Source organism: Lissotriton helveticus, chromosome 4_1 (genome assembly GCF_964261635.1).
Source record: "Lissotriton helveticus chromosome 4_1, aLisHel1.1, whole genome shotgun sequence".
In the NCBI taxonomy this organism is placed as follows: domain Eukaryota; kingdom Metazoa; phylum Chordata; class Amphibia; order Caudata; family Salamandridae; genus Lissotriton; species Lissotriton helveticus.
In genome coordinates, this window is record NC_136063.1 from 51,167,373 (window position 1) to 51,311,551 (window position 144,179).

The following is a 144,179-nucleotide window of genomic DNA, read 5'->3' on the forward strand; positions in this document are numbered from 1 at the left end:
TCATATAACAAGGATTTGCAGACATGGATTCAAAACGGTTACAAAGATGACACAGATGCAACAATAAAGCAGAAACTGCTCTGGGAACAAATAGTTCTGTTACAAAGAGAACTACCAAAGACTCACGTGATACACTCACTGAGTCATCAGCGTGATGGCGTTCACGTTGCAGGGAATTCATTGGCTGAAACAGCCACAGCGGTAGCAACTAAATCGGCTCCCGTAGTTTGAAAAAAGCGTACAGTGAAGTATATTGACGGTGAAACAGTGCTGGCGGTGAAAACGTCATCAAAAGGCGACTGCTCAGCGCTAACGATCAATTATCCACTCAATTATACATACATAATCGATGCAAACTCCGTCCCTTTTGCTCGAATCCCTGGAGTGGGGGATAGAGTGATTCCAAACATGGACAGGAGAAACTTGTTAATCGCAGACGCACATATGGGCGAGGGTCTCAGACACCTCAAACTAAAAGATTCACTGGAAGAATTACAATCAAGGTACTGGTGGCCAGGCATGAGCCTGCATCATACCCTGTTTGTAAAAAACTGCCCAAACTGCAACAGGAATCGCAGTGGTGAAAGAAACGGTGTAATACCGTGTCGTTCCACTCCAGAGAAAATCAACAGTGTCGCAGGGTTTCTGTTCTCACACAGAACTGTGCACAGAGGAGTGGAACCTCGGCGAATTAGGGTGACCCAAAACACACCTTAGTACCCAACTCACCCCTTACCGAGCTAGCTACAGTGTCTCATTGGACATATCAAACTCCCAATGTTTAGACAAACCAGAACATGAACTTACTGTACCTCAGGGTACGTGGAACTCATGAACACTCTTTCGTTATATTATCATTACAAACCAGAACATGGAGTAAAGAAGACACATGTGCATTTGAAATGTTTATTTACTAATGCCGTCTTCTCAGGCGCAGTATCTTAGATAATACAAGTATACTTATTATCAGTAGCAAAATTACCAGCATAGTTACTAAGACATAAAAAGCGAATGGTGAAAGCATGTCAACATACTGTAATGAATAAGAGTTAACAACACTTATATCTCACCCTCCCTAACACATATATTATATTATTAGCTAAGAAGGTCTCTTTGGGTTGTTTTAGGGCGGGCCCATACCTTAGTGTCCTAGCATGAAGGAATCACATCAGCATACACCAGCTCTCTCTGCATGTGCACCGCATCAAGTGTGTTCTATGTGCCTCGTGCAAAGCAATATCAATCCCGCCTGAAGCCAGAGTTGGCAAAGGCTGCACTTGTGTTATGACTATGAAGGCGTGGAGATCAGACCTCATAACAATTCCATATCGTGTTGTTACTGAAACTTCAGCACTCTTCGTGCAGACATAGTTTATTAAGCAAAGCTGATATCAGAGCAATAACATATTATTCTCACATACACCACGGCAAACTACTAGGTTGAAAGCTAAGTCAACAATTAAGTGTCGTGTGCAGAAGTTGCAAGAAAGAAAAATGGCGTTTAAACCTCAAATGTACCTATGCTAACTTAACACGATATAAGGATATACAGGAGCTATATGACAACAGTAAAAAGCAAGGCTTGCGATTAACATAAACAGGCTAGTTTCCACTTATAATGTAGATCACCAGCACTCGGCTGACGTTTGGACTGTTATACAAAGATTTGCAAGTCTAAATGGCATATACGCTAAGAGCATGCTACGTTTGACCATTGTTTTCACTCTAGCCCTCCAGCCTGATGGGAAACATGGCCAAATGAGCATAGCACAGCGGGAATCTTCTCACTTCCTTCCTGAGGGATACGGGATGGTGTAAAGAAAAAACCAAGGCATAAAGCAATCTATAACGGAAAGGATATTAGGTTCGGGAGCTGGGTGGGTCAAACATCTAATAAGTGTCCAACGTAGTCTAAATAACTTGCCAAGAAATTCTCTGAAGGGATTCAGTCCGTACGAACTATTATTTGGAACTAGGATGTTAATCTCTGACCTTGACAGTCAAACTTCAGTGGTGAAGGAAAAAAGCTTTGATATCAAAGACCGTTTGGCTATTTTACAGGACTTAAACGAAACAAGAAAAGACCTGAGCAACATAAAATTGAAACAGCAGCCAACAACCACTGAAGAACCACCACCTGTCCCAGCAAGACCTGTCTGGATTCCAAAAGTCGGGGATCTAGTCAGAGAAAAGATCGCGGTAAAGAAGGAATTTGGGCCTTCTTACAGAAAAGCAGTTCCTGTCTTGTCTATCAACGGGACAAGATCAGTTGTACTACCGCCGCTTGCTGGTAAAAAGGAGAACCGAGTTTTATCCATCGACCTGGTAAAACCACAATCATGTGGCCGATAACAAACAGTAGGCCAAGTGGACTCCCAATAAGTAGCAGAACACCAAGGTTTGCTACCAGTACAGAGGTCCTAACAAAGAGGCTAATCACATTCGAAACGCCTACAGAAGAACAACAAGGACTATGCAACAATGCAATGGAACTTAGACCTCTGAAAACCCAAATAAAAACATTTAGCAGAGACACACCAATCTATAATGAAGTACCAAATGATAATGCAAGAAACAGTAATCCTGAAGCAATTGGAACAATTGACAGAACTGCATCCGGCTACTTCATAAACTTCGATGATTCCTCTGAAGGCTTCAGTGAATCAAAGACACAGCCATCATCAAAAACCTTTAAAGATAAAGCTAAAGAACTTTTGAAAAAACTGAAAGAAACATATCTAATTTCTCCATGGATCGAATTTTGGGTGGGTTTTGGTGCATTTATCCTCATACTTTGGCTCATCATGATACTAACTTTGGGACGCTTCATTGAGGGAAAATATGCTAAAATGGACACAGCAAGTCAGAAAATCAACTTGATCCTCAAACCACATACATCTTCACACGTCGAGAAAAGAGAACTTTCTTCAGTCAACTTCACAGCCAATCCTATACCGGGTGGGGTAGCATGGGACAACACTGACTACGAAATCTATGGTCCGGTTGTAATCCTGAAATATCCACACCAAATTAAGATCTCATTGAGTGACTTTGTAAAACCAAGCTCATTTGCTGATGATTGGGACTTCGAAAGCATTAATAATATGATGTCTGACTTAGTAATGTCTGCTAAATTTACCAAACATGATTATTTGCAGGGTTCTACAAATTATGATAGTATGTATTGCTATAACCACTATGGTAACCATTTTTTACATAAATCTGCACAACCTAGAAATGTTTTAAATTATAATCAATGGGAACATTGTGCAACCCCTCCAAAAGGAAGCTCAAGAACCGTTTACGACAAATATTCATATTTTTCAGGTTTTAACATAAGTAATGCTGAAACATTTTATTTCAAATTGTCAAATAAGACAGGGACAACAAACATGATAACAAACACGAAATTGATATATTCAGACTCATTCTTTGAAAAAATGAATACTTTTGGTTTTGATTATTGGGACAAAAATGTTGAAGTAAAAAGTGTTTGGGGTACAAAAGAATGGCAAGTACAGGGTATAGAATCTGTGTTTAGAGCCTGCATGATCCCAGAACAAATTATATTTTTAAATGACACTGTTCAACAAACTACCTGTCTTGGCCTAGCCAAAATCAAAGACTTAAATAAACCGTCTATTCCAAAACCAACAATGAACAGCAATAGCTCTACAGAGGAAGAGATAGACGTAAATTATGTATTAAACCAAAACAGAACACATCCAGATTGGAAACAGTGGTTGATCTGGCCCACAGATACTAATAACTGTCAAGACAGATTCCTGAACAAAACACAGGGGTTCAAATTGACCAGGCCAGACCCTAGATATCCCCAAAGACAACACCCAGGGATAATAACCACCTACAGTGTGGGCAAATTATGCCTTCAATGGCTACAAACTTCCACACTGGCAGAAATTAAGCAACACCTAACTTTACTGACTGATGGTGCTGACTTGCGTGATTTCATTATGGGACCGCGCAAACAGCGTCAAAAACGTTTCATAGCAGCCTCTGTATATGCAGCATACAATGAGGCCTGGAAGGTGACTCAAATTGAGACAGCAGAAAGGATGCGGGAAATTGACCGTATTAATTTGGAAAAATCACTTTCTGTAGTGGACAATGGGTTAATGACTCTGTCCTCCAGAATTTTTTCTTTGGACAGCATTGTGTCTTCAGCAATCGACATATTATCGCAAGACTTACTGTTATTACAACACGGTCAGTCTCAATTGCGTTCTATTGTACAGCTTGGCTGGACGTTACAAAATCTGCGTTCAGGCTATGTGCCTTGGCGTTTAATCAACACAACGTCACTATTTAATATCTTTAACCTTACTGATAAACAAATCAGTATGGCCCAGAAGGGTGCTGATTATACAATCCTGAGCATTGAGAAACTTGAGAGATTACCAGTGACAATGTCAGAACGACCTGTCAGTGAATGGATAATACATGGGATAATTAATATTCCAATATCAACCTTCAGGTTTCAATACTGCCAAAAATATATACAGGCTGGCATGTACGAAAAATTGGGAAAAGGGTACATTAAAACAACATGGAACTTGCCCTATTCACATGCATGTGTCAGTAATAAAGGACAGAAAGTGTTTCTTAGTGGCAATAATTGTGCAATGTCACTAAGCGGTACACTTCTGTGCAATGGAATTAGTTTGCACGGAGCCTGTGAAGGGAACTCAAATAACCTTTCATGTCACCAGCAAGGCGCACCTGCAACTGAGATAGAACCATTCTTTCAAAGACTCTACAATGGGAGTTACATTCTAATTGTAGATCGCAGATGTTGTAGTCTTATGCCCGGGACTCCTTATCTCGTAACTACGACTGCGAAGGTCAAGTGCTGTGGACACTCATTGTTCCCCATCTCCTTTCCAGACAGGGAGGCAAGGGCATGGCCCAACTTGAAAATTACTTCTATTCGAATAGATACTTTAAGCAGAATGAAAACAGTGCTTCTTCAGACGCCGACCAGGCTCACGTCATCAAAAGAAACGTATGATCTCCAAGTCGCAAGGACGACTGCAGAGATACATTCATTGTTAATAACTAATTCCCCCATACATTTCGCAGAAATCCTGAATGAAATCTTAAATATTTCTGATACCAGTGGAGTCTCAAAAGTATTTAAGACAGTATTTTCGATGGCATTAACACCATTCAAAGCCATACTGGGTATTTTTCCAGATTTCGTCCATTCGATTTTTGGCGGACTTCCCCTCATTTTGGGACTAATTGCAGGAATCCTATTCCTAGTCCTTATATTTCGTTATGGCAAACCGTGTCACAGACAAAACACCTGCGACAAGGGAAGAAACAATCCGAGCCATTGGATACCGGGACCGGATATCAAAAATCCTGGGACTATCCCGGCTTAGAGACCTGAACATGACTTGGTTTCTATCATTTCGACCAATGTGGCATCGATGTGTTTTACCTGTATTAAGGTGCCTGCTATGCGGAGAAGAATGCGTGTTAGACACCTGTCTGACGCTACAATCGGATGCGCCAATGGATGCAGAAACATTGTTGAGTCCGATAAAGGCTCATGCTTTGTGCTGCCCTCAACGGCTACCAATCCTGATGACGGCATTCGTGGAAGCTTCACCATCACGATTAAGGGGTAGTGAAGTTCAAGATGAAAGCAGCATCGATCAGGTACGACCTTCTGTCATCATTCCAAATCAAAACGCCAGTGGAGACAATCATGCGACCGAATGCATGGTTACACCTTTTTCCGAGTTAGTGGAACTCTCCCAGGAAGCTGTTGACAGCTTTTTCGAAACCCTAAATGATATGATGTTCTCACCAGAGCAGAAATAGAAACTTTTGAGCAAGCTCGTACACGGCGTTCCCTGAATTTGGCCTTCAACTTTAATAACAGAATACCATGAACAATTTTCCCTCCAGTTCACGGACAGCAATTTTTTCAGCAGCCCCATAATATTTTGCATATTTTTCGGGACACTTATCTTCTGCTTAAAGTAAGAACTATTCTTAGAGAACTAAAATTTCTAAAATTTAGATAGCTTATTGACATTAGCTGCCCGCTGGTATGTTCATAATCATTCTTATTCTGTGATGAAATGGTCTCGAACCTTTTTTCTGTATTAAGAGCCATTTCATGTGTAAATTCTCATATTCCAAATAGCAATAATGTATACAAATGCGTAATTACTTTAGCGTTATTCTACAGCTTGAGTGCATACAATACATGTAACTGCATTTTTCCGTATATTTGATAATTTCAAAATGCATTTATGTATTTTGGGGTGGTAGGGTATACACAATACTCTATAGTATGTTGTACTATGTTTTACTATGCATAGATTAGTAAATATGTCCATAGTTAGCGTGGAGTGGGTGTGATGTATTCCTATAGGTTCTGTATCGATCCCCCTATTCCTGACCCTATTCTGGTTAACAAACTAACAAGTTAACTAAGCAGCCATCCCATGAGGCAGAAAACCCCCATGATGCAGGAACCGTTATCTGATAAAGCCACATTACGGCACAGGAACGTGTTATCTGATTAGGTCATAACGCTTGCCATCTAATTAGACGAGCGATATTCCTCCAGCCCCTGATAAGGCATACGGAGTTCTCAAAACAAATCAAACCTATGTCAACCTGGAAAAACCCTGCGGCCATTGTTTTGATTTCACCGAGAACTTCAGCAAAAGAATGTGCTAACGACCAAGTCGTATGACATCCTTATTGACGTATCTATGTCCATCCTTACGTCAATCTCGGCACCTTAAAGGTATAAATATTACCGATATTGCCCTATGCAAACACACGCGGTGGTGACGAGATCGGAGCAGCCAGACTTGCCGAAGCCCAGAGCAGAGCAGACCCCGCTGGCGCAGCCCCGCCTTCTTGACGCGCTGAGAACGAGACGCTGTTTTCTCCTGCCGAGAAATCCAGCTCCGGCGCATCCGGGTAGCCCTCGCAGGCAGCCTGGAATATCGAGACCAGAGACGAGAGATACCATCCCTCATTCATCCTAGATTCCAGGTACAGAACTGAATAACCCCTCGCAGAGAATTCTTTAGTCAGTCACTTGGCAAAACAAACTTAACTTAAACTGCTACTTTCTATTCCCGCCCACGTATTAGGCTTAGGTCAGGTACATTGGGGTAGACGCAGTTAGAAACACCAGTTGAGTACGATTAGTCAAATGTATATGTGTATGTATCTATTTTATTCATTTTAAACCTTCATATGGCTTAGAAACCATATCAATGTTTTTACAGTATTATTTTATACTTCTGCTTTTATTGTATGCACTTTACTTAACCATAAGTATTGCAATAATATCGATCCATTTCTCTTGTATGAGAAAAGAGACTGATCAATAAATACCATCTTTTTATTGAACACGCCCGTCTCTTCCTTTTCTCTACAATCTGGTGAGACTAAGAATGCACGTACTGACTGAGTAAAATAAGTCGTCTTTTGTTTTCACACGACTCTAGAGATACACTCTTGATTAGGGGAGAGCAAAGTTGTCATGTTCTATGGTTGTCAGAAACTAAATCCCTTCTTGTCTATCCAGGGAGGTTCAACTCCTCCTTGCCTATTCGAGAAAGTTTCTAGTGAACTCTGAGCTAAGCTGGCAAACCCAAAACTTTAAGTCTAATATCGACAGTAGTAGACCTAGTTAACGTCTGGTCTAGGCCTATACTATTGAAGGTATTATTCCAATGCGCAGAGCCTATTGGGATAATAGGAACACACTACAAAATGAGTAAATAAATAAATAAATACATTTTAGCAGAGGAGCCCATTGTGCAACAACTTAAACAACCTTGTCAAGCCACTGAGACTTCTGTAAATAATCACAGGCATAACAAGCATAACAAGCCTGTCAACAAACCCAGTAAACCTACTCTTGTGAAGGGCAGAAAGAAAAAGAAAAAACAAGTCCTCTCAAAAGTGACTCCCTCACTTAGGTCGTACTTCATGGCTAATATCCAGGGCATTATTGAACGAGTAAAACAGGCTACGTCAGTGTCAGTGTCAGGCAAATCCCTGGAATTATATCCCGCCATTTCTCTTTCTAACTGATTTTCTCCACTAAGTGAGATAGTTACTATGGTAGTGGAGGGCTGGCAATATGAACAAGATGAGGTAGGGTATACGCCGCCGGTCGTAGCGGCATAGAACCCAGACACATTACATGGGATGTTAAGACAGCTTTCGGTAGAGATTGGAGTTCATTTTTTAACCTCCGAAAAGACTAAGAAGAAGATTCAAGATACCTGCACAAGCTTAGAGTAAAATCTATTGGCATTGACACATCGGAGGGACGCCCTTGAAAATAAAGTGGGGGAATTGGGTCTAGAGGTTAAAGACAATACCCAGGAAGTGATTAGACTGAAAGAACGAGAGCGGGGGCGCTTGGCGGTGAGATTGGAGAGGCATAACAATATCTTGAGAAGGAATAACATCAGGATTTTGCATTTAAAAGAAGAATTGGAAGGTGATAATTTAACATATTATGTTATAAACATTTTGGCCAAAGTCTTTACCCAGGTCGCTGCAGCCCCTGTATGGGAAACTGAAATTCAGCTAGTCCACAGGGACCCCTTTAAGTTGAACCCCGCTCGGAAAAAGCCTAGGAAAATACTAGTATGTAAACAATCATATCTTCTAAAGGAGAAACTATAGGGGGCGGCCCTTAAACATAAGACTATACAGGTTTATGACGCCTTCTTAAGAATACGGTCTGATACTTCCCAGGTCACAGAAGACAGGAAATGGGAATTAGGTAAGCAGATGGATGCATTAAGGGACCAGGGAGCTCAAGTTTAATTGCGATTTCCTGCCTTTTTAAAAGTTGTATGGGCTAACAAGATGTATAAGTTTAGGTTTCCGGAGGAAGTAGACAGCTTCTTGGCACAAACCAAATCTAGCTTATAGCTTATAGTCTAAGGGAATTCAGCGGCTATTAATATTTTGTTTTTTCAACAAAAAAAAATTGCTGGAGGCTGGAAGGCTCTAGCGGGAAAGGCAATAGTCTATTGCCAATGGGTAGACAGGGACGGTTCCCATGGGAGTGTTGCTAGCTGTGCAGGAGTTTAAGAGTTTTGTGGGTTTTCACGTTTGTTGGATTGGGTGCATTGGAAAAAAAAAGAAAAAAAAAGAAGACGCAACAACAATCTCATGTGACATAACAACCTCCAATAGTTATAGTAGAGGGTGGAGTCAGGACAATGATGGGTGATAGGCCTGTTCGAGGAGGGAAGCAGCATCTTGAATTTTTAAGTTGGAACATCAATGGTTTAAGAGTAGGAGGAAGACAGCGCCTGATTCTCCAGTACCTAAAAAAATAGTCCAGCTATGATCCTTATGATCCATGAAACCCATCTTCTACAATCAGAATGTAAAGCAATATTTGGTAAACTAAGTTGGGTTGATAAGATTATATGAGAAATCAATGTGAGAGCAAGGGTATAAGTGGCGCGTCCTGTTCCCCAGAAGAGTACTATGTTTAACAATGTGGATGGGCCAACTATGTGTGTGTAGTTACTTTAGTCACTTTTTGTGGCCTGAGTTTTGACCCATTAGGTGCTATTAAAAGACACCTCACTGTGGTGTCCTCGTGTGTCCTCGTGTCCTACGCTCTCGTCTAGAACTCGGAACACTCGGAGTGAAGGGTGTTCCGAGTGCTCCAGTTGTAGCGGTTGGCTCAGGCTCATTTAGATGCAACTTGTACTTCCTCAAATAAACAACGAAGATAAATATATAATTTGGCTTCTTACATGTTTATTGAGAGATCTCTTCACTGGCGACGATCGGGTGATGAACCGGCGGAAGCTCAGAGCCTGGAGCCCTGCATCCTGCAGATCACGAATACCGTTAAAATTGGCTCTGTGTCCATTACGTCTGTGTGCTGTCGGTCGACGGTGAGTACATAATGCTCAATCTTCATGAAAATCCCGCATTTGTGAAGTAAGCGGTGAGACTTTTATTCAATTTAAACCTATTTGGGGTTCCGTCTTAAAGCGTTTCCAGCACCCTACGTCACAACGCCAGCTCACGCATGCGCACTCTCGCGCACATCGCATTTTAACGCATGCGCAACCAACTCTGCGTGTCATTGGCACTAACGCATGCGCACAAGCTCTAAGTGGTCGATTCTCTGTGAGAGTGTATTTCTGTCACCTAGCAACCAAGTCTTTATGATGTATTTAGCTTCAGACTTTGTTTTTTCTGCCAAAGACTGAACAATGACTGTGACTCACAATTGAATTCAATCGTCTGGGAAGCTATGATCTCACAATAGCTTACCTGGACTACACAGTGTGTGCAATTTATACACTCTATTCATAAGCATAAAATTACTGTAAAATCTTGTAAATTCTGTGCTTTACCATGCTCCACCTCCATTTTTAGATTCTCCAGGAGAACCTCCTTTGGAATGGAAACAGTGGAGAGAAGGTTTTGAGGCTTACCTTGAAGTAATAGGAGGTGAAAATTACACTGATAAACGCAAATTGGCAATTTTAAAGCACTCGCTTGGTGCGGAAGGCAGACAAGTCCTTAGTCATCTACCTCCTCTGGCAATGGATAAAGAAGAAGAAGAAGAAGAAGGTGACGTCTATGAGAATGCCATAATGCAACTTGGCAAACAATACATTAAAAAGATTAATGCGGTTGTCGCACGTCACACATTTTTGAGTAGACTTCAGGTGGCTAATGAACCCATCGACTCTTTTGTAAAAGACCTAAGAATTTTGGCCGCTAAATGCATTTACCAAGAATTTCATGATCAGATGTTAAGAGACCAATTGGTGCACAATGTTACCAATGTCAAGTTACAAGAAAAGTTATTAGATGCAAAAGACTTATCTCTTACCAAAGCCCTCGACATAGCACATCGTTTTGAGGACATGAAATTGGGAATGAAGGAGTTATCTGACAAAAAAAAGGAAAGAATCTTCTGAAAAAAAAATATCGACATCAGAAGTTCAAGTGGTTAAGAGGAAATCTGCGGAAAGCAACTACAATAAATCTTCTCCTTCAGTAAACTACAATTTCAAAAAAGACGTAACCTGTTTCAAATGTGGTTTTCCAGGTCATGTTGCAACCGCTATAGGTCAAGTATGCAATTATTGTAGATCCAAGGGGCATTTTGCTAGAATGTGCAAGAGCAGGAATAAGTTTAGATACAATTCTACAGACATAAGAAGTGCCAAACCTGGTGATGTTCATGAGGTTAATAGTGATACTGATGATTATAATGATTTATTAACGGTGTGTGAAATTGGTGAGGAGAAGAAAGATGCTCCATTCTGCATGTTACAGATTGATTCTAAATTTATAAGGGTTATGGCTGACTCAGGTGCTAGACACACTTTAATTGGTGATGAATGGTTAAAAGAATTTCCTCATTTGTCATTACTTCCTTCAGACATTAGGTTAGTCGGATATGGGAAAAAACCTATAGATGTTTTAGGTTATTTTATCACAGATCTTTCATTTAAAGGCAAAACAATAAATTCTAAAGTCCATGTTGCTAAAGAAGGTTCATGTTTGTTGGGGTGTCCTCAACAACGTGACTTAATGATTAAATTAGATCCCAATCACCCTCAACAAGTTTTGGGTTATTCAGACATCATCAGTCAAGTTGGTTTGGTCACGGATAATAAATAAGAAACACTATTTCCTAATGTATTTTCACCTAAATTAGGGTTACTAAAGAAATTTGAACACAAAATCATATTAAAACATAATGCTACACCAAAGGTGCATAAGGTTCGAAATATTCCATTATCTTTGAGGGAGTCTGTAAAGAAAGAATTGGAAAGACACTGTAAACTAGATGTCATAGATGAGATCGAATCTTCTGAATGGCTTTCACCTGTTGTCGTCGCACACACACCTAACGGCAAGATAAGATTGTGTGTCGACATGAGAGACCTTAATTCCAATGTGTGGGTTGACAGACATCCCCTTCCCAATATTGGCGAAATGTTTTCAAAACTTAAAGATGCTTCTGTTTTCACTACGTTAGATCTATCTAACGCATATCACCAAATTGCACTGCATGAAGAGAGCAAACATTTAACATCTTTTATTACTACAGAAGGTGCGTATAGATACAAAAGGATGCCCTTCGGGCTTGTTTCAGCCTCTTCAGTCTTTCAACGTGTCATGCACAAATTGTTTAAGAATCTATCTAATGTGCTTTACTTTCAGGATGACATATTAGTCTTCGGGAAAGATGAGAAAGAACACTCAGAAATCCTGTATCAAGTCTTATCTATTTTGCAAGATAGTGGGTTGACACTAACTAAAGAAAAGTGTAAATTTGGCATAGAATCAGTTAACTATTTAGGTCATTCCATTAGTAACAAAGGTGTATCACCTAAGCAAATCTTGGTAAAAGCTATTGGATATGCCCAGGAACCCACAAATAAGGATCATCTCAGGTCCTTTCTAGGATTAGCTGAGTACTATGCCAAATTTATCCCAATGTTTGCCGACAAAACAAAACATTTAAGAAACTTGATGAAAAATCATCAGTTATTTGTTTGGGATTCTAATTGTAAGGAACAATTTTCTTATCTTAAGAAATGCATTGCTTCTGCACCTTCTCTATCTCCTTTTGATACATCTTGTGAATCATTAATTGTTTCAGATGCTAGCAATGTTGGTATAGGTGCAGTACTTATGCAAAAGCAAAAATAAGGTCTTGTTACTATAGCCTTTGCTTCTAGGCCATTGCAGGGTGCAGAGCACAAATATTCCACTTTGGAAAAAGAAGCCCTTGCTTGTTGGTGGGGAATTGAGTATTTTCGTAAATATGTTTATGGTTCAAGGTTTGTCGTCAGAACAGATCATCGCCCACTCGTTGACTTGTTCACAACAAAGGGATGTAACAAAGCAACTGCCAGAATAGCTAATGGCAATATAAATTACAAGATTTTCATTTCCATGTGAACTATATTCCAGGTGCGAAAAATGTTTTAGCTGACTGTCTTTCGAGACTACCCATTGATGATGATAATGTTGTTGCTTGTGATGAAGATCCTGATAGGGTAGTTTCTATATGCGAAGTCTCTAATGGTTGCATAAAGGAGGAGGATTGGAGGGTTGCGGGCAGTAACGATGAGGACTACAAATGTGTCATGTCTTTTGTCAAGAATGGTTGGCCCAACAAAGCAAATTTATCTCAAGATATGTTACCTTACTTTCAGATAGCTCAAGAGTTGACTATTCATAATGATATTTTATTGAGAGGATTGCAACTAGTTGTACCACAAGATCTTAGGGAAAATTTGCTTGAAATGGCACATGAAGGTCACCCCGGCATGACAAGTATGAAAAGGAGAATCAGGCGTGAGTTTTGGTGGCCTGGAATTGACAGGTTCATAGAAAGAAAGGTCAGATCATGCTTGGAGTGCACAGTCAGTGACAAGTCACAGAAAGTTGTAAAATATCACCATGATAGTGTTACTCGTCCTACTAGGCCATGGGAATGTGTTTCGATTGACATTGCTGGTCCTATGAGTTATGGACAGAATCTGATCTACGCCATTGTTTTGATTGATCAATTTTCTCAATGGCCAGAGGTGAAATTTGTTCCTCATGTATCCTCAAAAACTGTCATTGATTTTCTTAACTGTATTTTTGAAAAAGAAGGATTTCCTGTTTCCATATTGTCTGACAACGGTACACAGTTCACGTCTGGTGAAATGAAACTGTTTTGCAACAATCATGGTATTATTCATAAACGGTCATCTGTTTATTATCCTCAGGGAAATGGTATGGTTGAAAGGTGGATCAGGGTTTTGAAGGAAGGCGTACAACTGGCTTTATGCAATGGTCAAAATTGTTATGATGCTGTTAGAAAACATTTGTGGAATTATAGGAACACTCCCAGAAGTGATGGTGATTTATCCCCATTTGAAAAAATGCGTGGCAGAAAGGGTATTTGCAACATGAGCCAACAATGGATGAGAGATCTGATCAGTGGGAAGGTTAAGGGATCTGAGTCCATGGTGAAGTCTCCCACAACTAGTGTTGTAACATTGGAGATTGGGTGCGAGTAAGAAAATCTGGTTTTATTAGGTCTGGAGAATCTCGTTTTTCTGATCCCATGGTTGTTGTTAGAGTAGGCAAACAGGTGGTGGAATTGTCGGATGGTAATGTATGGAGTCTTTCGAAGGTTGTGAAGGTTCCTAGGTTTGACGATGTTACATGTTCACACCAGAATGGGAAGGATAATGTTTCTTCACCTGTTTCTTCACGAGAAAATGTGCCACAATGTAGTACGTCTTTTCATGGGAACATGAATAGATGGAAGAATCAACTTAGATTAAGTCAGAGGCAAAGAAATACACCGGCATGGTGTAAAGACTACGTTATGAAATTATAGTCTGAAGACTTGCTGAGAACAATTATTGATTTTGTTAAGATGCCTGTTTTTGTTTATATTTATGATTACGCTGTTATGTTATTGTGTAATATTTTGGAAAGTATTTAATTCGGTTTGCGTTTTGTTGTCATGTTTTTGTTTCTTTTAAGGGGGGAGATGTGTGGTGTCCTCGTGTGTCCTTGTGTCCTACGCTCTCGTCTGGAACTCGGAACACTTGGAGTGAAGGGTGTTCCGAGTGCTCCAGTTGTAGCGTTTGGCTCAGGCTCATTTAGATGCAACTTGTACTTCCTCAAATAAACAACAAAGATAAATATATAATTTGGCTTCTTACATGTTTATTGAGAGATCTCTTCACTCACACACCATCCTGGTTGGTGTCATTCTTCATCAATGGGGTCCAACCAGGCGGCCGAGTGCCACCCGGTTGTCCTACGACGCCTGATTACAGCGGAGCTGGTGTGGGTGCAAAAATGTGATGTGATATAATATAGTTAAAAATACCTCTGGGAATCCTTACCTTTTTATTTTAATATTGGCGGCCCAGGGTATCGTTAAAAATATGTGTGGTGCAACTACTAAAGGAGTAATTTACTTATGAGTTGGCTTATGTGTGGTGGTCTACATGTTTCAGCCCCCGCTGTGTGATTAACGGGGCTTTCTTCAGGACCAGGGCAGTGAAAAAGTGAGTGGCGAAAGGTGAAGCCACGTGAAAAACCAGTGTTATACCTACACACTTGCTAAGATGTGTGGTTCTGAAAAATGTCGGCATACTCACAGACATTTTAAAATAGCAAAAAAATTCCTGTTTGGGGAAAAAGATGCAACACAACATATAGGTTTTTGCAACATAAAAAGCAATCTTAAACATTTATATCAGCGTAATGCATTTGTTCTCGTGGAAGGCCACTGCGGTGACTAATGTCTGGCTCATACAGTAGGCATGCGTAGATACTGTGATGCATGCTCTATTCGAACTCAGCACTGGATAGTGACAAAGCTCTGTCTGCGCTATATTTGCAGTATTAAGGCAATGGCGCGCTGTGTGCAGATTTTTACAATGATGCCAGTGGCACAGGTGCCTGCTGGTGGGCCACTGGGGGAGAACCCTTCAGTCCGTGGCGCGCTGCGTGCAGTTTGGTGAGGTCATGCATTTGAGTGGTTGGATTAAAACACCCAAACATTACCCAGACTTGGTGGCAAAAAAAGCAGAGGGTGCAGTATGCTCTACATGGCTAATGAAAGTATTAAAAACATGCATCAATATTTACAATGCTAAAAGTACTAAGGCAGAAATTGGGGCTCGGGTAAGAGGCTCATCCTGGATCCAATCTGGAATTAAAAGAGAAAGCTCTGCCGTGAGCTGTATCGGAACGATAAGTTCGCTGAGGGTGCAGCGTCAGGTATTTCACTAGTCCTCAAATGGTAGTGATGCGTCCTCTGCTGCAAACCTATATGTGGTCCCCCGTGGTCCCGCTGGTGCATCGGTGCCGGAGTCTGTGGCTTGAGTAGTAATGCCATAGCTCCGGTACGTGTGCCGAGGCATGTCCGGGTATTACCATGACTAAGGGATAGTAGTAGTAGTAGTAGGGATCAGTGTCGGGGCGCATGCACGAGCATGTGCGGTGGCCTAGATCCTGTTGTCTGTTCTGGTGGCCATATTGGAAAAGGTTTATTTTCTACAAAACGGCACTGGTGTTGACAGAGCAGGTGCAAGAAGACTCAATAGTGTTATCTTGACCTGTGATACCGAGTGAAAGTCACAATTTTATGCTGACCTTGATGGAGGGTTTGGCAGATATTGGGACTTGATCTGTACCCCTTTAAAAGGTACAATCTCAAATTCCAGCACCAACAGTCCAGGTTGTGGTAGAGGGGAGTGTGAGTGGCAAGGACAGTGTCATGGATGGTTGTGTCTGTATCACAAAGAGCAGGATGGGAGTCACAGATGGTAGTCACTGTGGACAACCGGTCCAGTTAGCCATCACTGACGGCAGAGGCCATAGCTTTACATTGGTGCTCACTGCAGGCTTTCCATGCTTTTGCACTAAGTGCAAATTTTGGATTGCCGGTCAGTGCTGGTGGTTGCTGTACCACAAACATCCGGTTCAGCGAACGTTCTTGTTAGTGGTGTGGCACAAGGTTGTAGTCCGAAGAGCCCAAAACCTCAGGAAGAGCTCCATTGATGCCAACCAAGGGCCCAGGCTCAAAGGAGGCACCTGTTGGGGATCAGGAGCTCACTCAAGCACAGCTTAAACAGACCAAGACAGGTCAAGTGTAGCAGGTCAGCTGAGCAAATGCATGAAGGCATCTAAAGCATGTTGTGTCCCTGTGTTTCTGAACAGGAGGTCAATAACCTGACCCATTGAGTCACTTTGGTTATCCTGGGATGAAGGGAGCGAGTCCAGTCCTCTGGCAGTAGGACAGCCCTTCTTCTGTAGTATCTAAATGTCCAGGAGTATACTGAAGAGTAGGCCTAAGGTTCCTATATTTGTACGTCCTGTAAGTTTTGAAGAGGTACACATTTCTGGTGCTTCTACCCCCACAGATAGTGTTGAAATGTCCTGCCTCCGTGGCCAGACTCCAATTCGTCTGAGATCACAAAATGCTAATGTAAAGTTATTTCTGTGAGTGCTGAGGGAGTTGTTTGAAGGGTAAGTGGGGCTCTGCACAACTCCACCTACAAAAGGCCAACACTACCTAGTCATGTGACCCAGGAGACAGGCTGCAGGCACCAAATGGTCAGGACAAGAAAATAGCAACTTTCAAAAAGTTTCAGAATTGTGACATAACATCAGACATTACCATTAAAATGGATCTTAAAATGCAATTTCATTAAACTAAACATGATATATCTGCCTGTGTCCAAATAAAAGTTATCATATATTAAATGTAGTAAAGTAACTACCTGCGTGTCCACACTTGTGAGTAGTTGTTATGATATTGATATGTCCATTCCAATGTGTTCTTGTATATCGTATTCGGTGCTAATGTAAAGCGCTCGCATATGATCAGGTTGAGTTTGCTCTATATCAAATATATATAAATAAAAACACACACAACAGCAAATTGCTTCACAGCACTTCAGAGGCCGCTCACTACTGGGGAGGGTGGGGGAGGGTTGCGAGCCCTGCAACCACACACTCCTTATTGTCTGTGAAAGGAACACAGTAGGGGCGTGTGCCTTTGTGTGTGCGTACCAGCCTGTGTGTACACACTTGTGAGTAGTCGTTAACATAACAATATGTCCATGCCAATGTGTTCTTGTATATTGTTATCGGTGCTAATGTAAAGCGATCGCATATATTCGGGTTGAGTTCACACTATATAAAATATATATAAATACACACACAGCAGCAAAGTGCTTCACAGCACTTCAGAGGCCGCTAACAGCTGAGAGGGGTTGGGTGGAGGGGTGCGAGCCCTGCAACCACCACTCCTTATTGTCTGTGAAAGGAACACAGTAGGGGCATGTGCATGTGTGTGCGTACCAGCCTGCATGTACACACTTGTGAGTAGTCGTTAACATAACGATATGTGCATGACAATGTGTTCTTGTATATCGCAATCAGTGCTAATGTAAAGCGCTCGGTATATTCAGGTAGAGTTTGCGCTATATAAATATATATATAAATACACACACATAGCAACAAAGTGCTTCACAGCACTTCAGAGGCCGCTCACTGCTGGGGGGAGTGGGGGGAGGGGTGCGAGCCCTGCAACCACACACTCCTTATTGTCTGTGAAAGGAACACAGTAGGGGTGTGTGCATGTATGTGCGTACCCGCCTGAATGTACACACTTGTGAGTATTCAGTAATGTCGAGAAAAAATCCTTTAAGCAGTCCAAATATTTAATCACCACATCTGCAACAAAACGGAGTACAAAAAGGTCTATTGTACATGCCAGGCTAATTCAGCTGGGAAAGAGATGTGCTATGAGCGAAGCACAATTAATTCTCAACTAACATACACTACAAGTCTACTTCTTATAATTCAAATTTTGGGCTAGATCCATATTTAATACAATGTTCACAATAGAAAAAGCTTCCGGCTTTGCGTTATGTCCGACCCAGATTACATCAATTTATTTAAAGAACAGCTCTTTCCTGCTGTTTGTGACTTCTTATGCCAAACAGACTACAATGGAAAACATTCTTGCTGCTCTGAATTTCCTGTTAAATATCCTAGGCAGGACGTTCTCAGCTCAAATACAATCAAGAGGAAAAAAACACTTAAACCAGACGGCATTTAGTCTTTTTTTTTTAAAGCAAGCTGTATTTCCAGATACAATTGTGCAACTTTAACATGCACGTTTAAACAGCATCATACAGTTTTTCAGTGCTAATGTAAAGGGGAAACATCCATTAGTACACAGACATTTCTTTGCGTACCATTACTACGCATGCGTTAGTAAGCATGCGATGTAACAATGCGTGCTGTTACATCGCATGCGTACTAACAACGCATGCGTAGGGGGCGGGCGCCGCTTTTTTATGTTGTCCTGGTGGTCATTTGCTCCCAGGGTCTGCTGCTGCTGCTGAGGACGTAGGAAGCCCACAACGGAAGATTGAACCATGCGTGGAAAGAGGTAAGTGGGTCTGTGTAGAGTCGTGCAGGGTTGTGTACTTGTGTACTTGTGTAGGGTTGTACTGTTTTAGGGTAGTGTCATGCAGGGTAGGGTTTGAGAGTAGGGACGGTTGTGTAGGTGTAGTGTAGAGTAGTGTATTTGGGTGTAGGGTAGTGTAGGGGGTCGTGAAGGTAGTGTTGTGGGGTTAGTGTAGCATAGGGTAGATGTTTAGGGTAGTGTTGGGATGTCGTGCAGGGTGGTGTTTCAGTGTGGGGACAAGACTGGGGGTAGGGGCACTGTCATGCTGGGGTAGTTTTCTAGGGTTTAAGGTAGTGTTGTGGGGTTACTGTAGTGTAGGGTAGTGTTTTAGGGTTTAGGGTAGTGTCGGGGGTTGTGCAGAGAAGTGTAGTGTGGGGGGGTCATGAAGGGTAGTGTTTGGGAGTAGGGACAGGACTGGGGTACGGGCAGGGTTGTGCTGGGGTAGTGTTTTAGGGTTTAGGGTTGTGTTGTGGGGTTAGTGTAGTGTAGGGTTTAAGGGTTTAGGGTAGTGTTGTGGGGTTAGTGTTGTGTAGGTTTAAGGGTAGTGTCTGGGTTTCTTCAGGGTAGTGATTGGGGGAAGGGACAGGACTGGGGCTAGGGGCAGGGTCGTGCTGGGGCTATTGTTTTAGGTTTTGAGTACTGTTGTAGTGTTAGTGTAGTGTAATTCACTGTTTTAGTGTTTAGGGTAGTGTCGGGGGGTTGTGATGGATAGTAAATGAGTGTAAGGGAGCGGAGTAGGAGAATGTGTATGTTAGTGCAGGGGGTAATGATTGACGGTTTAGGATAGTGTAGTGGTGTTTCAGTAGTGTAGGGTAGTGCATTTTCTATAGTGTTGTGTTTTACACTTTTTTTAAAAAAAGCATACCATTTTTATTACTAGGCATGCATTTACTTAGGATACATTAACACTTTCAAAGTAATGGTATGTGAAGTAAAAACTTGCGTAGTAACGGTTATTGCTAAGTAATAACTAGGCCTGGGTGGTAAATTCTGTTCCAATTACAGAAATTGCGGAATTTGGGTAATTTTGCATTTCGCGGAGAACGCAAATTTGCCCAAAATCCTGCGTTCCGCAACTTCGCGAAATTTTTTGCTTGTTCGTGTTCTCAAATGCGTGTTCGTGAGATATTTCCCCGAGAGCACGCAAACAGCGATTGTGAACAGTAAAAAAGCATTGCGGACAAGCAATTCAGCGTGTTCGCGGAATTTCTGCGTGTTCGTGGATATTTTTTATCATTTCGCGGAGATTTGCGTAACGCGATTAGGCAAATTCCCCCAGTCCTAGTAATAACCGTGTAATAATAGCATGCGAAGTAATGGCATGCGAAATAACATCACATATTCATGTAAAGCGCTCGCATATATTCGGTTCGAGTTCGCGCTGTATAAAATATATATAAGGAAACACACACAGCAGCAAAGTGCTTCACAGCAATTCAGAGGCCGCTCACTGATGGGAGTGAGGGCAAGGTGCGAGCCCTGCAACCACACACTCCCTATTGCCTGTGAAAGGAACACAGTAGGGGCGTGTGCATGTGTCTGCATGTAGACACTTGTGAGTAGTCGTTAACATAACGATATGTCCATGCCAATGTGTTCTTGTATATCATAATCGGTGCTAATGTAAAGCGTTCGCATATATTCGGGTTGAGTTTGCACTATATAAAATATATATAAACATACACACAGCAGTAAAGTGCTTTACAGCAGTTCAGAGGCCGCTCACTGCTGGGAGGGGTGCGAGCCCTGCAACCAAACAGTCCTTATTGTCTGTGAAATGAACACAGTAGAGGCGTGTGCATTTGTGTGCGTACCAGCCTGCGTGTACACACTTGTCAGTAGTCGTTAACATAACGACATGTTGATGCCAATGTGTTCTTGTATATCGTAATTGGTGCTGATGTAAAGCGATTCCATATATTCGGGTCCATTAGGATTGTAATTAATAATAGTAATAAAAAGTCATTAGTTCCCCAACTTAAAACGCACCACAGGGCGTGTTTGCAGACATGTCATCTGAGACCCCCGCCTCCTTCCTTTACCATTGTGCAAACGCGCCCCCTGGCCAGTTGTATGTTGGCAAACGCAAAGAACCTGGGGGTCTAGTGAGAAAGTCACCAGAGTACTCTCAGCTCCTAAGACTTTGAGCCCTAAAGGTGCTCGGTAAAAAACCTAAAAAGTCCTATGCCAAATATACTACCCAACGCATTTTACTCCCAGCAAAAGTAGGTGAGACCCAAGGTCCAGAGATGGATTCCCATCAATGTCTTGTAAGTGATCTTATAATCTTATCATTTGGTCATCCAAAAGGTTGGGATGGGGTGTCTCTAGATAATTGAGACACCTTACAAACCACCTTCTAGGACAGGGAACAAACCCGCAGTCGCTCGGTAGACCATGCGTGGGATCACTCAATGGGAGTAAGTGCAGTGAAACAAATGTGAAAATGTGTAAGATTAAAATTAGAATAGAAAGCGTACAGTGAAAAACTTTAATAGCTGTAGGCCTCATTCTCATTAAAAACAGGAACAGTGCAAAAATGCAGTTTAAACAAATAGCTGCGTATGGGCCGACATGTTTCTGCCAAAAAGGGGAAAACACCTCCTAAGGCTTCATCAGGGCCTCTGTTCTAAAGAGATATTATTGTCACTGCTTGTACGTGCTACAAACTAAACCAACCATAAATACAGTGATTAAATTAAACCATAAAGGATATATGTTTCTCTATTCCTCCATGTCAGATGGTGTAATTCTCACCTACAATACAAAATATAGCAGGAAGGTATAAACACATTGGGTAGTAATTATTTTGTAAATAAAAATGTACCATTTCGTCAAGGACAACAGAGGTTCCTTACTCACCCTTCGTGACAGGGGATATTACCTCACCTCGCCTGGACCAAGCTCAGGATAAGGGAGGCCACGCTCTATGAAGGTAAGTAAAGAGAGGGGTTTCTCACTATGAGTAAAAAAGTGCGAAGTTGCCCTTATTCACAACACCAGAGTCCTCATAACCTCTTAACTTCAGAGCCACTACTTGTATTCAACTCACTATTAGGCTCACCCACTAATCAATAAACTAAAACACCCCAGTATTCATATCAATCAAGTAAGAGTACCAGTCATTAGGTTACTTAATTACTCATATATCTGTTCTGACATCTCTAACCACATGTCACAGCCATTCCTTACCTCTCCGTTGTTGCCTCAGACTGCGCCTGAGATTAGGGGAGGCAACGCGTGGGAGGATTAGGGAAATATTTCTGACCCATGTGCTCTCATTCCTCAGCCTATCAGACTGGCTGATGTAGATATGTCTGTATATTGACAAATCCCAGCGCAGTTCAATGTTGGGGAATTAATTCCCCTTCAATACTGAGGGTCCCTGAGGGCAAAAAAGCCAACAAGGTACATCCAGTATACGCCAGGGAGATTCGTTGCAGAGAGGTGTTCAGAGGCCACGCCCGTTTTTACACCTCTCTGCAACGCAGCTCTGTGGCTCTTACTGGAGGTACCTAGTGGGCTAGTTTGACCCTAGGGACCCTCAAGATTCAACGGGACTTAATTTCCTAACTTAAAACTGACACAGGGCGCATTTACACAGTGGTAAAGTGATGGGACAGGGCCTGGGTTGACTTGTGCAAAAACGCCCTGTGGTGTGTTTTAAGTTGGGGACATGATTCCCCTTCAATCCTGAGGGCCCCTGGGGGCCAACTAGCCCACCAGGTACCTCCAGTAAGCGCCACTACGCTGCGTTGCAAAGAGGTGGTCCAGGTCGTGCCACTTTTGATACCTCTCTGCAACGGCGCTTACTGGAGGTACCTAGTGGGCTACTTTGACTCTAGGGACTCTCAGGATTCAATGGGACTAAATTTCCCAACTTAGAATGGCCACAGGGTGTGTTTACACAGTGGGGAAGGGAAGGGAAGGGGCCTGAGGTGACGTGCGAAAACATGCCCTGGGGCGCATGTTAAGTTGGGGAAATAATTCCCCTTCAATCCTGAGAGCCCCTGGGAGCCAATTAGCCCACCAGGTGCTTCCAGTAAGTGCCATTGCTCTGCGTTGCAGAGAGGTGGTCCAGGCTGTTCCCCTTTTTACACCTCACTGCAACATCACTTACTGGAGGTACCAAGTGGGCTAATTTGACCTTAGGTACTCTTTGGATTCAAGAGGACTTTATTCCCCAAATTAAAACGGCCACAAGGCATATTTGCACACATGCCACCTCTGGAACCCCTCCCTTCTTCCGTGTGCAAATGCACCCCGTGGCGCATTTTAGGAGGTATTTTTATTCCCCCTGCCCTATTATATACTAGGGGCTTACAGAGGAGGTCATGCTAATCACAGGGGGACCCCAACGCATAGTGTTCTCTAGTGCATGTAGGTGTTTTAACTGTATTCTAAGTGTCTTTTAACATAGCACTAGCTCTAGGACTGGTTAGTCAGACACAGTTACCACCAGTACCCATCTGAAAAAGTTGAAGGTACAGGATGATTATGCAACAAGGCTTCTTTCTGCTCCCCTGTTTGTTCTTTCTGCACGTTTTCCTTCTTCCTGAAATTTTCTTTGCCTTTGAGGACTTCTGTTGCTTCTTTCAAAAAAAATGTTTTTTCTTTCTGTGCGTTTTTTCTTCTTTCTTCACATGTCCTACCTCTGTAGGCATAGTTAGAAACTAGCATTTATAAAACCTTTGAAATTCACTTAAAAAACCATAGGTTTCAGTCATGTTAAAGTTAGAAATTATCATTTAAAAAACCTTAGAAATTCACTGAAAAATCCATTGGTTTCAGGGGTGTTATAGTTAGCTGGACATTTCACTCATACAAAACCATAGAAATTCCCCCGTTATAGTTAGTTCAGCTAACTATAACTCACACACCCGCAATGCTCTGCTGATGACATCACATATTACGTCATACATGACATGGTCAGTGACAATGCTAATTTCTAACTATAACTTGCCTGAAACCTATGGTTTTTCAGTGAATATATATACATTTATATTACCTACTGGCGGTCACCAGTAGGTAGTTATAGTTAGGACCTAGTTACCATAGGAAAATCACAACATTCTATTCCCAATAACTTTGGCGAATCGTCACAACATGTTCAGAACGTATGGCCCGCTTCGGTTCGCTCCTTTCTTGAAAGTTTCAGCAAGCGGGGGCCAAGAAAAAAGGGGAGTCCCAAAACGTGTTTTCTCCATGCAATTTTCTGTAGGAAACTTTAGACATGGCCACAGCCCGAACTTCAAAATGGAATGACACCAAATTTGGCAAAAAGGTAGCCCTTGGTTCAGAAAGAGCCATTTTCGTTAAAGGGTGTAACTCCGTTCAGTAGTTTTTAAAATATTAATAGAAAAGAAATATATATATCTTGGCGAAGCCTAACCACACATCTCATTGTGAGATCTGATTGGCTGTCGGCACTTCATCCAAGAAGTGTTGGCAGCCATCTTGGGACCAATATACAAGATAGCACCTCATTAAAAAGCATTTCAGTTAATAGAAGGTTTTAAGACTTTAGTTACATTATAAATCATTTGTTGGTGAAACCATACTCATTTTAGGAATTGTGGTGTGTTCTAAGGTGATTTTAGGATGTGAAAAAGCCTTCTGCTGGGATATCAGGAATTATGTTTGGGAGAAAACTATGCTCATGCTTTTCCCACAGAGGTTTGGAAGGTAAACTATAAGCTAAACTGAGAGCATATTTTCTGTAAATTCACATTATCTTTCTCAATCATTTGAGAATGAAGTCTGACATTCTCAGTAAAACATGAACATCCAAGGGCAGAGACTGTCAGTTTGTCAGTTGATTCCTTTGTGTTCTACTGCAGCTTCCCAGAGTGTTCTAAAGAACAATTAGAGTGCTACAGTCCTACTTATGACAAACATATTGCACACCTGAAGCCATCTTGATTGGAATAAAGTTGTAAAACTTAAAACATTTAATTTAAAAAGGAACACAATGAGGGGGTTCATGTTGCCATAGAAAGTATGATTAGTGCTACAGAAAGACGAATTAGGGCACATCTCTTCTATTTCATTAACACATTCCGACATGCAGACTGAACTATGCACTTTCAATACCAGCAGCAGGCTTCCCTGGTGAGCAGTAGCTGTACTGCACTGATCAACTAGATTGCTAACATTCAGAATTCATGGCAAATGTGTGACACATCTGAATGCTTTCTTGATGGAATCAAAGTGAAAAACTGAAATTATTTCCTACTGAGGAGACTGTGGAAAATGAGGAAATTAGGAAACTTCATAACGAATAAGTCTCCCAAAATGGTCACCAGAGAATAAAGAGCGCAAATATAGCACAAATATCACCCATATGTAGTCCAAGTATAGCCCAATGACAGAATGTCCCAGAGTGTTCTAAAGAACAACTAGAGCGCTAACAGTCTTACTTATTACAAAAGTATGGCTCACCTGAAGCCATCTTGATTGGAATAAAGTGGTAACATTTAATTTGCAAAGGAACAAAATGAGGGGGTTCATTTTGCCATAGAAATTATGTTTAGAGCTGCAGAAAGAAAAATGAGGGCACATTTTGACTTCTCAAATCCTCTTTATATATCATTAAAAAATTCAGACTTGCATGAAGACTAAAACATGCACTTTGAATACCAGCAGCAGACTTCCCTGGTGAACAGTAGCTTTACTACAGTGATCTAATGAGCAGCTGGAGTGCTAATTTATGGCAAATGTGTGACACATCTGACTGCCTTCTTGATGGAATCAATGTAAAAAACTGAATGTATTTCCCACTGAGGAGACTGCAGTAAATGAGGAAAGTAGGAAACTCCATAGCAAATAAATCTCCCAAGATGACCACCAGAGACAAAAGAGCCCAAATGTAGCACAAATATCACCCAGATGTAGCCCACATGTAGAAGAATGACAGAAGTGTGCAAAGCACTTATTATTTTTTGTGTTTTTGCAGTTTTATATAGTGCAGACTTGTCAGGAATTGGAGTGCTTTAACTGAGCATTGGTTACATTACACAAGAACAACTTCATTATGGTTTTAGACATGGGGAGATTAAGTGATTTGACCAGAATCACAGAATGTCGAGCTGAAGCAGTAACTCCAACCTGGTTCCACAGTTGCAAAGTCTGCAGCTCTGGAAGTAACTCCACATCCTCTCCCCTAAGTGCAACTTTTTATCATGTGCTCAACTTGATAAAAAAAATAAAGATAACAAATAATTTAAAAGTGCTTAGTCGCTATTTGAAAACTGAGAAAATATGTCCTCATTTTAGTTTTTTAGAGAACTAACCATAATATTTATGCAAATAATACCCTCTCATATATGTAATTTCTAAACGAAATGCTCCAGGTATTACAGTTTTGATTACATCAAGATGACGTCAGGCATTCCATACTTCAGCAATACATATAGAATGTTAGCAATCTAGTTGTTCATTAGGGTACTGTTCAGAGGCAGAGGCCAGGGGCACGGAATTGAAGGCAGGTAGGAGGGTGTAGAAGCAACAATTTGACCACACTGGGCAGGCAGGAAGGGCAGTGGCAGCACAACAGACTTTTGAGGGCAGTGGAAAGGGGGGCCAGGGCAACAATCCAACAATACAGGACTGGCAAGAGAGGCTGTGGCAATATAATAGACCATTGTGGGCAGAAGGAAGAGGCAGTGGTAGTACAACCATTCATTCCAACAGAACCCTTTCAACTAGGAAACATCCAATGTTTTTAAGTTCAAACGGGCTTTATTTGATGTGTCTCTTGTCTACAATCTCCTCTTTTTCAATGTAAGTTAAAGTGGAAAATCAATACCCCAGTATTTTTCAAACTCTCCCTCTTACCAAGTTCAAAATGTTAGCAAGTATGGTACATTGGATCATGGAAGACAGGAGGAATTGGGTTAGGGGCATGGACTTGGATAACAGAGGACAGGAGGGACATGGAGAGGTGCACCAAACTGACCCTACTGGGCAGGCATCAGGGTTTGCAGCAGCACAATACACCACACAGGGCATGCGGGACAGGAGTGCATCACAAAAATTCATAGAAAGCAATAGGGAGGGGACAGGACCATGCACATGGGCAACAGATAACAGAGGGGAAAGAGGCAATGGTAGCTAGCTGACCATAATGGACAGACAGGAGAGAAAGCTGCAGCATAACGGACCATTAAGGGCAGGAGGGAGGGATCAGGGGTATTACAATGAAACAGACAGGCCAGGAAGGAGGGAATAGGGGTCTGCACATGGAAACCAAAGGTTGGGGCAAGGGGCAGGGCAGAAGCAGCATGTTGACCATGGATGTCAGGCAGGATGTGCACTAGAAGCAAGCCACACCATGGAGAGCAACAGTGGGACTATAATGGCATACATACAGACCATGGAGGGAAGGTGGGGGGTCAGGGGCAGTTATCTGACCACACAGGGAAAATGGGAGGGGCCGTGGCTGCACAGAAGACCGTGCATGGCAAGTGGGTGGGTTAGTGGCAGCACAATGGCTATGATGGGCAAGAAGGACGGTTCAGGGGCATGCACAAAGGACCATGTAGGATAGAAGGGAGGGTCAGGACCTGGGCAAAGACAAGAGAGTTCAGTGGAAGGGGCCTCACAACAGACCACACGGGGTAGGCAGGAGGAGCAGTTGCAGCACAACAGACCAGGGAGGGAAGAATAGTGTGGCAGTAAAATGGACCATGGGGGACAGGAGGAAGGGGATAGGGGCATGGAATATGGACAGGCAGGGTGGAGGTGGCAGGGACAGGTTACAGTCATCTGACAATGCTAGGCAGGTAGGTGGGGAGTGGTAGCTCAACATAACACTCAGAGTAGATAGGAGTGGCAGGTCCATGGACCATGGTGGGCAAATAAGATGGAGCAGGGGCATGCACACATAAATCAGAGGGCAGGGGGAAGGAGAATAGGGGCAGCAAGCTAAGCACATAGGCTAAGCAAGAGGTCAATGATGGGGCATAGAATTGGGCAATGGAGGGCCAGAAGAATGGACTTGTACATCATGCTAAATGGAGGGCAGTGGCAGCACATAAGACCATGCAGGCAGGAGGGAGGAGGCTAGTGCACGGATTCAGACAGCAGAGGATAGGGATGAGGTGAATGGGTCAGCAAGCTAACTGTTCAGGCAAGGCAGGAAGGCCAGTGGCAGAACAACGGTCACACATGACTGTAATAAGGGAGCAGGGACATGGACTTGGACAATGGATGGCTAGGGGGAGGGAAGGCAGGAGCAGCAAGCTTGGGTGGGGGCAGCACAATGCCAGGCCCTGCTTCCAACCCCCCACCATCTATTGTGATATGCATCTTACTTAACGTTAAAAAAAACCGAGAAATTTTCTGAAAAAAAGTTTACAGGGACGGTATAGTTAGACTCAGATTTCACTCATACACAACCAGTGAAATTCAGCAGTTATAGTTACCTGAGCTAACTATAACTTACGCCCCGCAATGTACTGCTAATGAAATCAGACATTACATCATTCATGACATGGTCAGTTACATCACTCATGACATCACTCATGACATCTCAAATGAGCTGTGAATGGAATGGAACTATAATCGCTAGAACTTTATTTAGGGATAGTGGGTGTATATTAACACCCCTTTTTTCTTTTGTTTTGTGTAAGAACCATTATAATGCGCAACGTGCGAAGAATAATATGGCCGATAGCCTTTCACTTTAAAGTAATGTGTCGTCCATTGTTTATGTTGATGTTTGCAATCCTAAGTATGTTTATTATGAATAAGTCACGTTGACGAACATACAGGTATGGGGGTCACGGGGCAAGAAATGCTGAAATGACATTGAGTGCATATTAACACTTGTTTTCCTTTCTTTATTGTATAATTTCCTGAATTTTCACATCGTGCCCAGGCCAATATTGCTGCCAGCTTTTTGGATTAAAGTAATATTTAGCCCTTTGTTAATGTTGGCAACTTTAGGCATTTGTTCATTTAAATAAGGATGCTACAATGACGTCTTGTATCGTTATCAAGGTTCGGACGAAACGAAAACCATGGATCACATCATCCTTTGCTGATTAAATACTTCCAAACTATAACTTGAGTGCTGATTCCTTCCTTGTAACAGTCAGAGGAAATTAAGTGCATATATATAAAATTCACTGAAAAAACCATACGTTTCAGGGACATTATAGTTAGAAAATAGCATTTAAAAAACCTCAGAAATTCACTGGAAAAAACACAGGCTTCATGGACGTCATACTTAGTTGGATATTTCACTCATACAAAAAAAGAAAATTGGTTGTTATAGTTAGTTGTGCTAACTATAACTTGCGCCCCCGCAATGCACTGCTGATGACATCACATTTTGCATCACTCATGACATTGTCAGTGACATCACTGATGACATCACTGATGGCATCTCAAGTGACATCACTGATGACGTCATCCTCATGATGCACCTCCTCACACCCTAAAATACAGACTACCATTCTCAAAACCAAACACACCAATACCAGTACAGCTACAATATTCTGTGCACTATGCTTCAGACCTCTAACCAGCTACCTACTATTGATTCACTCTTCTAAATACCCAGTTAGCACCTATGCAGTCTAGGAATCCTTCTGTCTGTCCCATGCACTTTTCCATTCACCCATCCAGCACTATCTACTTACCCTATTACTCCACCAATACCTAAATACTTATAAATTCACTATACACTCTGTTTGTAATACTGTAATTATTCTAGTTACTAGTCATGAACTTATGGAATGGCCTAGCTACTAACACAAGTACAGCTACAATATTTTACAAACTATCCAAGCATACCTCTAACTAGCTACATACTATTGATACACTCTTCTAAATATCCAGTTAGTACTCATGCAGTGTAGGAATCATCCAGTCTGTCCCATGCACTTCTTTAATCACTTATCTACCACGATCTGCTTATCCTATCACTCCACCAATACCTAGGCACTTATAAATTAAGTGTACTGTTTGCAGCACTGTCATCATTCCAGTTACTAGTGATATTCTTATAAATTTACCTAGGCACCAACACAAGTACACATAAAATATTTTGCGCATAATCCCTACAAATCTCTAAGCACTGAAGTAGTACCCATGCAGCATAGAATACCTCCTGTCAGTCTCATGCAATTCTTCAATCACCCATTAAGCACTATCTTCTTATTGTATCAGTCTGCCAATACCTAAGCACTTATGGGGCAGATTTACAAGCACCCTGCGCCACCAGTACGTCACATTTTGAAACCTAGTGATGGCGCCAGGCACTCCTTCATATTTACAAGGAGCGGAAAAGCCACCCTGCATGGTTTTTCCTCTCCTTTTAAATAGGACCCCTTCATACACAGAACTTTGCATTGAAGGGGAATAGAACGTCCAGAAAGAATGACAGGAAAGCAATCCACCACAACTTACAACATATTCAGGTAACTACAACCGACACTGAAAATGGAAACCCCGTTAACTCACAGAAAGCCCTGAAATGCCTAGTTCTTAACTGTCGTTCGGCAACTAAACATGCGTCAGATATAGCCGCCCTCATCATCAACAAGGAAATTGACTTGGCCATCCTCACGGAAACATGGCTTAGTGAATCATCATCTCCTACCATTGATCTCCTAGTACCACCTCAATATAACATTGTCAGGTTAGACAGACCAAGGAAAGTGGGAGGAGGTATAGCGTGCATTCACCGTTCCGAGATTAAGGTCAACCAATTCCAATCTGACCCCATAGAATCCTGTGAATACCTTGGTCTCAACATAAGATCACTAAATAATCAAAGCTATAACCTGCACGCGTTCTACCACCCACCGGGAGAGAACACAAAGTTCACAGAGCAACTAATAGAGATCATAACTGCCAATTCTAACTCAGAAGTCAACAACATATTCCTAGGTGACTTTAACCTCCACTGGGACGACGGCAATGACAAAATGGTTAACTCGATTAAAGACTTCCTCAATGAGCTAAAGCTTACGCAAGCATGCACCCAGCCCACTCACTCACAAGGAGCGATTCCAGACTGGAATATTTCAAGAAACAAAGAGACTTCAATCCTTGCTATAGACCCGTGTGATTGGTCTGACCATCATGCCATAACATTCGCGATACCCACAATGAAAAAGGGCAGAACCGTGCAACCCCGCAAGTGCAAAAAACTGATTCGAGATACAAAAGAAGCCAATATTGAATTACTGGTGGAAAGATGTGAGAAAGACCTGAAGCCTCGTAACAACAGGCAGAATGTCAACGTCAATGAGCTGACGGATCACTACATAACCTCGATCGGTAATATAGTCAATGACACCCTGCCTCAAAAACTGAAAAATGTCTCAGAAAAGCCAAAAAATCCTTGGTTTAATGAGGCATTGAACGAAGACAGGCGAAAACTGAGAATGGCTGAAAGGAAATGGAGACAACATCCCTCCTCCCCTGAGCTGAAAGACCTCAGAAAAACTAGAAAACAATATAACAAAAAGATAATCAACACCAAAAAAGAATTTATAAGGGCTGAACTCGACAATGCCACAAACAGACCAAGAAAACTCTTCGAGATCTTAAAACAACAGTCAAATAAACTAGCCAAAACGACTCAAGAGAGCTCAAAAACTCCCATAAGCTGCGAGGCATTCTCTTCATTTTTCACGGAAAAAAACAAACTACTAGAAGTTGAGCTCACAAGTGCAGCAGCTAACCTCATGACCCTTCCCTCGCCTATAAATGAGGCTAAGGCGACAACTGAAGGTCTTCAAACAAAAAATAAGGCAAATTGGGACACATTTGAATTATATGACCAGGGAAAGATCGCCAAAACGCTAGCAGAACTCAGACCGAACAACCACTATCAAGACCCTCTACCGGCAAAGTGTGTAAGAGAAATCAGCCACACCCTAATTCCTATCTGGACTGAGATAATAAATGCTTCACTTGCACAAGGGATCCTCCCTGACTGCCTAAAAACTGGGCAGGTAGTTACCATCATCAAAAAACCGACAGCGGATGCAACAGACCCGAAGAACTATCGACCAGTGACCAACATCCCTCTACTTGCCAAACCTATTGAGAAATGCGTGCAGGGCCAACTGAGTCAGCACATTGCTAAGTTAACTTTACTAGATGACTGCCAATCAGGCCTCAGAACTGGACATAGTACTGAAACGGCGATCCTGCATATTGTTGATGATCCCTTACAAGCCCTAGACCAAAATCATGCGTGCCTACTGATCCTACTTGACTTGTCATCAGCATTTGACACTGTAAATCACGAATTATTGTTGACCAGGCTACGAGACAGGATGGGTTTATCTGGAAACGTACTGAAATGGTTTAACTCCTTCCTACAGAACAGGACACAACTATTCCTGGTCAACCAAGTAATCTCCTCCCCGTGCCCTAACGCATTAGGGGTCCCACAAGGCTCAACGTTATCCCCAGATCTATTCAACTTGTATGTAGAACCCCTCACGGAGATTCTTCGAAAATCACAGATCTCCTATCACATGTACGCAGACGACACGCAAATATATATGAAGATCGCCTGTCGGGATGACATTGACCTAATGAATGAAACATTAAAGCGAGCGCTACAATGGCTAACAGCCAATCATCTAAAACTTAATGCCGACAAAACAGAATTCCTACTAATATCACCAGCAAGGAGTCAACCAGAGGTAAAAGAATGGACTAAATTGGTGACTGCGCTAAACTGTACTCCGACCCTAATTAACTCAGCTAAATCACTAGGAATTACGTTAGATGAGAACCTCGACATGAAAGACCACATCAACACAATGGCCAAGAGCGCCCGTTTCCACCTGAACTATCTAAGAAAACTGAAACCCTTTATCTCAGAAGCAGATCTAAAACTGGCTATCCAATCACTAGTGATCTCGAGAATTGAATATGGCTGCACCACGTTAGCTGGCCTACCGAAAACATCCACTGCACCACTAAAAGCCTGTCTCAACGCTGCGGCAAGACTCATCACGGGAACGAGGAAATTCGACCACATATCTCCCCACCTAAAGGCACTAAACTGGCTACCCTACGAAGCTAGAATTAAAATGAAGATGGCCTGTATTACCCACAAAGCGATTCACTACAACACGCCTATATATCTAGCCAGGAAAATTAAGCTATCGGGAGGTAACAGACCAACTAGAAGCGCTAAGGAGTTGCTATTACGACCGGCCTTCTTCCGGAAGAAAAAGACCTATGACCGAGCATTCTCCGGAGCCGCCCCCAGAGTCTGGAATTCACTCCCTCCTAACATCAGGGTGATTCAAAACACTGTAAAATTCAAACGGGAACTGAAGAACCACTTGATGAGTAAATACCCTACATAGAGATACCTACCGACCATCAGTATGAACACTCAAGACAAAGAAGATCAGACTCATCATGAATAATTTGAAGATCAATTAGACAATGACTGATTCCTGATCAAACAGCGGCTATACACTTCAAGGCTACCTCATATATATGTGATCTCTACACTGTATCTCACACCCATAATGATATAATTCTCTACCCTACTTGGTTTATCTATTTAATCCTTGCCACAAGCTAAACCTATCCAACTCTTATTGCTAATTACTCATGGAATTGCACTGATAATACTATGTAACCCTACCTCACCGAGCCTGACGATATGACTATGACACAAGCCAAGCCTATGCACCTCCTAAGGCTAATGTCACAGGCGTTAGGAATATATTTATCCAATCACCCCTGATAGCATATCGCCTACTACCTCATATATGTTTGTTGTTATAATTGCTACTTTAATGTCAATCTGTAATTTGTAATCTTTTTATGTTAAGCGCTCTGATACCCACGGGTCTTGTACGCGCTATATAAACACTATAAATAAATAAATAAATAAATAAATAAAGGGGCGTTCCTTAGGTGTTGCTGTGGGTGTTCCCCCGCAATGCCCATAGAACAAGACACATCTCCAGAATTATGAGAAATCGTAAATCTGGAGATTTGTGTGAATGCTGCGCTATCCTAGAGTTGGTGTAGCAAGGCGCAACAAGGAGAAATGTTTTCATTTCTCCTCATTTTTTCCTCTTTCAATGCATGCTGCATTCCACAGCATACATTGAAAGAGGAAAATGCCTTTACTGATTGTTTTTGTGCAGGAAGGTGTCCCTTCCTGCACAAAAACAATCTCTGCACGACACAGACATCCTTGCACCATGGTGCAAGGGTGCCTGTGTCACCGCATGGCTGCAGTTTGTGCTGCAGTGCAGAGGTAAGCACAGAGTTGCTAAATATTCATGTACATATGTCACATCCCTGTGCTTCGGAAGTGACACAGTGCAGTGCAGCTAAAGAGCTTGCAGTGTCACGATGCAGTACTTCCTCATAAATCTTCACCTATAAATTCACCACTACTTATGCATTCTTTCAGTCAATCATGCTGTATACATATATTCAACCCAACTTTCACACATTACCTTGCAATTATAGTTCTTTCTTTAACCAGATAAAAGAGAGTTATGATAGGAACTTTTTTTTTTCTGTTGTCTTTTTTTATTTTATTGAACAATTTTGTATTTTTTGGGGTGTTTTTAAAAAAAAAACAAAAAAAAAACGAATCAAACAGGAAACTTTTAAAATTCCCAAAAAAACAAAAAAAAGATAACAACGATGGTTACGTTGCGCAGCACAAACTATATCTACCGACTGCTCCCCGAAGCATATAAGTTTCTTATCCTTCACGCAGTGTTGCTCGAAAAAGACGAATTCTGGCCTAATGTCCATTGCAGGTGTTCCTGAGGACGATCCAGACATACTTGTCACAGCAGGTGAGGGGTTTAAAGGAGCTCACCCCATTTCCTCTCGAGCAAGATTGAGAAGATGTGTGGTATGAAGATGCTTGTACATAGAAGCAGTGCCACAAGAGTATTTTTCTTCACTGTCTCTTGACAGGACTCGGTCACAAATTGTGCACGCCACCTTTCTCACATTTACTTCCTTCTCTCCAGGTGGAAAAGTGAAGAATTTACACCCAACAGATTCCGGCCTCTGTGGACGTGGTGCCTCCTGCAAGAATTTTTCTTCAGAAGATACTTCCTCCTGCTGCTGCTGCTGTCCAGATGCCATTTTGTTTGATATTTTTTGAAAAACACCAAAAAAACAAGCAAAAAGGATTCTTGTAGGAAAAGACATGTCTCTCTAAAGATGCTCCAACAAGAATGATTAAAATGGGTGGGGTCCTTCAATAGTTACAGTGGAAAATGTTATGTTCCATGAAATCTTTTTTTTTAGGTCACATGGGATCAACGCACTCTGCGCTCATGAAGCATGCACCCGACGCGACTTTGCGAAAATATATTAACAAATAATTTAAGTTTATAATAAGTATAAATACATTATTTTTATGAATATCTTGCCATAATATGTATATTAAAGACACATACATATCATTTTAGAACATTAAAAAAAATTGCGGTAGTCGTGCACCCAGCGGTCCCCAGCGCGTTTATGACGTCACGCGGGACTCGCCAGCATCGCGTACAGTAATGCGCATGTGTCGCGAATGCGCAGGACCAGGAGTCGCACACACCACGTAATATTAAATGTATATGATGTAACTGAAAAGCACGCAGCCGCCGCACACCGTATGCGGATCCTTCACAACTTTTTTAAAATGGCGGCTACAATCTGCACACCCACCGTGATGTGTTCGCTTTCAATTAAAAAATGGACAATATTCCAGTTTGAATTTAAAAAAAATTTGTTTTTGCAATTTTCTGAAAAATATATAATGTTATTTAATGATTTTTTTTATAAATAAACAGTTAAAAAACTGTAGAAAATCAGTACAAAAAAATAGGTATAACTACTATTTCACTTAAAGATTAGCATTTAAAAACCTTTGAAATTCACAGAAAAAAACATAGGTTTCAGAGACATTATAGTTAGAAATTAGCATTTTTAAAAGCTTTGAAATTCACTGAAAAAACCATAGGTTTCAGAGATGTTATAGTTAGAAATTAGCATTTAAAAAAACTTGGAAATTCAACGAAAAAACATAGGTTTCAGGGGTGTTTTAGTTAGCTGGACATTTCACTCGGACAAAACCAGTTTTACTTGCCTGGATCTATTTCCTGTGCTACGGGAGCCCTGGGCCTGCTTTAGCGTCTTCTGGTGTGGAGTCTGCATCGTCACTGCCACAATGGTGAGTGGGGGCTAGAGTCCTGCTCCCAGGCTCACTTACTTGTATCTGCGCTGCAAGAGCCCTAAGTGTGCTTTAGCGCCTCCTCGTGCGCATCGGCGGCATCACTGTCACAATGGTGAGTGCGGGCTGGAGTCCTGCTTCCCCAGTCTAGCTTGCCTGGATCTGTTTCCTGCAAAGTGATTCATATTTTAGACATAAAACGAAGAACATCAGTCATCAGCATCATCATTCAGGCCTTGTGTCGTGTAACCATGACGTGTCCACTCTAGACTTGGAGTACATTTTTATGGCTCGAGGATTTTGTAAGTTACTAATAGCTCCCCATTGCTGAAGTTTTTACTATTGCTATTTATTGTTATGTTATCACGATCAGGAATTCATGCTTTGTCATCATGTTGCAGCTTGGTCTCAATTGTTTTTAAAGCTTTGATATTATATAACCCACTAACTCAGAGTTTTAATTGCCAATTAGTTACCTGCAATGGATAATCCTTATAAATAATTCTACAGTTGAAGCACACCTAGGTGGAACTGGGACCTAGCTTGTGATGTTGTGATGCTTTCCCTTTTTGCTTCATGTATACTCATGTAGGAAAACTATAGTGTGAAGTGAACTAGTTAAGTCACCCTGGAAAAGTGGGAAAATATCCCATGGTTACTTTACGTTCATAACTTTCTCAGAGATGTAAACATGGAAACAGCCTTTCTAATCCCTGAGACCATAACTGAAGTTTCACGTAAAAAGCTGAAAAATGTGTGTTTATCTCATCTTCGTGAGCTTCGCTCGGCATCTGAGATCTTAAAACCTACAAATCTCCATCTACTCTCGGTGCAAGTCTCACATGGGATTCAGCCATATTTACTAACCAGTGTCAATGCGTGTGATAAATATCTTTTGACGCGATTCCGGTTTAATACCTTTCATCGGCAGTTAACTTTTCCTAAGATAAAAGACTGGTCTAGCACCTTGTCCCCTTGCCCATGTGATGGGCAGTCAGAGCAATCGTTATTGCACATAGTCTTTTTTTGTACCTATCATGAATTTCCACGTAAGCGGTGGATTATCCCTTTGGTGAAATTCATGGGCTTGCGAAATTGCCGTCCGGCCCTTCTTGCCCTACAATGCTTGGACATTGAGTATAACATCGTCCCAATAGCCCGATTTTTAAAAGTGGATGTTAAATATCGCGCAAACTATGACTCTGTGTAAAATGATAGACTGTGTTTTGGGGTCGTAATAGAAACTAATGGCCCTATAAGCTTGCTGTTGTCTCTGTTTATGTCTCTTTTATATGAATTTTTGCTGCTAATGATTGGTTATGGGTCTTTTTACTATAAAATGTGTAATACCCGTGTTATATTGTGTACTAAATATTTTAACGATTTTAAACATTGCTTTTTTAATTATCTGTATACTTTTATGGACACAAAATTGTATTTGAATAAAGTTTTTAATTGAAAAAAAAATTGAAGTAAGTAAGAAACTGTTACTGAAAATAATCATTTATCTAGGCTGCTGCACACAAAATAGGTCACGCAGCATCCCCACTAATAGTACACACTTGCAAGCATAGGCTGCATAAAACTAAAGGCAGCAGTGCAAAGTACAAGTAAAACAAACTTCTTCAGGCATACATTTCGATAAACTATAATAGGTTTCCACTTTATTTTTTACAAACAAGTCCACCATCTCCACCCTCAACTGGTTTAACCCTCCTCCCAAACAACCAATTTCCAAAAATATGAACTGTTCAACAAATACAAAAAATTGTCCCACCTCTCTTCCCAACCTTTCTTTTTTTTTTTTTTTTTTTTTAAAAACCTTTATTTGAGCAAGCAGAAACGTACAAGGATGGGCCTACAACCACACGGGCCAGCCGCTAAAAAGGAATAGACACATATCACATAAGCCCGCAGAGGTAACCGTCAATCAACAATGCAATACTCCACATTAAATACAGGACCAAAACAGGTTTTATATATATGAGAGAACAAACATACAAAAAGGCGAGAGTGTATCACTGAAGGTCAGCCCAAGGGACGCAAGGGGGGGACAGCAGCGAAGGTGCAGTAATAATATCCTAAGCACTAAGGAGTATGGAGCGGGGGGGGGGAGGGGGGCAGATATCAGGAAGAAGAAGGGGGGGAAGAGCCGGTGACACCAGCTCAGTCCCTATACGAAGATTCCGGGAACGCTAGCCTAGGGAGATAGGGTAATCTCGATAGTGTCCACAAGGGGAGGAGTACAAATGTCGCCACGGTATTCGTTCCATTGACCCCACACCTTCACCCATGCCCTGGGTCTACCCCTGGCCACAAAAACAGTTTTCTCACGGAACATGGACCAGTCCATATTATCCTCCCATTGCGCGAGGGCAGGGGGCCTGGAGGCCCCCCAGAGTTGCGCAATATCTCGCTTCGCAATCATATAGCCCAGGGTGGCCCATCTAGTCTGTGCCACCGAATAGTCCGTGGGCTCCCAAACATTCAAAAGACAGCGACGAGGTTCCGGTCGCAAGGATATCCCCGTCACCACAGTCATCAGATCAAGCACGGCCACCCAATAAGCAGCCACCATCGGGCACTCCCAAAGAATATGCAGGAAAGTAGCACGCAAACCACATCCACGCTTACACAGTCCATCAGAGGAAAAGCCCATCACCATCAGTCGCGGTCCCGTCACGTACACCCGATGAAGGATCTTCAATTGGACCAGACGGAGTCGAGCCGGTATAGCCACCTCCTTCGGAGAGGAGAGGGCCGATTGCCAATCCTCATCATCAAGTTCCAACCCATCTCCCATCCACTGTTCCCGAAGTCGGGCCAATAAATCAGTCCGATTGTTGATCAACTTTTTATAGATCAGGGAGATAGTGCTATCAGGAAGATGTCCGTCAAGGATACGGTCTTCAAGTGGGGAAGAGTCAGGCGGAATCTCACCAGGAGCAAACACCGAAACCAAAGCGTGCCTGATCTGTAAATAACGAAAGAATTCCCGACTACTCAGGCCATAGTCAGCCTGGAGGGCCTGAAACGGGCGCACAGAACCCTTAGAATATACATCCCCCACTTTAGAGATCCCAATCAAGTCCCAACGGTCAAAACCCTTGGAAGACCAAAGACCGCCCAGACGTTCCGAAGCATAAAGAGGCGTCGCCAACGTCAAGCGATCCTCCCAGCCCAAGCTCACATTCGCAGCACGCCACACTGTCAAAGCAATCAAAGTAGGTCCCACAAGATGGCGCCCAGCGGAGCGAGAATAGAGTACTCTATTAAAGTCACCTCCCGGAAGCTGAAGTTTATCCATCTCAAACGCCGGATTACGACCCGGAGAGAACATAGCGTGATTAATAGCGGACAGATGGGAAGCCCAGTAGTATCTCTTAATATCGGGGAGCGCCATGCCCCCATCGTACCACGGGATAGAAAGTTTCGCGAGAGCAATGCGCGGTCGCCCATCCCAAATAAGTTGCCTCTGAAGGCTCTCAATCTCCCGAAAATAGGTCTTGGGGACAGGATCATAATAATTCTGGAGAGCGTAGAGAAACCGCGGTAGTGACATCATCTTAAACAGGGCCGCCCGACCCAGTGGAGACAGGGGAAGCTTGCGCCAGCGGGCAACGTCCAAACGGAGCCTAAGCAACGGGGGAAGGAGATTACGATCAAAACGAAGGGACGGATCCAGGGTAACGAAAACCCCCAAGTATTTGAAACCATCCCGGACCACCTGAAGAGGAAGTCTACTCGGCAACGGAGGCAAGACACCAGATAAAACGTATACACAGGATTTAGACCAGTTGATGACGAGGCCTGAGTTAGCACCAAAGGACGCAAGAACGTCAAATAAAACAGATAAAGACTTGCGAGGGGAAGTAAGATACAAGAGGATGTCGTCCGCATAAAGCGAGACGCGGTCTTCGAAGTCCGGGGCCCATCGAATACCTTTAAGGGACGGTTCCCAACGGAGCCAGGCCGCCAACGGCTCAAGAGCGAGCGCGAACAACAGAGGGGACAAGGGGCAACCCTGACGGGTACCCCTGCCCAAGGAGAAGGGGGTCGACACTCTACCGTTCACTACAACTTGCGCCAGAGGTTCCGCGTACAACAGTCTAACCCAACTAATAAACTCGCACCCGAATCCAAATTTCTCAAGTGTCGCCCATAAATAGGGCCACTCCACAGTATCAAAGGCCATGGAGGCATCCAGGGACGCCAGAATGGCCGGTTCAGTCAAAAGCCCCGCCCTCGCCAGCGCGCCGTGGAGGCGACGTAAATTCAGAGCAGTGTTGCGATGCGGGATAAAGCCAGACTGATCCGGATGGACCAACTCCCCAAGAACCGAAAGGAGACGGGTCGCCAAAAGTTTAGCCAACACCTTAGGTTCAACATTTAATAGGGATATGGGCCTATACGAGGAACAGAGGTCACGCGGTTTACCCTCTTTGGGAATGACGACGATTGTCGCCAGACGCTGATCATAGGGAAGCATGTTCCGCTCACGAGATTCTAGAAACATGGCGCGGAGATACGGCGCCACCTTATCGGGGCATAATTTGTACAACTCAATAGGCAAACCGTTCGGGCCCAGTGCTTTGCCCGAACGGAGCGATCGAACTGCATTGGCTATCTCATCATTCGTAAAAGGGGAGTCCAAAGCAATACGGTCCAAGTCGGTGACACAGGGCAAAGTGATATCGCGCAGAAGAAGGCGGGAGTCGGCAACATCCCTCACAGACACGGGAGCATATACCACACGGAAATATTCTGCAAAACGATCAACGATGGCGGTCGGATCAATCACATTCTCACCACTAGCAGACTGAATCACGGGCACCACACGATTAACTCTTTCTTTCTTGTCCAACCATGCTAGGAGTTTGCCCGCCTTGTCACCCACATCGTACAATCTGCCCTGCTGCTCACGAAACATCACCTTTGCAGCGTCAGTGACCAGAGATTTATATGCAAACTGTTTTAGACCCAGGGCATGAAGGTTGTCAGGCGTGACACCAGATTCCAACTCGTCCTCCAAAGCAGAGATCTCCCCCTCAAGGTCCACCACCTCCTTCCTCCCTGCCCTCTTAGCTTCAACAATCAAGGAAAGGGCCTGTCCACGAATCACAGTTTTAAAAGCTTCCCACAGGGACACAGCCGAAGAGACCGACCCCTCATTTTCCAGGAAATATGCATCCATGGACTTGAGCAAGAGGGTACGAGTCTCAGGGGAGGAAAGATACCAAGGGTTAATGGGAGCCACTCGGCCCGCCGCCTCTACCCCAACCTCGAAACGGAGCCAGAGCGGCGAGTGATCAGAAATACCCCTCGGCAAGTGTAAAATCTCACGAACCGCCGATGATTGGGCTGCGGGCATCAGGAAATAATCCAGCCGGGACAGACTGCCATGGGCCCCAGAATGAAAGGTGTATTGGAGCTGAGTAGGATGCAACAGTCGCCAGCAGTCCACAAGGCCAAAGGTATCTAAAAACCCACCCAACCACTGCTGAGCCTGCGGGGTATCTCTAGGGGGATGGCGATCGTGAAGGCCGGAAAGCACCGAATTAAAATCACCGGCAAGAAAGAGAGTGCTATCAGGGAGATCCAACAGAACACGGCCCAAGTCAGTAAAAGTAGAGGCCTGCAAACCCGGGGGAACATAAACATTGAAAAGAGATAGGGTGCGGCCTTCATATCTACCCACCAGGACAGTATATCTCCCACGGTCATCATGAATCACCTCATCGATAGTCAGGGGGAGGGAGGTTCGAACAAGAATACCCACACCCCTAGATCCGGAGGTAAACCCTGAGTGCGCCACACGGCGGTAGCCCCATCTATTCATCGCATAACAAACATTACCAATCAAATGGGTTTCTTGCATGAAAACAATGTCCGGTGACAAACGTCGTATACATTTTAAGACCACACTGCGCTTAATACGATCTCCCAGGCCATTAACGTTCCAGGAAAGAAATTTCAACCCTCTACCCCCCATCCCAACCACCCGAGCCAAGACCCCTCGTCCATGAGCTAGACATCAGAAACAGCAGCAAACACAGGAGCAACTCGCCTTGAAAACAACACACAGAAAAGAAAAAACTTCCCGACCCCCCTCCCCCAAACTGAAGAGAAACACCCCCCACCCTGCACCCCTGCAAAAAGCTAAAGAGCCACCCCAACCTGCAGTGTGCCTGTCGCCCAAGAACCCCTATTCTACACAAAGACCCCGGAGGAGGAAAGGTCTCCGTTCCATCCACCCCCCGACCTCAGCAAGAACAAAAATAACAAACGAAAAGACAGAATGATCACAATGTAGAGGGACGCCGGCCAACACTCCTGAGAATGTATTCAAAATAAGACAGAAGAGCCGAACAGTTAGATCTCCACACCACCTTCGGCACCGCCAGGGTGAGCGGCGGAGTCTGTCTCAGGAGGACAGTCAGGCAATGAGTCCAGCCAGTCATTAACAGCATCTGGCCGAGCAAAGAAAAGGGTACGTTCATTGTATTCAACCCGGAGTCTAGTGGGAAAGAGCATGGCGTAACGTAGGCCCCGATCCCGGAGACGTTTCTTGGCACCACGAAACTCCATACGTTGTCTCTGAACCTGTTGGGAAAAGTCCGGGTAAAAGTTCACCGTAGCATTCTCAAAGGCCACCGGGCCCTTCACCCGCGAGGCCTGCAGGATAGCGTCCCGGTCTCTATAATGAAAAAGCTTCGCCACAATGGGTCTCGGCGGGGCTCCCGGCTTGACTTTGCCCCCTGGAACACGATGTGCACGTTCCACCGTGAAAAATTTTGTGAGACCAGAAGGGGCCAAATGGTTCAAGACCAGATCCTCAACCAGGAGATCCACCGAGTGGGGTTCAGGGTTTTCCGGTACACCAACCAGGCGAACATTGCAGCGACGCGCCCTATTTTCAAAGTCCTCCAGGCGACGGGTCATGAAGTCGTTCCCCCGACGGAGATTTCCAATCTCTGTTTGGAGCTCCGAGACGTCATTCGTAAGGCTAGAGGATTTAATATCCAGTGATTGTACCCTCTCATTCGTCTTGCCGAGGTCAGCACGAATCAGATTCACCTCGATAGCCACGGTATCAAGTTTGTGGGCCAAGGCCTCGTACTGTAGGCCGATGGATTCCCTCACACCCGAGATGGCGCCCATGATATCCTGTAAGGAGGGCTCCGCCGACTCTTCCAAAATTCGTTCAGACGCAATACTAGAACCAGGCAGGGCAGCTCCGGGGGACCCCTTAGAATGGGTATAACGGTCCATGACATTTGATTGAACTGGAGCTCCGCGCAGAGGTGTTTTCGTCTTGCGCGTCTCTCTGTCCCCTCTGCCCGCCATTTTGAAGATGCGTCACAGGACAAGCCACCGGGTCCGACGGGCCCGACACCCAAAGTACAGGATCAAAAGTACAGAAAAAGGGGGCACAACTCGGGTAGAGGTCGCCAAACCAGTAAATAGGTCACATGAAAGCCCAACAGCCGATCTGCCTCCAAGTCTCAGTCGCAACACGACATCCACAGCCGTGGCCCAAGTCGGAACGGAATCGAAACCGAAACTTAGGAAGGGGGGACCCACAAGGCCAGATCTCCTGCCGTTGTTGTTCAATTGCAGGACGGCTACAGTACCGCACTCTGTCCCGGGCGCACCTCAAGGGCGGAGCCCAAAAGTTCAGAGCACCATATCTCAGGAATACGAGATCCAAATCGATTTCTGAAAAGTGCCAGGGTAATCAGCCAAACGTCCCCTACACGAATTCTTGCAAGAAATCAGGATTCAGCCAGGATAAAATGTCGGGAGCGGCGAGGGTCCGGAGAGCGCTGTGCTCAAGCGGCCATCTCGGATGCCCGCCAAGCTCCTCCCCCTCTTCCCAACCTTTCAACCAGCAACAAGTCCCTCCCACTGAAATAAAATATTAAAAAAGGACTAGAAGAGAGCATCCTGTATTTGGGTCCAGAGCTAGTCCAGGAGTCACTCCATCAGGGCAAGCTGGTACTCTATGGTGTCCTCTTGCTGCAGGATGCGCCGCAGTAATGGCCTGCTGTTGTCAGTGTGAAAGGTGGCAGCAGCAGTTGTAGACAGGTGGTGACAGTGCTGGGGAAGGGATTACCGGGAGGCTAAGGGGTACTGGTTGCACTGGGCCCAGCTATTTCTGCCTCTTCCTCCTCCAGGACCACCAGCTGCTAATATTCCTGCTGGACAATATCCAGCTGCTCTTGCTGCAGAGGGGCCACTACTTCCTGCCTGGTGGACCAGCAGGAGTAGCTATATTGAGAAAAACAAAAACATCTGATTGCAAATAATGCTCTGTGTGAACAAATGTTTTAACTTAGTGGGTGGCACAGTAGCAGTACATTGATGTCACCCTAGGGCCACTGAAATTCTATATGAGTAGGATTAGGAGAGTCACAAGACCAATTTATTGCTGTACCCATATATGCATCACATTAAATATACTGACTGTGGCAGAAAGGTATTAGGAAGAATCAAATCAATCAAATCAAAACCATCTTTATTCGATTTTCATAATTCATAGAAAACCATAAAAGCACAAGTAAAACATATTTTCAATAAAATTATTTAAAAGTTTCATAATTTGACACAGAATTCGATAAAAGATACCAGTTAGTCAGAATTAAGAGAGGGACGGTGGTTAACACAAAATTTTTAAAAACGAACAATAGATTTGGCATACAATTAATTTTCCAACATTTGCAGGGCTAAAAAGGCTGGACAATAGGTTCGAAGCCCCATTGTTCTCACTATTGGAATTATCCAACGCCTGCGTGCTATTGCATAGAACTTGCAAAACAGTACTATATGAATTGTAGATTGGCTAGAGTTAGAATCACAGGGGCAGGATGGCAGAATCCTCGTCCAGTCATTCTGTTTTGGGAACGAGATCAACCAGAAAAAATTATCCAATCTGAATTGTCTAAGTAGGAATATTTCATATTGATTCAGAATATATTTTAAATATGGTTGTAGCGAGAAAGTGGTTTGGATGGCCAGGAGATATTGAACTGATCTTTTTCCAGCTTCATGAACCAGTCGAAGATCTCCCAAATGGAGGAGACACAGCTTTTTTAGCTCCCTTCTTGGAACTTTAGAGATAATACCTGGGTGGGTGTAATAACTCAAAAGACCCAGGTCAGTAAAAAAGGATTTTAAGTACTCGAGCCATCTTATTTTATGGGTATTATCTAATGCCATACAGTCCTCAATAAGGACGCGGGTTAGTATACACTGCTCATTGGTCCAAATACGTCTCCACAACATTAATGGTTGGATCTTTAAGATGTCCGAAATATGATCCAAACCTAATTCTAAGTGACACCCATATGTATTGGTACTTTTGGGGACTGAGAGGAGATAGCGAAGAAAATAATTCTCTACTCTTTGTAAATCGTCTGTATTTGAATACCCCCATAAACCTGAACCATAGCTAGCAACACTGATGCATTTTGCTTGAAAGATCTTTAACATTTCCTCAGGTGGTCTCTTTCCTAGTTTTTGTGCAAACGCCGTCAGTGCTGATGTGGCCCTTAGAAAAGATAACTTCCTAGCGTGGATAGCTTTCGACCAATTTAACTTATTATCTACCAAAATCCCTAAATAGAGGTAAGATGTTGTGGTCGCTAAGCTAGAGTTGTTAACATATATGTCCTTGTTTTTTCTTTTTTGTCTCGGACCAGCATACATAGTAAAAATCTTTTTTATATTGACTTTTAAGTTCAGAGAGGTCATATAGTTACAGTATCTATTTAACGAGTGCTGAAGTTGGACCGGAGTTCTTGCCAGAATAACGGTGTTGTCGGCATACAATAATGCCAGTATTGGTCGACGACGAATTGCTGGCAGATCTTGGCTGTCTTTAGCCATTTCTGATTCAAGCCCATTGGTGTATAGAGTGAATAGGAAGGGGGCCAGAACACACCCCTGTCTGACCCCCCTTTCTATCTATCTTAAAGGGCTTGGTGAGCTCCCCATCAACCCCATATCTCACCCTCGCTGATGCATTTGAATAAAGTTCTCGCAAAAAGTTTACCAGCGAAGGTTCGACTCCCATATCTAAAACTATTCCCCAGAGTTTAGAATGACTTACGCAGTCGAACGCTGCTGTCAAGTCAACATAGACCATATACAGTGACCCTCCCTTTGCTGAGACATATTTCTCCATTAACAGGGAGAGATTTAGAACTTGGTCAACTGTACCCAACCCTTCTCGAAAGCCGTATTGTAAGTGTAATACTATGCTGTTTTCTACGGCCCAGCCTTGAAGGCGGTCCAGAAGAATACGGCCGGCAACTTTGCCGAGAGAATCCAGAAGCGAAATGGGCCGATAACAGGTCGGACTGTTGTGGTCACCTTTTTTCAAAATCGGCACCAAAATTGACGTAGACCTGGACTCGACGAGACCGGTCCTGGTAGTCGCTTCCAGAACTCTCGTCAGGATAGGGGACCATAGATCTAAATTATGTTTAAATAGGTCCACTGGAACCCCGTCTGGGACAGGGGCTTTGCCAGATTTTGACATTTTAAGGGTCGTAATAACTTCTTTGTGGGCAAAGTTTATCTGTATGGGGTAATTTGTTTGCTTGGGAGTCTCAACTAAGCCCAAGGTTATTTCTTCGTATTGTCTAAAAATGGTTGAGAAGTGATCGACCCAGGCATCAGCATCTACAGCTACTTCTAGTTTTGGAAGATTTCTCTCTACACAAAGGAACGGTGCTTTGACTATTCTCCAAAAAGTAATGGAATCTCTCATGGAGCAGCTTTGATGTGATTGCTTCCACAGGGAGTCTTTAATCTGGGTTTTGCGGTTTTTTTGTGCTAGGTTGTAAGCTTTCCTTAATTCGGCCACCTCGTATCCGTCCCATATTTCCTTAGTTAATGCTACCTTTAATCTAGTGTATGCTTTGGTGCATTCAGTGTTAAACCACCCCCTCATGTTGGGCCTTTTCTGTTTCTTAATACAAAATAGCTCTTCTCTGATTATTTTAGTAATGGCGTCGTAGCTGGAGAGTACTTGCTTGGGGCTGGCATTCAGATCTAGGCAGGTGTACAAAGCGGACAGGGGTTTCTTTAATACATTGCCCAATACTATTTCTTGATCTACCTTGCCCCATTTTAGTGTGAAGCCATTGGGCCTTTCTAAGTTAAGGGATTGCTAGTCCAAAAGGCTCCAATAGACTTTCTCTATCATGGAAGAGGGGGTACTTATTTGGACACTATTGTGAAAGTGGTCACTGAGTGCATTTACAGTTGTTTCAAATGTACGTATTCTTGATGTAATGCACTGGGAGACTAGTATGTAATCAATTATACTATTTACACCTCACCCGTTAAAGGTACTTGAAAAAGGGACTGGGGGCTGACCAATTCATTCGCAAATCCCAGATCTGTAACGATCATTATTTCGTTCATGCGTCCTCCCGTAGCCGTATGTACAAAGTGTGTTTGGTTATTCTCATGCTCGTCATGTATGCCACAATAATTAAGACTACTGTTTTTGAACTAATACAAGTTAAAATCACCGACCCATATTAACATTACAGACTTGTTAATTTGCCTTGCAAGTAGATCTTAAAAAAGTCCAGAAATATTATTTAAAACGACAATTAAATCAACTGTGTCCAAATTGTTATAAAAATTAATCACTATGTAAATAAATGCCTTGTTACAGGTTATCATAAGTGCCTGATAGTTAGGTTCTAATCTCAGAACTTCAATTTTGTCAAGTGAGAGGACAATAGATATATACAGTATAAGGCCTCCTTTTGGTCTTCCCGAGGGTGAAGGAACTGCTTCTGAAAAGAAGGTTTTATATCCCAGAAGATGGAATGGGGTGCGAAGCCATGTTTCCTGAAGGCCTATAATATTGTATGTAGTTACTAATGCTTTCCAATTATTGTCTGTGATTTTGGTTTGTAGCCCTGCCACGTTCCAAAAAATGATATCTAGCGTTAGAGGGTTACTACCTGTTTTAAATGTTAAGTTGGTGTTCTGTGGGGAATGTTCTATCTGGCGTTCTGATCCTCGGTTGGGCTGTTCTACTTCTGTATTCTTACGATTAGGCCCCAAATCAGCTGCGGATGTTACATTGGTTATGTCTAATACATTAAGAAGGGGCTGAAATAATTAAGCTTGAGTATCATCATTCCCTTCTATTATTGGTTCTATTGGAGCATTACTTTGGCTCTCTGGTGGTGTAACTACTAGCACTGTAGTCAGTCCTTCGTTATCATCTAAGGCAGACAGTGCGCTAAATCTGTTATAGGTGGGAACTATTTGCAGTGGCCAGGATGAGTTATGGGGCTTTTGCCGGAGCATGGGGCAGTAGTTCATATTTTTCGGGGGATAAAAATAGCCTAGTGGAAGTATGGTTATCCCATCCATGGTTGAAATGTGGGTTCGCTCGATATTTAGGATTTCCCTTACTAGGCGTGGTGTTCTAAATATAATAACTATACAATCCCCAATTAAATCCTTCTCCCTTGCTCCTACCCATTGCACTTGACTGACCATCTTGAATTCATCAAATAGTTGACTATGAAGCCCTGTCCTATTGCTTAGCCAGTGTAGCGACTTATTCTTTAGGGCTGTCCAAGATTCTTCTCTAGGAAGAAGATTAGATGAACGTTTCCAAGTATTATTACATAAGGGGTAGCCTCTGGTGGCAGGTGTAAGTGTGAGTCTACGGCCGTTTGTTCCACAGATAAAGGGACAGTACTGTGTCCTTGGCTGTAATCCTGCGGGGGCAATGGCATTTGTGAGGCTCTTCCCTGTAAAATCAGATTTAAAATGTTTATTAGTGTGTCTTAATGGCATGTGTAATGCCATTTTTCCGGAATGATTGAAGTGAATCGTGCCATATTTGCTGAGGAAGTGGTTACAGGAATTGCTGGGGCTGGTTTTCTTATCTCATGCCTAAAATTTTCCGGTGCATTTAGACTTGTCGGTTGGGTATTTGTAGCCGTGTTTAGACACGTATCACCAATTGCAACTAAATTTGATGAGTTAGGTTTAGTCAATAGAAGGGTTTCTATACTAGCCACTCTGGAGGTTAGTTGGTCCAGCCTGAGTCTTAGATACGAGTCGAGTCTTTCCACTAATGCTGTTAATTTCTGGGTATCAGGATGTGACTGACTAATTCTGTTATCTTGACTAGTTAGTTTTTAGTTTGTTGTTTAAAAGGTTTGACGTGTTTCCTTTTAAGTGGTACATTTGATTGATTTATTGGCTCATCTGGGAACGAGTGGACTGTGACTAGCTCAGATTCTTTTTGAGAGTTACGAGCACCAGGGGCTCTTAATCTAGAAGTTTTGTAGCTTTTTCTGGGGGGTTGGGTTGGTGACTCACTGCCGATGGACTGAATGTCGTCAATAGATGCTTGAATACATCCATTTGCTGAGGTGATATTGTCCCCCCCTGGGTTTGATTTAACTGAGTCATCGCTCAAGAGTGGTGGCTGACTCGTCCCAGAAGAGGAGCCCGCAATGGATTTGTAGTAAGTAAGAATGGAGATCTTACACGTAGATAGAAGGTAATAAGCAGGTTTAATGCAGCACAGAAGAAAACAGGTCTGTCACCTATCTGGCCAAAGCTCTAACTGCCACAGCATAGAATACAGACAAGCATCACAGATAGAATTCATAAACAATCTAGAAGGCTAACACTGAAGCAAAGCTAAGCAGATTACAACATATCTCCCCCCCTTAGATAACAAAAGAAATTAATAGAAAACAAAAGAAATTAAAGAACAAAAGAACCATCAATGAATGTAATCTTCCAAGTAAGCTGGAGGATGGCGGGAACGTGGACTCCTCAGACCGATACCTAAGGGAGCTAAGCGAACAGGAATAGAATCAACAGTAGAACTGGTAGCAAGGGTAGAACCAGCATCATCACACAATGAAGTAGAAGCATCACCACTACCCACCTCCCCCCGTACAGCAGCCGGAGAAGAAACATTAGAGTTACTATGAAAAGATAACATATAGCCATTGCAGTTCTTATCACACACATTTGAAGAATCCTCCTTAGAAACAGTTCCACGTTTTTGGTAGAGTGCCACCCTCCTGTAATTCCATTTTTCACCATTGTCAAGAAGGACAAAGTGAGAAAAAACCTTCCTAACAGAAAAAGGACCTCTAAACTTAGTAAAACCTTTAGAACAACGGCCAGGCTTAACCTTGACAAGATCACCAACTGAGATTGGTGAAGAAGTCAAGCCAGGTGGAGAAGGTTTATCAAAACTTCTCAACCAAGAAGGAGTCAGCTTCGAAACAGGAGGACGACCACGCATCAACTCAAAAGGAGACTTTTCTCCATGTTTGTGAGGAGTTGAGCGATAGGCCCACACAAGTTCCTGAACACGCTCACTTGAGAAGCATCCACTCGCAACAAACATCTGAATCACACCTTTCACCAAACGGTTTACCCTCTCACACAAACCATTACTTTCGGGATTGTACAGACAGGTACGATGATGCTCAATACCACACTCACGAACAAAAGAAGTCATTTTGGCAGACGTCAATTGAGTACCGTTGTCAGTAATCAGCACTGAGGGAAAACCCTCATCAATAAAGACACTCTTTAGAAAAGCAATAGTGGAGTCAGTAGTAATCTCCCTCATAAAATGAACAGCCAACGATTTAGAAAAGCAATCAATTACGACAACAGCAAAACGCTGATTAGAAGGTAACTCATTCATTGGATCAATGAAATCAAGGCAGATACTGTGCCAAGGTAGATCCTTAAAGGAAATGCTACCAATAGAACGAGAGCCTACAACCTTAAGGCGTTTCTCACCTTCTTTACAAAAACTACACTTAATTACACAATCCACAGCATCGGAATCAATCAAGGGCCACCAGAAATTTTCTTTCACACGTCTTTGGGTGAGGGTCTGCTCCAAATGACCCTCGTGAGCCATATCAAGAATCTTACTCCTCAGAGAACTAGGAGGAATAAAACGATCACCCCTCATCAAAACATTCTCACCAGACAGAGATAATTCATTCAATACTCTAAGAAAGGGCCTAACTGGAGGCTCAACGGTACTCTCTCTTCTCGACCCTTTGACAACAAGATCCACCACTGCTTTTAAAACGAGAATCCTCCTCCATGCCTTTTGACCACTCCTCAGCAGAAAAGGAACCTTCCCCCAAGAACAAGACATCTTGTAAGGAAGCAACAGCAGCATCATCCGGCACAACATCTAAAGAGTTTTGCATTTTGATAGACTGCACAGGAAGACGAGATAAGCAGTCACCCTGGATGTTCTTCCAACCATGTACAAACTCCACATCAAATTGATAATCCTGTAGACGAGAAGCTAATCTGGCCAACCTGGGTGAGCCCTTCCCAGTACCCCCAGGGGCTAAAACATTAAGCAGGGGCTTGTGATCGGTACGAAGAACAAATCTAGAACTCCACAAGTAAGTCCTAAAGTAACTTGCACCCCAAGCAGCCGCAAGTGCCTCTCGTTCTATTACAGAGTAATTTAATTCAGATGCAGTCAATGGTCTGGATGCAAAAGCAATGTTTTTTTCCACCCCACCATGTTTTTGAAGAAGAACAGCACCCAGACCAATCCCACTCGCATCCACCATCAGAATAGAAGAACGACTGGTATCAAACGGAGTAAGTACATTGGCAGATTTGAGTTCGGCTTTGATCTCATTAAAGCAAGAATCCTGCTCACCAGACCAAGAAAACTTGACTCCCTTTTGTAACAAACATCTCATAGGAGCAGTTATGGTTGAGAAATCCCTAACAAACTTAGCATAGAACTCGGTTAACCCCATGAAAGATCTGAGTTGCTCCTTATCAGCTGGGGGAGGAGCTAATTCAATGGCTTCCAACAGGTTTTTCTTTGGCCTAACGCCTTCAGCAGACAAGGAAAAGCCTAAGTATTCCACCTCTTTGACCAAGAACGCACATTTCTCTCTCCGCAAAGTGAAACCAGCTTTAGCCACTCTGCGCAAAACATTTTGTAAAACACTATTGTGCTCCTCTAACGAATCACCAAAAATCAGGATATCGTCCTGAAAGTATATTACTTTATCTAAACCCTTAAACACCTCAGTAACCATGCGCTGGAAAACACTTGCAGCAGAAATTAGCCCAAAGGGTACACGAGTGAATTGAAAAGTCCCTTCTCCAGTAACAAAGGCTGTCAGGTGTTTAGAAGCTTCTTCAAGACGAATCTGGTGATATGCATGTTTCAGATCTAACTTACTGAAAAATTTAGCTCCTTTGAGAGTGGAAATCAATTCCCCAATATTAGGCAACGGAAACACGTCAGCCACTACACACTTATTCAATGAGCGCAAATCCACACAGAACCTAATTTTGTTGTCAGGTTTCTGAGAAATCACAACAGGGGAAATCCATGGAGAAGCTTCCACAGGCTCTATAATCCCCCCTTGCAACATTTCCTCCAGAACAGATTTTACCTCATTACGCAAAGCAAAAGGCACCCGTCGAGCTTTGTGTTGAACAGGAATACTGCCCTCTTTCAACACAATTCTATGAGAGTACCCCTGCAATTCACCTAATTGTTCTCTAAAAACATTGTTATAACTGGTGAGAATATCATCAACAGTGAGATTGTCTAGAACCATAACAGGTTCCTCAGCCCTTGGATTTACCACAATGTGTAAGTCATATTGATGAGAACGTCCCAAAATGGCAGGGCCATCTACAGATACATACACTTTACCCCAAGTGAATTTGTCTTTGAAAACAATCTTCCCGTCAAAGTAACCAAGAAGGTTAATTTTCTCTCCCTGGTAACCTGAAGGAAAGATGTCACAATCATGGAGACACTTGTTACCCCACACAACTTTTAACAAAGACGCAGGAATGATGGTCCACTTTGAACCAGTGTCCACCATTAGATTGATACACTTGTCATCAATCATAAAATCAGCTTTTGGAATTCGCTCTCTTTTCTCAAGACAGGAACATACTGAATCACACAAAACAAGAATTTTGTTTACATCTCGCTTTAGCTCACCAAACTCATCCACTACAGTTACCCTTGAATTAGACTTGTTTTTGCACATCTTGGCAAAATGACCTAGCTTACCACACTGTAAGCATTCCTTGTTATTCGCAAAACAAAACTTTGCTTCAGATGAATGTGAATAACTACCACACCTTGAACACATTTTGGGATGAGGCCTATTAGAGGGTTGATGAGAAACATTTTTCTTTTGAAGAACATAACCTTTTTTCCTCACAATAGCAATAGCTGCCGCTTCACTGTCACTGTTATCACTATTAACCACTTTGTGTGAAACTTCAGCAACTTTTGTTTCCAAACCACTCTTCTGAAGTTCCTTCATGCATTTTTCACTCTCTTCAACTATTTTGGCTAATTCAATCGCTACTTTCAAAGTAGGGTTTTTAGCTGCCCATAAACGCTCTTGTATTTTACGATTATTAGCTTGTACTATAAGTTGATCCCTAATGAGCTCATCTGCCATTTGTCCAAAGTTACACTTAACAGACAAGTCACGCAAGCGCGCAACAAAATCATCAATACTCTCATCTTCAAGTTGTTTGTTCTTATAAAATTTGTATCTCTGTAGGACTAAATTTTCTTCTTTTCCAAATCTCGTCTCCAACCTTGTAACCCCTTCTTTAAACTCGTCCAGAGGTGAGGATGAACCAGAGGGTAAAACTTGTGGCAAAAATTTAAATATACGTTGTCCCTCCTTCCCCAAAGTTGTCATGAGAAGAGCCTTTTTCCTTTTAGGCGAAAAATCATCTCCATCTAATGCCTCTATATAATTGTTAAACATAGCAATCCAATCTTCCCAAGAAGTGGATGGGTTTCCAGGCTCGCTAAGGAATTGAGGAGGAAGAGCAACATTGACTGGCTGTGCCATTATCAGTACACTTATATGTAAATAGAGAACCACAAAATAAAATTGTAAAGTGGTTTGAGCAAAGTGTTGAATAAATGTTCAAAATAAGCACAACTGTTGCAACTGTCACAGTACAAGTTGTTTTGAATAAGTCATTAAAATAAGTTAATTCCAATAGCAAAGTTACCAACTTGTTGTAAACAACTTTAAAAGAAATAGCGCAAAAAGAAATACGCGCTTACTGTTGATCCAGTGAAGCAAGTTTAATGAGAGGAGAAGTCCGATGAATGGCCGATGAAGCAAGAGAAAATGCACATTAAATTAAAAATACTGACGCGGTATTTTACGAGACCATCGAAAGCCGATGTGCTTTCCGAAAGATGGCCGACAGCGTCAGGCGTCACACCCGCGTCAAACGTCACGCGTTTGGCCTTTCACACTGGCGTCAAACGTCACGCGTTTGACTTTACGCTAGTGACGTGTCTTGTTAACTTGTTGCCAGGTTACTAGTTGCTAGGTGACAAGAAGAATGCCGTGCGTCAAATGCAATAGCTTGTGAGTTGCCGTGGTAACAAAAGGAAGTGTAACTCACCGCTAAGCAGTTGCTAAGACGACGCAGAGAGGTGACGTCAGTAGATTGAAACAACGGCAATGCCGATAGAGACAACACTAAAATTAGTAGTTCCGCTTCATTTTTCTCTGCACTGCTCGACGTCGGAAGTAAGAGAACGTCCTTTTCTCTCACCGCTTGTCACGTAGGGTTCACTGGGAAACAGAGCGCTGTTCTTCTGTATAATTCAACTCCACTGCAATTCCTGGATATCGAAAAATGGCCAGAAGCATCCACAAGCCAAGTCGCCAAATGTAGTAAGTAAGAATGGAGATCTTACACGTAGATAGAAGGTAATAAGCAGGTTTAATGCAGCACAGAACAAAACAGGTCTGTCACCTATCTGGCCAAAGCTCTAACTGCCACAGCATAAAATACAGACAAGCATCACAGATAGAATTCATAAACAATCTAGAAGGCTAACACTGAAGCAAAGCTAAGCAGATTACAACAGGATTCCTCCACTGAGTGAATCTGTTTAACCAAGAACATCCACCGCCCCAGTTAAATAGCTCAATAATGTTTGCTGTTGTTCAATCATTGGTCTATTTCCCTTGGGGATAGGTAGTTTTCTTTTTCCCATTCTTCACGGTGGGAACTATCTATACGGTCGTACCAGAGAAGACTTAGACCTATCTGTTATTCACGGGGAAATACGACCCAAGTTTTAAACCTTCCTATGTATGAGTAAAGGGGCAGAGGACTAAGAGACTGGGCCCAGCCCAGCCTCTTCCGGCCACTGACGGGCAAGGACGGGCCCGCCCTTGGCCCAGGCTTCACCCGGGCGAGCCCACGCGCGTCCCGCGGCGCGTTGGCCCGGTCTGAATATAAAGGTCCCTGGGGGGGCTGGGCTACTGCCTAGCACCTCACGCGAGACCGCGCTGCCCGGTGGATGTTGTGGTCGGGCAGCGCGCGGTCCGCGGATGGTTAGAGGCGTATTTGGCAGCTCAAGTCACCCTCTGTACAGGAATACTCCCCCAGCAATGTAAAGGGCGACGGGCAGCAGAACAAATAAGAACCCAGCAGATTTCCAAAATTCACAGTCTCACAGTGTCCGTGGTGTCCCGCGGCGCGTTGGCCTGGTCTGAATTTTAAGTTCCCTGGGGGGTGGGGCTTCTGCCTAGCACCTCACGCGAGACCGAGCTGCCCGCTGGATGTTGTGGTCGGGCAGCGCGTGGTCCGCGGATGGTTAGAGACGCATTTGGCAGCACAGGTCACACTCGATACAGGAATACTCCCCCAGTAATGTAAAGGGCGACGGGCAGCAGCACAAATAAGAACCCAGCAGATTTCCAAAATTCACCGTCTCACGGTGTCTGTGATGTCCCGCGGCGCGTTGGCCCGGTCTGAATTTAAAGGTCCCTGGGGTGGTGGGGCTTCTGCCTAGCACCTCACGCGAGACCGCGCTGCCCGCTGGATGTTGTGGTCTGGCAGCGCGCGGTCCGCGGATTGTTAGAGGTGCATTTGGCAGCTCAGGTCACCCTCGGTACAGGAATACTCCCCCAGCAATGTAAAGGGCGACGGGCAGCAGCACAAATAAGAACCCAGCAGATTTAAACAATTCACAGTCTCACGGTGTCCGTGGCATCCCTTAGGAAGAATAAGAATAACACCAGATTAAAGAAACAACTGTGATTTGATATATTTGATATATATTTTTGCTTCTAAAGGCTGTTCAACTATCTAAATAGAGGCTGAGTGGAAAAATAAATTCCCTCTCGTTAATTAGTAAGGCATTATGCTCTATGGAGTACAATCTGTGCTAAATTAATGGAGACATGCACATTGCTAGTCAGTGCGTCAGGTATTTAATAGTGTCTGCAGCTCAGGCAGCTGCATTTGACAAATACTTTTTTTAAATTCCAATGTCCCTGCTTGTCTACAATTGCCTTTCCCTTCCTACCCTGACACCAAAGAAGCAGATGAAAAATAAATTAGATACTATGTCAGAGACTTCACGTGTGATATGTGGATATTATCCTGACTGCTGTAAACAGACACTGGGGAAAATGAAGCAATCCAGTACAGAGAAATGGCTATATTTTTATTTATTTATTTATATAGCGCAACCTTGATCCCGAAGGATATCAGAGCGCTTTACAGCTCAAGTTTGTGGGTGCTCACGTACCAATATACTACGATTATTTTCTTGTCGCCAACATGTTTCGTTGCTACTTATTCCAGCAACTTCATAAGGCCAATGTGGGGCTCTGTGTTCTCAATCTTTATTCTCAAACTTATCATCAAATCATGCACTTATTCCCAATTTACTCACTGACCTCGCCCCCCACCATGTCTTATTTCCATTAAATGCATTCACTGGGAAGTAAGGAAAGGACATTTGACTTACTTTAGAGGGGTTTGGCGGGTAGGGTAGGCATTATGATACAGAATAGAGGGCTACTACACTGATCATCAATCAACATCTTTGGCTTATCCAGTCACTGTACTAGTAAACAGAATTTGATTGGCAGTAAAATACATCTTTTATGGGAAACCATGAAATATTTAGGAAAAAACAAAGCAGTGAAGGAGTGACTGAGTGGGCGAAGGGAAACACCTTGTTTGTTTGATTTTTAATGCATTGAAAGCTTTATAAATGCTGAATTCACTGAAAAAGATGTGCATTGCACAGCCAACATCGCAGTCCCAAACTGAACCATTTTGCACTTCGGTCATAGGTCGCAAAATGCCATAGGTGGAGAGGAGGGGGGTGGTGAATGATGGCTGGAATACATTTAACTTGCTTAACAAATAATGAATCAAGGGGGTAGAACCAAAATATTTAAAAAAAATTGAATTATAGCTTTGAAAACCCTACATAAGGAAAGTACACAAAGTAGGTGAGGAGCATACCACTCTCCATGAGGAGAGCTGCCTTACAAATTCATCCAAGCAATCCAAATAATAATTCATTCTTTCATTGTAATTTACCAATAGCCATCATAATTAAGCTTTACTTTCTCTCATAAAGACTTTCTGCAAAATGTCCCAACCACTATCCATCCATTCAATATTCTCCCTTTCTTACCCATCCATTCCTTTACTCTCCCATGCACAATTTCACCCACCCATTCACTCATATACCATTTTCCTTTCTTTTAACCTTCCATTCTTTCACATTTCCCTCAAGCCATCAATGCTCATTATGTAAGCTTTTGTTGAGTTGCAGATAGAAGGGGCCATAATAAAGCAACAACTTCTGCAGCTGGCGATGCTGGTGGATTCAAACCCAAGAGTTGACTGCACCCTGGTACTAGCTAATGAGCATAATAGTCATTGTCAATAAGCAAGCAATTATGTGACTTATTAGTCACTGCCTCTGCTTCTGCCCCTCTAACTGAGTCTCCTCCTGCAGCTTCAGTACTTGAGCCAGCATCACTGGTGATTTCTGTGGCCAGAGTAAAACATTATACTTACTATTTTAGATGCCAAATATGCCTCCCCTTAATATTTTCAATAAAAAAACACTACTGCAATACAGCTCGGTTAGCACTGCAGTATCTTGATAATATTACTCTGGGTGTTTGGTTGGTTGACAATGTTAGACAAGCCAGGTACTGTAGCCAATCAAAACAACTCTTTGCAATAGAGAGGCCGACCTATAACCAATGATGAGCATGAATCATGATGACTCAGGGCCATATGTAGGAAGCCTAATTGCGCTTGCAAATTCTGAAATTCGCAGAATTAGGCAGTGTGCTATGTAGCACACAAAAACCAACATGCAAAATAAGGAATCGCAAAATTTGTGATTCCTTATTTTGCAATTGCATTTAAGGAATCGCAAATTGCGATTCCTTAAATGCAATGTAGGAAGCACCCAAGTTGTGCGAGTTTTGGCTTAAGGAATTGCAAAATACCACCAACTTCATGTTGGTGGTATTTTGCGATTTCTTTGGATAATGCATTTTTTGGTATTTTTCAAAGTGCCATTTCGGTCACATACATGCCCTTAGGGCATGTATTTGGGCCACATGTGCACACATGTCAATTTCAGGAGTTCAAAAGGGTGTCCTATTGACACCCTGAAATTGCATTCTCAAGTTGCGATTCTCTAATTGAGAATCGCAAATTGAGAATGTCTTCCCCTTCATTCCTATGGGCCTTCTAGCCCATTGGAATGAATAAGAAGGTATTCCTTATTTGCGAATCACAATTTGCCATTCACAAATAAGGAATAATTGGGAATTCGCAATAAAATTTGCTAACCCTACCTACATTTCGTTTTGCGATTCTCTAAATGCAATTCCCTAAAAATCGCAATTTGAGAATAGCAAAATGAAAATTACCTACATATGCCCCTTAGTCATTGAAGCACAATGAAGGGGTGGAATGATGTTCAATAAAATACAAAAGGTGCTGGTTGGCAAATGCAATGGGACCTCATACTTTTTTCAAGCCATGTTATGCTGTCATTGAAACTGCTGGTATACTGAATAAATGAATGACACAGGACACAACATCGGGTGGGGGGTGGTTAGTCCGTGAACAAGACCACTCTTTCATGAACTCAACTGGAAGAAGAAGAAAGCCTTCTCAACAAACATACATGGTGAATATTATTTAGAATTCCAGCGTACCTGTGTCTGTAATCTTCACATTAGAAAGTAAAGTATCAAAAATGTGTTCTTCTTAGTCTTACACTTACAATATTACAAGATATGTAAGAGGGAAGGAAAGATTACAGACAAACCAGAAGATAAATGAACTAAACTGGAAAAAGTCAGCTACCAAATAAGAACACCATGCAATATAAGGGGCAAAAGATAATGCAGGGATAGCAGGAATTAAACACAATCGGAGCCATTGTTCTTTTCATGAGTGGGTTTGTATACACTTGGAAGGAAGATGGCAAGTAAGGGTTTCAGAGCAACCTTAATTCTCACCTGTAACACCAGCCTCAAGGTAGCAACTCCCATCCTGGAACCTGGTATTCCAATACCCCAAGATGCTACCCTAAACCCGCAACAATCATAAAACCCAACATTAGGGAAATATTAAGAAAATATAGGACTGGCTTGGAATAACAGAACCCTCGCTAACCAACTAGTACTTCTCTTAAACAGATCACATATGGTACTAGATTTGACTATGTTGACTATTGTTGGTTTTCCTATACTAATCCTAAAATCCTTATTCCAAATGTCCTTAATAAAAACTATATTTGGAATGAATTGCACTGAATAGTCTCACTCATTTTTATAAATAATGAAGTCTAATGGGTGACAGTAAGTTAGTGGAAGCTCCTATTGAGTTTTTCCGATGCCTCTGAATAATAGCTAATCCTACCTGGTGCTAGGGAGGCAGGGGCCTTGGTCCCTGGCCCAGGGTAAATGCGGATGGGCGCAGACAGGCTTGCATTAGGCACCCGTGCTTGGATTAGAAGAGGTAACTACTGCATCAGTGAGTGAGTGATTGTGGATGATGATTCATTAATCATGTGGTGGCAGGCAGTAAAGGAGGGTGTAGAACTGTAATTTGTGAACTTGTTTGAGATGTTTTGCAATGGTTGAGTTCTGAATAATGGGGAAACATGTTTTCTTCTGGAGGTAATTATCCCTTTCACGCCAAATTTACTTGCTGTGTCCTCTCCTTCTTTCAGAGACCGAAACAGCCACTTTAGTTAGCAAACAAAAACCTATGCAAAATACTGCTATTCTGTTTCTCTACTTGCTCTTCAACAACAGTGACCAACATGCCCATCTTGCTCAGGTTGTGATTAGTCCTGGGATGGAGTTACTCGAAGTCAGGAGGAGTATGGAAGAACTCAGGGTGGGAGCCATGGAACTACCTATTTTACAGCTAGAAGCAAGAAGGTATTGACTTCAAATGTGAGTCTGAAGCCTAGTACTCAGCTATGTGGAATGGAGGGAGGTAACATTGATTTGTGGAATTCTGCGGTGTGTGTGTGTGTGTGTCACTGGTGGCATAAGTGAAACTTTGAGTCCCCCTTTTGATTTTTTTGCTTTGCCTCTGAGTCTCCTTGATACATTCCTCATGAATCTTACCTTCCTTTGGTCCTACTCCTTGACTCTAAAATACAGTTTCTGTTTTACAATCTGCAGCACTTCTAGTCTCCTAAACAAACAAAAGGTGAAAGCTGAGCTCAACACTCCTGCTTACCTAGACCAGTCCAGACAGGCACCCAAGAGTGATAGACATTCCCGAGGAGAATGTAGATGTACCACCTAATTTTGCATTACAGTATCATTTTTCTTTTAACAATGATATTTGGAGAACTGAGTGTGTGGGTTCATTCCCAACCTGGAAGACAGAACATTTAGATATTTGATAACTCGGGTTTCAGGTGCAGAAGGACTGTTTGTAATGCATTTAAATGTACTTTGTCATACTCATACTTTCATTTCAATCGCAAAAAGATTGATGGAAAATGAAATGCTGCTAGTTACCCATATGAATGATGTCCTTGTGCAGTGTTTGCTCTTGTCAAACATTTTACCAAATCACCTTCCCGATCCATTCATCAAACACCTAACCCTCTTCCCTCATGCTGTATGATTTATAGAGGTGTGGCTTAATTCACACCATCTATGGATCACACACTTGGTGAATTGTAGTCCCAGTGATAACCACTACACATTTATATTACATTTATATTCTTATATAGCGCCTGAATAAACCCCCAAAGGGGTATCTCCGCGCTTTGCCAGTCAGAATATAGCTCCAGATGATCTTATTCAAGGGATAGTACATCATACAGGGAAGAAATTAGTTACTGGTAAATAAGTATGTTTTTAAGGTCTTCCGGAAAGTCAGGTGGCTAGTGAGTGATCTCAGCTCAAGAGGTAGAGAGTTCCAGAGCACTGGTCCCACATGAGCCAGCGCTCGGCCTCCTTGTCTGGACTTCTTTATTCTAGGTATCTGCAGTAGCTGTTGACTGCTAGAACGCAGAGAGCGCCCAGGTACGTGTGGCTGAAAAATTTCTGCCAAATATCTTGGGCCTTCGCCTATCACACTTTTGTGGATGGTGCATAGGGTCTTAAACTGCACTCGTTTCCTCACCGGTAACCAGTAGAGTCTAGTCAGCAGGGGGCGGGAAGGAGTCCTAGAGGGAACGTTCAGGACTGTCCTTGCTGCCGTATTTTGGACTACTTGTAACTTATTAAGTTGTCCTTCGTTGGCTCCTAAAAGAAGACCGTTACAGTAATCCACTCTGCTGATGACTAGCGCCTGCACAAGTGTTTTCCTGTGGCAATCTGGTAAATAGGGGAACACTCTTCTTAGCATCCCAATTGCCCGAAAGCAGGTACCAGCCACCTGGTTTACATGATCTTTAAACGTGAGTGTCTGATCTAGTAACACTCCCAAGTTTTTTACCGTACTCTTAGGGCTGGGAACAGAGCCTAATTCTGAGGGCCACCATTCAGGTGACCAGTGTGTTGCCGCTTGTCCAAACAGCATGACCTCTGTTTTCTCTACGTTGCATTGAAGACAGTTTGATGACATCCACTCTGATATTGCTCTCATTCCATCTGCAAATGATCTTTTTATAGCAGGGGTCAGACTTTTAAAAGGAAAGAGGAGTTGGGTGTCGTCAGCGTACGACACCGGGGTAAACCCAAATGATCTTGCTAAGTTGGCCAAGGGGGCCACATACACATTGAAAAGTGTCAGGCTTAAGCATGAGCCCTGTGGCACTCCCTTGTTGAGCTCCCTATAGATGGATTTGTGGGAGCCCAGCCAAACTTCTTGGGAGCGACCGGATAGAAAACTTTCCATCCATGTCAGAGCCACTCCTTCCAAACCCACGTCCTTTAAACGATCGAGAAGCACCGTGTGAGACACCGTATCTATATTCTATATTACTGATAACAAGTGACTTTAGTAGCTCAGTCCATTGTCAAGATACATTGCCATAATGTCATTTCATCTGCTGCTCTGACAATGAGGAATTGTATTTTTAGTCCTACTACCTTTTTTCACCAAAATTTAGTGATACTGGGGGGTAGATTTAATACATTTTACTGCACTGCTTCACAGCAACCAAAGCAACTACCCTGCCTCCCACATGGGTAGAAAGCAGTACAAAATCATGGGGCATATATACAAGCCCCTTGCATCACCAGATCGCTCCAGGGGCATAGAGTGCAGGCCACGTAATCTGATGCTGACACAGATTTACAATGTTACAATTGGGGCAGCACCAAACTTTTGCACCTCTCTAGAACAGATGTAACGTGAAGCAATGTAACCATTTCTTCATCCTCGTTTTTACCTTTTTCTACGTGTGATGCATTCTGGAGCACACATAGGAAGAGGAAAACACCTCTTGTGATTGTTTTTGTACCCTGCCCAAAAAACAATTCTGCCAACAATACATACCCTCTTGCACCATGGTGCAAAGGTGTCTGAATTGGCGCACAGTTGCAAAATGCGTTCCACGCTGGCTATAAGGACCGGAATGCATTTCATAATGTAAACGTGGTGCATTTGTGTCCTTCTGAATTGGCATAGGGCAGAACAGCAAGAAGGCTTGTGGGCTGCCCTATACAAATAAAATAAAATCAAATCAGGTGTTTGTTAAGCACGACTACTCACCCGTAAGGGTTTCAATGTGCTGGAGGGTGGAGGGGGGGGGGGGGGGGGGGTCACAGGTTCCAGTCCATCAAGGAGGGGGTCTATCGAAGAGCCAGGTTTTGAGGTTTCTTGCGAAGATGGGGATCAATGTTATCTGTCTGAGGTGGAGAGGAAGGTCTTTCCAGACTCTGGCCGGCGCAGATGGAGAAGGAGCGGCCTCCCGATCTGGTTTTCCAGGTCCGTGGAACCATGGTGTTGGAGAGCTGGACTGATCGTAGGGTCCATTGGGGTACATGGAATTTGAGTCGGCTGTTCAGGTATGCTTGTCTGGTGTCGTGGAGGGCCTTGTGAGTGTGGATTAGCATCTTGAAGGTGACTCTAGCTTCGATGGAGAGCCAGTGAAGTGTGCGCTGGTGCTGGGAGATGTGGCAGTGTTTTTGCAGGTTGAAGACCAGTCTTGCGGCGGCGTGTTGGATGTTCTGTAGCTTGCGAGTGAGGTTTTTGTTTATTCCGGCATTTCTGCTGGTGACCAGGGCATGACTGATGGTCTTTCTGTGTTTGAGGGGGATCCGTTTCAAGGTCTTAGGTAGGAGGGTGTGGAAGCAGGAGGACGAGACGGAGTTGATCTGGCAGTTCATTTTGAGCTCTGTGTCCAGGATGATTCACAGGTATACCAATTGTTTGAAAATATGCTCCCATAGCTATATAAGTATATAAAATGGCTGGATGCTACTCTCATACCCTGTGTCTAGTGCAAGCAATTTCCTTAGCACCATGTGCATGAAATGTAGCATAGGTTTAATACCCGATGTAGCCCTTCTAGTACAAAATCCAATTCCAGGACAAACTTCAAATCATTATACAAATTGGGGGTGTGTTGCACTGTGCAGCACACATAAAGGCACAGATGTTCTAACATTTACATCACAAACTTGTCAGCAACTGGCACAGAAGCTGGTGTGTGATTTACTATACAAGGTAAACCAGGATTTCTGTTGAGAACGTCCCCAAAGTAATGCTATTCACTATTTTGTGTTGAAAGGAAGTTTTTTGAGTAGGACATTGATATTCCCATGCAGCCACTTATGGGTTGACAGTAGTAGACAAGGATTCACACTTAAATGTTACACCACCTCAAGGCAGGTGTTAGGAGGAAAAATGTTTTAATTTCTGCTCATTTTTCAAAACTTGCACATGAGCTGCATGGTACAGCACACATACAATATGGGAGAAGACTTAAAGAGTCATTTTCATTTTGAAAGTGTACCCTTTATCTACAAACGCTATGGTTTAGAGATCGCACACACCAGCAATGTTGGAGAAAAAAGGTGACATATTTCAGCAGATACCTTGGCCTTATTAGGATGTTGGTGTGACCGATGCTGACAGCATGTCTGTGTCCGTCCCACTGCATCTGACCGACAGCACACCGGGGTCAGTCAGTCGGACTGCATGGGTGAAGGAATGACCACAGTGGTTCCAATGAGCTCAAGAAGCCCATCAGCCCTGCAGTCAGAATGTAATCCCTACAATATGGCATTGTCTGCTCAGCGATTACAGTGACCCTTTCCAACAGCATTTCAATGGCATTCTGGCCGCCATGTAAAGGCTATTAAAAATGGACTTTAGGGGTCCCTAGCAAGGCTCCATTCCCTCTTCACCCAATGCTATGTGGACAAGGGGGAACAACAGGGGCCCCCACACAATCCATACCCTATGTGGCATGCACCATGTGGTGCCTACCATGGGGTACAGAAATGTTTTAAAACATGCCATCAGTGGGACTGACACCAATGTTCTGTCAGGGCCGCAGTACAAGCCTCAATGAAAAGAGGTATGTTTCTGACAGACTCCAAAGCAGTTGGATCCTAATTTGGCAGTCAAACTCCAACTACCTGTCGGCTAGTCCCTTTACGGCAATGATTCCGGTCCAATGTTCGTCCGACTGGCATCATAATTAGGGCGTTTGGTTTTTTCTCTTTCCCTGTAATGTAACACCGTTCAGAAATTGTGATTGCAAATATAAGCCTAAATGTGTGAAGTGGTCAGAAAAATAAAAACATTTCTTTCTGCCTCCATCCGATGTTATTCTTCAAGTGAAGCAGAGGTTGACAACCTTTGTAGATCAGGTGTTGCATTAAGATCCTTGGGTACTTATACTTTAGCACACCTGTTTCACCAATGTTATACTCCCTTGGAGCAAAGCAGCTTGAAGTGATATTTGCCCTGATATAGGACATCTGCTAGATTCCATTTCATGGGCTTGCCATATTGTGCACCACATTGTGGTAGTGCAAACTGAAAAATCTGCCCCTTTGTTATCAGTTCAGAAGTGTTTCTGAACAAGGCAGCGAAATCTCACCAACAGTGAAAGTTTCATGTTTCTTTGTGATTGGCATGTGATTGTGCTTGGTTCCTCCTGGGCAGTTTATATGTTGGGGAATCTGCCGGAGCCGGTGCTGTGACATTGTTGGCAGTTCATGCATTGCAGCCTTGCTGAGTTCCCATGTAACTATAGACAGTGCACAGTGCCAGAGGTGTCATGTTTGTGTCACTGTGCCCTAAGGCGATATTCAAACTTGTGACAGGACTTGCTTTGCTTTGTTATCTTTTAATAGGATAAGAATGCTAAGCATGGCCACCTCTGGGCAGAGATGGTTCCTCTTTCAGTTTGAAAGATCACACAACGATGTGATGCACATAAATGAGCAATGTGTAGAAAGGGTTGCCCCTTATAGCTAAAGCCATGTTTTGTTAGTAAAGTCTTCAACGCTACACAGGATAGATCAGTATGAATTTGGGTCACACACATATTTATAACTATTGGCACATCAAGGAGAAGGTCCCTGCTCAAGCACCCGTGCATTTACCTCTGCCTACAAAACATATACGATATTACCCTATCAAGGATAAGACCCCTAAGAGGTTACCACATGTGACGATCAAACCCTAATATTCAATACCTTGCAACACAATGTGGGAGCCTAGAAATGTGTCAGACAGATAATGAACCATCCAGAACACTGAGGCCACTGGACAGTGCATTCAGTGAGGGAACAAGAAGCAAACAATATTTTCAATATGTGTTGGTTCAGGGATCTGTTGTTCTCCTGAGGCTAAGAAATGTCAATGCGTTGCCTCCAATATATGTTGTTGGCTTCCTCACTTGCCAGGTAGTAGGAGGGCACCTTCAGTACTAAGAATCAGATGTCCTTCAGCCCAGTCTTTGACGAGGCGAAGGGTCAGGGCATGAAATATCACAGGAGTATGGTGAGGCATTGAGGACAGCTGGGATCTAAACAGTTGGGCCGTGATTCCAGCAGGGCTCAGAAATATGATAATAAAAGTGTTTCATGTTTGCCTGCCCCTGGCTTAAAACTGATGGTGCTAATGCCCTTAAGGCACTTTGCTGGCTTCTTCACCTTCCGGGCATCGTAGCCTCACCGCACCTAGATTCAGATTCGGTCAGTGTTAGATTTGGGGTCTCTAGTTGGCAGAGGTAGGTACTTTTAACCAAGTAGGGACCCTTGAGTCTAGTCAGGATAAGGGGGTAAACTCCTAAAATAACCCCCTGTTCACCCCCTTTGTAGCTTGGCACGAGCAGACAGGCTAATCTCTGAGGCAGTGTGTAAAGCATTTAGTGACAACACTACAGATGGACACCACACAAGATGTAGTATAAAAATAAGTACTTTTATAAAGACTTAACACAAGACCACCACCGACAAAAATCCACAATACTGTACTTCAAAAATGGTGGAAATAGCTTAGTTCTCTTTAGATGTAAAATGCGACACTTTGAGTTCAATGTACCTTTGGATGCGTAACGCTATACAACAAAAGTGTTGCAGGGAAGTTGATGTGTCGGTTCCTTACATGCAAGAACGGTGATAGGTAATAAATAGAGTGACTATACAGCTTGAACAAATTCAGTGCACAGCCACTTCCATCACAGGGCAGACCACAAAAACCTCCAGGAGACCCTGTTGAACGCTTTCTCTGTGTCCAGCAAGATCAACCCAAGCGGTGACTTTGTAGCCTGAGCCCAGTCAAGAAGGGTTATAACCAACCTAATGTGACCGGTTGTATCCTGACCTTGGATAAATCCATATTGGCGAATAGAAACCAAAGGAGTAATGATATTACCTAGCCTGGAGGCAATCATTTTTTAATAGATCTTACTATAAGTACTAATAAGTGAAATAGGTCTATTAGAAAGTCCATGTCCTTTGGGCTCTTGGGAGGCTGCTAAATGGAAGTTCCACTACTAATGGGGTATTGTCTGAAATGATCCTAGGGGGAAGCTCAATGCTAACTTTCCTAGCAGTTAGATATGACAAAAAAAATGTCCAGGCGGGCTAATTTGTTTTTGGGAGCTGATTAGAAAGTGAATCCTGGATCTCCCTGCCTATGCCTATGCCAGACATCAATTAGTCCATGTTCCCTGACTAGTCCCTGTAAAGCCTTGAAATTCCTAACCTTTCTTCCATGATACGGGTAATTGCTAAGAAAATTGAAATTACTATGATTAGGTAATTCAGGACTTCCGGGTCATCCAGATCCAACCCTTCCTAGGATGATTGTTGCCAGTCCAGGGAGCACAGGGCTTGGCCGTTCAGGCTGAACTGTTCCCATGGGGAACATCATCAAGACTGATTTATATATGGCTGAGTCTCAACTGGAATGGCACAGAGAACAAACAAATGATGATTCTGCCCCAGATCTCTTTACTGGGTTGAATGTATGACATTGTTCAGAATTCTGTCCATCAGTTGTCCTTTTTGAATTTCTTAGCTCTTTCCATCTTTTAGGGTTGACTTGTCTCAAAATATAATTGTAAATTGCACACTCATTATTAGGACAAGGGAGATCCAGTGGGTGACAGTAAGTTTGTAGAAGCTCCCATTCAGGTTTTTCGATGCCTCAGAATAATAGCTAATCCTACCTGGTCTTAGAGAGGCAGGGTCCCTGGTCCCTGGCCCATGGTAAATGTGGATGGGTGCAGACAGGCTTTCATTAGGCACCCATGCTTGGATTAGAAGAGGTAACTACTGCATCAGTGATTGAGTGATTGTGGTTGATGATTCATGATTCATGTAGTGGCAGACAGGGAAAGACGGTGTAGAACTGTAATTTGGAAACTCGTTTGAGATGTTTTGCAATGTTTGAGGTCTGAATAATGGGGAATCATGTTTTGTTTCTGAATGGGATTGGCCATTTCACACATCAAGGAGAAGGTCCCTGCTCAAGCACCCGTGCATTTACCTCTGCCTACAAAACATATACGATATTACCCTATCTAGAATAAGACCCCTAAGAGGTTACCACATGTGACGATCAAACCCTAATATTCAATGCCTTGCAACACACTGTAGGAGCCTAGAAATGTGTCAGACAGATAATGAACCATCCAGAACACTGAGGCCACTGGACAGTGCATTCAGTGAGGGAACAAGGAGCAAACAATATATTCAATATGTGTTGGTTCAGGGATCTGCTGTTCTCTTGAGGCTAAGAAATGTCAATGCGTTGCCTCCAATATATGTTGTTGGCTTCCTCACTTGCCAGGTGGTAGGGAGGCACCTTCAGTACTAAGAATCAGATGTCCTTAAGCCCAGTCTATGACGAGGGGAAGGGTCAGGGCATGAAATATCACAGGAGTATGGTGAGGCATGGAGGACAGCTGGGCTGTAAACAGTTGGGCCGTGATTCCAGCAGGTCTTAGAAATACGATAATAACAGTGTTTCATGTTTGCCTGCCCCTGGCTTAGAACTGATGGTGCTAATGCCCTTAAGGCACTTGCTGGCTTCTTCACCTTCCGGGCATCGTAGCCTCCCCGCACCAAGATTCAGATTCCGTCAGTGTTAGACTTGGGGTCTCTAGTTGGCAGAGGTAGGTACCTTTAACCAAGTAGGGACCCTTGAGTCTAGTCAGGATAAGGGGGTAAACTCCTAAAATACCCCCCTGTTCACCCCCTTTGTAGCTTGGCACGAGCAGACAGGCTTATCTCTCAGGCAGTGTGTAAAGCATTTAGTGACAACACTACAGATGGACACCACACAAGATGTAGTATAAAAATAAGTACTTTTATATGGACTTAACACAAGACCACCACCGACAAAAATCCACAATACTGTACTTCAAAAATGGTAGAAATAGCTTAGTTCTCTTTAGATGTGAAATGCGACACTTTGAGTTCAATGTACCTTTGGATGCGTAACGCTATACAACAAAAGTGTTGCAGGGAAATTGATGCATTGGTTCCTTACATGAAAGAACGGTGATAGGTAATAAATAGAGTGACTATACAGCTTGAACAAATTCAGTGCACAGCCACTTCCATCACAGGGCAGACCACAAAAACCTTCAGGAGACCCTGTTGAACGCTTTCTCTGTGTCCAGCAAGATCAACCCAAGCGGTGACTTTGTGGCCTGAGCCCAGTCAAGAAGGGTTATATCTCACCTAATGTGACCGGTTGTATCCTGACCTTGGATAAACCCATATTGGCGAATAGAAACCAAAGGAGTAATGATCTTACCTAGCCTGGAGGCAATCATTTTTTAATAGATCTTACTATAAGTACTAATAAGTGAAATAGGTCTATTAGAAAGTCCATGTCCTTTGGGCTCTTGGGAGGCTGCTAAATGGAAGTTCCACTACTAATGGGGTATGGTCTGAAATGATCCTAGGGGGAAGCTCAATGCTAACTTTCCTAGCAATTAGATATGACAAAAAAAAATGTCCAGGCGGGCTAATTTGTTTTTGGGAGCTGATTAGAAATTGAATCCTGGATCTCCCTGCCTATGCCAGACATCAATTAGTCCATGTTCCCTGACTAGTCCCTGTAAAGCCTTGAAATTCCTAACCTTTCTTCCATGATACGGGTGATTGCTAAGAAAATTGAAATTACTATGATTAGGTAATTCAGGACTTCCGGGTCATCCAGATTCAACCCTTCCAGTGAGCAGATTGAAAATGGAATTTCACTGATTACAGCTTCACCATCGACCCAATTTATCCTCCTTGGTACGTTTACTTATTAGACCTCCTTACTTTGCTAAGAGAGCGACCCCTCCCCTTATTGCTGTGCCTTGACGAGTACTTGCCAATAAGTCAAGGCCCAAATCCTTCAGCCAGCAGCTTTTACTCCAGGGTATGTGTGTTTCTTGCAGAAATAAAACATCTATCTGCATATATCGTATGAGCTTGGCCAATAAGCATCTTTTTTCTATCATTCAGACCGCAAATATTTAAGGAGCAGATACAAAGTTTGACCCTTCCTATTCATTATCCTTATAAAGTACAGACTCTTTACCAGAACTCACAAAATAATACAAACAATTCATATAAGCTTTACAAAAACACTGTTATATGCTTTCATATTTACATTGACGCAAATGTTATGACAATACATGCAAAACAATATTTGTGCACCCCCAACCGCACTAGCCCCCCCTGCACTAAACCTCCATCCCCCCTCCAACCATTGCTTGAGTTCTGGGAATACCTCCACGAAAAGTTCAATCACACACTGCTGAGTGTCTGCTCCCTCCTTGCCCTCAGGAATACCCAGAATCCGCAAATTATTCCTCCTTGAGCCATTCTTAAGGTCGGTCAATTTCCAGAGTGTGTCCTCTTTCAGGGTTTTCATAGAGTCGGTCAAGCTCTTTTGTGCAGCCAACTCATCTTCAAGTGGGAAACTATAGCTTCAGCTTCCCCAATTCTGAATGCAAAATCAGAACAAGTCTTTGCGACCTTGCGTATAGTCAAGTCAAGTCAAAAACCACTTTATTCGATTCAGTTAAAAATCATAAAAGCATTCTACAATCAAAGGGAAAGGGACAGTACATATTCATTTAGCAATTATTTTTAGAGATAACACACATCAGTAGAAATTTATAAATACACAATTTAAAAACATCAATCATTATATATTCACATTTTAAAAGAAAACAGCTATAGAGGAATAAATATTTAGCTAAAAAATTACAAGTATAAAAAAACATTTTCCATTTCCACCTTTCGAGCAGAACCCTTGTGTTACGTTCTAAGTCGTCTCCTCCTGATCCTAACAGCAGCAACAAGATAATTGGCCACGCTAAACATGACCAAAGCTGAATCCAACAATTGGAGATACAGGAGGGCGGGTTTGGCCTGATGGAAGGCTTTGTCCTTCAGTAAGGGTATCAGGTATTTTTGTCTGGGCACAATAAAAAAAGGACAGAATAACATAAGGTGCATATTATCTTGCGTTGAGAAATTGTCGCAACTACAAACAGGAGCATCCTCCTCCTTGTACCAGCCTTGACTATCACAAAGGACCATGTAAATCTGGTTAAACCGAAATTTAACCAGAAGCCACCTGTGAAAAGGTATGTTAACAATGGCAAGGTACGGTTGTATAGTAAAGCAGGTGATGGTCAGGAAATGGGCTCTGATCGTGGGTTTAGTAAGTTGGCGTTCCTCCCTCTCCATAAATTTCAATTTGGAAAAGTTGAGCTTAACCCAATCTAGATCAGATTTCTTTAGACCATGGGGGGCAGAGAAAATCTCTGGACGACCAAGGTCCAAAGAGCACTTTTGAATGTATGATAGCCAAGCTATTTTTTTTTGAGTTATCCAATTTTAAACAGTCGGCCAGTATTTTATGGTTCAAACCTAGATTGTTATTGGCCCAGGTCCTAATCCATAATAAAATAGGAGCCATTAAGAGGGTATCAGTGATATACCCTAAACCAAGTTCCTGGTGAACTGAAAACGAGGCTGTTGATTGGGGAAGCCCTAATATTGAACGAAGGAACTTATTTTCTTCCCTTTGGATAGCTTCGCCATTCACATAACCCCACAGACCTGAAACATACCTGGCTATAGCCACCGATTTTGCCCTGTGCAAGTTTAATAAAGCACCAGTTGTCTTCCCCCCCACTCTCCTCGAAAAACTTAAAATAGCATTGGCCGAGCTCCTAACTGCTTTGGTTTTAGCTGTAATTTGAGGAGCCCAGCTTCCTTTGGCGTCAAAAATGACACCCAGGTAAGTAAAAATGTTGACATTTGTGATCACGTCGCCATTGCAATAGAACTGCTTTGTGTTATTTTTGGCGGCCCCAAAGGCCATGACGTGAGATTTGGAGTTATTTATCACTAAGTCAAGTGAAGACATAAAATCATTAAAAGCATTTAAAAGTCTTTGCAAACCTAAATGGGTCCGAGCTATCAGAGCTGCGTCATCCGCGTACAGGAGAACAGGGATGCGTGTATCCCCTGCACGCGGAGTGTCCAAGGTAGCAGTTAAAGGAGTCTTCTCTAAGGAATTTATATATAGAGTGAACAGCATGGGTGCAAGAATGCAGCCCTGCCGCACGCCCCTATTTGATTTGAACCAAGCTGTACGATTTCCGTCATGATCCATTCTAATAGAAGCTTTTAAATCCTTGTGGAGTTCTGCCAAAAAGTGTACAAGTGGGGGATCAAGTCCCAATTTTAGCAACATGGTCCACAGCCGAGCTCTATTTACCAAATCAAAGGCCGTGGACAGGTCCATAAATGCTACAAAAATTGACCCTTTTTTTGCAGTAGTGTATTTCGATATTAACAAATGAAGATTTAAGCATTGGTCCTCTGTTCCTCTACCAGCATGAAACCCATACTGGGCATCTGATAAAATATCGTTGTCTAGAGACCAGCTGTTAATTCTTGCTAACAAAACTTTGCCCAGAATCTTCATAGAGGAATCCAATAAGGAAATTGGACAAAAACACTTGGGGTCACTTCTTAGGCCCTTTTTAAAAATGGGTACTATAATTGAACATGCCCAGGTTTTTGGCAAACCCCCCTCATACACACAGTTAAAAACATTGGCTAAGATCTCAGCCCACATCTCAGGATTGAGTTTGTATAGGTCCAAAGGTACCCCATCTGGGCCAGGAGCTTTATTAGCAGCAGAACCTAAGATTGCCAGTTCTACTTCAGGTTTACTAAATTTTAACTTAGTAGGGGGAGTTGGGGAGCCGGGCATTGTAAAAGCCTCAACTGGTTCATTTGAGCCATATATGTTAGAAAAATGTTTAATCCATTCAGCTTCAGGGATGTTAATTTCAAGATCCGTGTTGTTTGTTTGAGCAAATAAAGGATTGTTAATTATGGACCAGAATTTGGAACTTTGTTTAAGGGTTACAGAATCCATTAATGAATCCCATGCTTCATCTTTGATGGCCTTTTTTCGCGACTTAACCGCCAAAGCATATCTTTTTCTCAACTGTGCCACCAAAGACCTGTCTCTAGGGGATTGTTTAAGGGCTTTCAACAAGGCCGAGTGTGCCTTGGAACAGGAGCGATCAAACCACCCAAAGGCTGGAGCAGGACCCCTCCTTGGTTTAGCTATGAGTTCCTTTTCTACTCTGGCACAAATAGCTTCGAAGGCACTAACTACCTCCTTCCCCCCCTTCTCTCCGTCCCTACATTTCTCAATTTCTACTGCCATTTTTTGCTCAATTTGGGCATGAAAATCCTCAGGGCAAACTTTACACCATTTGAGGCGCCTTCCCTGGTCTCTACTCTTTACGTCCCTCACAGCGGTAGCCCTCAAATCCCCTTTGCTCAAGCCAGAAAAAGCATCCAGAACTAACAACACCGGGTTGTGGTCACTAAACCCGCTTACAATTGCATTATAAAACAATACATGACGCAAGAGCCCCGGGGACATAAAAAAGTAATCGATAATCGATTCGCTCCCTCTTGCATTGTACGTGACCACACGGTTTGTTAAATCTGAGAACCCTGGTTCGTAGAGATCATTGGATGATAACAGATTTTCCATTGCCACACCCTTCGGGGTATGTTCAAAATGTGGCAGTGATGTGTGATCTGGACCGGTATCATCTATGATCTGGCAGTGTAACTCACACAAATGAACATTAAAATCTCCCATCATAATTAACTGAACAAAAGTGGTTTGTTTTGACATGTAATTATTTAAAAAAGAGGATAAACCTTCTAGAACAAAATTAGGGGGTCCCCCCTGCATGGAGTTATAACAATTTATAAACACAAGCTTATTCTTGTCTGCCAAAAGAATTGACACCAGCTGAAAAAAGTGTGAGGAACTGGGGATCTCTTTGACTGTCCCTGCTAATTTTACTGAAACTAGAAATAGCAGTCCCCCTCTATCCCTTCCAGCCGTGGAACTCTGCGCATTGACAAAGAATGAAATATAGCCATCTACCCAGAATCCCTTATCTTTTGACCAAGTTTCTTGTAAGGCAACTATATCGTATTCCTTCACTTGTTGTAGCCAAATCGGATCATCCTGTTTGGCCCGTAGGCCCGCGATGTTCCACGATAATAACCTGATGTGCCCCCGATCCAGTTCTAGAGGGTCGTTTATAGCAGTATTAACCATAACATCTAATGTGGTGGCCTCTGCATTAAATAGGCATGGGACAGTCAGGTTATCATGCTCAGGCTCTAGTCATTCAATATCTATTCGATCGGCTAGAGCCGTGAACCTATTTGACAACAATAAGTCATTTGAAGGGCTGATCCTTACAGAATTGACCAGGCTACTGCCCTTGGGTGGCTTTGTCACCCAGTCATTACCGCACATAGGCGAGATAAGTTTGTCATCCGCCCAGGTATTTTTGGAAAAATGCGACTTGTTGTTTTCACTATCGCCTGGCCTATAGGCTCGAGGGTAGAAAAAGCCAAGGGGCATCGCTCGGACACCTGTTCCTACAGGGTCCAAAGGAGAACCATCCCAGAAGAGGCGGCTAGCGACATTTCTAGATTTAAAATTAACAATTACACAATCTCCTTCTACATTTTTCTTACTTGTGCCCACCCAGTTGACCCTTCTACTTGTTACAATATTGTCTGCGATGTTACTCTCTCCCGTGCAATTAGCATTACACCATTTTTTAACATGCCTAAAAAGAGTGTACTGATGTTCCACCACCCCATCTGCGAGTTTAGGCACGTTTACCAGGATTGCTACAAAAGGTGTTGCATCCGGAGGTAGATTTACTGGGGGTACCCTTCTCACCACAGCCCCCCGCTGGTCTCTAGGCCTTACTGAGGTATTTACACTAGGAACCGCCTCCGTCATGGGAATATATATTCCCTCCTCCACTTTCCCTTTTTTTTAACAGGATTATCAGTGACCACATTAGAAGTAACAGTCGATCTATTTATGGAAGGACCCCAGACATTAGGGGCAGGAACCTGGACAATTGAAGGACATGGCGCCATAGGTGTAAGAGAAGAGGGGGCCTGCCTATTAAGAGCATCATTGATACGCTCACATTTTGCCACAAGAGTCTTGACACAATCCTTCAGAGTCTCTGTGATGTCAGAAGCAATCTGGATTAATGCGGCTTCCAGTCTTTCTGTAAACAGTTTTTCCAGTAAAGACGCGATGCCCTCCTCAGTTACATAAATTGGCTGTAAAGGCCCAGGCTGGTTTAAAGCAGACTCACATGCAACTCCCGGGGTCGTAGGTAAAGATGGTATCACTGTTTCGGGTAAAACCGGTAAAGGGAGAATTGTGGGGGATTGTGGCAGGGTGGGTCTGCAGGAATCAATAATGACCCTAGGTTCCAACGGAATGCAGTTTATGACAGACGCACTAGATATGTTAACTCCCCCAGGGCTGGTAGCAAGACCCAACTCATGCTCTGACTCTGCAATCTGCGTTGATAGCTCCCCCACCTTAGTTGTTAAGTACGTGATAATGCTGGTCGTGTACTTTGGCACCTTGGCTTTAACCTCGCCATGCGCCGTTGTTGCCAGTTTGCGCTTACTCATGGTGAAAGGGATGTGGCCCGTCCCGTCCCTGGTCGTCCTTGGACGGCCTTAGACGGCCCGCCCTCTGCCCGGGCTCCGCCCGGCGACGCCCGCGTGCGTCCCGCGACGCGGAGGGAGCGTCTCTCCTTTGTAGCGCCTCCGGGCGCCAAGACAGCGGTAAACCGGAAGTTCTCGCAAAGCCCGCTGGGAGCTATAGTCTCCAGCCGCGGTGGAAGACAAAATGCGGCGAGACCTACAGCGTTCCCCACCCAGGGGCTGAAGCTGCGTGCTGGCGTGCTGGCAAGGTGCTGGTAAGCTTGCTTTCTGCGCTACTGTCTGCGCTGTCTGCGTAGACCCCCCGCTCCATGAGGGAGCGTCTCTCCTTTGTAGCGCCTCCGGGCGCCAAGACAGTGGGAAACCGGAAGTTCTCGCAAAGCCCGCTGGGAGCTGTAGTCTCCAGCCGCGGTGGAAGACAAAATGCGGCGAGACCTACAGCGTTCCCCACCCAGGGGCTGAAGCTGCGTGCTGGCGTGCTGGCAAGGTGCTGGTAAGCTTGCTTTCTGCGCTACTGTCTGCGCTGTCTGCATAGACCTTGCGTATAGAATTTGGCAGTTTGCGACACGCACCTTGAGTACGAGAGCTCTCCAACCGGGTCGCCTCACGATGAGCCATGATGCTCTGGAATATAGTAGAGGTGTAATTTCTTCAGGTTCACTTTAGATTTGCTTTTGTAGTTTCTAAAGGTGCCCCACCATCCAATTTGGGCAACAAAGTATAGTCTCATATCATTGAGCCAGCTTAGCATAGGGTCTTCTCAGGCATAATAGCTTGATCATTTTGTTAATGGACCGTTCCTGAAATATGCAGAGACGTATATGCATCCTCTTCCTCGCGCACGCTACTACCATTGCTCTCATCCTCAGCCCAGCCTTTTCCGAGACTATCATCCCCCGAGGAGTTGGAATGATCCGACATGGAATAAAATGTATACCTGAATCCACTTCTTTTGCAGATCCTGAGACTAAGCAATCTTGAGGTGTCTGCAAAACAAGTTTCAGACTGTCAGCCCCCTTGTTGGTATTGTTTCCATTCTCCAACTCCCCCCTGCTTTTTCCTGACAAGTGCCTGTCAGAACTACAGTGCCCATAATGCATCTTCCTTGCGGTTTAACCGCCATTTCATCCACTACCTCCGGTAGACTACCACCAGTGACCAAAGCCTCCTGCTTGTCAGCCTGCCCAGTGCCACCAGCAGAACAAACTTCACCCTCAAGTTCACGCTCACTCCTCTGTCCAGCTCCATCGCCACCCAGTTCATTTGCCACTATTTCAGAAAGGGATAGATCAGTACCTGGAGTTACATCCTCCTGAGGTGTAATAGCCTGCTCGGGTGTACTTGGAGACAATCTCGTTTTGAGGGAAGTATTTGTCCCTGCAGCTGGGTCCCATGTTAACTTGTTCTTCCCACTAGTGATTTGAAGAGCTCATGGACAGTCTGTTGTCCATGGACGGAAGCGCCACCTTTGCCAGTACAATCCTTCGCTCCTGGTAATCCAGTAACTGCCCCTGCAGTGGACCGGCATCCTCCACCATGTACAACCACTCCATCTCCATCTGGAGGAAGCTTCCCAGGACTTCCAAAGCCTGCAAGCAGCCTGTGCGTCTTAGTGCCTCTGTTGAATGTTTCCGGCGACATCTGTATTATGGGGCACATACATGGAACAGGAATCATTGCAGGGAAGGATTCCATTGCCCACGCCAATCTCGATGGTAAAGACAGCCCCAAAAGCCAGAATCATGAGCGCCAGATCATCCCCGCTAACCGGAGCAGTAGCCTTTCTTCCTCACTGCATTATTATAAACTGAAAAACGGGAGGGAGAGAGTTACCCGAGAAAGGGTTGTTTAGCCAGCTCACTCGGACGACACTGTGGCCGCCATTTTGCCTCCTCCTCAGAAATGGTGTTGTTCAAAGTGTATCAATTAAAAGTTCCAAAATGAGCCTTGCATTTAAAGGTGATGAGTTGGGCTTCATAGAATAATAAAGTAATGGATAATTCTGGAAAAACACTATATCAAAATACTTAAACAGCTTAGAAAGAGTAGCCACAGAGGATATGATAGCACATGACTGGTGAATTGAGTGGGAAGCAAGCAGATAGTAGAAATGTTGGGGAACTATGGGTGTTTTAAAAAACTTGAAGTAAATAAACAAAAAATTATCTAGAAAGGAGAAAAAGGAAAACTAAAAGACTGTACCATCAACTTGGCACTGAAAGAGTAATTTTCATGAGGATGTGCACAAGTGAGGAGGCAAATGCTGTCATTCGCATAGCCAATGGTTGAAATGGGCTGACTGATTGTCCAATGGTAAAAAATAACAGCAGAAGAGTGCTCACAAAACTCTAAACTACATAGATATATATGAGTGTATGTATATAATATTTGGATTGTTTTAATTGCAAAGCCTCTAATATATATAAGCATGGCAGACCAGATCTAAGAATCACTTTCATATACACAAGCACACACACATGAATATTACATATACACAAGTAAGTTCAAAAACTGTTGTGTAAGGGTGTTGTTTATTTGGGGGCATGCACCATGATGTATGCGTACTTTTATTTAAATTTTAAAGTTACTTTGGTGGGTGGCTTGGGTGACCTGGAGTTTCAATTGGGGCCTAGTTATTTTGTGCATGTAATTTGTCTTCCTTTGTAAAGGAAACATGTTGCACAGTTAGGGCATTTACTCCATTTTCTAAATTAATTTCCGATATTCATTTAATTCACTATATGGCCTTTTCTGCCCAGTACTAGTCAAGGGTGCATCAAACAACTGTTTCTGTGGTGTCTGTAGAATTAAAACATTATTTAGGCCATGGATGACATTGGATTCAATTACAAATTGTGGGTTTTTTGGGAGGCATATCACTTTTTTCTGCAAACAGGGTATAGATGGGTTAATACATGTGATGCCTTTGTAGGATGTGTGTTGTTGTAAAATGTTTTAGCCTAGTTAATTTTTTTTTGGGCATTGCTGAATTTATGCTGTTTTCTCCTGTGTTATCAATTATCATGACTTCATTGTTTGTCTTAGCCTGTGTGTGAGAGTGTTTATCGTATGCCACCATTTGTCTTTGTTTCCATTGTCATGTGGCCAGGGGCCATTTTTTGTATAGTCTCTATCCAAAGGCAAGTATGTGTTCTTTGTTTTCAATACCCCCTGCTTTTTCTTGTTTGACCATGTGGCTCGTGGCCATTTTGTTTAGGCAGCCAGTGTGTTTTTGCCACAGGACTGCATGTGTTCTTTGTTTTCAATGCATCCTTGCAGGTTGTTGTTGTGCCCATGTGGCTGGTGGTCATGTTGAGTAGCCAGCCAGTGTGATTTTGACAAAGGCTTGCATGTGTTATTTGTTGTATTTATTTTATTTTATTTTGAAAGTTTTATATAGCGCGAACAAGATCTTTGCAGATATCAGAGCGCTTTACAGCCGAAAGACCAACCCGTGAGTAGATAACAATTGGGGTGTGGAAGGTCCATGCGGGAGCATAGTCAGACAAATACATCAATAATGATACAAGTACAAATACAAATACAAGTACAAATACGTTGTAGCTTAAGCATTCAGCTACCATAGTCAGACAGATACATCAATAATGATACAAGTACAAATACGTGGTAGCGTAAACCCTCAGGTAGGTCAATAACATGAGTCATACAAAAAATGCAAAAAGATCAGTAGAACTGAATGGTACAGCGTCTGTAAATATCAACCCCAGTAATAATTCAGGTGTATTTAGCCATGAGGATAGCTTTTACTTCTTTCTTAAAAAGTATGGTGGAGGAGATGAGCCTGGTTTCAGGGGGAAGTGAGTTCCAGATCCTGGGTGCCATTCCTGAGAAGGAGCGTTTATACGTTTTTTCCTTGCGGAATCTTTGGGGCTTTAGCAAGAGATTGTTTGTGCCTCTAGTATTTCTGGAGCCACCAGAAATCGTCAGCTTCTGGGCGAGGTATCCGGGTGAGCTCAGGTGAACAGCCTTGTGCGTCAAGCAGGCGATTTTCAGATGTATTCTGGCTTCAAAAGGCAGCCAATTCAGGGCTTTCAGGTCAGGCGAAATGTGTGAGTGTTTTTTTGATCCAGTGATGAGTCTCACTGCGGCGTTTAGAGAAGCTCTTATGGGTGCCGTAGTAGTTAGGGGGAGACCGCAGAGGGCGATGCTGCCGTAATCTATTCGCGGGATGACTAGTGCTTGTACCGCAGTTTGGAAATCTTTGGCTGGAAGGAAGGGTTTGAGTTTCCTTAAGGTATTGATCTGGTAGTTCGCACCCTTAGTTGCTTTGTTGATGTGTTCCTGCATGTTGAGGTTGGTGTCAAGTGTTTTTGCTGAGTCCACGATGGTGGGATGAACATTGAGTGCGGTTAGGTGTTTAAGCCAGATTTGAGCGGTAGTGATCTTCGCGGGAGGTGAGATCAAGAGGAACTCTGTTTTAAGAGCATTGAGTTTGAGATGATTAGCGGCCAGCCAGGATTGGGTGCTTCTGATCGTTGAATTCAAGAGCATAATGTCTTTGGGTGATTGTAATTTGAGATAAAGTTGGGTGTCATCGGCGTACATGTGGAAGTGAACATTGGATGCTTGTAGCAAGGTGGTGAGAGGTTCCATAACTAGGTTAAACAAAGTTGGGGATAGGGAGGATCCTTGTGGGACGCCTAGCGATACAGGTATTGGCGAAGACATCAAGTTGTTACTCTTGAATTTCTGCGATCTGTTGTGTAGAAAGGACGGAAACCAGTTGAGCACAGTTCCAGATATGCCCATTCTTGTGTTTAATAGATCGAGTAAGTTCTCATGTTTGACCGTGTCGAATGCAGAAGAGAGATCAAGAAGGATGAGGAGGCAGGTGTCGTTTTGATCTAGGATTTGAAGGGCGTCGTCAATTATGTGAGTCATAGCAGTTTCTGTACTGTGATCTGCTCTGAAGCCTGATTGATGAGGGTTGAGTAGATCAAACTGATTAATGTGTTTAGTCAATTGTATTTGAACGCATTTTTCCAACAATTTGGCAAGAGTCGGAATATTGGTTATGGGACGGTAATTATTTAGATCAGAGGGGTCGGCTGTGGATTTCTTTAGTAGAGGTGTGACTTGTCCAACTTTGAGGGAGTCGGGGATGGTCCCTTGTAGAAGTGAACTGTTGATAATTTTAGTCCAGAGTGGGAGGAGCGACGGGGTAAGGTCTTTGACAGCGTTGGCAGGAAGTGGGTCCGTGAGGTGATTGGCTGGTTTCACAGTGCTGAGAAGTCTAACAATTTCTTCTTCGGAATAGGTGACAAAGGATGACCATGTAGCATTGTTTTTTGGTTCAGTGGGTGCTGTGCAGTGGTCTTTGGGGTAGGGAGTTACGTCAATGAGGAGATCGTTTTTTATGTTGTCGGTTTTTTGGATAAAGAAAGAGGCGAAGTCTTCACAGGAGGGTGCTTCGCCCAAAGTGCTGAGTGCTTGGGGTTGTTCCTTGGATTGTGTTCTAATTAGCTCAAACAGCTTTCTCGGACGATTTTTGGCTTGGTCCAGTTGACGGCTGAAGAAATTCGATTTTGAGCGTTTTATTTTCCTGGAGTAGGCGTTTCTCTTTTTCTTCAACGTTTTTAAGTGCAGTGCGGAGGGGGCTGACCTCCAGGTGTGCTCTGCCATTCGCATGGCCCGTCTCTCCTCATTGAGACTCCCGTCGTACCAAGGATTGGACATTTTTGTGGAGGCTCTTTTTAGCTGCATAGGTGCAGCTTCATTAACTATAGAGGTCATAGCGTTGAGATAGTGATCCGTCAAGGATTGGACATCCGTAACGCCAGTAGGGGGAAGTAAGAGGTTGCAGCTGTTGGGGGGTAGAGAGTTTGGGTTGAGTTTTTTCAGGTCTCTTTTCCAGACTTTAGGCTTGCAGGATTGAACCGGATTAAATTTGACTTTTTCATTGACGAAGAATGTGACAATATGATGATCTGACCAGTCACAGGGTTGGATAGATTCAAGTTGGATAGAATCCTCTTTGGAGATGATGAGGTCAATGATAGAGCCTTTCTCATGGGTCGGGCTGTTGCATATTTGGGTGAGGTCAAGGGCATCAAGGAAGTTTTTAAGACTATTTACCACCGCGTCATTATGATCGTTCCAGTGGAGGTTGAAGTCACCAAGGTATATTTGTGTGAGTTGTCGCCCTGAATTAGTTGTGATCAGATCCATGATTTGTTGCGAGAAGGTAAGGTTATCCCCTGGTGGGTGGTAAATGCCGTGAAGAGAGCATATCGGTTTGCCCTCACTGATAATATCGAGGCAGATGTATTCATAGGATGTTGGGGAGGGTAGGGAGGGAGAGGTTACTTTCCGGACAGAGAGGTTACTCCTGTGTATACATGCGATTCCACCACCTTTTTGACCCACCCTGTCTAGTCTAGTGATGTGGTAGTTGGGGGGAACCAGTATGTCCATTATAGGTGTAGAAGATTCAGTTAGCCACGTTTCAGTCAAGAAGATTAGGTCAAGGCCCAGTGTTAAGATGAGATCAGCGATTGCAGAGGAGTGCCTAGGGGCCGATCTGCAGTTGAGGGGGGTGCATTTGAGACGGGGTGTGTCGAGGGTGGAAGGGTGTTCTAGACAGAGGGGGACTTTTCTCAGGTTACTAAGGATAGAAATTCTGTTGTTTAGTGTGGGGGGTCTAAGGGGATTAGGATGAATCGTTGGAATGGCGCGGAGGGTGGTGGGTATGTTGTTAAGGGGAGATGGGTCGTAGGAGCGGAGGAGGGTGACTGTGTCGAGGTCCGATAGTGGGTTGCAGGAGCGATGGGGATGGTTTTCACGATTTCGGACAGGGATTGAAGTCCAGTGCGGGGGCGCTGAGTGCGAGAGTCAACCGACCGGGTGGAGGTCCTGTTGGGAAGGGTGATGCTGTTGAAGGCGGGTGAGGGGCGTCTGGGGTGTGTGCAGAGTAATTGTTTGATGATGTGAATGTCTTCTTGGAGCTTGAGGAGGGTGGTGGGTGAGGAGTGACTGGAATGCGTGCAGAGTAGTTGTTTGATGATGTGAATGTCTTCTTTGAGCTGGAGGAGGGAGGCCATAATGTAGTCAAGTGTGGGATGTGTGTTGGTGGTGGGGATTGGAGTGTTGGGGATGGATGACCTATGGGGGAGGTTGGAGGTATGGAAGAGGGTATTGGTGGTGGGCGGCGAGTGCATGGTGGAGGATGGGCGTATGTTAGTGGTGATGGGGGCGCATGAAGGGTAGTGGGGGGTGAGAATGGGGGGGAGTGGGATTGTGTGTGGATCTTTTTTGAAGAGGCGGAGTTGAGTTGATAGAGGCGTGTTCTGTGTGGTTAGTTAATGGGTGGAAGCGGGGGCTGAGAATGGGGGGGATAAGGGGTGGGGTTTGTCTGTTTGCGTGTCGGTCTGGTGCTGAACTCGGTTAGGCGTATTGTGGGTGGGAGTTGTGGAGTCATGGGTGAAGAGAATGGGAATGTGGGCTGGTGAAAGGGGGGAGGGGGTACGGTTGGTGTATGTGGTGTATGTAGCCATGCCTCCTTCCTGTTTGCTGTTGTTGTTGCTGTGACCATGTGGCTGACAGCCATTTTGTGTAGCCAGCCAGTGTGTTTTTGCCATTGTCCTGCATGTGTTCTTTGTTGTGGCCTTGCTGGTTGTTGTTGCTCACCATGTGGCTGGCGGATATTTTGTGTAGCCACCCAATGTGCATTTATTATAGGCCTGCTTGTCTTCTTTGTTCCCCATGCATTCTTGCTCAATGTTGTTGTTGACAATGTGTTACTGGCTGGGAGCCATTGTCTGCATCCAGTCAATCTGACATTGCAATTAGCATGCATGGATTTATAAGCTACTAGTTTAAAAACATGCACTATTAAAGAATAATATTTTAATTAACAGTGCTTATGTATATATAAATATTGTAATGCATTTTTTTTCACCTCCAGTAGGTTTTTTTTCGTATCCTCCCATATAAAAATCATCAATTATTGATTTTTAAATGATAAATATTTTATTTTTGTAATGTTTTATTTTCTTTTTTTAGTCTAGTTATTTTTTTATTTCACTTATGTTTATTTTTTATTTAACTTTTCTAATTTGAATTTTTTGAATTCTTTTTTTAGTCTAGTTATTTTTTTTTATTTCACTTTTATTTATTTTTTATTTAACTTTTCTTATTTGAATTTTTTATTTCAGATTTTTTAAGTTTTCATGGTTGTTTCGTTAAATTTACTAAATTATTTCTATTTTGCCTCAGTCGATCCATCATCCATCCATCCATCTATCCATCTATCCATCCATCCATCCACTGTAGGCGCACATGCGTGCAACAGCATTCAGTTTTTAGGTATATCATTCAGTTTCCTCTAGACCCCCTGGCTGCGGACCACAAGAGTACACATATTATCGTAATTTATTTGTGCAATGATGATGATTATTCCATTTCCCCGGACTACATTGCCTACCATAGACACACCTTGACCTCCATTTTTTAAAAGAATGGTAATCAATTTACCCATTCAGTTCCCTAAGTGTTACAGGTGTCTCCTTTAGAATATATGGACATAAAGAAATAGCTCTATCATTCTGTATATTGTGTGGTATTCTGATGAACTTTAAAGTGGTTATTATTACTTATGTAAACAAATTACCCACGCTAATATTGCCTTTGTCTGTAATAATGCCACATTTCACATTAACTTTTTCTTGCTTGTTTGCTTTCAGGTGCACAAGAGAAGGGACATAAACTGCGATATTTCCAAAACAGAATACCTGACAGTCACACATCAGTCCTCTAATCTCTTCTGTTTGTGCAGCTTACTGCCACTAACAACTGAGAGATTTAATATGGCCCCAAAGAAAGTGGTCAATGAGAAGAAGCAGCTTTCCACGAATAGCATGTCAGTTGAAACTTTTTAGGACAATGTGTGCCTGCCGCATCGGCCTCTAGACAGGACGCTTCAAATAGCACTCCTGCATCAACAGCACCCCCCCACCGTAAGACCAGGACCATGTCTGTTAGTGAGGCAGCCATTGCAAACATGGCGATGCAGATGAACAGTGTTATTGAACTGGATTTCGCAAAGTAGTACACAACAGTTTCAGGAAAAAGAGCAAAGTAAACAGCAGCTGAATCCAGAAATAGTAGATTTTCCTGATGTTGGAGCAGGCCGGGTGTTTGAGGTTCCTTCTGAGCAAGAACCTCCTCTTTTAGAATCATTGGCTGCCAGGTCTCCAGCAAAGAAAAAGGAAGGCTACTACTCTACCATCTTCCCCAAGCATCACTTCTGATGATGATGATAGAAACCCTGTGTGGCCCCCGGCAGAGCCCAGGAAACAACAGGAGAGGCAAGGAAAAAGAAAGGTTCTTGACTTATGGAAGGGGATAATGAGGAGGATGACTACGATGACAAGGCAATCATTAAGGAAGGTGACACAGAGAAGTCTGACTTTGCTTTTTTCAACCTACTCAGAAGATTGTGGCACAGGTAGTACCACCAGCTCCACTACTCACAAAGGCCCAGCTGAGACCAGCACCAGCCCCTACACCAGGCGGAAGCAGAGAGGCAATCAACAACATGCCCACCTACCTCCAGTCGTTTTTCAGGCATTAGCAGTGCCTCAGTAAAAAGTACATCCACCCAGTTTGGGACACTTAACGGTTAGCAAAGAGTGGGAGCAAATAGCAGTATGAAGCATTTGCCACACAAATATTTGTTATGGTGAGCCTGGTACAAATTATGGTATTGGAGGCCAAACAACGCATTTGAATGTACACCATACAATCAAGTGGGAGGATTTCCTTAAGAAGAAATGCGTAACATGGTTGTAGTGGTGAGGAGTGTCGGGGAACATCAGATACAAGTCTAATCACGGTGGGAGGTGATGATGAGGAAGAAGAGGGTGACATCTTCACATAAAGCAATCCTGTCTTCAGCAGTGCACCAGCTGAATTCCCAAACTCAGCAACTTCACAATAGCACAAGACTCGCCGTGAGATGGAGACATCACAGCATACAGTGATTGACCACCATGAGGCAATGGTTATTTCAAGGTCCTGTGTTTCATCCATTGCATCAACCTGGTGGTGGAAAAGTTTCTCAAGAAAGAAGACCTAGTCAGCAACATACTGACAACTGCAAAACAATCTGAACCAATTTACATGTTGCAATGTCTGTTTCAGCAGTACAAAGAGATCATGTCATTCAAAGAGGAGGGGTACACTTTGGAAACCTATGACCATGGATGAGTACAAGTGGTGCCTAGTCAAATACCTGACACATATGCTACTTCGTTTTGAGGTTTGAATGCAGGAAGTTAGCAAAGAGGAAAGTACGATGAGCCAAGCTGTTGCCTCCTTAACATTCCAAAACACCAATCAGTGTTGAAACATTTGAAGAAACTTCACTGGCTGTCAATCAGGCACATAATTGTTTTGACATCTCTCTGTATTGCCTACAAGGTAGTATGTGATCAAAGGCTTGTTTCCCTGAAACATAGTTTCAACTGGAACATTCTTAATAGTCTGTTCAGATCTGCTGCAGCCAAATCTATGTTTGTGCCCAAATACAAACATGTGTAGTTGGTGGGTAGAGGAGTGCAGCTTTGTGTGGGGTGCCCCCACTGCCTGAAACAAACTTCTCTTTGATATCAAATCATCCACTAATTGTTGGTCTTCATAAAAGCTCCTAAAACTGTTTTTTCAATTCTGCGTTGGTTACCTGATATCTCATAACTTGGGTCTGGGGGCAGAAGGACCGTCTGCAATGCATTTAACTGTATTGTGTTATACTCATTCTTTCATTTTATTACACAGCAAATTGATGACAAATTAAATTCTTCTCATTGCCTAGATGAAGGTTGTCCTTGTGCAGTGTTTGCTTTTGTCAAACCTTTGACCAAATCAACTTTTGTGGGCTGTCTGATTTAATGATTTGTGGCTTAATTTACACCATCAATCGATCACTCACTTGGTGGAGCAGATGAGTAGAAAATAACACCAACTTCCGAGCAAAAGCTCACACTGGTCCCACCTGAGCATAAAAGTGATTCATCATAATCAAAAAAACTTTATTTTGGTAATTTTGACCATAAAAGTATATGTGCAATACAATACAATTCATTAAAAGAAAAAAGAAACAAGCATTTACAATGCAACGGTTTCGCCTTTGGAAACGTTAAAGCTATTTGCAATGTAAATGACAATGCCATTTATTTATCTGTTTTCAAAACCAACACATAAATACAAATGTTGTCATTTACAATGCCAATAGCTCAAACTTTTCCAAAGGCGAAACCGTTGCATTGTAAATGCTTGTTTTATATATACTACTACCCAGGTCCTTTGACTTATTGGGTCTACCCCATTGTTTTCAATGACAATCTATATTTGGGCCAAGGGCCCGACAGCTCATAAAACAAAGACGAGGAGTAGGCAATGGTAGTGTATACAACAATTAGGGGTCGGAAATAATAAAATATAAACAAGCAGCGAGGGGGCAATAACATCAAATTAAACGTGTGGTAGGGTGGGCAATGATAACATGCAAGTACGTGTGGAACTGGCAATGATGCCGCATAAAACAATTAGGAATCGGGCAATAATGGCGCATAAATCAAGGAGTCAGTGGGCAATGACATCACATCACAACCGTCATGAGTGGGCGATGACATCACATAAAACAACTGTAGGGAATGGACAATAAAAAGACAAAGCAAGCAATGAGACTACATTGATATCGAAATATAAAGCAAGTAAGGAACATGCAGTGACTCACTAATAGGAATCCGGATTTGGGTTTTGATGTTGCATGAGGCGGGAGGGGCTGGGTACCAAAGTAACAAGAGATGTGTGCTGATCACTCACTGACATCCTGGACCAAACGTAAAGAATGTGAAGTAACAAAAAACACAAACAGAATCTCTTCCCTGGCACTACCATATCAGTGCTGAGGTGGCACTGATGGTACAAGAGAAGATAGTAAGTGGTTGGCACTGGATTCCCCTGAGACTTACCCAGGAGAGGAGGAGAAGAGCACCGGAGAGGAGGAGAAGAGCACCGGAGAGGAGGAGAAGAGCACCAGAGAGGAGGAGAAGAGCGCCAGAGAGGAGGAGAAGAGCGCCAGAGAGGAGGAGAAGAGCGCCAGAGAGGAGGAGAAGAGCGCCAGAGAGGAGGAGAAGAGCGCCAGAGAGGAGGAGAAGAGCGCCAGAGAGGAGGAGAAGAGCGCCAGAGAGGAGGAGAAGAGCGCCAGAGGGGAGGAGAAGAGCGCCAGAGGGGAGGAGAAGAGCGCCAGAGGGGAGGGGGAGAGCACCAGAGAGGAGGAGAAGAGCGCCAGAGAGGAGGAGAAGAGCACCAGAGAGGAGGAGAAGAGCACCAGAGAGGAGGAGAAGAGCGCCAGAGAGGAGGAGAAGAGCGCCAGAGAGGAGGAGAAGAGCGCCAGAGGGGAGGAGGAGAGCGCCAGAGGGGAGGAGGAGAGCACCAGAGGGGAGGGGGAGAGCACCATAGGGGAGGAGAAGAGCACCAGAGAGGAGGAGAAGAGCGCCAGAGAGGAGGAGAAGAGCGCCAGAGAGGAGGAGAAGAGCGCCAGAGGGGAGGAGAAGAGCGCCAGAGGGGAGGGGGAGAGCACCAGAGAGGAGGAGAAGAGCACCAGAGAGGAGGAGAAGAGCGCCAGAGAGGAGGAGAAGAGCACCAGAGAGGAGGAGAACAGCGCCAGAGGGGAGGGGGAGAGCACCAGAGAGGAGGAGAAGAGCACCAGAGAGGAGGAGAAGAGCGCCAGAGAGGAGGAGAAGAGCGCCAGAGAGGAGGAGAAGAGCGCCAGAGGGGAGGGGGAGAGCACCAGAGAGGAGGAGAAGAGCGCCAGAGAGGAGGAGAAGAGCACCAGAGAGGAGGAGAAGAGCGCCAGAGAGGAGGAGAAGAGCGCCAGAGAGGAGGAGAAGAGCGCCAGAGGGGAGGGGGAGAGCACCAGAGAGGAGGAGAAGAGCACCAGAGAGGAGGAGAAGAGCACCAGAGGGGAGGAGAAGAGCACCAGAGGGGAGGGGGAGAGCACCATAGGGGAGGAGAAGAGCGCCAGAGAGGAGGAGAAGAGCGCCAGAGAGGAGGAGAAGAGCGCCAGAGAGGAGGAGAAGAGCGCCAGAGGGGAGGAGAAGAGCACCAGAGGGGAGGGGGAGAGCACCATAGGGGAGGAGAAGAGCGCCAGAGAGGAGGAGAAGAGCGCCAGAGAGGAGGAGAAGAGCGCCAGAGGGGAGGAGGAGATAGCCAGAGGGGAGGAGAAGAGCGCCAGACAGGAGGAGAAGAGCATCAGAGAGGAGGAGAAGAGCACCAGAGAGGAGGAGAAGAGCGCCAGAGGGGAGGAGAAGAGCGCCAGAGAGGAGGAGAAGAGCGCCAGAGGGGAGGAGAAGAGCGCCAGAGGGGAGGGGGAGAGCACCAGAGAGGAGGAGAAGAGCACCAGAGAGGAGGAGAAGAGCGCCAGAGAGGAGGAGAAGAGCGCCAGAGAGGAGGAGAAGAGCGCCAGAGAGGAGGAGAAGAGCGCCAGAGGGGAGGGGGAGAGCACCAGAGAGGAGGAGAAGAGCACCAGAAATTATTATTTCATTTGTTCATTTGTTATGTGCCCAGCAGGAATCTAAAATAAGAAAGCCCAGTCCCAACTGCACGTTGTTGCAGATGGAAAGCAGATAACGTCAGTAGTGGCTCGTGTTGGGAGTGCTGTGGTGCCCTCTGTTCAGCCGTATGCCATAGTTTACTACCCCCCACCCTGCTTTTCCCCCGCCCCGCAGCACTCCCACCACCGGCCGCTACTGGGGAAACATATCACTTCTAGCGACGGCATTGGAAGAAAAGGGACCTTACATTGACAATGAAGCTGTGGCCACCTCAAACAAGCCTAGCTGGATACCTCCCCCACCTACAGAGATAATCTTTCATAGGGATAAAAGTGCATGTGAAGGCTTCACACTGATGAAAGATACAAACCAACGACCATCTTCGACATCCAATGGGCTTCACCATTCGTCCATCCAGGCTCATGTGAAACCTGTCCATCCACCCCCGTCTCCCACCCCACACATGCTCTGAAGCTCTCTGTGACTATCCGAGAAGTCATGAAGGCAAAGGATCCGGAGATACCTGTGGTTGCGTATTCTTTGCAGTAGCCTGTGTGTATACAGTTAAAAAAAGGCCTGTTACCTGCCCATGGATTATGCTGCCAGGGTAGAACGAAGAGTAGTCGCTCTTGCATGGAGGGTGCACTTAGGGTGTCCCTCGACAGCAGAGTCCAGCTCTTATGAGTCACAACTGTAAAACGGGTGTAACTACAGTGAACTTACAGGTAAACCAAGAGGCAGCATCTGATTACGAAGTGACACAATACTGCAGATGATCCCTCACTTAAAGGAGACACAATACTCTAAGTAGGGTTTCACTAGAGTGGAATACTTAAGACATCTCTGAGGGTAAGATTTCACCAGAGAAGGGACACCATAGAAGCATCTCGGGCGAATTCCCAAGGGACACAACAAAAAACTTCAAATACGGCTGCCGGCCTGAAGTGCAGGCTCGGTGTAAACACCAATCGTGCCCCGGACGACAATGATGGGAGTTATTTCTTGGCGCTGTGGGCACCAAACCTGCGTGTGAACTACTGTCAGGACCCAGCGCTGCAGTCTGATGTTGGAAAAGTAAACTTCCTGCAGCCTTCTATATCAGGACACCCAGGAGCCGCGGCGGCCAGTGCCATGGTGACTGGGCACGCTCTGAGCACCGTAAACATTGCAACATTTCTGGCCTCAACCAGTCGCTCACGGAGCTCTGCAGCTATGTATATTACTAAGATAGATGCACATGATTTTTGTTTCCTTCTTGAGTGAACGCCAGAAACCGCACTTTACTCCCTTTGTGACGCTGTTACCCCAGATGCCGAGCTACCGTAGACGTATACAGTTTGAAAAACTACCTACAAATGTAATATCTGATGATTATATTCCAAGCCAGCAACTCGTAAAGGCCAGTAGTGCTGGGGTAGCGTTGGTGACATTAGGACCCGTGATTGACACTTCTTTAGCCCTCTGTTGAAATGTATTCATAACAAGAAAATGTCCTGTTCTATCTCCAGCCCACAACCCCCACGTCTCTGTTCAAAATATTGTGTTGCTTTGTAATTCATATTGACGCGTCCAAAGTGCGCAGATATAAATTATTTTGAAAATCAGACATTTACTTTCCGCATTGTACTGTGGATGAATTAATAAAACGCGTCATGTCCCTGGCAAGCTGAGATGTACGGTATTAATAAAACAGTGTCGGTTTAAATGTATGTCTTATGAGGGACGTGTTTCAGTGTTGACTAAAGGCAGGGAAAGAAGGTGGGACCCACGGTGCATGGGGGGCACAAGTGGGAGGAGCAGAGAAGGCAGGTGGAGGGCAGCGCTTGGTGAAAAGGGGGACACTGGATGGGAGGGGGGACATCAGCCAAGAATGGAACCCTAAGGAAATGAAGTATGCGACGGCTGGGAATACTGAGGAGGGTGGGGGGTGAAAAGGAAGAAATAAAGGGTGAGTCGCCGAAAAGGGGAAACTGTGTGAGCAAGCGGCGGAAGGAAGAGGGAGCGGGCAGTAAAAGAGATTAGAATGGACGAGGGGGCAGGACGGAGGGCACGGGGCAGAAGGAATCTGAAAGGAAAGAATGAAAAGCAAGAGGAAACAGAGGGCAATCAACAACTAGTAGGGGTGTTAAAGGGTGGCTTGGAAAAGAAGAGGAAAACGAAAGTGCAGGGGGGTGCGAACAAACAGGAGAAGGGTTGAACAGTGAAAAGAATAAATAAAGCAAAAAGGAGCGAATGTGGCGGATAGGAAAGGTGGGAGGAAGGAGGAATGGAAAATGGGAAATAAAAAAAGAAGGAAAGGGTGGGGGTATGAGGAAGAAGGGCATGGGGCAAGGGACTCAATGAGAACGGATGAAAGGGTGGAGGAAAGGTTGACGCGAGAGGGGGAAAGAAGAAAAATCAAGGAAGGCGGAGGGAAGGAAGAGAGATAAGATAGAAATTAGGAACGGCGGGAGAAATAGGGGGAGCGAGGGAAGAAGAGAGGAGTGCGCACAGAAGGAAGGCGCGTTAGTGGAGTTTGGGGAGGAAGGGAGGGCGGAAGCAGGGAAATAAAATAAGTGGATGAGTGAAAGACGGCGAGGCGACTAGAAGGCCGGGCCCGGCTTCCCTCTCACTAACGGCGCAATTAATCATTTTCGCAGAATTTCAATCCTCAGCACAAAAACACACATTCCACATTTTTCCTGTAAAAAAACGCAAATGACCCTTGAATAAATCCACAGTAAAAAAGAAGAAAAAAGCCAAAAGTCCGCAAACGTAAGTTGTTCGAAAGTCGCAACTTCCCCGCAGTCCGATGTCCTGATGTCGGATCCCAAGAGGGTGCGGCCGCTTCGGAGCGGTCACGCATTTCATCCTGAGTCGACGAGAGACGGAGCAGGCGCTCAGGAAGGGCGCTGGAGGCCGCGGGGGACGAGTGGAGGACGGCAGCCAGGGCGGGTGAAGGCAGGTCGGGGAAGGGACGGGCTGGAAACGCCCGGGACGCGGCCTTATATCGGCGCCATCCGCCTCTCTCCTCCTCCATCCCCACCTTTTAATTGATTTGTAATAATTAAGTTGCCTTTGCATCGATGTCTCTCGCTTGGAAAACAAGCATTAACAAGAAACAACGGCACAAAAGGGGGGCAGAGGCTTACCTAAAAGCCTCGGTAGACGCTGCTCAGAAAGCACAGCGTCCTGTAGGGATTCGGGGGCGTGCTCTCCCCTTCCCATTGGCTGGAAGGTAAAATTCCAGCCAATGGGAAGAGGAGAGGGCGTGACTTAAAAAAAGACACGGAAACGCCCCCGAATCGCGTTTTCACGGGGAGAAAGTGATTGACGCAGATGTCTTCCAATGGCTAGCCTCCATTTATGGAGCTAGCCAATGAGAGGCAGAGGCGGTGCCTACATCCCTACTAGAGACAATAGTTTTCGATCTGGGAGTGGCACTGCGTGCCCCTCGCCAGGTCGAAACCTAAAAAAAGGAATCTGTCCATCTACACCCAGGTCAGAATTGCTCACAAAAGTGCATGTGCATCACATTAGTATTCCATAAAAACAATCCATAATGACACATGCCCAGATCCAATAAACCTGGGATTGGCCTGCCAATACAATGCTCATTAAAGTGTTTGTGTAATAGATGTGCAATAGGAAAGCAGTAACAAGAAGAGTAAAGCACAAGGTAATCCATATAGGCACAAGCTCGAGCCAACTAGCCCTCCATTGTGATTGCTTGTGAAAAGTGCATGTGCCTTACAATATCATTTCATATAAGCAACCTGCATAAGCTTGCACCCTTAACCAGGAACCCAGGTTCAAATTGCTGGCATTGGGGCCATCAAGTCCGGGTCAAATAAAAAAATAATAATTTGCACAAATATATAATAGCCATAACACAAAGTATACATCATATTAGAATTAAAAAAAACTTGTTAGAAAAGATTATATACAGGTTAAAAATATTCCAGATCTAATTTAAAAATATTACAATGTGATCATCTAAACCCTATGCGGTATGCTTCAGGAGAGTTCTACGTATTCTCCACATAGAGGATAAATACTGTGATACTGAAAAATACAATGGGGGGGTGAGCATCATATTTCAGTATCCTAAAAGCCTCGATGCAAAGCTTAGTTCCCAGGTTTCTACATAACTGAATCAACCATCGGTGTCTCGCCTTCTTGTAGCCTGGCCAAAAAATATTACATGATATTCAGTCTGAAATTGGGTGAACACGCCCATTTGTTTGTAAAAGCAGGCAAACGGAGTACCCCATACCTAAATTGCAGATATAACTACCGAGCAAGGGCCGGTTGGATATCATCCACTATAGGATTTAGTCTGTTCTTGTTTTTAATTTCTAAAAACACTGTGGTGAGCAAGCCAGTTGTAGAGCTCCCCTGGAGACGGGCATCAAATCCTTCCTAGAAACTGTAGGGCAAGTTACTTTTGCCTTATGCCACATATTGCCCCTTCCCATGGCCACAAATGTGTCCCTAATAAAAGCCAACCAATGCAATTTTCCTGGACCCTGTAAACTCAACACCTCTCTCAGCTCTTCCCTGTCATTGGCCAGTTGTGGGGTAACCCACAAGTGCCACCAGAATAAGAGGAGTCTGAAGGCGAATTTGTCTGCCATTGGTCTAATACCAAGGTCCAGACGAAGCGATGTAAGGGGCGAGCATTTATGAAAAGGGTTGGGGCAAGGAGACTGCCTTGTACTACACCTCTGTCTACGGGTATGGGGCAGTGAGCTCTTCATGTTAGCAAAACCTACATTGGGCACAATTGCCTTCATGTAGTAATTTCAGGAGGTGGCAATTCATTTTGCCCACAGTTTGTCTAGCAGCACCAGTTAAAATGCAGATTTTAGGTCCACAAATATTACATTGAGACAGCCACCCTCTATGCACACCATTTTCCAGGGTAAAACCTGTAGCCTAAAAATGTGGTCTATTGTGGACATCTTCTCTCTAAACCCGGCTTGAAATGGTCTAAGGACATTGTGCTCCTCCATCCAGCTCTGGAATCATCCGAGCAGCACTCAGGCAAATATATTTTGGCTAATGTTGATGAGGCTTATGGATCAATAGTTTAAAGGAAGGAGTGTTGAATCCTTTTTATAAACTGGTAACATTTCTGCGCCTGACCAGGTAGCAGGAATAAGCATTCCTAGCAGGATGGCGTTAAACAAGGTCCACAAATAGGGGGCACAGATAGAAGGTTCTTATCTAGTCCTGGAGCTTTGGATCTCTGACTCCAGAGCTAGAGATAACTGGCTCTGGAGCCAGTTATCTCCTTTAACTGATGCCCAGTTAAAGGAGATAACTGGGCATCAGTTATCTCCTTTAGTGTTATCACCAGCACCTCAGTGCAGTTAATCGGTTGGGGATAAAACCCATTACCTATTACACGATCCTCTGCCTCTACCATTGAATAGAGGGACTCAAAGTGAACCTTCCACACATCCGCCACTATATTGGATTCTCTTGCCTGTTTACCTTCACAGCAACCCGTATTTACCACATTCCAAAAGGTCCTCATATCATGGGTATATAGGGCACTTCTCAGGGTATCCCACTTTCCACATTCTCACCTTTTTTTAGCCCCATCAAAAGTGTTTTTTTAGGCTGCCCTTTTTTCTCTAATTGGCCTATCCTTGGCCTTAATAGCAGAGCTAAGAGCTGATTGCTTTTTCTAAACCAGGGGTGTCAGTTTTTTTTATGTTCCCTTATTCTTTTATTGGGGTAAAAAAATGTTTACTATCGTAGTTGTTAATGCTATATAGTTTTCCGCAACTTTTGAAAGAGAGTTAAAAGTGCCATTAACCAAAATAGATTGTTTCGCAGCCATAAAGAACGGGATGATAACTTGATATAGAGAGGACAGCCTTTCCTGAGATTGACAAATGTCCACCCATCGAACTCTCTTCCTGCAGTCAGGTGGAGAGTTTTAGTTAGATACGCTCTCAGCACATGGTGTGTTCACCTCTAAAATCAGTGCATTATGTTCACTATCATAGCGGGGCACAATCTTAAAATCTATCATCCTATGACAAGATTTTGAATCCATGCGGATATAGTCTAGGATGGAGACATTTCCTAATCTATTAAAGGTGTAGTTCCACGGTGAGTCTGATTTTGTTTGCCCATTACATGCCCTTCTACCGATGCACCAATGAATTCCAAGCCCTGGTTAATGAAATATTAGGCACTGGGATAGCACAGTGTAGATCCTGTTCACTGGGGTTACGTCTGTTCAAATCACCACCAAGAATCACCGAAAAGGTGTCAGTGATGGTGGATAAAAAGGTGGTCAACTGATCAAGAGTTGTTGACTCTTGACTGGAGCCAACTGGTCTGAAATAAACATTAACCATGGCAATTTTGACCTTAGATGGAAAAGTAAGAAAAATACATAGAATATCACTCAAAAATGTCTTCATCTTTTTTGCTATACAACTCATGTGCATACCAACCCAAATGCAGTGCCCACCTGAATGCCTTCCCCCGACAGTGGCGGCTGCACTAAACGACGCATAACCCAATCTATGCATATCCACCATGACCCTTGTTTCTTGGACATGATGATTTTCAGATTCCACCCACTCAGGGTTATCCATTTTAGTGGTGAGCCAGCAACATGCCAAGATATTATCTGCAACCTGGGTGGCCCGAACGGTTATCTGAGTTGCTGGATTGGCCAGCTGTCAGTAGTGAACCAGATGCCTGCTGGGACAAGCTGGTCCTCTTCACCCTCCTTATCATAGGTCCAATACTAGCAATGCTTTTATCAGGTGTGAGGAATGGTGATTGGGAAGCTGTCAATGTGAATGGGTCAAAGGCCCGTCATTTTCGTGGGGTGGGTTTAGTGGAGGTCAGGTTATTGTAGCCATTTGCCAGTGATCTCTGTCGACTCCTTCAAGTTCTTCAGTGCGCGCCTTTCCATGGTCCCCGACTCACCCTCTGTTGAAGGATCTCCCACTGTTGCAAACCTCTCCCCTAGAGCTCCCTCTGACGATGGAATTTCTCCATCTGGTGCCACGCAGGTTCACGTCAATCAACTGACTCTAGGGCCCCATATCTATTTGCTAGTGGTAAGTTCAAAAATAACACTCTGGACTGTTCCTGACATAAACTAAGTGGTTTATAGTTCTGGTTCCACATCCCCACCTCCTGTCCATTCTGCTTTCTAGTTAGCAGCACTTGCCCCAGAGGTTAAAAATAACCCAGCAGAAGAGACCTTATACCCTCATCCTGCCTGTGATGGTTCCTGTCTAAGAGAAGTTGGGCGACCAATGGGTTTCTAAAGTTGATGACAATGCAGTCCCCTTGCACATCTTTCGTTCTCCAACCCACCCAACGAACACTGCATGTCAAGAGAATCTCACATGCATCTTTATATGAAAATTGCCTCTGCTTGGCCAGCCAAAATATTAATTTGTTCAATGATTTATGATGTGATTCTTTTTGCCCCCTTTTGAGCTCTGGTACTCCTGTTAGGATAATGACAAATGGGCTTGAGGCAGGTAGAAGGTTAATGCATGGCAGGGCTGGCCTCTCTTTGCTATCTTCTGTGCATGGGACGTGCCCCTCCTCATGACTGGGCCCCGGGCGTTGCATGTTGTCATGCACTATCAGCATAGTTGGATTGTCCCTACTTTTGTTTGTGCCCCCCTGATTACCCTGATTTTGGGAGATAGCGGGGTTCAATTTTTGTTCGGTTGAGGTGTCCAACCTGATGCTAGGGGGAGCAGCTTGCACTACCTTGCAAATAGCATTTTCGGTCCCCTTTGTTATCACTTCTTGGTTGCCTACCCAGGCCTCAAACAATGTTGCAAGCGTGTCCACCCATAATATCAGAGAACTGAGCTCGCCCTTCACAAAAGGGTCAATTATAAAGCAGACATTATTTGGAATAAGTCATCCTTCTTTAATTAGCAAAACGAAGCATCAAAAAACTCTGCCAAAGAACTTTTTCTGGTCATAAATAAATTAACGAAACTCGCCGAGACAAAAAGTAATAATATTAGTCAATCTTTTTGTGAAGAAATTGCCTCACATTTTTGTCACAAAGTGAACAAATCTGCAATCAATTCTCTGCCTCTTGTGACTTCAGTACTAGTACAGGTCCTATAAATGTCCACGATGGGGCTAGTGCAAGTCCTTCCTCTAATCGTAATCAATTTACAGCTACCACCCTAGGAGATGTCTCTCTCTTGTTTAATTCCACTAAGTCAGGATCACCATTTGAACCATGCCCTCCTTCCCTATTAAATCAGATTCCAGTTCCGATTGCTACACTCCTAGATAGCATCTTTAATGGGATGTTTAGCACTGGTATCTTTCCCAATCCTTGGAAAAGGGCTTCTAATTTACCACACCTAAATAAATCAAATCTAGACCCTGACAACCCAGCCAACTATCGCCCCATCTCTAGTTTACCAGTTCCAGCCACACTTGTGGAAAAACTTATCAACACACAATTGTCAAAGTTTATTCAGGACAATCATCTGTTGGATCCTTCTCAGTTCGGCTTTAGGGCCGAACATAGTACCGAGACGCCGCTAATAAAAACTACAGTTGAATTAAGAACTATCCTGGACAAAGAAGGCTCTGCAGAACTCATCTTCCTAGACTTTTCGTCAGCCTTTGATACGGTTGACCATATCACTCTTGTCAAGTGTCTAAAATTGGGCATCGCAGACAAAGCATTGGTGTTACTTCAATGATTTCTTACCAACTGAAGTCACTCAGTCATGCTAGAGAATTTCTCACTTCCGTGAGGGGTCCCACAGGGATCTTCTCTAAGCCCTTTGCTCTTTAAAGTCTATTTTACATAGTTGGCCTCATTGATAAGATCTTTTGACTTATCCACTACTTCTTATACAGACAACACCCAAATCGTGGTGTCTGCACTGAATTAACCATCTCTCAGTTTCACACCTGCATGAGAGCAGTTAGTGGCTGGATAGGAAAGCATTGTCTAAAATTAAATGCAGATAAAACTGAGGTGATACTCTTTGGTAATCATCCTATATTCTGGAGCCCAGCATGCTGACCAGTAGAGATGGGAACCTTCTCTACCCCTGGTCCAAAAATGAACAACGCAGGTATAATGATAGAAGACAAGCTGAGCTTTAATAAACACATTAGCTCAGTTGTCTCAGCCAGTTTTAACACTCTGAGAATCATTAGAAAGATTCTTCCCTTTATCCCTTTGACCGCCAGAAAAAACAGTTGTCTCCCTATTAATCCTAGCAAAACTGGATTACTGTAATGGTCTTTTCACCCACCTCCAAAAACAACATATGAAGAAACTTCAGAATATACAGAATGTGGCAGCCAGGTTCATCTTTTAGCTGCATCCATTAAGTAACTGCATTGGCTGACGGTAAATAAGTGCATTAAATTCAAAGAATAATGCCTTACCCTTAAAGCCCTGCATGATCTATGTCCCAGCTCCCTTAAAAAACTACTGTCCTGTCCCAGGTTTAAGAGACTTAAATGGTGAGGCAGTTATTTTACCACTGAAGCCCCGGTCCTATGGAACAATTTATCAATGAGCATTAAAGCAACTTCCACATTGCTGAGTTTCAGGAATCTAACAAAAACCTGGCGTTTTAACCTCTAGGTACCCAGTACCCTCACCTTACTGCCAATCAACCAGCACCATGACACCTATGGGTAAGCAAGCGCTTTATAAACTTTTTAACACAACATAACATAGCCCTTACTTGGACCTGTAAATCCACCACCAGGTTTGTCACTCATGCTGGGTGCTCTATGGCTATGGGTGAGAAACCAACTATTCCCCCTCTGCCCAATGTCTCCAGTGACCGATGTCTCTTCTACACACTTCTTCTGTGTTGCCCCAGGTCTCACAACTGGTTTAGATTTCTATTTTCTAGCAGGCGATGTTAAATGCTTTGCGAGCCATTATATGACCCGTCGGCTGAGCCTTCAAAGAGTTAATGGCGGAAGCTTGCCTGGATCTGTTTGCCGTGCTGCGGGAGCCCTAGGCTTGCTTTAGTGCCTCCTGTGCATGGCATCGCTGGCGTCACTGCTGCAGTGGTGAGTGGGGGATGGAGTCCTGCACCCCGGTCTTGCTTGCCTGGATTTGTTTCCCGCACTCCGGGAGACATGGACGTGCTTTAGTGCATCCTGCTGCAGCATCGGCGGCATCACTGCCATGATGGTGAGTGGGGGCTGGAGTCCTGCTCCCCTGGTCTTGCTTGCCTGTATCTGTTTCCGAGGCTACGGGAGTCCTGGGTCTGCTTTAGCACCTGCTGGCACTGCGTCATCTGCATCACTGCCACAATGGTGATTGGGGCCGGATTCCTGCCCCTGGTCTCACTTGCCTGAATCTGTTTCCTGTGCTGTGGGAGCCCAGGGTGTGCTTTAGCTCTTCAGGGCATGGTGGCGTTGGCAGCATCACTGCCACATTGGTGGGTGGGGGCTGGAGTAGTGCTCCCCCAGTCTTGCTTGCCTGGATCTGTTTCCCATGCTACGGGAGGCCTGGGGGTGCTTTAGTGCCACCAGACGCGCCATCCCGCTGCCCCAGTTTCACTTGCCTGGATCAATTTCCTGCGATGCAGGAGCCCTGGACGTGCTTTAGTGCCTCCCGGCATGACATCAGCTGCATCACTGCCGCGATGCTAAGTGGGGGCTGGAGTCCTGCTCTTCTGGCCTCACTTGCTTGGATCTGTTTCCGGCGCTGCGGGAGCTCTGGGTCGGCTTTAGCACCTGCCGGGACTGCGTCATCTGCATCACTGCCACAATGGTGATTGGGGCCCGATTCCTGTCCCCCCAGTCTCCCTTGCCTGGATCTGTTTCCAGTGCTATGGGAGCCCAGGGTGTGCTTTAGCTCCTCAGGGCACGGTGGCATTAGCAGCATCACTGCCACTACGGTGGGTGGGGTCTGGAGTAGCAGTCCCCCAGTCTCACTTGCCTTGATCTTTTTCCAATGCTACGGGAGCCCTGGGGGTGCTTTAGTGCCGCCAGAAGCAAGGCATGACATCGGCTACATCACTGCATCACTGCCGCGATAGTGAGTGGGGGCTGGAGTCCTGCTCTCCCGGTCTCGCTTGCCTGGATCTGTTTGCCGCGCTGTGGGACCCTTAGATCTGCTTTAGTCCCTCACGGCGAGTTGTCGCCAGTGTCACTGCCACGATGGTGAGTGGGCGCTGGAGTCCTGCTCCCCCGGTCTCGCTTGCCTGAATTTGTTTCCCATGCTGTAGGAGCCCTGGACGTGCTTTAGTGGCTCCTGGCATGGCGGTTTCACTGCCAAAATGGTGAGCCCTAGGTGTACTTTAGCGCCTCCTGGTGCTGCGTCGCCGGCATCACAGCCGCAACGGTAACTGGGGGCTGAAGTCCTGCTCCCCGGGTCTCGCTGACCTGGATCTGTTTCCCGCACTGCAGAAGCACTGGGTCTGCTTTAGCGCCTCCCTGCGTTGGCTGCATCACTGCCACAATAGTGATTGGGTTTGGATTCCTGCCCCCCAGGTCTTGCTTGCCTGCATCTGCTTCCAGTGCTGTGGTAGCCCAGGGTGTGCTTTAGCTCCCCCGGGCACAGTGGCATCAGCAGCATCACTGCCAAGATGGTGAGTGGGGGCTGGAATCCTGCTCCCCAGTCTCACTTGCCTCTATCTATTTCCCACGCTACGGGAGCCCTGGGCATGCTGTAGTTCAAACTGACACTGCGTCATCAGTGCTGCAATGGTGAGTGGCAGCTGGAGTCCTGCTCCACCAGTCTGGCGTGCCTGTATCTGTTTACAGCACTGTGGGAGCCCTGGGAGTGCTTTAGAGGCTCCTGGTGTTGTATCGGCAGATTCACTGCTGCTTGACAGAGCACCAGTGTTTTCCGGTGGCGCTAGTGAGCAGCAGCAGCAGCAGTGAGCAGCAGCAGTGAGCAGCGAGCACGGCAACCCAGCCAGCGCCGGCCCCTGGGTGCCGAGAAAGCCGAGAAGAGAAGGAGAGTCGGGAGGCCCGAGAAGCCCGAGAAGCAGCGGGAGTCGCGGGAGAGCTGTGGGCCATAGCCGCCTTGCAAGAGGGACCCGGGCGACCCAGGCGAGGTCAGGCTAATTCGGGCAAATTCGGGAGCAAATTCGGGAGCATTCGGGTGATGTTTACATCCACGCCTGCACCCACGGCCACGCCAAGCCCGAGTCCGCTCAAATCGAATTAGGACTCCACAGTGCCCCGCTCCCCCGCTCCTCCCCCTCCCTTCCTTGGCTGGGGGAGGTGGAGTGCTAAGCGGTAGTGGCGGCGACAGACTCCCTGACCCCCTGGCTCCAGAGGCACTTGCTGAACCATCGGGCACCCAGCTAATCGGCTCGCATCAGACAACAGCAATTTCCTGCGCTTCCTATCCTGAAGGGAGGAGGATAGAAGGAGGACAGAAGAGAGCAGAGGCAAGCAGAGAAGGGAAGCAGTGGGCAGGAAGCGTCGATGGAGTAAGGTGAGAGCGCAGCCCCGCAAAAGTTTCACCCGTACTCACCCGTACTCATCACTGCCCTCCTGCATTTGCTCCGGACTGCCAACACCGTAGTCATTGCCCACAGACTCACAGTCCACAGAGGACTCCTTTAGCACTCCCCAGGTATTAGTAACAACCCACTGTGACCCACTGCTAGCCCCAGGACCAAGTAGGGCTCAGAGGGTCTCAGAGGAAGGGAGTAAGGAGTTGGTCAAGTCAGTAGGTGGGCACCACCCTCACCCTGCCCTGTGCTGCGCAGCAGGGGAGTTCAGGGGAGAGACAGCCTGCAGCTCAGCGGACCAGCACAGACTGGCACAGACCGGCAGTCATTCAGCGAGGAGAACCAAACTGAAGTACCAGGCACAAGGACGGGGGGAAGAGGAAGAGGGAGCCAAGCTCTCCCACTAGCTGGCTAAGAATTTTACAACCTCGCCGTCAATTCCTCACACACTGCTGTGCTGTGCTGACCCGTACTGACCCGTATTGGACCACGGCAAGACGCCAAGACCCTAGTACCCCCTCATTAAAGTTCAGGTGGGCAGGGGGGGCAAGGAGCGGAAAGAAGTGGGCCCCGAGCCCCAACCGGGGAAAAATGAGATCAGGAAGAACGCGACACCCGGTGGAAAACAAAAAGCCCCCAAAAAAACTAAAGTAGTCAAACGCAGAAGACAACCCTTCAGGGGCCAAACCCAGTCCTAGGGAGAGGTTGGTCTCAGTACCAACCCCCGAAATGACATCAAATCTCACAAGAAAATCGGGGCTCCTAAAATTCTTTTATCTAAAGGATCCTATTGCTGCAATTTACGCGCCAACAGTTGAGGCCAGCAACTTGCCAAATCCTATTTTCCCAATTAATGTACTCTCTACACCGGATAAATGCCCCCCTAACATGACCGATGATCAACAAGGGCCAAATCCCCAACCACACTCCAAGGGCCCCACACCCAAGGGAAACTCAGCGATTGTTACTGCACAAATACATCATTCAAACCCCTACTTTGCTGAAACCCCAAAGGACATTGTGGATGACCCCATCACAAAGGACAGCAGTCTGAATATAAATAACAGCACAACACTTACCGATCTGGTGGAAGTAATGGATCTCAAAGGACCAACAAGGCCTAACGAGGGACTGGCAAGCCACAGCACAACACTCACCGACCTGGTTAAAGTAATGGATCTCAAAGGACCAACAAGGCCTAACGAGGGACCGGCAAGCCACAGCAATTCTCCTTCAGCATCCTCACGTGACGGAGATCCATGGCAAAAACCGCTGTTTCTATCGAACGACTCCGAACTGGAAGAACTAACGGAGAGAATATCTACGTACCTAGACACTCAAGGTAGAGCACTACTAACTGAGCCGAGTCTGAAAAATCTGTATCCGAGTCTAGGTTTGGCGATGTCTACCACACGCTGCCCAGTGGAAAAAAGAATTCAACATAACCTTACTATAAATGACAGCAACATCATGTCAACAAATGACCTTCACTCAAATCAAATCGCACCAATAACCATTTCGTCAGGTAGCTCGATGGACACAGACACCAATGAGTCAAATAAGACACAAGGAGATCAGCCGTCCACATGGATCAAGACCTTATTAATTTCTTTAGATCAAGCCATAAAAGTCCTGAACTATCAATCAAATAAAATGGGGTGCAGATTGACCTTATCACCTTAGTGGCGGGCCATATCGCGGGCATAAACACAAAAATGGACGCACTTTCATCAATAGTAATAAAACAGGGAAAAGCAGATGCCGACACCGGCCCTAATAAACAAGAGTGTTATTGTGGTTGTGGTCTCATAATTGAAAAATTAGCAAGTTTGCCGGCCATCCTGATAGATATCCTAGGGGAGGTAAGACACTCTCGCAATCCGGCTGAAAAAACAACCAATCTTACTTTGGAAAAACCACACGCTCTCCATAGGTTAAGCACAAAGGAGCACTCAACCAGCAACCACCAAAAGGATTTAGAACACAACCCGAGGGTAGTGTGGCCAGAAAGATCAGCACAAGACCTGGAAATAACACAGCTTACCCAAAAATCCTTTAAAGAGGAAAAAATAGAAACCAAGAGACAAAAGAAAAAGGCCAGGAAAGCTAGATTAAAGTATAAACAGCAACAAAACACAGAACTAGGCAACTTGTTTCCGATCTTTAAAGTAAATGCCCCCCAGGAATCCAACTCCACCTTACTGACCACGCCGCAAGGTGGCAAGGAGGGACCAAACCAGCCGTCAGACAAACTAGACACCCAAATCCTCTTGAGGGACGGAGAATCAAGGCAGAGAGCAACACCAATATCCGCCAATCAATCGCGCACAACGAATTTCGTATCAGCTACAGCCCACAGTGACCAAAGAGAAACAAGTTCAGTCTTAACGAAAGACCACAACCCAAGGCAAGGAACCATCAACTCTACCCATATCATTGATAATGGAGGCCCTGAGCAAATAAAGCCAACACAAGCCATGGGAGAAAACCCTGGCACACAAAGTCCGTCTAAATCGGTCAACCATCAGGGTCCGATTCCCCCCAGGACACAGTTAAGCCCCCTGAAATTGGTAACACCTTCAAACGAAAATCTGGGAGGAATTTCAGGACCAAAGTCGAACGCCACACTTGCCCGCATGTGCGTCACTGTTTCGGACAATGAGCGCACCTGCGCCCTATTCCAAATGCGGCCCAATCCTTTGCCAAACGAGCATTACAATCCTGGACAAAATCAAAACACAATAACTTCGACGAAGCCAGTGAAAAAAGATCAGGAACGAGACTCCCCCTCCAAAAGTAGCAACTTTAATGAATCCACGAAGCCTCAAAACAGCCTCAAAACAGGCTTCCCGCAAGTCTCCAACGAACCCTCTCATCACCCTGAATCTCCATATCACAAGCTAATTTTTATTCCAGAATACCCATCAGAATACCCATCAAAGGGGCCACAGGATATCCTTAATCGAGGTAACTTGCTAAAATTGTTTCATGAAACACCAGCACTAAGGGAGATAACATCAAAGGATCTTCTGGTTGTCGAATTTCAAAGGAACCGTCACACAGACTCTGAAGACACCGTCACAACTTGGGCCTCAAAGGCCATCACAGATAAGATATTCTCCACAAAAGACCATTTTGAAACATGGGGAATATCGATTGTACGAAACACACGCCCAAGATATCCATTCCCGTTACAAAAAAGTACCCACAAAGAAACAAAGGGGAACGAAAAAAAAGGGTCTCCCTTCTCCTGTCTACTAGGAGCACGCGCTACTTCACCAGTTGCATCAAGTTCAATGGATGGGGTAATCTTGAAAGTAAATAAGCAATCGACTAGTCAGCAAGGCCGGGACAAAATGGATTGGTCCTGGATTCCCACAGTCTTGAGTAATAAGGGCCCCTAACACGGAGAAAACCTTTCCAATGACTTCATGCAGGAGGGAGGAAATGCAGAGTGTTAAAAAACCAACAAACCTCTCTGTTTGTTCATGGAACGTACATGGCTTCCAAGAAATGGAGCTGGACCATGACACACAAGCCTTCTTTTCCCAACAAGACGTAATCCTGATTCAGGAGTCATGGAAACTATCACCTACAGTAATACCAGGATTTAAGGCCCACCACATCTTGGCAGAAAGACTCTCAAACTTTGGGCACCCCCGGGGAGGCCTATCAACACATATAACCCAACAATATAATTGGACATCGGAAGCATTGGACGTAGGTCTTAATTGGGTGCAAGTGACCAGAATCACAGAAACTCTGACAATTGGGCCCAAACAGTGGCAAATCATAATTCTCAACGTTTACATCCACCCAGAACGAAAGTTACACCAAGAAAAACAAACAAGCCTAACATCCCTGATAAAACTGATGCAAAAAACCTATTCAGGATGTCCATTATTAATCTCCGGGGACTTCAACTGCGACCTAATCGGCAACAACAGGGCAAAAGGAAACATGCCACCGTCCAACGGAGGCCTGAGGTTAGCTTCCAACCTAAGAGAACTAGGTCTGACGATTCTGAACGGCAACATGAGGGGGGACAGGCCGGTAGGTATTACGTACCTGTGTGGAAGGGCCCACTCAACAATAGACTATACAATAGTAAGCGACGACCTAGTTGCAGGCATCGAGACTTTCCAAATTGCTTAACGGCCAGAAAGTGACCATTTCCCCCAAATAACTACCTTAAACACCACGCCCACTCTGGCACCGAACATGTCTTGTCTACTTCATCAAGCATCCAAATTCAACCTAAAGAAATTAAAATGGCGAGGAGAAGGGCTGGAAAAAATTCGGTCTTAGCTCGAAAACTTGAGTTAGGGTTGCAAAAAAAGGAAGATCTTGTAGAAAATTGGGAACAATTGATCCTGGACCTTCTCCATAAATTTCCAGCAACATCAGGGATACAGAGCAAGTCTACCCTCAAAAAGGAGCCCTGGTTTAACATGGAACTAAGAACAAAAAAAAGGAGGGTAGCTAAAGAGGCCCGAGATCTAGCACGACAAACAAGACTGGGGTTACAAACAAACAAGGGAGACTTGATTGAAGCCAGAAGCGCTTATAGAAAGTCACTGAGCATCGCAAAAACCTCCTATAAGGAAAAGATATGGAATAAAATCCTAAGTGCAGGAAAACAACCTAACAGTCGTGACTTTTGGGGCATTATTAATGATCTAAATAAAGGATCAAAACTCCATCAGGAATCAGGAGTAGGAGCCGACGCTTGGTCCCAGCATGTACAATCCCTATATTGCACGACAACAGCAGGCCTCTCGCATGACAAACGGCCAACACATTTAATTGAGGATAATCTGACGGGAATTAACAACACAGGTACAGAAGAACTAGGGACGAAGGGGGGCTCAAAAGAGGAGACGGTATTCCCGGAATTAACCACTAGAGGAGAACTCTGTAAAATCATCACAAGACTAAAAGCTGAAGGAGCACCAGGCCCGAACGGGCTGCCCAACGCCATCTTCAAACACGACCCGGAATTCTGGGCAGACATCCTAATGCCACTTTTCAATCTCATTTATAATGATGCCCAGGTACCCGCGTCTTGGAAGGGTAGCGTCATTCACCCAATATTCAAACATGGCGATCATCGTAATCCAACAAATTATAGGCTTATATCTTTGATGGATGTAGAAGCAAAGCTTTACGCCTCCTGCATCCTCTTAAAGCTGCAAGACTGGATTGAAGAATCAAACAGAATCCCTTGGTTCCAGACAGGCTTTAGGCGGAAAATGGGAACAAACTTGCCTGTCATTACTAACGGACACAATGGCAGCAAAGGGTGCACGGTTGTACGCCTGCTTCGTCGATATTAAATCGGCCTTTGACAGAGTCAACCGAGAGCGTTTATGGGGCAAACTACAGTGCTGGGGGATGCCGACCAAACTATTAAAAAATTGCAAAAAACACAGTTGATGGACAGAATGTAGAACAATGTCATACATTCACCCCAGTACAAGGATCTGGGCCTAAATCCATCATTTTGTTGCACTCCACACCACCCTGGGACTCACGTCTGAGCATACCCAGCCCACTCGGGGTGAAAATTGCAAAAAACACAGTTGATGGACAGAATGTAGAACAATGTCATACATTCACCCCAGTACAAGGATCTGGGCCTAAATCCATCATTTTTTTGCACTCCACACCACCCTGGGTTAGACACTGGCTATATGCAAATCAGCTCTGACCCTGTGCCTCATGGGAACAGTCCAGTCCGAACTACCAAGCCATGTCTTTCCCAGACCGGAATCAAGCATCCAAGGACCGGTTTCTGGCTATCAGCCTTCATCAGCCTGGATAGCTTGACTCCAGTGGTGTGGAGAGCCTGGGACTCACGTCTGAGCATACCCAGCCCACTCGGGGTGAAAATTGCAAAAAACACAGTTGATGGACAGAATGTAGAACAATGTCATACATTCACCCCAGTACAAGGATCTGGGCCTAAATCCATCATTTTTTTGCACTCCACACCACCCTGGGTTAGACACTGGCTATATGCAAATCATCTCTGACCCTGTGCCTCATGGGAACAGTCCAGTCCGAACTACCAAGCCATGTCTTTCCCAGACCGGAATCAAGCATCCAAGGACCGGTTTCTGGCTATCAGCCTTCATCAGCCTGGATAGCTTGACTCCAGTGGTGTGGAGAGCCTGGGACTCATGTCTGAGCATACCCAGCCCACTCGGGGTGAAAATTGCAAAAAACACAGTTGATGGACAGAATGTAGAACAATGTCATACATTCACCCCAGTACAAGGATCTGGGCCTAAATCCATAATTTTTTTGCACTCCACACCACCCTGGGTTAGACACTGGCTATATGCAAATCAGCTCTGACCCTGTGCCTCATGGGAACAGTCCAGTCCGAACTACCAAGCCATGTCTTTCCCAGACCGGAATCAAGCATCCAAGGACCAGTTTCTGGCTATCAGCCTTCATCAGCCTGGATAGCTTGACTCCAGTGGTGTGGAGAGCCTGGGACTCACGTCTGAGCATACCCAGCCCACTCGGGGTGAAAATTGCAAAAAACACAGTTGATGGACAGAATGTAGAACAATGTCATACATTCACCCCAGTACAAGGATCTGGGCCTAAATCCATCATTTTTTTGCACTCCACACCACCCTGGGTTAGACACTGGCTATATGCAAATCAGCTCTGACCCTGTGCCTCATGGGAACAGTCCAGTCCGAACTACCAAGCCATGTCTTTCCCAGACCGGAATCAAGCATCCAAGGACCGGTTTCTGGCTATCAGCCTTCATCAGCCTGGATAGCTTGACTCCAGTGATGTGGAGAGCCTGGGACTCACGTCTGAGCATACCCAGCCCACTCGGGGTGAAAATTGCAAAAAACACAGTTGATGGACAGAATGTAGAACAATGTCATACATTCACCCCAGTACAAGGATCTGGGCCTAAATCCATCATTTTTTTGCACTCCACACCACCCTGGGTTAGACACTGGCTATATGCAAATCAGCTCTGACCCTGTGCCTCATGGGAACAGTCCAGTCCGAACTACCAAGCCATGTCTTTCCCAGACCGGAATCAAGCATCCAAGGACCGGTTTCTGGCTATCAGCCTTCATCAGCCTGGATAGCTTGACTCCAGTGGTGTGGAGAGCCTGGGACTCACGTCTGAGCATACCCAGCCCACTCGGGGTGAAAATTGCAAAAAACACAGTTGATGGACAGAATGTAGAACAATGTCATACATTCACCCCAGTACAAGGATCTGGGCCTAAATCCATCATTTTTTTGCACTCCACACCACCCTGGGTTAGACACTGGCTATATGCAAATCAGCTCTGACCCTGTGCCTCATGGGAACAGTCCAGTCCGAACTACCAAGCCATGTCTTTCCCAGACCGGAATCAAGCATCCAAGGACCGGTTTCTGGCTATCAGCCTTCATCAGCCTGGATAGCTTGACTCCAGTGGTGTGGAGAGCCTGGGACTCACGTCTGAGCATACCCAGCCCACTCGGGGTGAAAATTGCAAAAAACACAGTTGATGGACAGAATGTAGAACAATGTCATACATTCACCCCAGTACAAGGATCTGGGCCTAAATCCATCATTTTTTTGCACTCCACACCACCCTGGGTTAGACACTGGCTATATGCAAATCATCTCTGACCCTGTGCCTCATGGGAACAGTCCAGTCCGAACTACCAAGCCATGTCTTTCCCAGACCGGAATCAAGCATCCAAGGACCGGTTTCTGGCTATCAGCCTTCATCAGCCTGGATAGCTTGACTCCAGTGGTGTGGAGAGCCTGGGACTCATGTCTGAGCATACCCAGCCCACTCGGGGTGAAAATTGCAAAAAACACAGTTGATGGACAGAATGTAGAACAATGTCATACATTCACCCCAGTACAAGGATCTGGGCCTAAATCCATAATTTTTTTGCACTCCACACCACCCTGGGTTAGACACTGGCTATATGCAAATCAGCTCTGACCCTGTGCCTCATGGGAACAGTCCAGTCCGAACTACCAAGCCATGTCTTTCCCAGACCGGAATCAAGCATCCAAGGACCAGTTTCTGGCTATCAGCCTTCATCAGCCTGGATAGCTTGACTCCAGTGGTGTGGAGAGCCTGGGACTCACGTCTGAGCATACCCAGCCCACTCGGGGTGAAAATTGCAAAAAACACAGTTGATGGACAGAATGTAGAACAATGTCATACATTCACCCCAGTACAAGGATCTGGGCCTAAATCCATCATTTTTTTGCACTCCACACCACCCTGGGTTAGACACTGGCTATATGCAAATCAGCTCTGACCCTGTGCCTCATGGGAACAGTCCAGTCCGAACTACCAAGCCATGTCTTTCCCAGACCGGAATCAAGCATCCAAGGGCCGGTTTCTGGCTATCAGCCTTCATCAGCCTGGATAGCTTGACTCCAGTGATGTGGAGAGCCTGGGACTCACGTCTGAGCATACCCAGCCCACTCGGGGTGAAAATTGCAAAAAACACAGTTGATGGACAGAATGTAGAACAATGTCATACATTCACCCCAGTACAAGGATCTGGGCCTAAATCCATCATTTTTTTGCACTCCACACCACCCTGGGTTAGACACTGGCTATATGCAAATCAGCTCTGACCCTGTGCCTCATGGGAACAGTCCAGTCCGAACTACCAAGCCATGTCTTTCCCAGACCGGAATCAAGCATCCAAGGACCGGTTTCTGGCTATCAGCCTTCATCAGCCTGGATAGCTTGACTCCAGTGGTGTGGAGAGCCTGGGACTCACGTCTGAGCATACCCAGCCCACTCGGGGTGAAAATTGCAAAAAACACAGTTGATGGACAGAATGTAGAACAATGTCATACATTCACCCCAGTACAAGGATCTGGGCCTAAATCCATCATTTTTTTGCACTCCACACCACCCTGGGTTAGACACTGGCTATATGCAAATCAGCTCTGACCCTGTGCCTCATGGGAACAGTCCAGTCCGAACTACCAAGCCATGTCTTTCCCAGACCGGAATCAAGCATCCAAGGACCGGTTTCTGGCTATCAGCCTTCATCAGCCTGGATAGCTTGACTCCAGTGGTGTGGAGAGCCTGGGACTCACGTCTAAGCATACCCAGCCCACTCGGGGTGAAAATTGCAAAAAACACAGTTGATGGACAGAATGTAGAACAATGTCATACATTCACCCCAGTACAAGGATCTGGGCCTAAATCCATCATTTTTTTGCACTCCACACCACCCTGGGTTAGACACTGGCTATATGCAAATCAGCTCTGACCCTGTGCCTCATGGGAACAGTCCAGTCCGAACTACCAAGCCATGTCTTTCCCAGACCGGAATCAAGCATCCAAGGACCGGTTTCTGGCTATCAGCCTTCATCAGCCTGGATAGCTTGACTCCAGTGGTGTGGAGAGCCTGGGACTCACGTCTGAGCATACCCAGCCCACTCGGGGTGAAAATTGCAAAAAACACAGTTGATGGACAGAATGTAGAACAATGTCATACATTCACCCCAGTACAAGGATCTGGGCCTAAATCCATCATTTTTTTGCACTCCACACCACCCTGGGTTAGACACTGGCTATATGCAAATCAGCTCTGACCCTGTGCCTCATGGGAACAGTCCAGTCCGAACTACCAAGCCATGTCTTCCCCAGACCGGAATCAAGCATCCAAGGACTGGTTTCTGGCTATCAGCCTTCATCAGCCTGGATAGCTTGACTCCAGTGGTGTGGAGAGCCTGGGACTCACGTCTGAGCATACCCAGCCCACTCGGGGTGAAAATTGCAAAAAACACAGTTGATGGACAGAATGTAGAACAATGTCATACATTCACCCCAGTACAAGGATCTGGGCCTAAATCCATAATTTGTTTGCACTCCACACCACCCTGGGTTAGACACTGGCTATATGCAAATCAGCTCTGACCCTGTGCCTCATGGGAACAGTCCAGTTCGAACTACCAAGCCATGTCTTTCCCAGACCGGAATCAAGCATCCAAGGACCGGTTTCTGGCTATCAGCCTTCATCAGCCTGGATAGCTTGACTCCAGTGGTGTGGAGAGCCTGGGACTCACGTCTGAGCATACCCAGCCCACTCGGGGTGAAAATTGCAAAAAACACAGTTGATGGACAGAATGTAGAACAATGTCATACATTCACCCCAGTACAAGGATCTGGGCCTAAATCCATCATTTGTTTGCACTCCACACCACCCTGGGTTAGACACTGGCTATATGCAAATCAGCTCTGACCCTGTGCCTCATGGGAACAGTCCAGTCCGAACTACCAAGCCATGTCTTTCCCAGACCGGAATCAAGCATCCAAGGACCGGTTTCTGGCTATCAGCCTTCATCAGCCTGGATAGCTTGACTCCAGTGGTGTGGAGAGCCTGGGACTCACGTCTGAGCATACCCAGCCCACTCGGGGTGAAAATTGCAAAAAACACAGTTGATGGACAGAATGTAGAACAATGTCATACATTCACCCCAGTACAAGGATCTGGGCCTAAATCCATCATTTTTTTGCACTCCACACCACCCTGGGTTAGACACTGGCTATATGCAAATCAGCTCTGACCCTGTGCCTCATGGGAACAGTCCAGTCCGAACTACCAAGCCATGTCTTTCCCAGACCGGAATCAAGCATCCAAGGACCGGTTTCTGGCTATCAGCCTTCATCAACCTGGATAGCTTGACTCCAGTGGTGTGGAGAGCCTGGGACTCACGTCTGAGCATACCCAGCCCACTCGGGGTGAAAATTGCAAAAAACACAGTTGATGGACAAAATGTAGAACAATGTCATACATTCACCCCAGTACAAGGATCTGGGCCTAAATCCATCATTTCTTTGCACTCCACACCACCCTGGGTTAGACACTGGCTATATGCAAATCAGCTCTGACCCTGTGCCTCATGGGAACAGTCCAGTCCGAACTACCAAGCCATGTCTTTCCCAGACCGGAATCAAGCATCCAAGGACCAGTTTCTGGCTATCAGCCTTCATCAGCCTGGATAGCTTGACTCCAGTGGTGTGGAGAGCCTGGGACTCACGTCTGAGCATACCAAGCCCACTCGGGGTGAAAATTGCAAAAAACACAGTTGATGGACAGAATGTAGAACAATGTCATACATTCACCCCAGTACAAGGATCTGGGCCTAAATCCATCATTTTTTTGCACTCCACACCACCCTGGGTTAGACACTGGCTATATGCAAATCAGCTCTGACCCTGTGCCTCATGGGAACAGTCCAGTCCGAACTACCAAGCCATGTCTTTCCCGGACCGGAATCAAGCATCCAAGGACTGGTTTCTGGCTATCAGCCTTCATCAGCCTGGATAGCTTGACTCCAGTGGTGTGGAGAGCCTGGGACTCACGTCTGAGCATACCCAGCCCACTCGGGGTGAAAATTGCAAAAAACACAGTTGATGGACAGAATGTAGAACAATGTCATACATTCACCCCAGTACATGGATCTGGGCCTAAATCCATAATTGTTTTGCACTCCACACCACCCTGGGTTAGACACTGGCTATATGCAAATCAGCTCTGACCCTGTGCCTCATGGGAACAGTCCAGTCCGAACTACCAAGCCATGTCTTTCCCAGACCGGAATCAAGCATCCAAGGACCGGTTTCTGGCTATCAGCCTTCATCAGCCTGGATAGCTTGACTCCAGTGGTGTGGAGAGCCTGGGACTCACGTCTGAGCATACCCAGCCCACTCGGGGTGAAAATTGCAAAAAACACAGTTGATGGACAGAATGTAGAACAATGTCATACATTCACCCCAGTACAAGGATCTGGGCCTAAATCCATCATTTTTTTGCACTCCACACCACCCTGGGTTAGACACTGGCTATATGCAAATCAGCTCTGACCCTGTGCCTCATGGGAACAGTCCAGTCCGAACTACCAAGCCAAGTCTTTCCCAGACCGGAATCAAGCATCCAAGGACCGGTTTCTGGCTATCAGCCTTCATCAGCCTGGATAGCTTGACTCCAGTGGTGTGGAGAGCCTGGGACTCACGTCTGAGCATACCCAGCCCACTCGGGGTGAAAATTGCAAAAAACACAGTTGATGGACAGAATGTAGAACAATGTCATACATTCACCCCAGTACAAGGATCTGGGCCTAAATCCATCATTTTTTTGCACTCCACACCACCCTGGGTTAGACACTGGCTATATGCAAATCAGCTCTGACCCAGTGCCTCATGGGAACAGTCCAGTCCGAACTACCAAGCCATGTCTTTCCCAGACCGGAATCAAGCATCCAAGGACCGGTTTCTGGCTATCAGCCTTCATCAGCCTGGATAGCTTGACTCCAGTGGTGTGGAGAGCCTGGGACTCACGTGTGAGCATACCCAGCCCACTCGGGGTGACAATTGCAAAAAACAAAGTTGATGGACAGAATGTAGAACAATGTCATACATTCACCCCAGTACAAGGATCTGGGCCTAAATCCATCATTTTTTTGCACTCCACACCACCCTGGGTTAGACACTGGCTATATGCAAATCAGCTCTGACCCTGTGCCTCATGGGAACAGTCCAGTCCGAACTATCAAGCCATGTCTTTCCCAGACCGGAATCAAGCATCCAAGGACCAGTTTCTGGCTATCAGCCTTCATCAGCCTGGATAGCTTGACTCCAGTGGTGTGGAGAGCCTGGGACTCACGTCTGAGCATACCCAGCCCACTCGGGGTGAAAATTGCAAAAAACACAGTTGATGGACAGAATGTAGAACAATGTCATACATTCACCCCAGTACAAGGATCTGGGCCTAAATCCATCATTTTTTTGCACTCCACACCACCCTGGGTTAGACACTGGCTATATGCAAATCAGCTCTGACCCTGTGCCTCATGGGAACAGTCCAGTCCGAACTACCAAGCCAAGTCTTTCCCAGACCGGAATCAAGCATCCAAGGACCGGTTTCTGGCTATCAGCCTTCATCAGCCTGGATAGCTTGACTCCAGTGGTGTGGAGAGCCTGGGACTCACGTCTGAGCATACCCAGCCCACTCGGGGTGAAAATTGCAAAAGACACAGTTGATGGACAAAATGTAGAACAATGTCATACATTCACCCCAGTACAAGGATCTGGGCCTAAATCCATCATTTTTTTGCACTCCACACCACCAAGGGTTAGACACTGGCTATATGCAAATCAGCTCTGACCCAGTGCCTCATGGGAACAGTCCAGTCCTGTCGTGTATTTCTATAGGTTCTGATTCGATCCCCCTATTCCTGACCCTATTCTGGTTAAACTTACTAGCTAGTTAACTAACAGTCAGCCCATGAGGCAAGAAATCCCCCATGATGCAGATACCGTTATCTGACGCAGTCACACTACGGCACAGGAACGTGTTATCTGATTAGGTCATAACGCTTGAGATCTAATTAGACAAGCGACATTCCTCCAGCCCCTGATAAGGCATACGACGTTCTCATAACAAATCAAACCTATGACAACCTGGATAATCCGTGCGGCCATTGTTTTGATTTCACAGAGAACTTTAGTAAAGAATGTGCTAACGAGCAAGTCGTATGACATCTTTATTGACGTACCTATGTCCATCCTTACGTCAATCTCGGCACCTTTAAGGTATAAATATTGCCGACCTTGCCCTATGCAAACACACGCGTGGTGACAAGACGGAGCAGCCATACTTGCCGAAGCCGAGAGCAGAAGCAGACCCCGCAGGCAGCAGCCCCGCCTTCCTGACGCGCTGAGAGACGCGCTGCTATCTCAAGCCGAGAGACCCAGCACCGGCGCTTCTGGGCAGCCCTCGCAGGCAGCCTGGAATATCGAGAGCAGAGAAAGAGATACCATTCCTCATTCATCCTAAATTCCAGGTACAGAACTGAATAACCCCTCCTAGAGAATTCTTTAGTTATTCACTTGGCAAAAACAAACTTAAACTAAACTGTAACTTTCTATTCCCGCCCACGCATTAGACTTAGGTCAGGTACACGGGGTAGGCGTATTTAGAAACACCAGTTGAGTACGTTTAGTCAAATGTATATGTGTATGTAAATATATTTTAATCATTTTAAACATCATATGGCTCAGAAACCATATCAATGTTTTTACAGTATTATTTTATACTATTGCTTCTAATGTATGCACTTTACTTAACTATAAGTATTGCAATAATATCGATCCATTTCTCTTGTACGAGAAAAGAGACTGATCAATAAATAACATCTTTTATTGAACACGCCCGTCTCTTCCTTTTCTCTACATTCTGATGAGACTAAGAATGCACGTACTGACTGAGTAAAATAATTGCCTTGTGCTCACACGACTCTCGAGATTGACTCTTGATTAGGGGAGAGCAAAGTTGTCATGTTCTATGGTTGTCAGAAACTAAATCCCTTCTTGTCTAATCAGGGGAGTTCATCCTTCCTTGAACATTCGAGAAAGTTTCTAGCGAACTCTGAGCTTAGCTGGCAAACCCAAAAATTAAGTCTAGTATCGACAGTAGTAGACCTAGTTAACGTCTGGCCTAGGCCTTTACTGCTGTAGGTACTATTCCAATGCGCAGAGCCTATTGGGAAAATAGGAGCTACACTACATGGCGCCCAACGTGTTTGGAAAGGGCGATAAAACTAACGTAAGACATTTAGAGTAACTCAGTCGTGCTTTCTCACTCAGACCCCTTCTCCCAAATACTCCAAAGACGTCTGGAGTGGGTGAAAGGTTATTATATCCTCCAAAACCTCGCAGGAGGGAACTCCTATGTATGGTTCTTGGTCTAGTCAACGTTGAAGGATAAAACAGTTCCAAAATATTGTGCACCTAATCTCTGTTTCCATAAAGAAACCTGATCTGCAAATAAAAATAATACCATCCTGTCAGTAAAATGGGAGACAGTGATGGAGAAAGAGAGGCAATTAGATTAGCTACTGAAATAGCAGATGCTGATGCTACCATGCAAACAGCAGACCCGGATATAATACTCATCCAGGTCGCCAAAAGGAGATCTATAACCTTAAAACTTATAGAAAATGGACTGACACCTAGAGGTGGCACAGTCATATTCGTAATTGAGGCACACGAATATCGGCAGACAGAGGTATACTATACATGGATACATTTTCCAGCAGCAAATGCTGTAACAAAGTACTTCCACTATTACAAAGTAGAGGAACCTCCTGAAACGTACACTCCTTTCGAGGAGGTGGAAGTACCACTCAAATTCCAAGAGCATTTGCTCTTATTTGATGGCGCCCTAAAACATAATAATCACATTACAAGGCTCGGTCCTTTAGGAAGACCAGGAGCAACGTGGCCGGTCTTAGCCGGATACACACCACATCCAGACATCGACGAGATGACTGCACCAGAGCTATTAATACAGCTAAAACAACTACTAAAAATTCACAGACAATTAGTTCAGTATGTAATGCGGACTTCAACAATTCAGCCAGCGATTAAAATTCCACAGCTGACCCCTCACCAGGGGAACACAAATAAAATCACACCACAGAACATCCAATCCTGCCTAGGTAAAGTTCCAGCTAAACGGGAACAGATACCATTCTGGTTGGCACAGAAAATCACCCAAATAGAGGCGGTGTTTCCTGACACCACCCCATTAGAAAAGCACAGGATTCTGGCTATATGTCTCCCAATGGGAATCGCACCACACATTGAGGACTGTGACACTTGGGGTACGGTCTTTGCTTCAATCTACACAAAAACGCACGGTGTTCCATCCATTTCGGTAATACCAGATGTGCTAAAACAAATTCAAGATGAATACGGTCCAGAACCTGCTTTAACTCTTGGTATGAAATTACTGAAAGACTTCAAGCAGGTCTCGGCTATATTACTAGCCAACATAAAGGGTGAAGCAGCAAACGTGGCGATCCGCCAGAGGTTAAAAGAGACAGATATAGCAGACCAACCAGCTGAAATTGCCAGAATCATAGAAAAATCCTATGAAGAACTAGGCAGAGATAGTCTAGGTGGAATACCAGTAAAACCGCAACTGACTACAAGTCCAGAAAAAATATTTTTTAATAACAATAATTCACCAAAAAAGAACTGGGATGGAAATAAACAATCCAATCCTAAAGAAAAGAAATTCCAGTCCAGAGGAAGGTCTCCTAGGCGAAGAGAGAAATCTCCAAACCCGAGACAAAGGTCACCTCAGAGTGAACCCTCTGGGAATAGATATAACCTTAGAAATAGGGATAATATTAAAAAACCTGATAGATATCAAGACATTGATACACGTCCGTCTCAATCTTTTCAGAATTCCTCGCAGAAATCGGAAAGAAGAGGACGATCAGAAGAGCACGCCAAGTCCAAAGACAAGGAACCTGCTCAACTGAAAAAGAAATCACAATTTCCAAAAAAGAAGGTAGCCAGTATCAAGGTAGTTAACAATGCCGAGAATACTGAGGACACAACTGAAAAACGGAGAATGGGCTCAGACAATGCTAGACAGCGCAGCAGAGGTGAGCATAGCTCGCAAAGTCCTTATGAATCATCTGGAGACAGTGGACACGAATGAATACCTTCAAGTGGAAACTGCAGATACCAGAGTTAGCAAGCCCCACAAAATATACGAGATAACATTACGTATAGAGGGAGATAAGACTAGGAAAATAAGGGGACTATTTTGGGATAACCTATCCAAGGGCTATGACATCCTTCTAGCTGAAAAAGACTGGCCACCGGAGTTTGTCAGGGAGTGCCCTCATGGCGAAGAAGTAATTATGCCTGCCTTCTCGAATCAAATACCGATTCATAAAAAATACACACTTGCTAGAAAGTGGGCAGTGGCCTTAGCACCTGCTTTATATAAAAATCACGTAGGATGGGATGAGGATTCTCCTCCTCACAAAGTCCAGTTAAAATCACAACCTACTGCACAAAGGCAGTACCCAATTAAGCAAGAAGCTAAAAAACAAGTAAATGAAATACTAGATCAGCTAGAATACCAGGGGGTGATTGAAACTTGCACCTCACAAATGAACAATCCTTTGTTTCCGGTCTCCAAACCAGACAATTCGTACCGTCTAGTTTTGGATTACCGACACCTTAACACATGTTGCAAAACTTTTGCAGTGCAAAACTCACACAGTGCTGCACTAATGAATAACATAGTGCGCAAAAAATACAAAACAACCTTGGACATCTCCAACGGATTCTTTTGTCAAAACATAGCACCAGAGAGCAGATATTTAACTGCATTTTCAGTAAATGGCACTCAAAAACAATTCTGTCGGTTAGCCCAGGGGTACAAGAACAGCCCGGGGGTATTCTCAGCGAGAGTAACAGAATTACTACAACTATATGATGATGAAGCATTATCTTATGTCGATGACATTTACTTAACAGATGATGACTTGGAGACTCACTTGAAAAGAGTGAACACCATAATACTTGGTTTCGCTGCAGAGGGTTACAAATTCAACTTCAAAAAGTCCAGAATTGCCCATCTGACGGTCCTATTCTTAGGATATGAGTTATCAAGTGAAGGCAAAAGCCTGGCAGACAATTTCCTAGAGAAATGTGCCGTAATCCAAGCTCCTAAAACACTAAAAAACCTACAGTCAATTCTAGGCTTCCTAAATTTCGGAAGAACTTACATTGCAAATTACGCAGAAAGGGTCAAACCCCTTTACGATCTAATTAAACCAGACTTTAAAAGATCCAGTTGGACTCAAGCACACACAGAAATTTTGAGATCCTTACAAACAGACATGCTAATTAAAACAAAATTAGAAACCCGTGATAATACACGCAACCTTGTGATCCGAGTCATCCCAGGGAGATGCGGATTCACATACCTAACCTCTAATGAGGGAGATAAGGTACCAATTGCATTTAAATCGCACTTGTACACTAAGGCTGAAATGAAATTTAGCCCAACGGAAAAAATTCTTACAGCAACACAGACAGCTATAGCAAAAGAACGAGCCCTGGCACAAGGTAAACGAATAATAATCGTGACACCAATACCAGCCTTAGAGGCGGTAACAAATGCAAGCATTCCTAATGCGAAAGCACTCCATCCGAGATGGATACAATGGGCTAACTCTCTTGCTGCAACAGACGTGGTGTACGAATTTGATCCTTACTTAAAAACACAAGAATTTCTACAATATGAATTCGAATGTCCTCTGCCAACCGAAATTCTGCCTCTAGACCAATACGGCTGTATAATATATACAGACGGATCAGCACAACCCGCAGTAGGGGGTAAACAAGCTTACAGTGCTGCGTGCGCGATTGTTAAAGGTCGTTGGCACGAAGGGAAATTTAAACCAACCCTAACTAAGACCCAATCTCTAGGAGATTGCACAGCTCAGCGAGCTGAATTACTAGCATTCAAGATGGCGCTTGAAAATACCGATCGAGAATTCCCCACACTCATAGTGTGCGATTCGTATTATTGCGTTCAATCTTATAATGAATACTTGCAGATCTGGCTTCAAAATGGTTTCAAGGATGCGAAAGGAGGCACAATCAAGCATAAAATGCTATGGGAACAAGTAGCTCTTTTACAAAAAGAACTACCAAAGACTCACGTGATACATACACTGAGTCATCAACGTGATGGCGTTCACGTTGCAGGGAATTCATTGGCTGATGAGGCCGCGAAGGCAGCTGTGCAAACGGCTTCCGTAGCTGCCATCACCCGGTCAAAAACAAAAATAGACAGCGAAATATTACAAGCTGTCAGCGCTTCTGAAAAGGATTCGATAGAACCACTCCCTAAAGGCTTTCCATTAAAGTACTCATACATAACAGATGAAAACAATGTTCCTTTTGCTCAAATCCCTGGAGTGGGGGATAGGGCAATTCCAAACATGGAACACAGATTAGGACTAATAATAGCGGCACACGAAGGGCTTGCTTCTACCCATGCTGGCGTCTCAGCCACAGTATCATTATTAAAACAGAGATACTGGTGGCCGCAAATGAGAAGACAAACAAGGAACTATGTTCTAGCATGTGAAATATGTCAAAAAATGAAAGTATCAACTGTGAGACGTCCAGCACAGACGCCCCTTCTAATCTCGGATAAACCATTAGCCTGTGTTTATCTAGACCACTGTGGTCCCTTACAAAGGGACGGTAACTATAAATATATCTTGGTCGCAGTGGACTCATGCACGAGATTCATATGGATGTGGCCCCAGCGAACGGCTGACGCCAGAACTGTTATAAAAGATTTGCGGGTCTTTATCGGCACATACGCAATTGGCATTCTGCATTCGGACAATGGTCCTGCTTTTAGCTCTCGGGCTTATAAGGAGGCCATGGTCAGCATGGGCGTGCAATTGCGGTACTCTTGTCCATTTCACCCTGAGGGGAACGGAATTGTTGAAAGAAAAAACCGTGACATAAAGCAATCTATAACGGCAAAGGTATTAGGTTCGGGAGCTGGGTGGGTCAAACATCTAATAAGTGTCCAACGTAGTCTAAATAACTTGCCAAGAAATTCTCTGAAGGGATTCAGTCCGTACGAATTATTATTCGGAACTAGGATGTTGATCTCTGACCTTGATAGTCAGACTTCAGTGGTAACAGAAAAAAGCTTTGATGTCAAAGACCGTTTGGCTATTTTGCAGGACTTAAACAAAACAAGAAAAGACCTGAGCAACATACAGTTGAAAGAACAGCCAACGACCACTGAAGAATCACCACCTGTCCCAGCAAGACCTGTCTGGATTCCAAAAGTCGGGGATCTAGTCAGGGAGAAGATCGCGGTAAAGAAGGAATTTGGGCCTTCTTACAGAAAAGCAGTTCCTGTATTGTCTGTCAACGGGACAAGATCAGTTGTACTACCGCCACTTGCTGGAAAAAAGGAGAACCGAGTTGTATCCATCGACCTGGTAAAACCACAACATGTGGCCGATAACCAACAGTAGGCCAAGTGGACTCCCAATAAGTAGCAGAACACCAAGGTTTGCTACCAGTACAGAGGTCCTATCAAAGAGGCTCATCACATTCGAAACGCCTACAGAAGAACAACAAGGACTATGCAACAATGCAATAGAACTTAGACCTCTGAAAACCCAAATAAAGACATTTAGCAGAGACACACCAATCTATACAGAAGTACCAAGTGAAAATGCAAGAAACAAAAATCCTGAACCAATTGGAACAATTGACAGAACTGCATCCGGTTACTTCATCAACTTCGATGATTCCTCTGACGGTTTCAGCGAACAAAAGACACAGCCATCATCAAAATCCTTTAAAGACAAAGCGAAGGAACTTTTGAAACAACTAAAAGAAACATATCTGATTTCTCCATGGATTGAATTTTGGGTGGGTTTTGGTGCATTTATCCTCATACTTTGGCTCATCATGGTATTTACCTTGGGACGCTTCATTGAGGGAAAATATGCTAAAATGGACACAGCAAGTCAGAACATCAACTTGGTCCTCAAACCACACACATCTTCACACGTCGAGAAAAGAGAACTTTCTTCAGAACTTTCTTCAGCCAATTTCACAGCAATTCCAATACCTGGTGGGGTAGCCTGGGACAACACTGACTATGAAATTTATGGTCCGGTCGAGATCCTGAAATATCCACACCAAATCAAGATCTCCTTGAGTGACTTTGCAAAACCAAACTCATTTGCTGATGATTGGGACTTTGAAAGTATAAACAATATGATGTCTGACTTAGTAATGTCTGCTAAATTTACAAAACATGATTATTTGCAGGGTTCTACAAATTATGACAGCATGTACTGCTATAACCATTATGGTAACCATTTCTTGCATAAATCTGCACAACCTAGAAATGTTTTAAATTTTAATCAATGGGAACATTGTGCTACACCTCCAAAAGGGAGCTCTAGAACCGTGTATGGCAAATATTCATATTTTTCAGGTTTCAACATAACTAATGCTGAAACATTTTATTACAAATTGTCAAACAAGACAGGGATGAAAACCATGATAACCAACACAAAATTGATTTATTCTGACTTATTCTTTGAACAAATGAATACTTTTGGATTTAATTATTGGGACAAACATGTTGATTTGAAAAGTGTTTGGGGTACAAAAGAATGGCAAGTACAGGGTATAGAAGCTTTGTTTAGAGCCTGCATGATCCCAGAACAAATGATATTTTTAAATGACACCGTTCAACAAACCACCTGTCTTGGCTTAGCCAAAATCAAAGATTTAAATAACCTGTCTATTCCAAAGCCAACAATGTTTAGCAATAACTCTGAAACAGATGAAGAAATAGACATAAACCATATACTTAACCAAAACAGAACACATCCTGATTGGAAACAATGGTTGATCTGGCCCACAGATACAAATAACTGTCAAGATAGATTCCTGAATAAAACACAGGGTTTCAAAATGAACAGGCCAGACCCTAGATATCCCCAAAGACATCACCCAGGGATAATAACAACCCACAGTGTGGGCAAATTATGCCTTCAATGGCTACAAACTTCCACACTGCCTGAAATTAAGCAACACCTAACTTTACTTACTGATGGTGCTGACTTGCGTGATTTCATACTGGGACCACGCAAACAGCGTCATAAGCGTTTCATAGCAGCCTCTGTATATGCAGCATACAATGAGGCCTGGAAGGTTACTCAAATTGAAACAGCAGAAAGAATACGGGAAATTGACCGTATTAATTTGGAAAAATCACTTTCTGTAGTGGACAATGGGTTAATGACTCTGTCCTCCAGAATTTTTTCATTGGACAGCATTGTGTCTTCAGCAATCGATATATTATCGCAAGACTTACTGTTATTACAACATGGTCAGTCACAATTGCGCTCTATTGTACAGCTTGGCTGGACGTTACAAAATCTGCGTTCAGGCTATGTGCCTTGGCGTTTAATCAACACAACGTCACTATTCCAAATCTTTAACCTTACTGATAGACAAATCGGTATGGCGCAGAAGGGTGCTGATTATACAATCTTGAGCATTGAAAAACTAGAAAGATTACCGTTGACAATGTCAGAACGACCTGTCAGTGAATGGATAATCCACGGAATCATAAATATTCCAATCTCAACCTTCAGGTTTCAATACTGCCAAAAATATATACAGGCTGGCATGTACGAGAAATTGGGAAAGGGGTACCTTAAAACAACATGGAACCTGCCCTATTCACATGCATGTATCAGTAACAAAGGACAGAAAGTGTTTCTTAGTGGCATCAATTGTGCTATGTCACTAAGCGGCACGCTTCTGTGTAACGGTATTAGTTTGCACGGAGCCTGTGAAGGGAATTCATACAACCTTTCATGTCACCAGCAAGGCGCACCTGCAACTGAAATAGAACCATTCTTTCAAAGACTCTATAATGGGAGTTACATTCTTATTGTAGACCGCAGATGCTGTAGTCTTATGCCCGGGACTCCTTATCTCGTCACTACGACGGCGAAGGTCAAGTGCTGTGGACGTTCTTTGTTCCCCAGCTCCTTTCCAGACAGGGAGGCGAGGGCATGGCCCAGTTTGAAAATTACTTCTATTCGAATAGACACTTTAAGCAGAATGAAAACAGTGCTTCTTCAGACGCCTACAAGGCTCACGTCATCAAAAGAAACGTATGATCTACAAGTCGCAAGGACGACTGCAGAGATACATACATTATTATCAACCAATTCCCCCGTACATTTCGCGGAAATCCTGAGCGAAATCTTAAATATTTCTGATACCACAGGGGTCTCAAAGGTATTTAAGACAGTATTTTCGATGGCATTAACACCATTCAAAGCCATACTGGGTATTTTTCCAGATTTCGTCCATTCGATTTTTGGCGGACTTCCCCTGATCCTAGGACTAATTGCAGGAATCCTATTCCTAGTCCTTATTTTTCGTTATGGCAACCCATGTCACAGATCAAACTCTCGCGACAATGGAAGATACGATCCTAGCCATTGGATACCGGGACCGGATATCAAAAATCCTGGGACTATCCCGGCTTAGAGACCTAAACATGACTTGGTTTCTATCATTTCGACCAATGTGGCAAAGGTGTGTTTTACCTGTACTAAGGTGTCTGCTATGCGGAGAAGAATGCGTGTTAGACACCTGTCTGACGCTACAATCGGATGCGCCGGTGGATGCAGATACACTGTTGGTTCCTACCAAGGTTCACGCACTGTGCTGCCCTCAAAGGCTGCCAATTCTGATGACGGCATTCCTGGAATCTTCACCACTGCGATTGAAGAGTAGTGAAGTTCAAGATGAAAGCAGCATCGAACAGGTACGACCTTCTGTCAGCAATGCAAATCAGAATGTCAATGGAGACAATCATGCGCATGAATGCATGGTTACCCCTATTTCCGACTTAGAGGAACTTTCCCATGAAGCTGTTGACAGTTTTTTCGAAAGCCTGAATGATATGATGTTCTCTCCGGAACAGAAATAGAGACTTTTGAGTAAACTCGCACACGGCGTTCCCTGAATTCGGCCTTCAACTTTAAAAATAAAGTCACATGAACAATTACAATCCAGTTCACGGACAGCAACTTTTTTCAGCAAGCCCCTAAAATATTTTTCTATATATTTTTTCCCGGGACACTGATTTTCTGCTTAAAGTAAGAGACTATTCCTAGAGAACTAAGATTTCTATTTTAGATACTTTATAGACTTTATAGACTTTAGCTGCACCGCTGGTATGTTCGCAATAGATTATATGTGATAAAATGGTTTCGACTTTTTTTCTGTATAGCCATATTAAGAGCCATTTCATGTGTATTTCTCATATACCAACAATCAATAATGCATAACAATGCGTGTTTACTTTTGCATTTAATTCATAGCTTAAGTGCATACAATATATATGACTGCAATTTTTCAGTATATTTGAAAATTTCGAAATGCATTTATGTATTTTGGGGTGGTAAGGTATACACTATACTCTATAGTATGTTGTACTATGTTATACTATGCATAGATTAGTAGATATGACCATAGTTAGCGTGGAGTGGGTGTCGTGTATTTCTATAGGTTCTGATTCGATCCCCCTATTCCTGACCCTATTCTGGTTAAACTTACTAGCTAGTTAACTAACAGTCAGCCCATGAGGCAAGAAATCCCCCATGATGCAGATACCGTTATCTGACGCAGTCACACTACGGCACAGGAACGTGTTATCTGATTAGGTCATAACGCTTGAGATCTAATTAGACAAGCGACATTCCTCCAGCCCCTGATAAGGCATACGACGTTCTCATAACAAATCAAACCTATGACAACCTGGATAATCCGTGCGGCCATTGTTTTGATTTCACAGAGAACTTTAGTAAAGAATGTGCTAACGAGCAAGTCGTATGACATCTTTATTGACGTACCTATGTCCATCCTTACGTCAATCTCGGCACCTTTAAGGTATAAATATTGCCGACCTTGCCCTATGCAAACACACGCGTGGTGACAAGACGGAGCAGCCATACTTGCCGAAGCCGAGAGCAGAAGCAGACCCCGCAGGCAGCAGCCCCGCCTTCCTGACGCGCTGAGAGACGCGCTGCTATCTCAAGCCGAGAGACCCAGCACCGGCGCTTCTGGGCAGCCCTCGCAGGCAGCCTGGAATATCGAGAGCAGAGAAAGAGATACCATTCCTCATTCATCCTAAATTCCAGGTACAGAACTGAATAACCCCTCCTAGAGAATTCTTTAGTTATTCACTTGGCAAAAACAAACTTAAACTAAACTGTAACTTTCTATTCCCGCCCACGCATTAGACTTAGGTCAGGTACACGGGGTAGGCGTATTTAGAAACACCAGTTGAGTACGTTTAGTCAAATGTATATGTGTATGTAAATATATTTTAATCATTTTAAACATCATATGGCTCAGAAACCATATCAATGTTTTTACAGTATTATTTTATACTATTGCTTCTAATGTATGCACTTTACTTAACTATAAGTATTGCAATAATATCGATCCATTTCTCTTGTACGAGAAAAGAGACTGATCAATAAATAACATCTTTTATTGAACACGCCCGTCTCTTCCTTTTCTCTACATTCTGATGAGACTAAGAATGCACGTACTGACTGAGTAAAATAATTGCCTTGTGCTCACACGACTCTCGAGATTGACTCTTGATTAGGGGAGAGCAAAGTTGTCATGTTCTATGGTTGTCAGAAACTAAATCCCTTCTTGTCTAATCAGGGGAGTTCATCCTTCCTTGAACATTCGAGAAAGTTTCTAGCGAACTCTGAGCTTAGCTGGCAAACCCAAAAATTAAGTCTAGTATCGACAGTAGTAGACCTAGTTAACGTCTGGCCTAGGCCTTTACTGCTGTAGGTACTATTCCAATGCGCAGAGCCTATTGGGAAAATAGGAGCTACACTACAGTCCGAACTACCAAGCCATGTCTTTCCCAGACCGGAATCAAGCATCCAAGGACCGGTTTCTGGCTATCAGCCTTCATCAGCCTGGATAGCTTGACTCCAGTGGTGTGGAGAGCCTGGGACTCACGTGTGAGCATACCCAGCCCACTCGGGGTGACAATTGCAAAAAACACAATTGATGGACAGAATGTAGAACAATATCATACATTCACCCCAGTACAAGGATCTGGGCCTAAATCCATCATTTTTTTGCACTCCACACCACCCTGGGTTAGACACTGGCTATATGCAAATCAGCTCTGACCCTGTGCCTCATGGGAACAGTCCAGTCCGAACTATCAAGCCATGTCTTTCCCAGACCGGAATCAAGCATCCAAGGACCGGTTTCTGGCTATCAGCCTTCATCAGCCTGGATAGCTTGACTCCAGTGGTGTGGAGAGCCTGGGACTCACATCTGAGCATACCCAGCCCACTCGGGGTGAAAATTGCAAAAAACACAGTTGATGGACAGAATGTAGAACAATGTCATACATTCACCCCAGTACAAGGATCTGGGCCTAAATCCATCACTTTTTTGCACTCCACACCACCCTGGGTTAGACACTGGCTATATGCAAATCAGCTCTGACCCTGTGCCTCATGGGAACAGTCCAGTCCGAACTACCATGGGGCACAGGGTCAGCGCTGATTTGCATATCGCCATTGTCTAACCCAGGGTGGTGTGGAGTGGAAAAACGATGGATTCGGGCCCAGATCTTTGGACTGGGGTGAATGTGTGACATTGATCTACATTCTGTCCATCACTGTTGTGTTTGCAATTACCGCTCTAAGTGTACTGGGGGTGCTCAGACGTGAGTCCCAGGCACTCCACACCACTGGAGTCAAGCTAGCCGGGCTGATGAGAGGTGTTACCTCGAAACCGGGCCGGTCCTCGGATGCTTGATTCCGTTCTGGGAAGGACATGGCTTCTGTAGTTCGGACTGGACTGTTCCCATGGGGCACAGGGTCAGCGCTGATTTGCATATCGCCATTGTCTAACCCAGGGTGGTGTGGAGTGGAAAAACGATGGATTCGGGCCCAGATCTTTGGACTGGGGTGAATGTGTGACATTGATCCACATTCTGTCCATCACTGTTGTGTTTGCAATTACCGCTCTAAGTGTACTGGGGATGCTCAGACGTGAGTCCCAGGCACTCCACACCACTGGAGTCAAGCTAGCCGGGCTGATGAGAGGTGTTACCTTGAAACCGGGCCGGTCCTTGGATGCTTGATTCCGTTCTGGGAAGGACATGGCTTCTGTAGTTCGGACTGGACTGTTCCCATGGGGCACAGGGTCAGCGCTGATTTGCATATCGCCATTGTCTAACCCAGGGTGGTGTGGAGTGGAAAAACGATGGATTCGGGCCCAGATCTTTGGACTGGGGTGAATGTGTGACATTGATCCACATTCTGTCCATCACTGTTGTGTTTGCAATTACCGCTCTAAGTGTACTGGGGATGCTCAGACGTGAGTCCCAGGCACTCCACACCACTGGAGCCAAGCTAGCTGGGCTGATGAGAGGTGTTACCTCGAAACCGGGCCGGTCCTCGGATGCTTGATTCCGTTCTGGGAAGGACATGGCTTCTGTAGTTCGGACTGAACTGTTCCCATGGGGCACAGGGTCAGCGCTGATTTGCATATCGCCATTGTCTAACCCGGGATAGTGTGGAGTGGAAAAACGATGGATTCGGGCCCAGATCTTTGGACTGGGGTGAATGGGTGACATTGATCCACATTCTGTCCATCACTGTTGTGTTTACAATGACCAAACTATTAAAGGCAATAAAAGTTTTATACCAAAATACATGGGCAAAGGTGAAATTGGGAAACGGAGCTTATACCACGAGGAATATACCAACGCAACAGGGCCTAAAACAAGGTTGCGTTTTAGCACCTATCCTTTCTAATCTTTTCCTTTCCGACCTCGCAAAAGCGCTGGAGACGGACAAAGTTCACCCACCATCATTGGCAAATCACCGAATTCCTTGCCTGCAATATGCAGATGATATAGTATTGCTGAGCAAAACCCCAATTGGCCTACAAAGAGCTCTACACATACTAGCAGCATACTTAAAGCAAGAGGGTCTGGACATAAGCAAAGAAAAAACAAAAGTGGTCCGTCTGGTAGACCCAAAAAAGCTAAGATACACATGGATGGTGAACGGGACAAAGCTGAAAGAGCAAGGGTCGTACAAGTACCTCGGAATTACAATATCTCAGGGCGTTAAACAAATGGAGCATAAAACTATAATACGTGCAAAATTACAAACTCTAATTTTCGCTTACCGTCTATTAAAAACAAAGATGGACTGTCCAAATCACAAACACCTGCTGAAGGTTATGTCGGCACAAATTTTACCCTCTCTGTCTTATGGTCTAGTCACCTGGTGTGGCAAGGAAACAGACTTACTAAATGATCTCCAAACCAAAATCTACAAAGCGGTTTTTAATCTTCCAAGATGTGCCTCAGCCTCGCAAGTTAGGCTTGATTTTGGTCTGCAAAACCAGAAATACAGGAGCATGAGCGGCTTCGTAAAACTGTGCTATAAACTTAGATCTGCAGACCCCGAATCCATGGACTGGCTAAACTGGGAAGTTATAAAAAATCAAGGGGAGACCGGAACCCCGTGCTCCTGGGGAAACTATCTGAAAATCTGCGTAAAAGAGCTGGAGTTGGAAGCCGCATGGGAATCCGCAACGGATAAAGCAAGCATAAGTAGATTGGTCAACATGGCAGCAAGGAAGAAATCTTTTCAAGAAGACAAAAGGACACTACTAAAACGGCGGCATGGCTGGACCATTATCAATTCCTTCAAAGCAGGATCACCACACGCTTACTTAACCTCCCACTTCAATGTGCACTTAAAAAGAGCATTTACCGATTATAGGATGGGCATGCACATCTCGAAGGATCTATTACCATCCTGGAAAGGTAACCACCAGACTGAGCAATGCAGACTATGCGGTTACAAAACAGAATCACTAGCCCATTTTCTGTGTGTCTGTCCGGCACTTATGGCACAACGGCAACGACTGTTAAAAGGTATTTGCAATGAGCTAAATATCCGCACCTGCAGACAAGCAGTAACTTGCTGGTTGGGAGGGAGTTCTATCATTATGGCTTGCCGGGGAACAAAATTCTTGGCAGAAGTGAAAAAATGTTTGAGCCAAGTAGAACAATGAGAAGGTTAAGAAGCAGGACAACAAGGCTGCCTTTATTTTAAAGATTGGTAAAATTTCGTACAAACAAGCATTAACATTTTGATATTCCAAGACAGCAGGAGTATCTCTGGAAGAAAGTTTTAAAACATTGCTCCACATTATTTTTTTAACAAAGTAGAAGACTTAATTTTAGTAAACATATTTACATTTTGTATTATTATCTTTCATGTGAAAATTGTAATAATTTTAATTAATTATGCAATAAACCTTTTTGACTTTGACTTTGACCACTGCTGCAATGTTGAGTGGGGGCTGGAGTCCTGCTCTCTTGGTCTTGCCTGCCTTTATCTGTGTCCCACGATGCAGGAGCCCTGGGCGTGCTTCAGCACCTACCGGCACAGTGTGGGCTCCATCACTGCCACAATGGTGATTGGGGGCTGGAGTCCGGCTCTCCCGGTCTTGCTAAACCTGGATCTGTTTCCTGCATTGCAGGAGACCTTGATGTACTTTAGTGCCTCCAGATGAGGCATTTGCTGCATCACTGCCACAATGGTGAGTGGGGGCTGGAGTCCTGCCCCCCCTTGTCTCCCTTGCCTGGATCTGTTTCCAATGGGAAACATCCTTTACAACGCAGGCATTACAACGCCATGCTTTCACAACGCAACTTTTACAACGCAGGAACAATTACATCATAGGAATTTACAATGCATATTATAACTACGCATATGTAGGTGCAACGCATGCTTTTACAACGCATTGGTAAGTATAGTATTGTACGTTTTTGTTATAACTTTTATATTATTGATTTTGAAAAATGTAAGTTCTATTTATTTACAAAATATAAATATATAATATTTATATATTTGGTAATAGTTGTTTATGAGTAAATTAATACTCAGGTATTAATATTAATGCTACAGTTGAAGTTATTAGGGAATATTTTTAGAAATATTTTTATAGTCATCGTTGGTAAATGTATTATTTTGAGGGGATTTTTTTTTGGTAAGGTGTAGTCCACATTGTTTAGTAAATTAATACTCAGATAGTAATAATAATGCTACTATTATAATTAATATGGATGTATTTATAGACATATTTAATATTAATTATGACATAAACAATACTCAGGTAGGTAAATATTTCATTTTCAGGTTACAAATGTATGATTTAGATATACAGTGTACTTTAAAAAAACCTTCATTTATATATATTTAACTTTTTTTTATTTTTTTACAAAGTATTTATTTGTCAGGTAAAAAGTTATTGTTAAGAGTAAATTGTGAATTACATCATATATCTAACAATGTAAGGCATATGTAAATAATTAATAAAAAACAGAAAAATGTAAATAACACAAAATAAATGTTCACATTTAACTTACAATAAACATTAATAAACTTAAAAAAATAAAAAACAATTAACTTTTTAATAAAATGTTATATTGATTATTTAACATCAATTATATTTAATAATATTTTACACAAAGTTTCTCACATGTTTCCATTGCTTAAATGAGAAAAATTGTCCTTTTTTCATTTTTACAGAAATATCTGGCGTCAACGCGTATATTTAGTTAGTGTTTTTACGTAAGTTTGATGTGTTTTCACAAATTGATTTCTGCTATTACATGTTGCCACGTCGGGTCTTGTTTTTTTTCTAGAATATTTTTTGTTAGTTATGTACTTGATGTTATATATATTAAGTACTTAATTAAACAAATGTGTTTGTAAATGTGTACTTTATTGATTTAGCGGTACGTTGTTTATAAAGTAACACTTTTTAATTATATTTGTGGTTAGATGTATTTATACATTGTTTAAAATGTAAAATCTTTTGGATGTGCCAATAACTTAATTTCTAAAGGATTTTGGGTTTTGATGGATAGATTTTGGGAAATTTGTGGCATTTTTTTATTTTTACAAAAAATATACTTTTTCAGGATTTTTTTCTTGGGTGTCCTCATTTTGAATGTAGAAGGATTTCTAAAAGCATTTGGATTTGCCTTATAATTGGATTGCATCGTTGGATTTTGTTGTATTTTTTCAACCCAACATAATCTTTTGGGGATTTTTTTATTGGGTGCTTTTTTTGATATTTGCACTTATTTTATTGTGCATATTAACATCTTTTTCATCGGGTAATGGATTGTTTGCATGGATTATTTATTATTTATTATGGATTAAAGAATAAAAGGACTCTTGGTGAAGTAGTGGATGGTATGTAAATCCAAGAGTTGAAGATACAAGAATTTTGATTGTAAGAAGACCCGACTTGAATGTTCAAATTAATATTTGTTAATTATGCCCAATTGAATTAGTAGAAGGCGTTTTAGGGTAAAACAGACAAATAAAAATAATGTGTTTTAAAAGTGCAGGATGTGTGCAAGATTATCCATGTAGTCTGAAGCCACTTGCAATGAAAATTGTTGCATTACACCCAATAGTCTTTCCGACATCTCCTTAGTTCTGTTAATGATTGCGCTATTCTCATTTCTTGGAAACTTTGCTCCTTCTTCAAAATTTCCAAGAAATGATAGAAATTAGGATGAGGTTTTCCATTTTCTTTATCCAATGAGTTGTGCCATCCCTCTATGGCATTGTTTGTTTTTGCTCTTCCCTCTAAGCAGGTCAAGTAATAGTTCCACCAGTCCACATGGAAACATGGTCTTCTTCTGTGACCCAACCTGCTCAGATGGCCAATCCATGTGTCTTCAAAATGATTTAGTATAGGTGCCAATTTTTCTTCATTTGCTGTAAAATATTCAAATTCAGTTATTGAGGTGTAGTACTCGTCTACCCTACCAGAAGGAACAAAGCAAAGGGCAGTTAGTTTGTTAAGTTCAAACTGTAGTTTATTGTTTGATATAAATTCCTCAATTAAGGATGTTTTTTTAAGTTTGCGCCAATATGCCTGAGAAAATTGAAAAAAACCATCCTTGAATTTGGGTATCTGGATATGTTTTAGTAACTGTATTAATCATAGATATTTCAAAGTCAACTATTACTTTTCTAGGGCTTTGTTAGATGTTTTTGATTTTATTGCTGATAAAAATTCAGTGTATGCTGAGGATTGTTTATCAGGCAGTAAACTGTATATTAAGGGAATTACTGTATTGTTAATATATGCGTGTATAGTGTATATATGGTTGAATGGATGGGGCGTGCTTTTAAACGTTCCATCCATCATCCAAATATCACTGTTTTCTAACCGTACTAAATTTTGTGGTGTGCTGAATATTAAGATTCTTTTTGGAGGGTTTTCATTATCATGCAATAGGAAAGGTTCATTAGAAGAAGTAACAGAGAGTTCAGGTGGTATTATGATGTCAGAGTATGTTTTGGGTGTTACTCTTTGTGGGTTACTTATCTGTTTTGACGGTTGTTAATTCTTCTCAAATTAGGGATTGTGGGCATACTACATGCAACATGTGGGGTTATTTGTTGTGATACCTCCATTAAAAGTGAACCACAGGGTTCATTGGACGTGGATGCAATATCTTTACTTTCATTGATTTGTTCATGAACTTCAATTTCCATTGCAGAGGCAGAGTGGTTATGGTCTGTTATTTTCAAAACAATGTCTCCAAGGGTAACTGCTCTGCCTGTACAATGGGTTGAGTAATATTGCACACACCTCCAATAACATTTGGGTTCAGATAGTCTCTCTTTACAATAAACATACCCGCTATGGTTAAGCAGACTTTTCCCCCTCTTTTGCTTTGTAGTATTTAGCTTCTTTGGATGGTGTTTAAAAATTAGTGATGTATGCCTGTTTAGAGTGAAAAGTAAAGTATGTTTAGATTATTATTTTTACAGTTTACAATGTATGAATTTACTATATTATGTTATTGATTTTCATTTCATATATCTCTCGTTTTTGTTATATCGGAAAATAAACAATCCTGCTTTATTGGGATGAAGAAAAAATAGTTAATTGTATAGGAAAATAAATGCATGTATCTCACCTTTTAAATAGATGGAGTAATGTTCTTTGGTGTTGGTAAATTATTTGTTGTTTGTGTTTCTGGAAAAAAATAAATTTAAGGAGTTTTAATAGGTATCTGTATTTTATTTTGGAAGTTTCCTAGTGAGAATAACATAGTTATTTAGATTAGTTGGTTTGTGTTTTTGTAATCTTACCTTTAGAAAATATATACCTTCAGATATAATAGCATTTGTTTGGTTAAGGAGCAGTACAATCATGTTTTATTATTATATAAAAATAACTTTTTTAATGATAATTCTTACATTTGGGTTTCTCTTTCAATATCTTTACAGTTTTAAATTGTTAATAATTATTGATGTGCAAATTACCTTGCTTTTGTTTTGTTTTTCGTATTGTTTTAATTTTTGGAAGCTGGAAAAAACATTGTAAATATTTTATATTGATAATGCCTTTTGTGTGTGTATCTTTTTTTTGTAAAGTTTGTTATATTTGAAACAATTACCTTGGTATATTATTTTGCAGTTGTCCACTGTAGTTTGTTCTTTCTTTGTTGAGACGTTCTGGACTTTTGATGTTGTATTGAAGTTATCTGTTGATATAAAAAGAAAATTAGAGTAAGTATAGTAGTTTTAACTTTTTTATATTTTGCAAGCAGCTCTTGGAGCAAGAATAGTTATTTTAATTTTATGACTATCCAGCATTTTTTTTACTTTGTTGCATGTGAGGGCATTACCTTTGAATATGATTTTGCTGTTGCCCAGTGTATTTTGAGATTTCTTTGTTGAGATGTTGTTTACCTTTGATGTTCTATGGTACTAATCTGTTGATATAAGCATAAAATTAGAGTATGAATAGTAGTTTAAACATTTTAATATAATGCATGTTTTTTATACAAGCAGCTTTTGGAGTATGGATATTTATTTGAATTTTATCACTATCCAGCATATTCTGTGAGCCAAACACCCTTTGGAGTTGGAACAGTAATTTTAACATAATACTATCCTGCATATTTTTTTAATCAAGCACCTCTTGGAGTTGGAATAGTTATTATAACCTAAGCACTATCCAGCATTTTCTATTAGGCAAGCATCTTTTGGAGTTGGAATAGTTATTTTAACTTAAACACTATCCAGCACTTTCTAATAGGCAAGTGTATTTTGGAGTAGGAATAGTTATTTTAACCTAAACACTATCCAAATTTTTCTCTGAAGCAAACACCCTTTGGAGTAGGAATACTAATTTTAAGATACTACTATCTTGCATATTTTTACAATCAAGCATCTCTTGGAGTTGGAATAGTAATTTAAACTAAGTACTATCCAGCACGTTCTATTAGGCAAGCATCTTTTTGAGTTGGAATAGTTTTTTTAACCTAAACACTATCCAGCATTTTCTCTGAGGCAAACACCCTTTGGAATAGAAATAGTAATTATAACATACTACTATCCTGCATATTTTTTTAATCAAGTACCTCTTGGAGTTTGAATAGTAATGTAAACTAAGCACTAACCAGCACTTTCTATTAAGCAAGCTTCTATTGGAGTTAACTTACACAATATTAGTTTAACTTAGAATATTTTTCGTAAAGTTAAGTATTATTCAGTTTTTTGTTTGAAGTGTCGTTATTTTTAGCATTATTTATTACAAAGCAAGTATTTTACATCTTTTTGAATGGAAGAAAAAATATGTGGTGACTTACTTTTGTTATGTATTTACAAACAAATTGTATTCAGTAAAGTTGTGAAGTTTTGAAACAAGCCAAAAAACAAATAATATGGTTGAGATTAGATTATTTGTGTTTTGAAAAATTGTTAACTAGCTATATGTTTCTATAGTTTGTACTTACTTCGAGTTTTAGTTGGCTTTGTTTTTACGAGTAGCTTTTGGAAAGTGTAATCCCATGTGCAGTCTCTGGTAATCAGGTAACTACAATTTTAAAAATGATGGATGGCTCCTTTTATACGTTTTGTGCTCTGGAACGTTTTTTTAAAGTAAAATATGTTTTGCTTTTAATAATTGTTTGTGTTTTTAGTGGTGTGTGACAATATAAAAAAGAATATTGTTTTGTTAGTTTTTTTAACTTTTTATTTTAGTTTGTTTTAACATCAGTTTTGGCTATTTCCAGGTCAAAGTAATTTAATTGAAAGAGTTGTAGGACTATTTTTTTCCCATTTTTCAAACTGAACTTTTTTCATTGTTGTTGTTATGAGTTGCGTATTATAATGCATTTGTTTTGTGTACATTTACGATTTATTTTTACTCATTTTATTTATATTATTAAATATATTTTTCATGTTCGTGCTTTTTTTAGATAAAGTAATAATTTTATTTAATTGCTCATTAAATGCACGTTATGTTAAAAAGTCATAAATAAACTGCTTTGTATTACATTTAGTTTTATGTTTAATGTAAATGTGCATTGTGCATTTTTGAAATCGTTTTTAATATTCATAATTTTTTTTATAAAAAAGTACTTGGGGTGGATTTAATGTAATTTTCTTGTATAATGTATTTTACATTTTTATGTGTTCTAATATTTATTTTGATACATTTATACAGGTATATTTATGTCATTGATTAATGTGTGTGAGTATTAATTTTAATACCATAGTTTTAATTTTAATACATGTGTATTAATTTAATATACTAGGTATTAATTCTTAATATTTATGTTTTAATGCACTTCCCCACCCAAAACCCCTGTTTTCCCAGCATCCCGCTGCAGGAGTTTATTATACAAAAAAAATATATATTGTGTTGTAAATGTGTGCGTTATTACAGTATGCTTTGTTATGGATATTTCAATTAAGTATACTACATTTGCATTGTAATGGTATTCGTTGTAAAAAGTTGCGATGTTCTGGTACTTGCATTGTAAAATTTGTATTGTAAAAGCATGCGTTGTATTTGTTTGTGTTGTAATGTCATATATTCGTTTCCCATGCTACAGGAGCCATGGGCATTCTTTAGCGTCTCCTGCTGCAGCGTCAGCGGCGTCACTGCCGCAATGGTGAGGGTGATCTGGAGTTCTGCTCCCCCGGTCTCCCTTGCCTGGATCTGATTCCCGTGCTACCGGACCCCCGGGCGTTCTTTAGTGCCTCCTCACACGGTGTTGTTGGCGTCACTGCCAAAATGGTGAGTGGGGTTTGGAGTCCAGCTCCCCTGGTCTCACTTGCCCGTATCTGTTTACCACGCTGCCAGAGCCCTGGGAGTGCTTTAGCGCCTCCTGGTGCAGTGTTGACAGTGTCACTGGCACGATGGTGAGAGGGGGCTGAAGTCCTGCTCCCCCGGTCTTGCTTGCCTGTATCTGTTTCCCACTGTGCAGGAGCCCTGGGTGTGCCTTAGCACCTCCTGGCACGGTATTGGCTGCATCACTGCCATGATGGTGTTCGGGGGCTGGAGTCCTGCTCCCACGGTCTAGCCTGCTTCTATCTGTTTCCCTCACTAAAGGGGCCCTGGACTAGTGCCTCCTGGGACAGCGTTGGTGGCTTCACTGCCACAATGGTTAGTGGGGGCTTGAGTCCTGCTCCCCTGGTCTTGCTTGCCTGTATCTGTTTCCCACACTGCAGGAGCCCTGGACGTGCTTTAGCATCTCTTGGCAGGACGTCGGAGGCGTCACTGTCGCCCTGGGTGAGTGGGGGCTGGAGTCTTACTTCCCCAGGCCCCGCTTGCCAGGATCTGTTTCCTGCAAAGTGATTCATCTTTTAGATATAGAACAAAGAACATCAGTATTCAGCATCATCATTCAGGCCTTGTGTTGTGTAACCATGAACCTCACCCTAAGCTTGCCCACCCTAGACTTTGAGTCAATTTTGTATGATTCGAGGATTTTGTAACATACTAGTAGCTCCCCATTGCTGGAGTTTCTGCTATTGCTATTTATTGTAATGTATTCTTGCTGTGCCATCCTGTTGCAGTCTGGTCTCAATTGTTTGCTTTAATATCATATACCCAAATAACTCAGTGTTTTCATTTCCATTCAGTTATCTGCAATGTATAATCCTTTCAAATAATTCTACAATTATAGCTCACCTAGGTGAAAGTGGGACCACGCTTGTGAAGTTGCGAAGCCTTCCCTTTTTTGCTTCATCTGTATTCAGGTGAGATAGCTATGGTGTGATGTGAACTAGTTAAGTTAGTAAGTAACTAACTGTTACTGAAATTAATCATTTATCTAGGCTGCTACACACAATGAAGGTCATCCCCACTAATGATCAAGATAGTTAGACAGGTAGAACTCTATTACTAAGCGGGTCACAATTTCAAGCCTATAAACAGGCTGCGTAAAAACTAAAGGCAGCAGTGCAAAGTAGAAGTAAAGCAAACTACATACATTTTGATAAAATAAAACAGGTTACCACTTTACTTTTTTATAAGCAAGTCCACCATCTCCACCCACAACAGGCTCAGGCCTCTCCCCAAACAAACTGACCTAATCACCAATGTCCAAACATCTGAACTGATAAAGTAAATTTGGGCAATCTGGTACTCTATGGTGTCCAGTTGCTGCAGGATGCACCGCAGTAATGGCCTTCTGTTGTCAGATTGAAAGGTGGCAGTTGTGGACAGGTGGGGACAATCCCTTCCCCAGCACAGGTGGGGTGCTGGGGAAGGGATTGCCGGGAAGCTAATGGGGACTGGCTGCACTGGGGCCTGGCTATTTCTGCCTCTTCTTCCTCCAGGATCACCAGCTGCTAGTATTCCTTCTAGATACAATTCAGCCTCTCCAGCTGCAGAGGGCCACTATTTTCTGCCCGGTGGACCAGCAGGAGTATATATATCAAGAAAAACAAGAAAGCTAATTGTAAATAATACTCTGTGCAAACTATTGTTTTAACTTAGTGGGTGGCACATTAGCAGTACACTGCTGCCCCCTAGGGTCATTGGAATTTCATTTGAGTGGGATTAGGAGAGTCAGAAGAGCAATTTATTGTTGTACCCATATATGCCTCTCATTAAAGCACTGACTGTGTGGCAGAATAACACCAGATTAAAGAAAGAACTGTGATTTGATATATTTTTTCTTCTAAAGGCTTTTCAACTAACTAAATAGAGACTTTGGGGGCCATTTGGATGGCGACGGACTTCCGTCCGCCCGCCACCCTAGCAGTGCAGTGCTGGGACCGGCCACCAGCAACCGGCCACCAGTGGTGCTGCAGTCCTGCACCGGCGATTAGGATGCCACCGCCACGGTGATGGTGGCATCCTCCATTCCCAGCATTGTGGTGAGCGGTGCTCACAGCACCGCCCGCCACAATCCTGGGAATGCACTGTGTGCATTGTGATGCACAAGGTGACAGGCACCGTGAGGTGCACGCCACCATGTCCATGACAATGCTGGGGAGTACCATAGGTACCCCCCATTTGTACCCCCTACCCCCCCAATACCCTGGTGTCCTGCAATGGGCCCCCGTAAGAGAAGTCTGCATACCTTTCCGCCCCCTTGCTAATATGGATGGCGGTGTCTAGCAGACACCGTCACAATTTTAAACCCTTTTCCACCCGGTCGACTGGGCAGAAAAGCGTTGGACGGTCTTCCCAACTGTTGTGGTACCCCCGCCATACTAATATGGCGGGGGGTAAATGGGTGGCAGGCGGGGAAGGATGTAGGATGGATCACCACCTCCATGCAGTCGGTGGTGGTACGGCCTACATCCTAATGGGTCCCTTTGAGTGGAAAGATAATTTGCCTCTCATTAATTAGTAAGGCATTATGCACTATGGAGCAAAAGCTCTGTTATGATAAATGAATGGAGATATGCACATTGCTAAACAGAGCGTCAGGTATTTTATTAGTGCCTGCAACTGAGGAAGATGCGGTTGACAATTATCTATTTTTAATTCCAATGTCCCCGATCTTCTCCAAATGACTTTCCCTTTCTACCCTGACTCCAAAGAGGCAGATTAATAATAAATAAGTAACTATGTTACACACTTCACATGTGAAGTGTGTGACATAGTTACATGTGAAATATGGATATTATCTGCTGTAAACAGACGCTGGGGAAAATTATGCAATCCACTACAGAGAAATGAACAGGCTATATTGATTGTATTTTGCATGTTTGTCATATCCATATGCCAAACTTATCATCAAATCATGGACTTATTCCCAATTTACTAACTGGCCTCACTCACCACCATATATTATTTCCCAAAACTTCATTTGCTGGGCAGTAAGGAAAGGAAACTTGACTTACTTTACTGCAGGTTAGGTTAGAGGGATTTGGTGAGTAGGGTAGAGATTTTGATATAGAATAGAGGGGCCCCTACACTGATCATCAATCAAAAACTTTGGAGTCAACAGAAGTTGAATAGCAGTAAAATACATCTGTTATCGGTAACCAAGAATATTTAGGAAAAAGGAAAGAGGTGACTGAGTGGGCGAAGGGAAACACACCTTGTTAGTTTGGTTTTTAATGCATTGAAAGCTTTGTAAATGCTGCATTAACTGTAGAAGGTGTACATTGCAAAGCCAACATTTCAGTCCCAAATTGAACCATATTGCACTTGGGCCATAGGTGGCAAAATGCCATAGGTGGAAAGGTGGGTGGTAAATGATGGTTGGGATACATTTGCCTCACTTAATAAATAATGAGTAAAGGGAGTAGAACCAATTTTTTTTTTAACTTTGAAGTATAGCTTTGATAACCGTACATAAAGAAAGTACACAAAGTAGGTGAGCAGCATGCCACTCTCCATGAGGAGAGCTGCCTTGCAAATTCATCCAAGCAATCCAAATATTAATTCATTCTTTCATCGTAAATTACCGGTAGCCACCATGATTAAGCCTTACTTTCTCTCATATAGACTTTCTGCAAAATTTCCAAACTACTATCCATCCATTCAATATTCTCCCTTTCTTGTGTGCTTAGCTGGAGTTTTTTCTCGGGAATGACTACTTTGCATCACATTTTTGGTAAGTCATGCTAACAGAAATTCATGTTAATGCTGAAAAAGTGCTGCTAAGAGGGCTAGTAGATTTGGTGATAAAAATAAAAGCTGCGGTAACGTCAAAATATTTAACGCCACTGCGGCATTAACTCCTTGAATATAGACCCCTGTGAGAGGCCATGAAGTCTGGTATTGTAAAGAGACATTCTGAGGCTGACCCAGGGGATCAATATACAAGCATCCCTGAAAAAGTGTAGGTAGATGAAAATCTGATTGAAAAGACCCGGCTTTCGCAACCTGGAATTTGACAAGGAGAACATCTACAGTCTCACTATTTTTTATAAATAACAGCCACCCCCTCTCCAGTTGTATTAGCCCTGTCATTTCTAAAGATTGAGTCGCAAGGAGGAATGGCTATATCGAAATAGTGGTTGCAGTTCTCCTTGAGCTCTAATTTATGTTTGTATGGAATTCAGCAATTCATTAAAGTCATTTGCCATTCTATTGATTCTACATGTGCATTCCATAACAGGGTAATAGGCCAATGTTGATTTGCATATGGCTGGGTCTAAACTGGAATGATATGGGGGGCAAAAACAAAGATGGATTTGGCCCCAGATTTCTGTACTGGCGTTAATGTATGACATTGTTCGGCATTCTGTCCATCAATTGTTCTTTTTGCATTCGTTACCCCGAGTGGGACGGTTATGCCAAGACCTGGGTCCCATGCTCTCCATGCCACTGGAGTCAAGCTATTCTGGCTGATGAGGGCTGAAAGCCCGAAACCGGTCCTAGGATGCTTGTTTCCAGTCCCAGATCTCTGTATTGGGGTAAATGTATTACATTGTTCTGCATTCTGTCCATCAATTGTTCTTTTTGCATTTATCATGTGATACAAGCAGAAGCAGTGGGATTTAAATATTTATGCTCTGGGGCTGCTGTCCAATCAGACATATTTGACACCATTTCCTTTGAATAAAAAAATTCTGCGCAAGATAAACCTTTGAGGTGCCATTTTTTTTGTTCATTATTTAGCTAATCTCTTTCAGGTTTTAAAGGGGTGCTGCAGCTGGACTGGACTGTTCCCATGAGGCACAGAGTCAGACTGATTTGCATATGTCCATGTCTGAACTGGGGTGGCAGAGTGGGCTAAAGAACGGTGATGGATTAACCCAGATCTGTTGATGGGGTGTGATTGGTTCGGATGCTCCGTCCATCACCACCCCCTTTTGCAGCACCACCGGCAGCCCGAGTTCCAGCATCACTGAGAAAAAAGGTATCTCCTCATGTGGGCAGAGTCAAAACTTAGCAGTTCTTTTACATCTCCTTTTCTGATGATCGTAGATGGAAACATGATGGAACCAAGCACTACAATACATAAAAAAGAAGTAAACACACATGGAAATAAAGATGAACGAACATTATAAAATTGACTGATTTAAGTGTTCTCCCCAAATATACAAGGGGGGCACAAGCATCACAGTTGTGCATGAATGACCCTTCAGGGCTGCCCATAAAACATATAGCTTTTTCATCCAACTCATGTTAACATTGTTTGGTCAAGTTTTTCATTTGGATCAATTATTCCAAGGGCTTCTGTAGAGAGCCTCTAGCAGCTCTGTAGAAGGTCAGCCAGATAAGGTAGCTTTATTTTGATTAATGCTTGAGTGCACAACAGAACCTCTGGTAACATTCCTACAATGATGTTTTCATTCAGGGAAGAAGGACGTACATCCTATAAGATAGGATGTGTAGTAGCAATGATTACCGCATCACATTGTCTAGTATCGATTTTTTCAGTTTAAGAAATTTTATTACATTTTTAAAGATAATAACAGTACATACGTTATGAGTTCATAGAAATCAGATAAAATAATAGGAGTACATAAGAAATACATAACATGTAAGACACACTAAATAGTATGATAAGGGGGGTATAGAGGACAGAGAAAGAAAGAAAAAGGTAAAGAAACAGACAAGAACCAGAAAGAGAGAGGAAAGAGAAGGAAAGAAAGAGAAAAAGAAAAGGAGAAAAGAATGTGGGAGTAGAACGAAAGCAGTCAAGAAGTAGAGTTAGAGGAAAGATAAGACGTGAAAGGAAGCCATAAAAGATCTGATTTAATTTTTAGGGGAATAGAAGAAGAGGCAGCGATAGAGATCCTATGTTCATTGCATACAAAATTCCACCAAGTATTAACAGAAAGCTTAGAATTATCCTTCCAACACGATAGAATGACTTTGAATGCAATAGAGATCAACAGGTCTAACAATTTGACAGAAGAAGATATAATATCAATATCATCAGATAAAGAGCCTAGAAAAATGTTCAGTAAAGACAACGGAGCGGAACATGAAAATATACGCATACAAGTTTTCCAAACTTCCTTCCAAAATGAAAGGACAAGGGGACATGCAGGGAATAAGTGTGTAAGTGTTCCGGTCTCTTTAGAACATGACCAACACATTGCAGAAGAAGTCTGGGAAAACTTATGAACTGTAACAGGTGTAATAACGACTCTATGATAAATCAAAAACAAAGATTGAGTAATTCGAGCAGCAACAGATGTTTTAAACAGTTTGGACCAAATACGATCCCACAACAAAACAGGGAATTCAGTTTCCAGGTCACATTCCCATGCAATCTCAACAGAAGATTTGGGACGAGGACCAACAGTCGAAG